The following is a 108,004-nucleotide window of genomic DNA, read 5'->3' as shown; positions in this document are numbered from 1 at the left end:
TGGTCTCCATTCAACGCTTGACTGGCGAATCGCGGAGAAATCGTTGCACAGATCGGCAAATTAAAGCGAATTGAGCTGAAAGGGATTGTATAACACGAAGGGGGGAGCTTATGATAGAAGTTCTGTCAAGAAAATTGAAAGTCTTCCGAAACGGGTATAGGCATAAAGGAAAATGAAAATTATAGTTTTAGTTTATAGTTTATAGTTTATGGAGAGGAATGGAATTGCAATGAAGTTGATTCCATTTCCGTGGGGTATACATATGTATCATCTATGGTGGTGGTTATGAATTAGTGGACTGTATACTTTTTGATGGGTTTTATTTAATATATTTGGTGATTATATAATATCAGCGGTTATATACATACATATATATATATGTATGATGAAGAGCGGGTGATAATTTGCGGCGGACAGCGATATGCGGGCGGTTGGTTGTGATTCTAATTTTCTACTAAACTAAGCGGATAATTTCTCAACAGCTGGTAATGAAATCCCAAAACACGCATTTTAACTGCAGTTTACAGCATTTCAACTGTTTTAATTCTTAGTTCTAGGCCATGAGTTTTTGGCTTGAATGAAAGTGAAAATAATCGGACCCCTTTCGCACAGCCTCAGCGAACAGTTTATTGATAATGCCTGCCCCCAAAGCGTTTGCTTGCGAATGGATCATCTGTGTGGAGAGTGTTCAATATTGCAACAGGTGATGCGTGGAAGATGATGGGTGATGGGTGATGGCTGATGGGGGGCACCGGGACCATCTTGAAGATGGTCTTAATGGGCTTAATTTGTTGCGCACCCAAAAAAAACCCGAAGGAGAAAGAGAGTGAGAGTTGGAGTGCGTGAAAAAGAGATGGGTAGCTCTGTGTGTGTTGTGTCTATTGGGTATTTCAAACAACAACAACAAAAAAACATTTGGGGTTTGGCCGGAACTCGAAATCAATTCAATATTCGTGTGTGTGTGTGTGTGTGTGCGACAGGGCTTCATAGTTTTGTGGTTGACCTTTGTTAAATGGTGGACCCCCGCACCGCTCGCTCCCTCTCTCTCTCTCTCTCTCTCTGTCTCTTTGCGAGCCAAAGACCTAAAGAGATTACATAATGAGCATTAAATGCTGTCATCGAAATGCCAACGGCTGCCAAGAGGCGGCGCGAAATGAATTTCAAATATTTTATCAAGCAATTTGCTTATGTCCATTGTGGCCGTTGCCTGTTGTTACTGTAACTGTTATTGGTGTCTCTGGGTCTTTCTTCCTCGTACCCCGTACCCCGTACCCCTTTTCCCTATCCTCGACCAGGCAGCTTTTATTTGATATTATCACCCTGTACTCGTAGGCCCTGGAGGGTATGCGGCGATCGGTCTGCTCCATTTGACACTACTCTACATTGAAAACAAGTAGAAGTCGTGAAGATTACGTGTAGATAACCTTGTAGATACCGTGTAGATATGCACATATTGGCCGACCGCTGGGTCCTCTCCTGCCCACCGACTGTGGGAGTTTTTGGACCAAGTGACAGGTATCGCAGAGTCGAATAAATCGACGCTACTTTCTTGAAATTTCATTTCGCTTGGCTTTGGTTTGGTTTTCTCCGGTTTGATTGGTTGGTCCTCATCAATCTCACATTTGGTTACAAACCTCGCGCCAGGGGAATGGATGACATGGATAGCATGGGTGGGATGGGATGGGATGTGATGCGATGGGATGGTAGGACGATTATGATGTCGATAATCATGAGGATGACTCACGCCGGCCTGTGGCTGCTAAGTGCATCCGCTGCATATTGCCCCCCCCAGACAGTTCTCCCACTCCACTTGGATATCTCCTGCTAATATGCATTCGGGGCACGTGTGGCACGCGGACAAGAGACCGGAACAGACTCCAAGGTGCCCCAGGAGGGAAGGGAGCACGGGCTTCAAAAGGGGTTTAACAAAAGTGAGGGGGGAGAGTGGTGCAAGCACCGTTAAGCATGTAACAGTGGGATACAACGACCGAAACAGGAACGTCACAGCTCCAACGACAACATTTAGGAATGTTTAGGGGGATACTAAGATAATTTGTACATTTCTAAAGAACTTTTGGGAAGCCTTTGCGAGAGTAAAAGTTACGCTCAAGACTACATTTCATTATGCACTTATCGAAAAAAAATATTGAAAACATAACATTTATATGTCCTGCCACGAGAGAGACGTTTTCTCGCTAATTTTATTAAAGTATGAATCGGCTTTTATATATGTTTCCTGGGAGCACGCTAGACGGCGATTCACTAATGATTTGCTTCTTTTTTTAGGGGTCGTTTCCTATGAAATTAGTTTCCTTTAAGGATTCCTTCTTTAACATTGGCTTCCTTTAAGGATCCATAACGATCTATCGGTCACTTTGGCACTTGTAAATCTTGTATGAGTCCTTTAACTAATAAAACTCACTTGGAACTCTTAGAATGTAAAACGAAATTAATTAAAAAAAGATTAAGGACTAATTGACTAATGGTTCTACGAGGCGATTCAGGTCCGTGTGCAGACACTTCCAAGCAAATTCCAAACGACCCTCGATCAACGGCAGGAAACACTTTTCCGGGACGTTCTTAAATAGGGAGTTGAAGGGGCCATAATTCTTGAGGCACGTGACGTCGCCCAGGATGATCAGCTTCTGCTTGGCGCGTGTGATGGCCACCGTGAGGCGGCGCTTATCCTCGAGAATCTCAGCGGCTCGGCAGCGCTTCTTCTCCGTGGGATCGCGTCCAGTCTTCGTACAGCTGTAGATGATGATGTTCTTGTCGCGGCCCTGGTACTGATCCACCGTGTTGAACTCAACTCTGGAGTCCAGCCGTCCACCCAGTCTGCGCAGCAGCTCCACTTGGGCGCGGTAGGGGGCAATGACACCCACGGTGGACAGGTTGTATTCGGCGAGCTGCAGCTGGAGGAGAAGGTTCATCACAACGCCCACCTCGCAGGTATTGGTGTACTGTGAAATGCGGCGACCTTCCGCTGGATGCTGCCCCACATCCGCCAGTTCAACTTCCGGATCCTTTTCTCCGTATTTCAGATCGATGTTGGAGTCGGCCTTCCCGAGCCACTGTAAGCCCCTGCCCACCGCCTGGCAGGGCACGGAGCAGTCGCCGGTGTCCACCACCACAACGGCATTGTCCAGATGGGTCTGCAGCACGCGCTGAGCCCACACGGGTGCGTGTCCCATGTAATTCAGCTGGAGATGGGCCTTGGCCACATTCTCATTGGCGCATTTCAGCCCATCATCGTAGGTAAGCCTGTTGGCCAGCCGGGTGATTGTGCTGTTCATGCGGTACTGCACGCTCAGCACGGCAGTGCAATTGGGCGAGTCAAGGCGTTCAAAGAGGGACTCGTCTGCTCCTCTCTTGCGGGCCTCGCGCGACTTAACGACCGGTGGCAGTTGATCTGGATCTCCGACCAGAACGAAGCGCTCGCTGTAGTATAAGGGACGCAGAATGGTGGGCAGCATCACCTGGGTGGCTTCGTCTACGATGCAGTAGTCAAACGTACGGTTTCGAAAGACGGGGTGACCCGTTCCCAGGCAAGTGACGCCCACAATCGCCGGCGTCTCCAGGACGCGTGTCAGGCTATCGACGGTGCGGCAGCGTCTGGTAACATTGCCCTCGCTGATCTCTTCCAGGCAGTCGTTAATGCGAGCGCTCTGGCCCAGACGGAGCATGGGCAGGCCATAGGCCATCAGACGATTCATTAGATTGTCCACCGCCGAGTGAGTGTGGGCCGTAATCAGGACGCTGAGATTAAGCAGATGCAGCATACGCACCAGGGCTACCAGCGTCTGGGTCTTGCCTGTACCGGGCAGACCCTTGATCAGAGAGTGGGTATTGTTGCTGAGGCAATGCATGACGGCCTCGTTTTGCTGCTTGTTCAGAAATTGCAGAATGTGAAGACCCTCTGTTAGAATGATATCGGGCAGGCTGTCAAATGGTAAGGGCGGGTCCAGGGCTACAATTATGGAGCGCAGTTGCTTGGCGCGCAGCGTGGGGGCAAGCAGCATGCCGAGGTTTGTGTAGTTGAATGTGCTGAAAGTCTGCGAGTCGTGCTTGTCCATGATGAAGGTCTCCTTTGCATACTGCGGCTTGAGGTCGCGATCCAGGGCGACTGTCAGGCGCCGGCACTCCAACGAAACGATGATCCCAGAAGCCACGGCCATGCGCGATTCGGTGCTGATGACCACATACTCGCCCACATCGAACTGCAGAAGAGAAGAAAAGTAGATTACACACTGACGATTTCAGTGAAGGGAAGAAGGACCCCAGATCCTAGAACATACCCCACTGAGATGTAATTGTATGTTGGGATCGACCTCGCGTGCCAACTCCAAGTTTTGCTCAAAGCGGCCGTCTGTTTCGAGCGCCAGTTGGCTGGGATAAAGCTTCAGCTGTGCAATGGCCCGTCCCTGCTGTTGGCGCGAGGCGGGATCGTCCGTCCAGATGGAGTGCTGCTTAAAGCTCGCGCGTGAGTGCTTATCCTCGAGGGCCAGTGTACCGCACCAGTGGTGGAAGAACTCCTGATCCTCGTCGGTTAGGTGCTCGAGAAGCGTCGGCATAAGGATCTTCATTGAATGCGAGTCCCCCAATTGCAGTATGTTATCCCGCTTGGCGAAGCTGGCGCACAGCGTCCTGTACTCGCATTGCGTGCATGCGTTGTGGTGGTGGATGGGCTCGGGCAGGTAGAGGTCCTCGATGTCCTCGATGTCCTCTTCATCGGCGACTGAGCTCTTCACCTCTTTGACTAGATATTTTGCCAGATCGTTGCGCATCATGATCAGATCGCGCATCTCGTTGCGCTTGCCGAAAACCTCGCGCATCATGTTTTCGCGCAGGTAGAGCAGTAGCCCGGAGCGCGTCTCAACGCCGAGGGCTGAGTGCATCATCTGGTATAGGATCAGCTGGCCAGTGTGCTCCATGGAGAAGGTGGAGCGACCCGTCTTCAGCTCCAAGGGAATGGGATCATTCGCTGTGGTCACGGACACAGAGACGTCCACTTTGCCCTTGAGGCCCAGCTGAGGTACCCACAGGTTTTCCTCAGTGTTCTCGATCCGCTCAATGCGTCCGCGAAAATTCACTGGGGACGGAATTACAGGCATCTCCCCAAGCACATACTGCTTGGCGAACCTAACGATGGGATCGACGAACCGCTGCAAATCATTAATTACCTCATCCTCGGTGAGGTCGCCGGCATAGAGGGATTGGGCCAGGGAGGGGCTCTGCAGCATATAATTCAGGATAGTTTTCACATGACGGCGCGTGTAGTGCTGCTCGGAGACCACACGTTGGAACAGTTCGTGCACCAGTGTGCCAATAATCATCTGCCGAAGAGTTTTAAATGAGTATCCCGCTCGGTTTGGTTAGGGATTGTCTGGGCTTTTCTGCTGGGTACTCACCACACGGTTGTTCCAGTGGAGGCCGCGAAAACGTTCCTGCAGCACCGTCTTGCGGCGGCAAAAGAGGGAGCCCATGACGGTGGTGCCGGATACTAGAAAATCGGGATTGGTCACACAGAAGCCGTCCTCCTTGTCAATCACATAGGCGTTCTTCGAGGGCTGCCACTTGGCCAGAAGCGAAACAATATCGCCTTTCTTCATGTCACACATATTCCACGGCGAATGCACGAGGCACTCGGCCGTCTCTGGATCCTCGGCTAGGCCGGGGCTCTTTTTTACTAACAGTCTGACGTTGTAGGATTTCATGTCCACTTCAAAGTCCTCGATCACGCAGCGCTGCCATATGGACAGGTCCAGTTTATGCGGGGACGCAGCCGCATCCATCGCCTCCTCTAAAGCACTCGCATCGAAATTCATATCGTCGTCCCAGCACTGGTTCTCCCAATCGTCGCACATGTCCTTGTCATTTTTGAACTTCTTGACCTGCGCTTGGCTGGTGCCTGGTGAGTCAGATCCGTTTTCCTTGCTGGGCGTCAGCACGCGCTTCGGAGTCGACATTATTTCCCGAAAATGTGTTGAAGAATTTGTTTTAAACCAACGCCGAGTTTACAAATTTTTGGCGCAAATATTTGTAGCTTGTGAAAAAATTGATGACAAAAAATAAATTCAGAGAGCACAGTCAGGGCACACACGATAACGGACTTCCGAGACGTCCGAAGTATTTCATAACTTTTTCTGTTAATGTTTCCTTAGAAAACGCTTTTTTGTGTGTTGTTTTTTCGTTGTTCGCGCCATTTACATCTCATCAGTGTGACCGCGGACTTATAGATAAAATATACCGTCCGACTGTCAGAAATATACCGAAACATACCGTCTCATTAAAAAAATATTCCGTAAATATACTGACGAATTCAAGATATATTTTACATATTCATCGTTTTTGATCTTCCGTGGAATATTCTCAGCTATATAGCACATTTGGCCATGGCTTAATTTAAATAATAGCTTTTATTGGATTTCTATATAACGTTGAAAATTAATTTAATAGACTGATGAAACTGGCAAAATATACCATTATATACCGATATACCGTCGGTTCAATTTTGACCTAAAAAAAATTCCTAAGAGTATTCAAAATACCGTAAACGGTCACCCTGCATCTCATACAGGACTTATCGATACGATATACGGTCTGACCCTCAGAAATACCGCAAAAATACCGATGAGAAAACAAACTTAGCGAGAGCAACAAATTTGAAAACATGTATTACATACATGTGTCCGCATTGTCAGATGAAAAGCTGTTCCGCCAGTTCCGCCCTCAACACTACAGAAAGTGACAATCTTCAACGTGTTGCTTCGAGTTTGGTATGATTTTGCTATCGTTTTTTATACCGAAATATACGGCCTTTTGATATATTCCGTAAAAATTTACTGGTCGACAATGGGTTAATCGTTCTCTATCCATGATCGGAGGTTAAATTTGTCGATTCTGATATTCGATTTGATATAAATAGCTAGGAAGGACCTTCCGGTGTAAACTCATTATTTTATCCAATCGATAAATCAATATTTTACCAGATTGGTTAATTTTAAGAACTCTTCTTTAAATGAAAATGGGCCTTTATTGAACACGTCAAAACACATTTGAATCACTAACCATACAGTATATAGATGTGCCAGTTCATACAACGAAAGTGTCACACACCGGCTTGCGCTATTAATACCCCAGACTGACTAGTGAAACTGTTTTGAATGTACAAAAAACCACCGTACAAAAGTTTCTATGCCGTATGTTTTTTAATAGAATTTAAAAAATTTAATTTAATCAATTGATTTAGCGCTCATGTGGCCGGTACAGTTGAAAATAAGGCCACTCGGTCTTTTATCTTAAATTAGTATTGGTGAAAATTCTGCGGTAATAAATTAAATTTAAAAATATATTTAATGGTTTCTCTACATATATTAAATTGCTTGCAAACTGAAATATTTTCACAGCTGACAAGAAACACAGCAATGCAGCAGTTCAGCAATAGATGGCAGTGCCGTCAACCTGCGTGCAGCTGGAGTACAGATCAAGTCCAACAGATGGCGCCAATACTGGGCGGTTAATTTGAAAGAATTTTCCAAGGCTGTTTTAATTTAAATAAATACCGCGAAATGCATTGCAATTGCATTTAATCTAGTCTTAATCTGATTACTCCATATTGTTCCGTTCACTTGCTTTTCAGGCAGAAAGTGCAGATGCTGATGCGTCTGGTGTGGCCTCCTGCTCCACCGCCCTCGTTTTCGTACTTATGCAGCAGACAAGGCTGAAAATCGGTTCCTGTGGGAGGGAGAAGAATTTCAATGAGAATACAACTGAAGGAAGGGTATTCCAGTCCAGCTCCCATACCTGTCTGCAGTGTGCTGCTCAGATGGTTGATGTAGCTGCTGGCCAGGCGGATGATCTCGATCTTCGAGAGCTTGCGATTTATTGGCTCCGTGGGTATCATACTGCGCAGGGCCTCATAGGCGGCATTGACACTGAGGGTGAAGGTGTGGGGAGAAGGGCTTAGAGCTGCTCTATGTTGTTTTATGGGTGTGTCCCTTGACTCACTTGAAGGTCCTGTAGCGCTCCCTGGCATTGATCTTCTGTCTGGGTGGCCGTCTCCTGCGGCCTCCTGTCTGCGAGTCCTCGGAGTCGCCAGCCCCTCCACTGCCACTCCCATCGCTTGGACTCTGGCTGTGGCTGTGGCTGTGGCTGTCGTGGGTGAGGGCCATGAGCAGATACGAGGCTGTTGCTGCTGATGAGATCGCCATCCGTTTGCCTCGACGATTGCTGACTGAATGTAGCACGCAGCTTCATCAGCCTCTAGCACCGCTTCATCAGAGGTCCAGCCTCTGGTCCGCTGTTCTGATGGTCTGCTGTTCCAATGGGCCTCTGCTAAATGAATTAAGTCATCGCCAAGTGACGACAAATTGTGCATGAAGAGAAACACACAACAATAACGAGAGCATTTCTTACATTGCCTCAGCGCGCACTTGTCAAAACAAAGCCGCACAACTAGCTCACTCTCACTCCCAGTCTCCACTCCCCGCCATCTCTTTCTCTCCGGACAAACGAAGCACTTGTACAATATTAATGGCCTGGAAGCGATCTGATCCGATCCGTCCCAAGGATAAGTACCCATCTTCATTTGTCCATCGATAATTTGTTTAGCCAATTTATTTGTTGGTTTTGTGTGCGGCCTGCAGCCTGGAAAACGGAAGTGACCCTTGCGGACCCTTGCCCCTGGAAGAACACACATGCCACACATGCGTTCAAGTGCGGCATGCGCCGCCGTTGCATCAATCTGTGAGTCAGTCAGTCAGTCAGTCAGTCAAGCAAAGCAGTTCCGTGGAATGTTCCCAGATGGATTATCCAGATATTTATACACTGGCACACAGCCAATAAAGAGGTGTTACTTTTAATATTAAGAATCATTTTATTTATATTTTATACACATTTTGTCGAAACACATTCACTTAGGTAGCTAGAAAAAAAGTCATAATGAGAAACAAACACAATTCGCTTAGGAGTAGAGGGAGAGGCCTAAGAACAAATCCAGTTGGGGGTGATGGGGGCAGTGGGGCTGGTCACAAAAATGGGGCGTGGCATGTCGATCGATTGTGTACATATATTTGATACGAGTATATCTGTTCATTGCGTGTTTGTGTGTGTGAGTGTGTGTGTTTTGTGACCGAAATTATAAGTTCAAAAAAAATAATAATAATATTAATAATAATAATATATGATCGAGTATATTTTTCTTCTTGGGTGGAAACTTGATGTGTGTTTTCCTCATCTGCAACCTCCTCTCCTTCTTCTTCTTCCTTTCTCATTTCGTTCTCTTCATATTTCGTTTTTCGTTTAAAATAATTAAAAATAATAGTAAATAAAACACCACAGTCATGATTTTTAATAGAACACAAAATATACACAAAAATTGTAGCGTGGAGTGGACGATGGGGGAGTACAAATTAAGGAAAAGCTCAAGGGGGGAGGATGTGAAAACTTGCAAATGGCAATATATTTACAAAAGCCGAAGAAAGACAGAAGACAGCACTAGGCGTGGCCTGAAGTATTCCGATTCAGATTCAGGCGTTTCTATAGATATATGTATATGTTATATAGAATATTCATATTCATATTCATATAGTTATGTGTTTCTTGTTTTTTGTTGATTTTTATGTTTGTTCATTTTTATTAAAATATAAATAAATTTATTCGTTTGATTTTCAGTATTTTCTTTTCTTTTTTTTCATGTCTCTTCCTTTTCTATATTTTGTTATGAAAATTTTGCTAAAAGATTAAAAAAAATTAATGTACATTGCCAGAAGGTTTTTGTTGTTGTTTTTTTTTTGTATCAAATGAGTGGCGCGTGAGTGTGTGTGTGTGTGTGTGGTTGTGGGTGGTCGAGAGAGTGAAACAGAGAGAGACAGACAGAGGGGACGTGGAAGGGGATGGGGGCAGTGTGTGATCTGCTGTATTTGACTCTGTACAGTTGAGTGTGACTTGACTAAATCGGGCGAGGGCGTGGCCAGTGCTGGGATGGAGCCAAGGCCAGGGCTCGGGCCTTAGATCAGCGCCGTTATCAGCTTGGCCTTGAAGTTGACGAACTTCTCGCTGGTGGCGGCCACGCGCTGCAAATAGAAGGAAAAGTATACGATACGATTACAAATCGAATACGATCGATAAGCGACAACTAAGTTATCGAAAAACACCCTTTGCCTACCAGAATCAAATCCTGCACCAGATTGGCCAGACCACGATTGGCCAGCACGACCAGGCGCGTCACGGGGCCGGGAATGCCCTCGGTATAGCCATCGGCATTACGGGTGCTGTCCCCGTCCGTGTCGTCGGAGCCGAGGCTGCCGCCGCCGAGGCCGCTGCTGCTGGCACCGCCGCCGCCCACGGAGTTGGCGGCCTCATCGCCCTGCTGGGTCTGGACGCTGCCCGAGAAGAGCTAATCAGATGGAAGAGTGGAGTGCGGAGTGAGATTAGTGAGATTAGTGGATCTCGACTAGAAAGAGGGGTTACCACTCACCCGCACCACATCGAGCAGGAAGTTGCCGGAGCCGCCGGCTCCCAGGCTATTGCCGCTGGGCGAGCCACCGGCACCGTTGCCGCTGGATCCACCGGCCAGACCCGCACCGCCGAAATTAAGGAACCTTTTGAACAGATTACTATTGGGTGGGTGTGTGCATTCATTCCATTGGTGTGGGTTTGTTGTTTGTTGTTTTTTGTTTATTTTTTGGTTTATTGTTTGTGAAAAGGGGATGAAAGTGTTAGATTAGTTGAGTGTCTTGGGTGGAATTTTCACTAAAAAGTTAATGCCATCGATAGACTCTAAGACTCTGTTCTATCGATAAGTGATGTGATGGCCAATTCACGGGTGTAGTCATGTGACTCCTGTACTCCTGTACGTATACGGAGGGCACTTACCTCTTGTTGCGGTCATCCAGCTCGGCCGTCTCCTCAGCCGAGTCGAGGGTCAGCTCATCGATGGCCGGCGACTTGGACTCCGACTGCTGCAGATCATTGGTGCTCAATGCCTTCACATCACTGAGGCTGGCAGTTGGTGAGGAGGAGGAGGATGTGCCACTGGATGTGCTGAGTGTGGGCAGCTCGTTGTTGAAGCTCAGCTGAATGGGTTCGTTGGACTTGAGGGGAATGGGGGCCTGGGCAACCGGCGAGGACTGGGAGGCAGCGGCGGCCGCCTCCGCCTCCTTGACCTGGCGGGCCACACGAATGGTCTCCTCAAGCTGTTTGTTAATTGCCGACAGATCGATTTGTGTATCGGTGGCGCCGTTCTGTGTTATCGGGAGATTTCAGGTTGTTGCGGGTACGGGTACGGGTACGGGTTCAGATTCGGGATTGTCATTGGTTTTTATGTTTTTTTTTATTTTAAAAATTTCGAATTTTGCGTTGGTTATGTGCGATTGTGTGTGTGTATGTGTGTGTGTACAGAGGGAGGGGGTTGGGCAACAAGGAACGTGGAGCAAAAGGGTTGAGGCATAAAGCATAGGATTCGGCGAAGTGTGGTGTGTTTTGTGTGTCGAGTGTCCAGTGTCGAGAGTGTGTGTGTGTGTGTGTATGCGTGTGGTGTGATTAATGTTGAGGTTGAGGTTAGGTTGAGGTAGAGAGGGAGGAATGTTATGGCATGTTGTTTAAGGCGATTTGCACAATCGATTTGTTTGATTGATCGATTCATTTCGTGTGATGAATGAATAAATGCACGTGCACAGATGTGTTCGATGTATTTTTGTATACATTTCGATATCGATATCGATTACGATTACAATTTCGTTTCGATTGTTGTTTGATTGTCGAATGATTTGCAGGTATCGGTTGTCAGTTATCGGTTATCAGTTTATCGTTTGATTGTTTTGTTTTTTGTGAGTTATTGATATTGCACAAATCGAATCGGGTTTTAATGGAACATGAAAATAAAGAGAAAAAGATACAAAAATAAGCAAAAGAGAAAAACAAAAGGAGTGGAGTGGAGAAGGCAGTATAGGCAAAACGGAGCACTAATCATTAACAAAACAAAAAACCGATCCATCAAGATCAGGCGACGAGATGGCCCAGGGCTCTCCGGATGGTATATCGAGTATTCGATAGTCTTAATCGGATTGCTTCAAAGTTACATATCTCTGGACTTGAGAGGAGAAATATCTATGTACAAGAACTATTGTATTGAAAGAATGGAAATTGTTGCTCATCTGTTTGTCAACTCTTTTGTTTTTGCTTCTTTGTTCTTGAGAGCGGCAGATTGCAATAGACGATCAGGAATGCAGGAATGAATAAATAAAGATATACGGATATAGATCGCTTTTGTGGATGCTTTGGATGGTGAGAAGTCGGAGATGTAAATGAGGGTACTCATGAGTATGAGGGAGGATTGCTCTCCCCAAAAAAAAGAGTGACTCGTTTCGATGACTTTTTTCCCAAAAATGACGAGTGGTTTTCGCAGACTGTCTGGGCACCAAAAGTGTGGAATGAAAAATTAAATATATATTGTAGAGAGAGAGAGAGAGATATGTATCTGGAGCGAGTATGTTTTCAATAGCAAAAGTCATACGAGAGAGGGGTAGTAAACATTAATTCGGTATATTTGGAAATGTATTAAAAAAATGTCTTACACAACTAATACAATATAAATGTCAAATATATTCTTGTAAAAAAACACCTACTAGCCTAGGGTCGAGTGAATGAGAGTGTGCATGGGAAGAGGTACAGATGTATAGAGACAGATGTAGATACATATAGATAAATGTAGGTAGAGGTTCTGAGTAGAGGAGAGGACAGAGGCAGATATAGTACAGTCACAGAGAGAGAGAGAGAGAGAGAGAGAGAGAGACAAGCAGCGAGCTTAAGACATAAAAAGGGAGAGACAGAGACAGATATTTCTTGTGCTTGTATGTGTGGGTGTGTGCTGAAAACCAGTGTGGGAAAAGTAATTTCAAAACAACTTTCGTGTTGGTTAACAATGCTAATATTTCATTTCATTTCCTTTAATATAATTTCAACATTTAAGCGAATCTGTTGGAGGGGAGGCTGTTGTGGTCACATGTGGCTGTGGCTGTGGTGGTGGTTGTTGTTGTTGTTGTGGTTGTTGTAGGGGATATTCTTTTAGTCGCTGCACAAAAAAATTTAATAGATAGAAAAACCAATTTAAAAGCCATTTCATCAGTTGGTAGCGGAGTTTTTTTTAGTTATCTCACAGTTGTTGTAGCAAATGGGACGCACATTTTGTTTGTGATTTTACAGCGTGTCAGTCGACTCAGTGGTGGTTGAGAGGGTGGTACTGCTGCTGCTGCTCTTATCCACCGCATCGATCTCGTTGTCATCGTCGGGCTCGAAGGTCGGCAGCTCGATGGTCACTCGCGTGCCACTAGAGTCGCTGGTAGTGGAGGAGCTACTGGAGGTGCTGTCACCCTTGCTGCTGGTACTGGTCTCGTCATCGTCGTCGTCGAAGTCCGCATCGAAGCTGGTCCTCGCCGCATTGGCGCTGTTGCCCTGGATGGCCGTCCGGAGCACCGTGGGCCCTAGGGTGCGCAGCAGCTTGGAGATGATGCGGTTCGCTTGCTCATCGATTTGCTACAACAACCAGGAATCATCGATGGCGGTTTCGGTTTCGGATTCGGATTCGGTGTGTGTGTGTGTATCGCAGGTGGCAGGTGGCAAGTGCATAGGGGGCGGTTGTTGGGAGATTAGTTTACTTGAGTCTTGTTACATACATGGGAGGGGGGGAGGTGTGGAGTGTAGTGGGTCAGGGGTCTTTGCTGAAAGGAACTTGGAAGTGGGCTGGGGTCTCTAGGGTATATCAACGATAAGAATGCGCAACAAATGTGATGTGGGTGACATCTACAAGGACATCCAATGGTTCGAGTGATGTCAAGGTGGCTTGTGACTGGAATGTGGTTCAATGTTGGTTCAGAAACGGTTCAACAAGTGGCTCTCTAGATACATTTCTACAGAGAACGCAGTCCCAGTAATTGTTTGAAACATGCTTGAATCGTGGTTAAATCAGAAGCTTCAAAAGCAGATTAGGTACGCACCATTCTCGAAACGGTTTCTACCAGATTTATACGATGTGGATTAAAGTTCTTTAGCTTTGAAATTCCTTCTTGAACCACCATTTCGAACCTTTCCACCGTTGAACCGTTTTGAAATTTCAATCGAGAACGATGAGTGGAAATGCTTTCTGCTAAATGATGTTTCGATGATGCCTTCTCCTTCTTCTTCTTCTGTGGATGTTCTTGTAGCTGTTTTTGTTGTTGTTGTTGTTGTTATTTCTGTTGGAGTGGTTGTTGTTGCTGTTCTAGTTGTTGTTGTTGTTGTTGTGGTGGTGGTTGTTGCTTTAAATCCTTAGCACTTTTTCAGATCAATCAAATACTGGCAATAATTTCGTTATGTTGCCCGTTGTTGTTGGTGCAAGGGAGGTTGTTGTTGTTGTTGTTGGAGATGTGGTTGTTGTTGTTGTTAGATTATCTCTGGTTGTAATAAAATAATTGGTAGAATTTAATAAACGATTGATATCGGCGATGATGGTTAGCAATTGTGGTTCGTCGATGCTATTGTTGTTGGGAAACTGGATGGCGGTTTTGGTGGGTACTGGAGGGGGATTTTCAGAAGAGGTTGTGGTGGTGGTAGTTGTGGTGGCTGTTGTTGTTGCTGGCGCTGTTGTAGTAGTCGCTGGCTCCAGGGAGCGCGGCAACAACTGGCTCGGAATCTCCACACTTTCGGTGGTGGTGGTGGTGGTTGAGGTGGTTGTGGTGGAGGTGGGACTGGGACTATATGAAGATGTTACTAAAGTGGGTAAGCTATCACCTTTAGTTGTCGTCGTCGTCGGCGTCGGAGTCGTTGTCTCTGGCTCAAATGTCGGCAAATCGATCTTCACCCGCGAGCTGTCGTCGCTGCCGTTCACCTTATTGGTGGCTGCTGCTGCTGCACCACTCGAGCTGCTGCTCGGTGCCACTTCGTCATCGTCATCGTCATCATCGAAATCGGCATCGAAATCAGCATCGAAATCGCTGCCTGGCGTCGTCATGCGTCCGCCTGCACCGCCTGCACCGCCGACACCACCGGCACCGCCGCGATTGCCGGCCAGTATGCTAGTGAGCAGGCCGGGACCGGCCACCCGGATCACCTGGGCTATAATGCGATTGACTATCGAGTCGATTTCCTATCGGGAGAGCACAAGAAAATATGCAACAAAAACTTTCAACACACTCGAAAACTGAGCTCCATGATTGCTTGGTGGATGATGATTCTTTGGTGGTTGGTGGTGGTGGTGGTGCTCCCCACATGAGATGCTGATGCTGATCTTTGTTGTCGATAGTGTCGGTTTATTGTTTATCGATTGTTTCTGTTGCTGATTGCTGACTGATTCATTGATGATGAGTTCTTTGGCCAATTTTTGAATGGTTTTGTCTCTTGGTTTTTCTTTAGTTTTTGTTTTTTGGTTTTGATCGTTTGCTGAAAACTCGAAGTGAGATTCGTATTGCTGGGCTATATGTGTGGGTTAGTTGGGTTTAATTGTTGTGTCTGTGTTGTGGCGTGTTGGTTCTTGGTGGTGCTGGCATGCGGAGAGGTGGCTGGTGGTGGTGGGGTGGGTTGAGTGCACTTTTGCCAAGCCCGAGGGACATGCAAATCGAGGAGAATCGAGGGAGTAGGCAAATCCAGCTACTAATCCACTAATACCCGATATCAGAATGTGCCAATGTGTGGTTCGGGGAATGCCTTAAGCTATATCTATGTATAGAAGTATATATTGGTTAGATTTTCTGGCTGGGGCCGGGCTCCTCGGTCTGGCCGGCAAACTCCCCATCGGGTTCAAAGCGGGTCAACTCCTCGGGTAGGCTCTCATAGTCCTTATCGCTGGACGGTCGCTCATCTTTGTCACCATTTTTGTTGTCGGAATCGGTATCGCTATTGGTAGTGGTATCGGTATCGGTATCGCTATCATCCTCATCCGACGGATGTCTCAGGATTGTCGGATCAAATTGTGGATTGAGAACCGTCCCGAGGACGATGGGCCCGACGCGTGCCAGCACTTTATTGACTAGACGATTGATTTGCATATTGATCTCCTACACGGAACACATATTTCATTTCGTTTGATTTAGTTGAGGTGTGACTGATTGATTGATTGATTGATTGATTGATTGATTGAGTGATTGCCTAGCCCTAGTCTAGTCTGGGTCTGGGTCTGGCTCTGGCTCTGGGTAAGAATAGAGTTAAGTGTCTGAGAGTGGGGGCTTGTGAAGACAGACAGAGGGAGACCAGAGAGAGAAAGGGGGGCGGGGTCTGATATATATAGTATATAGTTCGATTCATACCTTGGTTATATCCGGAAACAGTTCACGCAGCAATCCAATCGTTCTTTTATTGCGATCGGCTATCAATTGTTCTTGATCTTTGGCGCCCAATGTCAAGACATCGATTTCCTGTAAAAAAAACAAACAATGAAATAATCAGACTGTCGTTAGAGTTAGAGTTAGAGTTAGAGTTAGAGCGTCTCCCACTTGTACGTCTATTGCATAATCTGGCAGAGAGGCAGCTGAGGAAGATGAAGTCGAAGAAAGAAAACAACAACGAAAATTACCCGAAGTGGCCGCAAATTGACAAAAAAAGAAACTTTCACTTTAGACAATGAGTCTTTCAGCCTTTGGCTCAGTGACTCTGGCCCTGCCACTGCCCCTGCCACTGCCCGTGCCACTGCCACTGCCACTGCCCCTTGTGGCCCCTTTGTGCAATCAAGTTTCAAGTGTAAATTGTAATTTGTGATTTGTGATTTGTATGTGGTTTGTTTTCGCCTCTTCCCTGTGGTTTCTTCTATCGCTGCAAGCCTTTCCCTGCACCACATTGGGCTCCTGAGCCACTAAGTGGGTGGCTCTTGAGCCCGAGGCAGGGCACAGCTCCCGCTTCAGCTTCACCCTCTCCGACAGCGAAATGACTTTACAAAAACGTTGTTAACGTTAATGGGCTATTCCGAGCAGAAACAACAACAACTCTCGGCTAAGCTTTGAAAATATTGCACAATAAATTATGAAAATTGCATTAAAATTGCATTTTGTGGGGGAGTGGGTGGAATGAATGAATCACTGAATCACTGAATAGGTGAATGGGTGAGTGGCTGGGGCAGGCAGCAACTAACTTGGACAATCAACAGCACGAGTCACTAAACATGCAACAGCAACAGCAGCAGCACCAACCACTTCTTAGTCGCAGCAGCAATTGTCAAGGTGCCAGGTGCTGGGGACGGGGACGGGAACGTTGAATGGAGGAATGGGGCGCCCAAGCAGCACAATCTAATAATATACCATCAACACTTTAACAATTGGAAAAGTTTCTTTCGCCCCTCCAACTTTTCTCTGGGAAACAGAAGAGGGCAGGAGCAGGAGCAGGGGCAGGGGCAGAGGCAGAGGTGTCCATTTCAATATCGGACAATGCAAGAAGATAAAATCCACTCAAAGTTGTTTATGCGATACTCTAAGCGATAGAAGTCTTTGCGATCTGTAGAGGGTTTTCGATATTTCCTTTGAAGCTGGCTCTGAACATTGTTGGAATCCCCCCGATCTATTGAAGTACTATATATGTATAGTCTCTGCGAGTACTATCTGTACTGCATCTGGGATTAGTATCTCCGCTGCATACAATGTACCTATTGTTTGTTCCAGGATTGCGAGTTTCCTATTGTATTTAGTTTGAATAATGAATAGTCTTTTATTGGAGGTATTTGCCTTTGTTATATCTATACTTTTTCCAAGTAGAAATTATAGAAAATTATAGCAAAGCCCCGCTGCAAGCCCCATCTGTATGTCACATGCCCCATTCCCCCATTTCATTTCGGCAGAGTATCGCAATGCAATTGTCACGTTTTCCAAACTGGTAAAACTTTCGGAATGCTTCGCGCAGAGAGCTACTTAAAGGTAAAAGATTCGAAGCGGAATGGCCCCAGTCCCAGTCCCAGTCCCAGACCCCAGACCCAGTGCCGGTCCCCAATCATTCTCGGGGCTCATTCAGCTGAGAGTGTGGCTCCTCCTGCTGTTGCAACCCTCCCCTGATGTTGCTTCTCTGCTCTGCTGTTGCAGTGTTTAATTGACTCAAAAGTCGGTGCGGAAGTTGACTTTTACACGCGGGCGGAAGTCAGCAAGCAGCAGCGAAGATGATTACGATTATGATTATGATGATGATGATGATGATGATGGGGCGGAGACATGGCATAAAGTAAACTTTTGCTAGTTTCGCCAACAAACTGTTGCCACTTGCCACTTGCCATCTGGCAGTCCCTGTCTCTGCCACTCTGCCACACTGCCACTCTGCCACAGTGCCTCTCTGAAGTATTCATCATATTTTAAGCTGTCTGTCAGTGTCAGTTTAGTGCGACAATTGTTTGGATAGACAGACAGACGGACAGAAAGTACTTGGAAGCAAAAGTTGCCATTTTTATGGGACATCTTAATGAATTTCAAATGAGTTCAAGTCCAGGAGGCAGCACCGGCCAACGTCATTAAAGCGAATGCTGTGAATTTTAAGCAGCTGCCTCCCCGGTCCCGAGCCCCAAGCCCCAAGCCCCAAGTATGTTGGGAATTTCAAGACACACGCGGAAGAAGCGACTGCCACTGCCACTAAATTGGCAGGCGGGCAGCTCGTAGGCTTACAAATGTATGTACATATGTGATATGTACATAAATATGTATATATGTCGGATTTTCTGCAGAACTCGGATCTGCGATTGGTGGGCAATGGACAAACTCTCAGACGTCACTGCTCTCTTAGCTCAGTGAAACCATCTCTCAGGGAATTCTTGAGCAGCAAGCAGACCTAATACGCCGGGAATAATATCCCGTCGGATCCCAATCCGACGTATGTATAAAAGAATCGAATGGACTATTGACTGGGGCTGCTCACGCGGCCATCTCTAGCTCCATGCTGCTCCTAATCGATTCGATCGCTTCACTCAAGCCAGAGCCAGCCAGTGATAAAGAAAAGAGCAAAAACGAAAAACGTTTTTAAATAGGCTCCAACAGACAGCCATAGCCAGACAGCCATAGCCGTAGCCGTAGCTGTAGCCATATCAATTGCCTTGACCTTAACCAACTTAAGGCGGCTCTAAACTTAATAAAAAATGCCACAAATAACTGTCATACACATACGTACACACATAAATACACATATAGCTATCTATATGGCTACATGGCAGTCGTTTGCGTATTCGTTTATGAAAAAAAACCTCCAAAAGCAATCAAAGGCGAAGTCGAGTCGAAAACTAGATTCGATAAGCGACAAATTACGCATAAATTAGCTATGCAAAAAAACAATTTGATATTTAAAATGAAAAAAAATTTTTGGAACGATGGAAGATTGCTTCAGAAGAAAAAACCAAATGCAAAAAGAATCGACGAGTATCAGCGAGAAGGAAGCTCGAAACTCCACTTTGGACATTGACTAACACTGTCCTAGGGCTTGGCCAACAGTGTTGAACTGTTGCTGGCTAAGTGCCTCCAGCCGGGGCCACAAAAATCAATTTAATTGCAAATGCGACCCCCCGTCATAGTGCGTGGCGTGTCGCTACAGAGCGGGACACGCCCATCGCTAATCCATTGAGGGGCGGTGGTCGAAGTGCTGCTAAATGCTGCTTAAGGCTTAGGCCACTTGCCAGCCAGTTAAAGGCCTTGCTCAAGCAGCAGCAGCAGCAGCCACGAAGCTAATAAAAAATACACGACACAATTAAATTAAATTAAATTAAAAAAAAAAAACTGAGAAAAACTGGAATTCGAAAATGAATAAATCAAATCATTGGATCATTGAATCATTGGATTGGATAATGCCACGGTATTAATTATTCTCAAGAGTTTGCCAATAGCCAAACCAAACATTTACCTCTTGCCGTCAGAGAGGGTACATTCAGGATCAGCATCACCGTCCAGGAGTCACCCTGCCCAATCCTGCAGCCAGTAAATAGGGTCTTCCGCTCCTCCAATAAAAGATGGGGATGGGACAAGGGTGCACTTCTATTTGGAGCCGCCAAATCTAGTCTTTCATTTCGGTTTGCTACTTCATGACTGAAAAGGCAGCGCGCGTCTCGTTTGGCACTTAAAAAAAATGCAGCTACCAACAAATTGCCAGAGCTACGAGTAAGCCCAACCCCCCATCCCCCATCCCCCATCGACCATGCCCCGAGTGCAGTTGCCACAAATTGCGATTGACAATGCGGCGGCATATGCGTGATATGTGTGCAACAGACCGACCACCGGTGCAGGACTGGCAGGAGGGGCAGAAGGGGCAGGCAGGGAGTCTAATCTTACATAAGCGGATAGTCTGCCGAGGGGATGGGGTGGAGCTGGGGACTTGCACTTGGCAAGGAATCAAAAACGCTGTCGTTTGTGGGTGCAAAACCAAAGAGAAGATGACAGTGATACTGACAAAGAGAGTTCGAGAGGGAAAGAAGGTTATGGGGCACAAAAGGCAAAGCATATTAGTGGGGGGAAGGGGTGTGGTAATTGTCCCTTTTGTTGTACCCTCTCATCGAGTCCAAGTCCAAACTGTTTGCCAATGAAGGAGAGTGTAGGCGAGTATATGCGATTGGGATATCTGATCTGCATAGCCAACAGGATAAGGATAACGGATACCGGATAACGGATAAGGGATAAGGGTATGGCAGTGTTTGCGTTGTGTCCCCGGGGCAACCGGTTGTTGTTATGTCATTTGAGCCACGTGCTGGGGCGCCAAGGAAGCCAGCAAAACGAACAAAACGACAGAAAAAATAAAGAAAAGAGACCCGGTCACAGTCACAGTCACAGTTACAGTGCCAGGCAAATAGACAGACAGACAGACAGACCAAACAAAATAGCAACTGCTGCTGCTGGCACACACAATACGATTCGTACGAGAGCACAATGGAGATATCATTGCAGTTGACATCGCTGCTGCATCAGAAAAGGAAAACGGAAAATTGTCCATAGATGTGGTGCCTCCTCTTCCATAGAGCTACTTAGTGGTTAAGGGGAGTGGGGGGAGGGGGCCTGGTTCAATCATCATTGTCATCCTCTCGTTAAATGATTTATGGCGCAAGGCATGTCAACACGCCGAGATGAACATCATCTGAAGACAGCCCTCCTCCACGCCCTAGACAACACAGATATGGATAGCTATAGCTATAGCTATGGCGTGTGGGTCTATACTCTATACCTATACCTAAAAGTGAGTAAGTATATACTATATCGGCATCATTATCGTATCATCGTTTTGTTTGGGCTACATTTTGACCTAGTTTTTGCTTTCAGCCAAAGCCAAAGCCGCAGCCAAATTGGGCAATGACAAACGCTTACAACTTTGTTTAAAATTTTCGTTTGGGTTTTGGAATTTTTGTGGGCCCCTAAGTAGATGTAGATGATATTTCAAAACGCGTGGGCGATGCTCTTAATCGTAACGAGTGGAGCAATCAAAAGGTTGAACAACTATTGGACGATGGAACACGAGATTGATTTCAAGAAGGGAGTTTATCTATGCAGATGTCCTTTGAAAGTGTTTAAAGCCTTCACAAATACAAATACAAATCTTATACTCGGATCTAATGCAATGTTTGGCAAATAAATATTTATAAACAAAAAAGAAGGGAGGGGGACCAGTGCAGACCAGACATTTGTGCAAATTTGTTGCACAAAGTGAAAGCCACTGAAATTGACATAAAACAATGCTAAAGCGCAGACCGAACAAAAGAGTTTTTGGGTAACAAATTAGCACAGGGGCTGGCCAGGGAGTGTTAATTGGCCAGCACAATGGTCCATGCTGCATGCTCTATGATCCATGGAGGCTTTGACGATGATCGAGCACGAAACTGTGGCCGTAATGAAAATGAAACTGAAATTTAAATTGAATTGGGGACTGCGTACTGGTGACTGGGGACTGGGGACTGTGGACTGGGAATGGCAGTGGGAATTGTCGGGGAATTGTCTCGATGGCAATTAAGTAATAAAATAACAGAGAGCTGCTGCTGCAGCTTGCCCAACACTCGGGCCGAGTAACCCAAAAGTCCGGTTTGGAGCGGTAGATAGTCGACAGGCCAACAGGCCAACACCCAGCAGCAGCAGCAGCAGCAGCAGTTGCCAAGTAGCCAAGTAGCCAGCTGAGACTATAGCTGGCCTAAAGGAAACAGGTAACAAGTGTGCCAACTTCCTTGGAACTGGTTCGACTCGCAGCCATGACAGCGACGTCGACGCCGATGCTGACGCCGAGAGCTGGTCACGCAGGTCCGACCGGGGGCCCAGAGACCCCAAGACCCGCATTCGGGCTCCGTCCAAAAAAGTAAAAGGAAGTTTTTTGCGCCTCACCAAAACCCGTTGCTTGGGTGACGCTCTCCACTGATTTCCGCTCCGAGATTTCCAACGATCACTGGCCGGACTCCGGAGCAGCTTACTCATCCAACTGCAAATTTGTCTAGCAAATATGGTCGAAAGGGCAGCAGATTCAGCGGCTGCTGCAGCAGCACGCGCTACTCTGAGCGTGGTTGGGTACGAAAGTATATCGAATATCTTTCCATCTTTAGATTCTCATAACATAAGTAAACTTATGGACAGCATCTCTCTCTAATCTCAGATGTTTGGTGGTTAAGTCAAGTCCAGTCTGGGCTTTAGTCACCTTCCTTTGTTCTAGAACTTGTTTAGCTACCCTCGTGGTGGCCGGACTTACCTTGCCATTGGCCAGGGGTATCTGCAGTACGTCCAGTTCCTGGTTGCCGGCGGGCTGGGGCACGGGTACGGCGCTGATCAGGCAGACGGCGCTGCACAGGGCCAGCGCCAGAATTTGCTGTCTGCTTGGCTGCCTCATGGTCTAGGGTCTGGGGCGTCTGTCTGTGTATGTGTATCTCTATAAATGGCGCTGGAAAGAGAGGTGGCCAAAAGGTGCATATTAATTAATGAGATACACAAACACAAAGATACAAAGATACACGGCAGCAGTATCTGCTGCTGGACAATCGATAAAGGTCGTCGCATTGACCTTCAGATGATGCGGCAGTTTTTTTCCTCTGTTTCTTGTCCTACACCCAAAAACCGATGTCAATGATCAACGTTAAACAACGTTGAACGTTGAACGTTAAACGTTATACGGAGTTAAAGCCAAAAACTCGTGTTATTTGATTTTGATGTTGGTTCGGTGTTTGGCTTGTCGGCTATATTCTCGCGTCCCAAGGTCCCTGCCGATATGCGGATGCTAACGATAATTGTCAATAGCCAATAGCGACTATAGTGGCTGGTGTGTTGGCTGGTTTTTGGTCAAGTTTAAATATTGGACATTTCTTGGGCAACACGCCGTATGAGTAATGCCGCGTGCAGTATGTGGAAACGGCAGCCGCAGAGGCAGCGAGCAATTTACTCGTTTAAATCACAACAGAAAGCGCGGCAATAAGAATTATGTAATTTTTGTTGTTGTTTTTGTTTCACTTTTTGTATTTTTGTATTTGGCCAGCAGCAAACGCTGTAGCGGTAGCTGTGGCTATGGCTGTGTGCGTTTGTGCAAGTTTTTCAAAGAAATTGAATGGACGCAGAGAGAGAGAGAGAGAGAAAGAGAGTAAGAGAGGTGGTGCGAAAAGCACAGTAAAGTAGGATCCATAATTACACACAAAAATGTGGGAAAATATGAGCAGAAATGCATTAAAAAAGCCGTCGAGTCGCGACTCCAATTGAAGGGTTAGAGCGGAAGGGTGCCGGTGTCGGTGCCGGGTCGCAGCTAATTTTCGCTCGGTCAACAGACCCCGCACTTCCCTTCTGCCACACGGCAGGCAGGTGAATGATGAATCATGCTGATGAGGGGAGGGGAGGGGGGGACCTAATGACAATCTTTTATTGGAGGTGAAGCTAAGTATACAGTGGGGGAAACCGCTAATTAGAACTGCTTGGACTTTGATATGCGAGTACTCGCACTCCCGGCACTTGGCAGGCACAAAGGTTAAATGCTAAGAGCGATTCGGACTGACAAATGTGGAAAGATAGTGTTGGGAACCATCTAAAAATCCCACACTTAGATTCCACAGAGAACTAAGAAAAGAGGTGCCCAAAGGTCAAGGGTTTCGGAACTAATTGAAGAATTCCAAACTGAACTTCAAAATGAACTTGAAAGTCTATAGTTTGTTGTCTTTCTTTACACCAATCTCCCTGATGGCCTGGTCAATCAATCCAACAATTTGGCAATGGCAAGGGATAGAGGAATAGGGGGAGGTGTTGCAGAGGGTACCAAAGAAACACTTTTGCTCGCCAGTTGTGTTTTGCGCGATAAAACATGCAACATGTGGATGATGGCGAAGACAGAAAGAGGGAGGGAGAGGGAGACTTGGCTCAAAGGCTGCTAAGGTAGGGCGTAAGCGCCAAAAGCAGACAAGACAGAGAGAGAAAGATAGAAAGAAAGAGGTGGAGACGGAGATGGAGACGGAGATGGAGAGAGAGGAGAGACCCAAACCGGCAACAACAGAGCCACAATGTTATGTCATCTTCCAGCTTTTGCTTTTACTTTCGAGCTGCTCTCTCTCTCTCTGTCTTTCGTTTTGAGTTTTTAATTTATGTTTTTCCATGATCCGTTTGCTTCTAACAATTGTCGAAAAGTGATCACCGATCACCCCATCGATCGCTTCAACGTGACTGGACATATTCATTTGCCAGTATATGGGTCTTTGCATACGGACCTTTTTTATTGTTGTTTTTTTATGATTGCTCGTTGGCTGGTTATTGCACAAAATTTGCAACAACAAAAGAAAATCATTAAAAAACACACAACAAAGTGTGGCATTGAGTGCATGCATCGACATGGACATGTCGCAATTAAAAAACAACACCGAAAACAAAACCAGAAACAGAAAACTGTAATACTGTAATAAGGCGCCAAGGAGGAGAAGACATCGAGGAGGGGGCGGAGATTTGGCAACTATTTTGAGCTTGGAGCTGAAACTATGGCAGCCAATGACTCGGCAAATGGCAGACTGGACAGCCCTTCCTGGCACACAAGCAGACGGACATACGGACAGACCACCTCTGGGCATGGGAAAGCCCTGGGGATACATGGCGTATGAGTAATGGGTCGCATCTACATAAGAGACTGCTTGGTTGCATGATGTTGAGAGCGATCTTCGATCATTGATCTGTGAACATTGAGTGTTCTGTTCTCCTTTTGCCCACTACCCACTCCCATTTGGTAGCCTCTTCCCGTCACCGACTTCGCCCACTCGAAGCTCGACAACAACACGAAACACGAAATACGAAAAACGAAACACGAAACTTGGAAATTGGCAATCAAAACCGTTTTCTGTTTTCTGTTAACCAACTCGCGCATTAATTGGGTAATCGAGAGACCTGGTGGAATGAGTGCAGCGCAAATGCGAAATGAGACAAAACCGAAAATAGTCCATCACACGCGTCATAGTTGGGGGTTTTTGGGGGGTTTTTTTGCGCTTTTGTTTTGGCATTTTTCACAAACAGAAATTTCTTGTAAAAGTGTAAGTCACAGCAAAAAAAAAGCATGTACAAAAAATGAAAAAAACGGTAAGTGGAAGTGCAAATGAAATTTTTGGTTAAACTTTTTCATAGTTTCTTTTGGAATTTTCTGGCTTGTGCCAGCAGTTTTTTGAGGTTGATGTTTTTTGTTTGTTTTTGTGTTGGTTTTTGGCTTTAATTTGTATGTTTGTTTTTGTTTGTTATCGATGGTTTATTTTGAATTATTTTTGGGGTGTCCTCACTATAACCGATCGACGGATCGACACACGACGGAGAAACGGAGATACGGATAAACGGATATACGGAGATACATACGCGTTGATCAAATGCCTGCGGGGGGCTGGGCTTCGTCCAAAACAGCAAACAAACACGAAAACAGAAACAAAAAAGGGTGGCAACAGGTGGCAACAGTTGCGTGGATCCGCTGGATGCAACACAAATACAATCAACAGTGTCTTGTGGGTCTTGTGGCTTATCGACGAGTGCTGTGCCTGCTCTGCGATGCCTGTGGTGCGGTGCTGTGCCTGCTCTGCGCTGCTCTACGCTGCTCTATGTGGTCTGGGCTGTTGGGCCTGCAATTGATTACTAACGTGATTTTATCACACACAAGCGACTAAAGCTCGAGACAAAGCGCGCTGGCCGGAGCAGAGCAGAGCGGAGCAGAGCAGCGGCCGTGTCAGCCGCTTAACGCCTCGGCGACGGCGACGGCGCCGGCATCGGCGTCGGCGTCGAGCCGAGTCTCGGCCGCTTCTCGGCCGCGTCGCGTCCGCGTCTCAAGCTGGCTCAAAAGCCTGGCCAAAATGAAAACGAAAGTGAGCCAAAAGCCAAGCTTCAGCTCTGAGTCGCTCTGCCTCTGCCTTTTGCCTCTGCCGCTGTCTCTGCTCTGTCTCTCTGAGCTTGACCAGACTTTTGAGTCGTTTTCGGGCTTCGTTTTTTGATATTTTTTTCCCCCCTTTTCTCCGCTTTTTGTTTTTGGTTTTTGGCCAACACGATTACGCGAAAAGTTTCCGCCTCGTGACTGCCAGCTTCACTTTGTCAGGCAGTCTGTCCATCCCATCCGATCCCATCCCGGCTGTCCACCTGTCCGTCTATCCGTCCATCAGTTGGGGAGTTTGTAAGTTTGTAAGTTTGTCAGTTTGCCAGTGGGCCGTCTCCAGGATTAGAGCTCCCCGAGCAGCGACGTCTGGGACTTGTTTTGTCTTATAGGCTTACACAATCTCCTGCAGCTGCGCATCGCACATCGCACTTTGCATAGCGAAGATCGCCTTCCCGAAACCGAAGCCGAAACTGAAACCTTTTCCCCCTCGATAATAATCGTTTAATCGTTAGTGTGGCATGGAATTTATCGATTGCAATTTTCACAATTACTGTATCCTCAGCAATCGACCATCGACTGTCGACTGTCGACCGTCTATTGGGCAATTCCATTCAATTTCGATTTGATTGGAAGTTTTCTGCGAATTCGAAAATCGTTTCCCCAATTCCGCACTCCGAAATGGCCAAAAATATTGTAATTCAACTTGATTTACATTTCCAGATAATAGATCTTTGACTGAAAGAGCGCCGATCTATCCCTTTAGCGTGACTCGATTCGGGGCCAAGGACATACATTTAAGAAATCAGATCACTGCTGAAGAAATTAACAAGAGGTTTTTGGATCTATGACAACTGATCTGTGTGGTCAACCAATGTTCCATCCTCCTTGCAAGCATTCCATGAGCATTGGCTCGTGTGCCAACTTCCGGCTCACTCACTTCGTTCCGATATGCGTAAAATATCGGACGACGACGACACACACATTTTTTACATAATAAAGAGATATTTGCAGCGAGAATAGATTCAAGTATATGGAATGGATTGATCCAAATATATTTTTTACAACTTGGATGTATTCTAATCTCTGATGTCGCTGCAGGTCAAAATTTATAATCCCGGACCCCGGGGTTTCCAATCCCTGTAAAAACTGCAAATTTAACCCCATTCTATGTGTTGTGTGTGTGTGTGTGGCAACAAACAACCCTTTGTGGCTCTTTGGGGTTTATGTAACTGGTCTGAGAGCCAAACAAATTTCTGCAGCGTCATGTTGGCCATGCACTTTGCCCAACGACTCGATGATAATCGGCAGAAAACCTTCAGTTAGTCGAGCACACAACCCAGCAGCAAGGCAATACAGACCCAATACAGACACAACGATCACCGATCAAAGATCGACCACAAGACCACAATGTCGTCCGACGAGCCGACGAACCGACAAGCTGTGGCCAGCGACAGTTATAATTTGTTCTTGAACGATTCAGCGATCGATCACATCACCATGAGCACAATGATAATGAAGATGGTTAGCTATAGTCGACCTTCAGATCATCGTGAACGACATTTTTTTACGATGGGCTTCCAGTAAGTGAATGGAGATGAATGGAGAGTGGATTAAGACGTGGCTTACAGCGGGGTCTGACTAAGAGGGAGGCTTCCACACTGATCTTCTGCTGTTTATCAGTCTTAAGTCAGTCACAATTCTTTTCAACGAATCCCCACTGTATTGGAGTTCTTGTAGCCGGAAGCCTCCATTGAACGTAATTCGATTCGATTCGATTTGATTGCTGTCGGGAGTACCAGTGTCTGTATCTGTTGCTCTCTTTTGTGGCTCAGTTCCGATTGGATCCCTTCCGAAACCAGACCAGTCTCTGTCTTACCTTCGGCAACAAGTTGTCTGAAGGATAACCAGTTGTGGGCTTTGCTCAAGATCTGCAATGGGTGAACGACACAGTACGAGTACTCGAACCAGCCAGCAGTCGCAGCCAGCAGCCAGTAGTCGCTCCATTTAGAAGTGCAAGTGTTCGCGCAGACATGCATGGTGAACTACAAATTACGCATACGCCGCGTGTACATTGTACGTTGTACATTGTAAAAGCCAGCGGCAACCAGCCAACAGCCAAGAGCCAAGAGATAAAGTATCTCTCTGCTCTGCTATCCGCTCGCTGGATTGCAAAAGCGAACGCAGGCGAGCACAAAAACTAAATCCAAAATCAGTCAGTCAGCCAGTCAGTCAGTCAGTTAGTCAGGCAGTCAGTCTATTCAGGGGCTGGCTATTCAGTTAGTCAGAGACTTGAGCGAGAGACTCACTAAAAGTTGCATGCGTTCGAAATCAGTTTAAGGTGAATTAGATTTTGACACACACACAGGCATGGCATTTTGCATATATGTATGTGTGTGCTACATACAATGTGTTTGCAAAAATACATAAGAGTACAAATTATGAAATTTGTTTCAGACGGGTCTTGGTCTGGCCGGTCGCTTTTTTTGCAAAAGCTGCCAAATCGAAAATGACAACGAAATTAGTTTTAATGGCCGGACCTCTGCCTCTGCTCTGGCGCCATGTCTTTGCCTCTGCCTCTGCATCCATTTGTTGTCTTGCCTTTGCCACGCCTACTTGTCATGTTGGCAACAGGGTGTCAAAGATTTGGCATATGTACGTAGTCCTCGAACTCGGAGAGCACGGAGCACGGAGCAAGGTGACCTTTAAATTTGGGACAGCCATCGAGGGAAGGAGGATCGATGGGAGGCATTCCTCGATATCGGGGTGTGCAAAAGGTGTTATAAGCCATCCCTAATGTAGACTGTAACCCATCATAAAATGTCAACCTTTTTAGCGCCTATTACTGTATCGTTTTCAGCTCAATCTTCATGAGGAGATCCATTTCTGGACTTGAAAGATCAAAACAATACAACTATTCACCAATAATGTCTCTACAAATATCCCACACACACACATCGTATCCGATTTGCTGCTCTGCAGTCTCTGTCTGGCATCCTATATGCATCTATAAATTGTATCTAAGTTTATGGCCTGGGACGACAATTAATGCTCATTCCGGTACATCCGATGGCTGCACTCAAATTGTACCTAATTGCTGGAGAGACACAGAGACACACGCGTCCGGCCCTGCCATTGAACGGCGTTTCATGGCGCATCAATTAATTCGGGCTCTTGTACCTTCGACGTTGACAACATTTTAAATTGTCCAAGTCTCGGTTCAGTTCGGCTCAGTTCGGTTTGGATGAGTCTGAAGCTGGAGCTGGAGCTGGAGCTGAGGCTGACAGTTCACTTTGCCATGTGCCCAATGGTGCAATTAAATGAAAAGACATTGCCGGTGTCGCTGGAGCTCGAGCTGGAGCCGGTGTTGGATTCGGTGTGGATGTCAGAGTTGATGTCGATGCCATTGTTGTCCCTGTTCAATGTTTGTTGCTGTTGTTGTTGCTGTTTCTGTTGCTGTTGTTCAAGTTTTAATGACAGGCCATAGACAATAACAAGGTTGTGCGGAGCCCAAGCAGATGTCGATCTCTGAGGCAGAGGCTGTTGTTTTTTTGTGCTTCTTGTGTGACTCCTCCGTTTTAATTGCCACCGTTTTTGGCCCATGGCACATGGCACATGGCTGCATGGCGGGTACTCGTAAGTAGCATCGCTCAGTGTCTGCTCTATATCGTTTTTCATTGTCGCTGGCTGAGACCCTGCCCCAGACTGGACGGGGTTTTCGGGGGCAATGAATGATCTTTTATGGGGCTATCATGGGGCGGACTTTTAACTGATTTTGAGTCATGCCCGTACCAATCGAATCATCGCGAAGCTGTGACTCCAGTCACGTCCCAGCACTAGCCATGGGAGGTGGTCTGTCCAAATAATACGGGGCTATGAATACGAATACGAGGGGCTATGGGTACTTGTCATTGCATAAATTAGCCCATAACCAATTCTCACAGTCTGTCTCCGGCTCAGCCTCCGTCGGTGACTAATTGCAAACAATTACCGATAACAAGTGTACAATATTTTGTACGTGCATAAGACCTGGGCCTACTACAGACAAATCACTTCTAATGCCAGCGGACAACTTGATTTGATCCCCTCCCCGCAGCCGCCGCAGCCCCCCTGCCTATCGCCTGCCCCTCTCTGTGAAAAGGAAGCTGTCTACCAAAAAAGACACAGACCCATTCCAGTGGTGGCCAAAGGTGAATACAGGATGCTCTAACCAATGATACAATCTTCAACTGAATTAGCCTCTAGAAGCACACCAATTGCTGCACAGGGATACACATATGTATGTACTCGTATATAACGCATGCTGTTCCATAAAATGTGCCCATCTGTAGGGTCATTCAATGCTTTAGCGCTCATCTGCTGATGGGGCCAGCCAATGAGCTCGTAAACTTTCGCATTATCCACTCGAAACACTTTGGAAATTGTGGCAGCCGCGACAGGCAACAACAAAATCATAATGCATTTAAGCCAGGCTAACATGTTAACAACTTTGCGGCTGCTGCTGCTGCGGCTGCTGCTGCGGCTTTTGGTTTGGCCGTCATTTTCAGTGGATTGGCAAACCGAACCTGGTGGGCCAGCAAGCGCCAAAAAAACCCCAGAAAAAAATATTAAAAAGTTCCATCGGGTTTTGGGTGTGAAATACTCGTAGCAGTATTGCCAAAGGAAAGGGCACAGACAGAGCCCCAGATAAAGTCCGTAGTCGGAGTCGGAGACGGGAATCATGATTTATCAGTTTTACCTTGGCGACGACTATTTCTTGGATGTTTTTCGCTCCATGTTTTTTTTTGCATTGTCCAACATTACGTGATATCGATCAGGTCGTTTGATGCCCCGGTACTTGGCTTTCGATACCCAAAAACAGTGTAGGGGTATATTCGACTTGTTATGTGTAGACGCCCAGTAGGTAGCATTTCCGACCAGAGAAGAATAAAGACGCAAAATCATAAAGAATGATAATATCTAGCAGATTGTCCAATCTGGATCCGTTCGGCAGAAGATTCGCTATGGCCAGAAGGAACAAATTAAATTACATTGGCTATGCTACCTCCAGCCACACGCATACTCGGGTAACGGATATAAATGTAGAGTCGCGGCCCTAGCTGCGACACTTAACGCTCGTTTTGAATGTTTATTTTAGAGGTAATGCTTCTTTTTTGCACATAACTTAAGTATTTTACATCTGATTGTAATGAACTTTGCAGTTCTGAAAGCTGTTAGATCCAGCTGTAAATTGGAACTGAATGTTTTCTAGCTTCAGCTCACAGTCCGGGAAATATTGAGCTTTAAAATACAAAATTGACAATTTATTGCTGCTCGTTTCTTTTTTGTCATTTTTGTATGCGTTTAATAACACTTTTATGGCACCATTAAAGCAGCAGAATACACGTACTATTACTTAGTGAGATTTTATCTGCTCTCGAGTGTAGTAACAGTGACTGGGTGAATTTCTGGAACTGGATTGGATTCGATTGGATTGGATATCAATCAGGCAGGCATCTGGCAGCCGTTGCCTTCTGTCCAAATTCGACTGTCTGGCTTTGATTGCAGTGATTGGCCGAAAACCGTAGCAAAATAACCAGGCAAAAATCAGCTCTGAATAATTAAATCCATGACTCGGCGCTAAAATAATGCGGGGAGTGGATAGAGACACGGGGTCAGGGATCAGGTTTCAGGTTTTAGTGGGGGAGAAGCTGCTGACTTTTATAGATACATTTTGTATGTACATATGTACATTGATAGCTGTTTAGTGGCTTATTTTGTTGTTGTTAATGCCACCTAAGAACTAAAGACCATGGCATATGTTTTTAGGTTAAGCCACGAAATTAACCATCCTCTGAAAGGATATACAATTCCCGTTGTATCTCATGCTATTCCCATTGTTATCTTATTCCCGATCAATGGATTCTTTCGCTGTTCTTCCTTCCTCCAGAGGTGTTTGGGCTCTTATCGATCGATAATGCCATGACACTATTCGTCTTGCATTGGCATTGGCCGGGCCAGCCACCAATTAGCAGAAATTAGCTCGGAGACGGTGACGGAGACTGGCTGCGAAGGACTTCTTGTGGCTTAGAGGCTAAACCAATTGTGAAATCATCATCTTTCTGCTGAATGCCTGCCGAAATGAAATCGAATTGAATCGAATCGAATCAACGCCTGTGGCCAAACAGAAAAAACAGAAAAGCACTCTGAAAGTGCCGACATAAAAGAGTAAAAATTGCAGCAACTACTAGTTTGCTTTTAATATTTATGGAGCTATTTATTATGTTAATTTTTTGTGTGTCGGCTCTGGCTCTAGCTCTGGCTCTGGCTCCGTTCGGCTCGGATGGAGGCTACAAGGCAGTCAGCAATTTCTAATAGATGAAAGATTGGTTTTGTTTTCAAAAACACATACCCTGGCAAAGGCATTATAGCTATTTGGATCACATATGTGTTATCTCTTCCTGAGTGAGCATTTGGACATATCCATTCTTGGTGTTTAGGAATATGGCAGCCCCTGATCTTCATGGCCTCCATGGCAGGCCTTCCCGGCCTTCATTTCTTCTTTTCCGTTGGGGTTTTTTCCACATACCTTCCATGTATTGGCCATGTAGCCATGCCATGCTTCAATTCCGTTCAAAGTTCACCTGCTGCTGGAGATAAAAACATAAGTGCAGCAGCAACAAATTGCACATAAAACATAAAAGTGCAAAGTTTATAGCTAATTCTCGCTTTCTGCAGCTCTCGATTTTCAGCAGCGATTAAAAAACAGCAGCAGCAGCAGCAGCGGAATTGGAATTGGAATCTGAATCCGAAATCAAAAAGTTGTTCGCTGCAGTGCAACTTTTGTCTCTCTCTCTGGATGGATGGAGGATGGAGGGACGGACGGATGGACGGATGGACGGACGGGTGCATGGATGGATGTGTGTGTGTGTTGCCAAGCAGCGAAACGGAGTCAAACGATTTGGCAAGGTTATTATTTATTGCACAAAGATATGTGTTAATAATATACATACACAATCGGGCATACATATATGTATTTTGTATACAAACTTTGATATCGATGGGGGCGATCGATCGGGGAGCTGTTGGCTCTTGGCTTTTGACAAATTGTCAATAAAATAAACCCTAATTGGCAGCGCAAACGCTTGCTTGGATCGTAATTCTCGCTTCGGCCATTCTCTACTTCCACAGCCACAATGTCAAGTGCGTCCGGTGGTGGTGCTGGTGCTGGTGGTGGTGGTGGTGGCTCGTTAGCGCTCGAATGGCACTGGCATTTCCGCTTCCGCCTGCGGTCCGGCAACAAAAGGGTTTTCCTTTTTCCCTGACGGGCGACACTACTATAAAAGTTGACAATTACAAAGACAAGTTCGGTAATCGGCTTGATAGGAAATATATGTACATAAGAATATCCAAACATTCAGATTGTAATCTTAAATATTTTCAACATATTTTCGGGCCTGAAGGTCTGAAGGCTGATGGCTGATGGCTGACCAACTTTTTGACTTAATTTGAACGGGTTTTTAGAGTGCTTTTAATGTTTTGAAAATATCAACGAAAATCTGCCCATGAAAGCCGACACGAAGATCATAAAAGTGCCATTAGACGAGCGAATTAAGAGACTCCGATCTAGAGGGCACAATCATAGCACTTGCCAGCGAAGTTCGAGTAATTATATAATTTTCCTGAGTTCGGGGGTTCATTCGGGGCCGCCTTTAATTGCAAGCTGACTGCTCTCTGGGGGCGCTGCTTTTGGGGAGTATATTTATATTTGATCAATATAAGACGGCTATATCATACAGCTGCTACCCCAAAGATCGGCACAGTCGTAGACTTTGGCCGCCCCTCCCCCCGCCCACTGCTTGATGGCTTTATGGAGTTGCGTTTAGTCGCTTATGTCATGTCAATCCGAGTTGAACCTCCCTCTCCACCCGACAACCTACCAACCATTGCCCTCTCCCCACTCCTCATCTGGGCGATCTTTGTCGCACTTGAAAGGTTAAACGAGCGTGACGCCTCCGGCTGCGGCTGCGGCTGCGTCTTGGACTTTGTCTTTGCCTCGCCTCGCCTCGCTCCGGCTGCTCCAACCACATGGTCTCTGGATGATCAACGACATCGAGATCGAGATGGAGATGCTTTTGCCTATACGAGTACCTGAAGGTACAGCTGATGATAATTAAGAGTCACGCATAGCTGCGACACCTGTACTGGTGCCTCGCCAAAATGGGGTTCCTTCTCTTCACTCTTTTTATATAAGACTTTAATTTCAATTCACCTTTGGGGCCCAAAGGGAAATGGCCCCATTAGGAAATTGGGCTGGCAAATGGGCTTGATCTGTGCCTATTATCCGGCTAATGGAGGGACTCCACTAATGGTTCCGTGTTCTGTGTTCTTGATTTTCTGTTTGTGCTCGAGGAGTTCGCATTGAAGTGCTCTCACTGCACGCCAAACTCCAATAGCCATCACCCAAAGACAATCATTGTCTACGACGCAATTAACATGTCCCTCTTCCTCCTTCTAGCCCACACACATTGCCCGCCCAACACGCGCTCTCTTTTCTTATCCCTTTTGATCCTCTCTGAGATCTCACCAACACCTACAGCTATGGGACAGGCGGTGGACAATAACAAACGGAAAGCCGTAAAGAAGGCAACGGAAGAAAGCGCTGCGAACTCTTTTACAGTAAACAGACCAAAATACATTGCGAATGATTTTGGGATCCGATATATATGTACATATATGTATGTAGGTAACATTGCCTAGAATTGTTACCCATCGATTGCAGTCGATCATTTTTGTTGCATCTGCAAAGCAGAACTGATTGGATGGAGCCGCCCACAACTTGGGATCGAAGCAAATTAGCATATGACAAAAAACAGACCCATGGACATGGACGGCTGATCAGCTCCACAAACGATTGCGCAACAATCCCAGGAGGCGGAGGAGGTGGAGGAGGAAGAGGTGCACCATCTGCCACGCCCACAGCTAACTGAGCGGAAACAATGGTATCGATCAGTGGTGGCCCATTCGATGTTATAATAAAAAGTGCGTTCGTCTCCTGGTCGCAGTTTTCGTTGAGCCGCCGCGACCTATGGACAACCTTCGAGTGCTGCTCCTGCTCTTCCTGATCGTCCCGGCCCCTTCCAGCAGCCGGCCGAGCCGAGGGATGCAACTGCAGTCCCACTACCTGCGCGCCGTGGCCGCCTACCGTCGCCTGGAGCGGACTCTGCCGCGGGAGGAGCTGAGGGCCCTCACAGGCATTGGCCTGCTGAACGGAGCTCGCCAGGCTGAGCAGCTAATGGAGGAGCAGCTGGTGGTGGCCATCAAGGAGCTGCTGCTGCAGACGGACATGCAGCAGAGCGACCGGGTGCTGCCCAAGATCGATGCCATCGAGCAGCAGCTGACGAGGGACCAGCGGGCCCTGGACATCCTGAGCAGCGCCCTGGATGTGCTCTCCAACACCAAGGACGATCACGAGTTCCGCCTGGAGCTGCGCGAGCTGGCCGCCCAGCAAATGGAGGATGAGCTGCTGCAGCAGGAGCTCTCGGCGGACATCACCCAGCAGCCGGAGCTGGGGGAGCGGCTGGGCCAGCTGCGCAGGCAGATCCTCAAGCAGGTGCCCCAAATGAAGGTCGAGCTGGATGCGAAGATCGAGAAGGCGCTGAGGCATCTTCTAGAGCAGGCCTCCGATGACGGGGTGCTGGCCAAGGCCATCCACAAGCAGAAGGTCGTCCACAAGCGAGCTGCTGTCCACGATGACGATGAGGAGGAGCGACAATATCCCAGGGAAATGCGCATCATCAAGTCCATTCTGACAGAGGTAGGTCCACCCTCCCCCAAATTGCGGCTGGGGATTGTAGTCTACTTTCAACCCAAGGCCAATCATTTGCGCTTCCAGGATGACTTCCGGGAGAATCTGGTGGAACAGCAGCCAGAGAGACGCATCAGGCAGCAGGAAAAGGAACTGGGGGAGCAGGACCAGGACCAAGATCAGGACCAGGATCAGGAGACCACCGACTCGGAGCTGGACGATCTGCAAGACGACGCGGAGGAGCTTGATTTGAAAGTAAGTAGAGAGCCAGACGATCCGTGTGACTAACCCAGTGGCCCACAAGAACCTCACCTTCCCCCCACCCACTTAACCCATTGCCGACATGGTCTAGTCTTAACACAACTAACGGGCTCTTGAAGTCCCGAAATGTTACAGCCAAGGGGAGAACCAGGCCAAAAGCAAAATCCAAACCCAAACCCAAACCAAAACCAAAGCCCAATCCGAAGGCCAAACAGGAGGTGGACCCTGGCTCCACCGAGCTGATGAAAGAGGGAGGAGATGGTGATGGCGATGATGATGATGACCTTGGAGACATTGGAGAAGGTGGAGCAGGTGGTGGCGGCGCCGGCGGCGGCGGAGGTCTGGTCGGAATTATTGGGAGTCTAAGCGGCGTGAGTAGCAGTCAGCCTCCATCCTCCATCCTCCATTCTACATCAAGAGACTCACATCTAAATCGATTTCTCTAGGGAGAAGGCGGCTCGGACGTGGGCGCCTTGATTGGAGCTCTCACTGGCGTCGTTTCCACTTTATTTGGGGTGAGTCCACATCCTTGTTAGATGGCCCCTGCTGAATGCCTCTAAATTCTTACTGTTGTCTCCAGCCTGGTGGCCTGGACATTGAGACTCTGATCAGCACCTCCACCTCGCTGCTGTCGGGTCTGCTGTCCGGCAACAAGAATTTCGGCACTGTCCTGGGACAATATGTGGGCACCGCCTTCGACGGTCTCTCTGGCGGAGGTGGAGCGGTAAGATCAACAGGGCTCTACTTCAAGTTTATTCCATCTCATCATCGTTTCTCGCAACATAATTTGCAGGTCAACAATGGACAATTTCTGGGCAACTTCCTGGGCACTGTGGTGGCCTCACTAAGCGCAGTATTTATCTCACTCCTACACCCAGACCCACACCCACACCCACACCCACACCCATAACTGTTCTACTAACTGCCAAACTGTCGCATTGAATGGTTGAATGGTTGAATCGTTTCTGATACCCTTTGTCTTTGTCTTTCCACATAGGACCCAGAGGAAGAAGGACCACCGCAGCCTCTGACCTTCGCCAAGAGCCTGCTCTCCAGCTTCCTGGAGGCAAAGTTTCGTCCCGCCGAGGCTTCTGAAGAACGCCACGACAGCGCGGAGCTGCCAAGGCCCCGGAAAAAGAAGGAGGGTGCCGCGGGAGGCTTCGATTCAGGGGGCTTTGTCAAGCAGGTGGCCTCCCACCTGGTCAGCAGTGCCCTGGGCCTGCTGCTTAACGCCGCCCTGGGTGCCTCGGGTGGGGCCTCGACGGCTTCCAAGGGCATCTTCTCGAGCAGCAGCAGCAGCAGCCACAGCAGCAGCAGCGGTGGTGGAGCTGGCGGAGGAGGGGGCCACCACTGGAAGCCGTCGGCCAGCGAACGATCCTGGGCCTACGCCTACGACGAGCCATTCTAGCTAGGTTTTTGTAACCGTATTGTATACGTATTTTACCGAGTAATTGTTATAACCGTAATTTTTTTTTCTTAGTTTTAAAATAAAGAGATTTCGTTGGCCGAAAAAAGAAAGAAGCAGAAACAGTTGTGTTGGGACAGACCGTACGACTTGTCGGTCACTTGGGCAGCTAAGAAAGCGTAAAACAGGCATTAAATCAAATGCCGTAACCGCCTGCTGGCCCGCTGGCTTGCTGGGCAGCGTGTGATGCAACAGACTCACTCCAGTCCAGGCCAGTCCAATGGAAACCACCGCAAAGACCGCCCCCACCCCGTTTCATCTTCGGGGAAGGACCCTCGGAACGCACTCAGTGGAAAGCGATAGACAAAAGGCACTCGAAAAACCGGCGGAAGTACATGATCAGACAGTTGGGGAGATGGGCTTGGCACAGAGCACAGGGTTAACGTTTGCCATTTGCCATTTGCCTTGTCTCTGAACTTTGTACGCACTTGCCAAAGTTCATTTGGCAGCGTCAAAGTTCAGGGCAGGGCAGACCAACCCAAAAGCTGGCCATAGATCCAAGTAGACTGTCCGTATGATACGGTATAGATGGTTGGGAGTGTGATTGTAATCGAACGAATCAATGGAATGGGGATTACTCTTTATCTTTGTGGTATAGTTAGCACCTATATTTTATGATTTGTCAAAGAATAATGGTATCGCCAACACAGAGCTGTTTGTTGTCAGATTTCCGTTTTCCAATTGTGCTGCCTTCTTGGATTTAATTCCACTCGTATTTTTCTCTTTCTCTGGCTCTCTTCACTTCCTCTCTTTCGCTCTTATTGCTCAATGAAGCAACAACTACTTGGGGCGGAGAAGCGGCGGGCCTTGTGTCACTTTCTACTGATTGCACGTTTTATTAAATCGCTTTTTACTTGTCGTTTGCTTTCCTTTTCCTCTTTCTTCTGCTCGGGCTCTCTCCCAGTCTCTCTATCTCTCTCTCTCTTGGTCAGTGTCTGCCTGCCTACTTTGTTGGCCTGGCCAAGTGGTCTCCCAGTACTCGACTCCGAGGCGGCTTTCAGTTATGCGTGAATCTTTCACAAGACCAAGTGACATTTTGCGGGCCGTTTAGTTGTCGCGTTTTTTAATTTGAAAACATTTTTAAGTATTTGTTTATTGTTTTTTGGTCGGTTGTGTGCTGTGTTTTGAAATTGTTAATGAACTCAATTATATATATGTTTTTTGGGTGCCCAAATTGCAATTAAGTCTTCTGCCTGCCCACCAGCCATCCAGCCCACCAGCCAGTGCTTCTTCTTCTATTTTGTCTCTCTCTGGTAAGTGGTACATACGATTATATGTGGTATATATTTACTCTTGTGTGATGTGTGTATATGCCTGCTGGGCAGGAGTGCAGGCAGAGAGGAAAATCCCGGCTCGTAATGTGTGCCAAACAAAAGACTTAGGCAACGAACTTGCTAACTGAGCTAAGCCTCAGCCATCTCCATATCGTTGGCCATAGGTCAGGCCCGGGCCTGAAAGCGCTGTGCCAAGCCACAGCCAGAGGGGCAGAGGTGGGCGGGGGAGCCCCACTGATTAGCGGTCTCCTATTAATCGCTTTGGCTACTGAAATTTGGCAACCCCCCACCGTCCGAACCGCCAAACCTATTCGTACCGTGAATTTCCACATAAATCAAGGAAATATTTTATTTGGTTTTATGTGGCTCATGAATTTTATTTATAGCCATGATTGATGGGCTACAGGAGAGAACATCTTAAACAATATTTGTAGGTACTGCTCTATAAAACGTTGAAGAATTAATACATTTCGAGTTAAGTCACTTCGAATACTCGAAAGGAGTGTAAAGTTCGTTGAATCGGTAGCTTTTTGTGCTTAATTTATTCAAAGAATTTGTTGGGGGGGAACATGATTGAAGATGGCTAAAAGTTAGAGCTGATCGAGCAATATCCAAAACCAGAGACACACGGACGGACAGCGTCATGCAAGAGTGGAATCCACGCATTCAGCTATGGGCTGTATTGGCCTGGCCCAAAGAAACCGGTAACGGTCTCAAGGTCGTTGATAGACAGAGTCGATGGCGATGGCGATGGCGTTGTCGATGGCTGGGGCGAGATAAGCCCTGACTTAGCCCAACGGCAGTCGCAGTCGCAGCCGCAGCCGTCAACGCGCTTTGGGCCACAACAAAGCCGGGCTTTGTGCCCATCGATGGCGATGAGTGTTCGCTGGGGCCAAGAGCCGAAAGAGCCGAACGAGCAGCAGAAAACAGAGAAACGGAAAAAAAAAAGCGAAAGTAAATGCCATGAAAGTGGAGCACAGACACTGGCTGGACGCTTCGAAGGCAAACCAGCGAGGGGGCGTCTCTATATGAAACCATTTACCACATCATACACACACACACACACAGACACAGATACATATACATATACAGATACAGATACATATATCGCGAGTTATGTACAGGTGTCATATCTAAGTCGGTCAATAAGTTTATTGACCAGACACCAGAGCATTTCGTGCATCCATTTTCGAAACGAATGCTCTTATTTCTCGCGGGAGGGGAGAGGATTGTGCAAGAGGATTGCCCCCACAACAACAAAAACTTATCAAATTGGCAATAAACCAATGCCCATCACTGGGTCTCTCTCCATACTCCCATAAATGAAATATTTATCGCCCTGTTTATTATGTAAATTTTCGAAATCTCTGTACGATTCCGAACGCGCTTTTCTGTGCCTACATTTTGAATGGCCCGGTATCGTATCCGTATTGAACATCTTGTATTAGGAGCATTTTCACACATCATTTTTTTTATGGTGGACCATATGATGCGGTGGGGTGGGGGCTGTGTAGAGAGCTTCTTGGATCATGGATCAAAGGGCGCTTTGCACGGTTTGCTGCCCTTTTCATTCAATGGAAATCATTCGGATCGTGTTCCTTTAAGAACCCAAAAGACTGAAGACTGAATCTGTTTACCAAAGGGTAGCCGCTCAAATGCACAAATGCCTAAGTGATTTCCAACTTTGTGGCTCATTAAACAGCGCCGCGCCACACGGCAACGGCCATTAGCCATTGGCCATAAGCCATAAGCTATGAGCCATTGGCCATTGGCCAAGTTCTCTCTGCACGGACTTCGAATGGCCAATTAAACAAAATGATCAAATTTGTAATGCCTTTCAAAAAGCTGCCGAGTATTTAAGCATTTTAAGAAAAATGATATTATTACAGAGGCTGCTCTCCAGCTTCGACCTTCGACGGCTTATCGAGGAGTCCAAGATGGGGTGTCCAGCAGCAAGACTTACAAGTACGAGTATTAATGCCAACGAGCGTCTATAATTATTGTGATCACTGAGCAAACAAAACGCCACATGCTGCATGACTACATGACTACTAAACATGGCTAATAAACAGCACGACGAATTCCCCGCCAGAATCGACTCCACCTCGAGCCAGCATTAACCTTTGCGAACCGACTTTTGGCCGACTCTCGACTCGAGAGTCGATCCAAGAACAAAGATCGGTCTGGCGGTGTACCGCGTGCCGCGTGTTGCCTGCTGCCTGCTGCCTGTCTGGCGGTGAATGGTCAACGCCTTTTCCAATTAAATTCGCCTCAGAGATTGGGAGCAAAACATTGATCCACTTGATCTGAAGGATTTGCCAGAAAGGAAATTATTTTTTGCCATTCCATTTTGGTCGTTCAATATTAACGGCAATGGAATTATTATTCTTTTTTAATCAATGAGCCCTTCATTTCTAAAGCTATTCTTTGGATCTATCTATTCTCAGATATCTTGAGGTTTTCCACCCAAAATGGAATGCCAAAGAACTAGTTCCACCGCCACTACAAACGTTGATGGTAAATGGCTTGCGCAAAGCCGCCATCAACAGTTCATTAGAGACCCGCTTAAAAGCCAGCCCAGCGGCAATACGAGTAGTGGTTTATGTGGGACTCAAATCGAACATCTTCCTCATACTCGTCTTCCTTCTCCTCCGTTAACGAGCCTCGTTCGGGGGCTTCAAAAAAGTCCGTGCCTCAGCATGCTAATAGCCCCCCCCCATTGGATGGATGTGGCTATGGATATGGTTATGGATATGGTTATGGTTATGGATATATGGATGGTAGCTTGTAACTATTAAGTGACAGAGAGTTACGTTGGGCTTGGGCTTGGGCTTGGGCTGGACCTGTTTTTTCTGCGTGCACTTCGTACGGGTCGGGGGCTCAGTCATCGAGGCAAGAACCATGGAACATGTGACATTAATGCCTCAGCCCAGGCCAGGCCACACTCAGACAAAAAAAGGCATGCATAATGACAACAATTGTTGCACAATGTCACCAGGCAGCAGGCAGGCAGCAGGCAGGCAGGCACATTGGGCATTGGGCAATCACACCACATTATGCCAGCCAGCCCCGAACCAGTGCCAGCATTCAGCACTCAGCACTCAACATCTAAAATTCAGCTGGAGAACAAGTTAGTACATGTGCCACTGGTTAGTACAAATTTAATGCGTCTGCCCCACAACTTGTTTGCAACAGCAACAGCAACAGCAACAGCTCCCTTGCCCCTTCCTTAGCAAAATGTTGGCCATTTGGCATTTTACACCGAAACTGAAACTGAAACTCGAACCGAAAAATGCGATGAAGATCTGGGCTACAAAGCAAGTCGGTTCAACTGGGGTCGGCTCTGGGGGTCGCCGCTGGGGTCGGCGCCGGCGCCAGGTGGGCAAGGACGACTCCATCTACATCTACGAGTGGGGTACCTTATCGGCCAGTGCAATAATGTCAGCTTTATGAGCCACCAGTCCACCAGTCCACCAGTCCAGCAGTATGTAACGCTTTGCGTTTGGGGTCTTGGCCAAGTCAAAATGGTTTCACATAGCATAGCATGTACCACTCGTGCTTGCGGCTAGAGATTGGTTCGTATAAAACAACAACAGCAACAACAACAACAACAACAGTCTGTCATAAATTTTATGAGCCACGCTCTTTGGGTGACAGCAGACAGGAGACTGTCGGACTGACTGACTGACAGACAGATTGGCCAGCAATTATGGCGTTCTAATTGAGGCGCCACAGTGCCAGCATCAGCCACACAGAAATAACACAATATCCAAAGACAACAACAAGCTATAATTCAATTTCCATGGATAATTCGTTAATTGTACGGACAAATTAGGAAAAAAACAACAGCAACGGACGGCCACCGACTAATTGAATGGAACTAGTCCACGAGTCCCCACGAGTACACGGCCTGCAGCGGGGATTCTCTATAGAGGCCATGGTTCAGACATTGAATGGGGTTGCTAAATGATGCTAAATGGAGATAAGACTTCCCTTTGATATGCCATAGCCATAGGTTAGTTTTCTCTGAACTTAGTCGAGAGGTGGAAAAACATTGATCTCATTGATACCTCTCACGAATACCTAAGGGTTTGGGATCGGTATAGAGCCAAGTACAATTTATTTGGTCAGAAGAATCCTAACTACAGGTCCATTGTGGGACTTTAGGTATGGTGTTATCTTCAATGTGTTTGTTTGTTCATTTATTGAAGGCCATCCGTTGCAGAATGCCTTTAAAGGGATACCCGCAAATAGCTGAAGGCTATCCTGCAGAGATTCCCCCTCGGGTCTCGTATATGTATGTAGATGCATCTCATTTGTACTCTGTACCGATGAAACGAGATCGCCATCAGCAGCCACAAGATTGAAAGTTAAAGGTTTGCCAAAGGTTGAAGCAGGGCAAAAGTAAGAGGCACTTGGGCATGGGCATAGGGGGAGCCCGCAGCGCACTGGTTCTGCAAGATCTCCTCTCGGAAATACACATACACCTGCACCTGCCAGAGCACGGAGATGGAGATGGAGCGAAGACCTCCGAAAGTCCAGATCAGACCAGAAAGATCTTCTTCTGCCACTCGGTGGCCACTCGCTCTGTCAACTGGTTCGACCTTGTGACCTACAAAAAACGATGACAGTTGTGCGTGCTGCCTGCACTTTGCATTTTGGGTTTTGGTATTGGGTTTTGGGTCTTGGGTTTTGCTTTTTCGCTTTTTATTATTATTTTTTTTAGTTTTTTGCGGTTTTGTGGTGATTGTTTTTTTGTGAGCTTGCTGAAATTTGTACATTTTTTATTTTTGTCATTTTGAACGGATGCGCGCATTAATTTTGCTTTATCTTGTCTTCACTTTTGTTGTCATCGTCTGGGCATAAAATGTTGCATAAAACAGCAACAGCAACGGCAACCAGTCCCCGTGCCTCGACTGGGCCGGGCTGCGAGGGGGGGCAAGGTGCGGCAGCACCTCTTAATGTCAATTAAGGATTATGTTTCGCTCCCAGACCCAGACCCAGACCCGACCCGACCTTGAGCCCAGGCGTTGATTGAGCTCGCTGCTCGCACATTGATAAGCAAATTGTTGCCTCCACTCCATAAAGCTGTTCACCTGATTTCTGCAGACCCCAAGACCCATACCCATACCAATACCCATACCCATACCCATACCCATATGTATATTCATTCAGTGGGTATTCAGGGTAAAACGGGTTAAGTGCCGGCTGTCCCCGGGCTAATTAGAAAGGTTTTCGCCCTAGTGTCAGGGTGCGATGCGATCTGTGAGCGGGAACAGATCGTGACAGCTACATACATATGTATATGATATGATATCATACTAGTAATTAAGTGAGTGACTGATCCTCTCACAATCGCAAACAGCATATCCTTCTTGGCATTTATAGGGGATTGATTCTAAATCAAGGATTTCCATCGATTCTGCTGGCAGACATCAATAAGTAACATTCCAATTTTGTTGCATGAATACCTTCTCAGAATCACTTGAGATGATCTCATTTAATCCAATTTAAGTCTCAAAATTGACTTGATCAACAACAGATTGGATCGGAATTGGAATTGGAATTGGCTGCGATTTATTTAGTTAATTGTTCAGAATTGAGCTGGCGGCAGCATGCAGCATGCAGCATACAGCATACAGCATACGGGGGACCCACAATCGAATTGACTAATTATATGTACATGCATGCATAAGCGGGCCACATCGAAACGGATTGGATCGGATCGTATCAGATTGTATCGTATCGGATTGGACTCTATGCAATTCCAGTTATTAAGTTTCGAGTTTCGAGTCTGAATTCAATACGCGCGCACTTTGACTCCAATTTATCGGTCGGTCCTGGCGTCTCTGGCGGGGCTCTGGCGGGGCTCTGGCGGGGCTCTGGCGGGGCTCTGGCGTCTGAAGGCGAACGACTTGATTAACTTTTCTCTACTTTGTATTCGTATTATCTTTTTCGATCTTGGCTTAGTTTTTTGTTCTGTTTTTTACGAGAATTTCTAGCCTCCAGTTGGTCCATAAATATGTATTATTTATAATAAATCGTTAAAAAAAAGCCCATTAAAATGCCATTTTACATAGTTAGCACGTTGTCGAGGCTGTGCTTAGAGGTTGGATGCGCATAAATTTCGCTAATTTAGTCAATTCTACGGTCAAGGATCTTCAGTGGGGACCTCAACATCTACATTGAGCAATAAATTGGAGAAGTTGCAAGATTGTAAACAATACTTTTTTCGCTCATAAGAGTAGAACTACATATATGCACTATACCATTGAAAATGTACCTCGAAATGGGAACAGCACCTCAAATTTGCTATTCTTTTTTGTATTTGAGTGGAAAGAACTGAAAGACTCATACCATCTTATGCAGATTTTCTGTAAGCCTGATAACCCGACGTCATTTCTTTATAATGAACCGCACAGTGTGTGCTAGAAATGGGATATTTCTTGTTTTTAAGCGCCCTAAAGTATGGTAGAATTATTACCAACACAGCCCACTCATCAAATGGCTTATAGAAGATGATCATGGGATATATACTTTCCATTTAAATTTCCATTTAATTATCCAAAACCTGTCCAAATGGAAAAATACCAACACCCTTATGTAAGCGCCTTTGGCCATTCGGTGATGGTGATGACAATCCAATCCGGAGGTGCTTGAGAATGCATTAAACACAATTCCATTGCGCATACGCACCGTATAACAGCGAATAACCGTATAACCTGAGTGCCCCTCAGTGGCTGTTTGTGTGTGTCGCTGTGCTTTAATTGAAAGCCAAAAAGTACAAATTAAAAGCGCATTGCAGAAAAACCACCAACAAATACCCTCCAACCAAAGCCCAGCCGAGACAGAGAGTGACTTAACATCTCTGGCAGACATCTCTGCGTTTTGCACTTTATTGAGCGCTTTTCGTGTGTGCGTGTGTGTGTGTGTGTGTGTGTGTGTGAGTTTTCGCTCAAAAACGAGTTGGGCAGAGACGCTTGAGTCGGATGTCGGACGTCGGGCTTCGACGCTGGCGTTAGCGCCGCAATAAAATTCAATTTGGATGGATTTCGTCGTGGGTTTTGTTGCTGGTTTTTTCGGGTCTGCAGTGGACGCCGACACCGACGCCGGCAGTATCAGCAGCAGAAGCAACAGCAGCAGCAGAAGCAGCAATAGCAATCGCAGCGCCAGGCATCAGGCAGCTGCGGTAAAAAAGCTCCGACGCGTTCGGGGCTGCGCTTGCGCTGTGGTCTGTGTAACCGATTTTTTGGCCACTGCTAAATCATTGAAGTAACTTTCGTCTGCAGTCATTTGCTTAAAGTTAGTGAACGTGCTAGTATCGCGTATCTGGCGGCGCGGCTTCCAGCAATCGAATCAAAGAAAAAAAAACAAAGAGAAAAAGAAAAACCCAGTCCGTTCCAAACTTTGATCAATTTTCATCACGGTTTTTTATTGGCTTTTTGTTTATTCTCTTGCCTTCGAGAGCTTAAAGTTTGTGTGTTGTTTTTTGGTGTGTAGCCCGCAAAATGGGTGAAATATTTCAAGTTTCCCCAGAAATAAATACAAATAGCTCGAATCGAATTATGTGCCAGGCGACTTATAGTTTTTCCTTTGGTTAATTGCAGAATTCACAGCAGAACAGAAGTCCCGTTCCTTCGCCCACAAAGATGCAGTACACAAAGTGCAAAACGATGCTGATGCTGGCCGTACTATCGTTATCGCTAACGCTATCGCTATCGGCTCCATCGCCTCAGCAGCTCAACGCCGAAGTGGAGTCCACGCTGCAGGACAGCAGCGACAGCGACCCGGACCTTAATCCAATCAATGCAGAGGTAAAGCCCCCTATCCACCCATCCGACCCATCCGATCCATCCGCCCAACCTCCCAGTCAACCCATCTGTAAGCCCAACAAGGAAGTCGGGCCAGAAAGAGACAGCAGACAGACAACTGAGAGGGGTACAGTGTGAGGGGAAACTTGATTGCCTCGTCTCCTTGGGGGCAGCTGGGGCGTGAAAGCGAATTTTGCCTGCGGCTCTCTGCGGCTTGTTGCACATTTCGCTGTTGCTGTTTCTGCTGCTGCTGTTGCTGTTGCTATTGTTGTGTAAGCCGCTGCTAATTTTGCGGCCTGGTGCATTGAACCGACTTCTGGCATAGCCCCCCTCCCCCATCCCATGTCCATTGCGAATATGTTAATCGAATATCGCACAAGAAATCGATTCGAATTCGTATTCGAATATGAATACGAAATTCGCTGCCGAATATATACAAGACATGACGACCTTGAGCGCGACGAAACTTGTTAACGACCTACGTTAACATTTCAAAACCATTCCCAACAAAAAAAAACCGACCAAAAACCCAAAAACCCAAAAACCAAAAAACTAACCAAAGCCAACGCCTCAGAGTGAAGCAGAAGCAGAAGCAGAAACAGAAAGAGAAAGACCTCATCCATAGCTCATCACTTGTCTCCCTCCTCCGCTCTTTGCTGCCTCTCTCTCTCTCTCTCTCTCTTCTTCCTCTTTTCTCTTTCTCTGCTGATTCGAGCGTTGTGAAACATTTACTCGATTTAATAGTTTGTTAATATATTTATTCACTTTTTCGTGCTTATTGATTCAACAACATGTTGTGAAAATTTAATTGAAGACCCCAAAATTTGCCAAATGCATTAAGAGTAGAAGAAAACGTTCCAGGGTTGCCACCCACAGTATGAAACAGTCGAATCGGATCACCCGAAATGTTCTGAAATTCAATCAAATGAAATTCGGGCAGATTCTAGGCATGTACCTATAATTGTACCTTGAAAGATTCTAGTACGAGTCTGCATTCAGTTAGATCTCTGAATATGGCTTAGGTTTAACTTTCAGTTCATGGATCCTGTCCATTCTGTGGCCATTAATTATCCCTTCCCCTTCCCATCTACCCGTTGTACCTTTGTTCAAGTCCCTGTAGCGATTTCAACGACTGACCTGATTTGTGGTTGTATATAAATCATAGCTCACGTTTTTTGTTTTTTTTTTTTTTTTTTTTTCGTTGCGACCACACACAACAAAATGCTTTGAAAACTGTTTGTCACTTCAGAAACAACCCAAAACAAAAACTACAAAAACTAATAACCAAAAACAATGAAAAGGGGTAACAGGCAGCAGGCAGCAGGCAGCGTAATGTGTTTAGCGTTTAAACTAATAAATTGCCAGGCCTGGCAAATGTTATAGGCAGCCACAAAAAGCATGTGGGCCCTGGACCACATTGGGCAATCTCAAGTGGGAGAATGGCAGAACAATGGAGCAAAGATTTTGCTAAATTACAAAAATGAATTGCACAAATTGCACGGCCCTCAAGAAATTACAAAAGAAGTGGGATCAAAGGGCAACCTACCAAGCCATGGCTTGAAGAACTACTTCGTTAATATCATTATTAAAAGTACATACTCGTAGATCATTTGCAATTCTGTTGTTCCAAGCACTTCCGTAAACTCTGGGTTACAACTTCACTCCCATACGTTAAAGTCCCCGTTTCATCAAAGGTCTCTGAGTCAGCTGAGTGGCTTTCCCGAATCGCGAATTGAAATTCAAATCACTTGCCCAATAATTGCATAACTTCGTTAGAGGCGAGTGCGAGTGCGAGGGCGAGGCTGAGGGCGTGGCTGAGGGCGGGCGGGAGTAGGAGAAGGGCAAGTGACGTCACAAAACCAAACAAAATTAAGCGCAGAGGTCGTATAGCTGCAACTACGGAGAGTAAATGTATTCGCCGAGTCACATCCGATTGCACTTAAAGCATAGCTCGGATCGAGTCCGATCGGATCGGGTGGGATCGGAATAGTTTGGTTTGGTTTAGTTTCGTTTTGTTTTGGCGCCGAGCGGTGGGCCTGAGGCTGTGGATTATGCGTTTTGTTTAGAAATGAGTCGATTTCGGCTTGGGTTTCGATTTCGATTTCGAGGTGCATACATATCGCATGTTTTGGGCCAGCCAGATGACGGGCTGAATGCTAAGTGCCGATCGACCGAGAAGCGGGCCGAAAGTACAAGATATCAACGGCTTAGAATGACCGAAGTCCGTGCTCGAGTCGACTCCAAAGCCCCCCTCTCCCGCAGCAACAGTGCTTGTAATGAATGTATGAATGTTTGAGTGGATGAATGTGTGTGTTTTTCTTGGGCCAGCCTCGAATTGGGTCAAGTCGAACCGGCCTTAAGTGTCGGAGATTATCGAGTGTTTTTTCTGTTTCTTCGGCTGGTTTCTTGCATATTTGTTGTCTTCTTGGCCAGCAATTAAACTTGAAGTCAGTTTGCGGCAAAGAATCACAAAATATATGCATAGCAATTAGTCCAGCAAGAAAATCTAGATACAGATGGCTTGAGAGTTCATGGTCTAGATCTGAATCTGAATCTGACTGCGTGAAGCGAAGCCCCCTGCCAATCTCAGTTCTCCGATTCTTCGATTCCTTTTCCAGGAGGTGTTAGGCGATGGCCAAGAGCGCAACAAAAGAAAACTACCCGATGCGACATTCGAGGCCAAGAATGCGGTGCTCGGCTTCGTGTTTGGTGTAAGTACTATATAACCGAAGAAGCATACTCTGCTCCAGGGATGATGGATATGACAATGTGTTTTTCTGTGCTTTCTTTAGAAAATCGACAACTTCCTGGACACGAAGACCCGTGTGATCGAGCAGCTGGATCGCTCAAACATCGAGAAGAACAAGCAGTGGGACATCAAGTCGCCGGTGCCCATCAAGGACTTCCAGACCCTGATCACAGCCGTCGTCTCGCCGAAGATCCGTTCGTTGGGCAACATTGCCAATGACCTCACCACCGGTGTCCTGACGACCATCACCGCCTTCAGTGGCTCCTCGTCGGGCAATGGAAATGCGAACGCCGGCCTGGGCAACGTTGTCTCGAAGTTCTTGAGCTTCTCCGGTCCCATCCTGCAGGGCTCCTCGGGCGGCGTCAACGGCATAGGTGGGGTGACGACACCAGCCCCGGACTCGGACGAGGCGGGCTACTAAACAGGAGCCAAGACCTAGAAGCCAGGCAGAGCGCAATGAGAGCTAAACCTTGGTTGAACCTTGTAATTTATCGTTATCCTCGACCAATCCTTAGATTCCATCACTCTTGCGGTGCGGATGCGGAGCAAAATCTTGTTGAATTCCCCCCCCCCCCTGTTTTTGTTTCTTCACACCCTAGTTAAGATCCACTTTAAGCATTGTTTCATGTTTGTACATACATTCGGCATATATATTAATACTATATCAATCAACCCACTCTATGACTCTATGGCGATCGAAAATAAACGACAAAAAACACACACAAAAAACATAAAACAGAAAAACCGTACTCGAAATTTTGATTTCAGTTCTGCGGCTGGCGGCTGGCGGCTGGCGGCTGCCGTCTCCATGGCCATGGCCTTGTCTGGGGTCGTGGTGGGGGCTGGGGCTGGGGCTGGGCATGGGATTCGGTTCGTTTCGGTTCGGGTCTGTCTGTCTGTCTCTTTGACTCGCTGGCTGTTTGTCTCTGTTTCTGTTTCTGCCTCTTTCTCATCGCTCTTTCCATCTCTATCTTTCCCACTACCTCGCAGGGCAAGCCGAGGCAGGCACGAGCCGGGGGCAAAGACCTGAGCGATGCCACGGACATCAGCAGCGACAACGTGTCGTTCGAGCTACCCGACGAGCTCTTCAACAAGTCCTTCCAGACCATCACCAATGTCTCCAAGTCGCTGTCCCGCCTGATCATGGTAAGAACAAAAATACTCTCAAAACACTTTTTCTTCCTATTCCTACGCTCATCATTGTACTTTAACACTTAAGCACCTACACAAATGGTTGTAACTCTGTTACTATTGCCCATGTCCAAAACTTAACTGTAACGCTCTCACACGCATAGCCACGCATACAGCGATGCGTTCCGTTTTTGCATCGTGATCTTCCTCTCTCTTAGGTGGCGCTTGTTCTATGCAACGGATGAGAGCTTTTGTCGAGAGAGAGAGATAGAGCTTTAACAAGTAGAGCTTTAGCAGAACTTTTAGCGAAATGGATTAGCTTTTAGAAAAACGTTCCGGTAAATGCGCTTTTATCTGTCTTCTCTTTTTATTCCTTTAGGGCTCTGCACGTCGCTACTCCCGCTTTGTGCTCTTCTTCAAGCCCATCTTTGGGGATGCTTTGGTGGTCAAGGGTTACGAGGATCCCACCACCACAACCACAACAACAACCAGACGCACGACGACCGCAGAGGTGGATAAGCTCAACGAAGTCTAATCGAATTTCCTTTACTATATTTCTATATACTATATATATCTAGAACCTGTTTGGTTTTTCTGTTTGTGTTTGTGTCGTATCTTATCTGTATTTGTATTCTGTTGGGCTCTTTGTTAAATTGTGAAAATATACACTGGTATTTATTATAACGATGATCCCTACGACGTTCCGTTTCGGGGGCGGACCATCATGCGTACTATCTTCAGGGAGCCCTTGGGGCCATCGAGGAATCCGCGCCACAGAATACCCTTGTACTCGTCCTTGTCCCGATCGAGCAGTCGCTGATACAAGCCAAAGGGATTGCTAAGGAAGGAGAAAAAGGAAAATTTAAACCATTGAAGGAATAGCTAGGAATAGTCTGTTCAGGGACGGAATCCCCACCTTAGGTTGCAGGAGCTGCCGTACCAGAAGGCCGCCGACTGGGCGGCCGCACAATTGGCCTCACTTTCGTCGTTGTCCCTGTCCTGGGTGCTAAACTTCTTGCCCTCGTGCTGGCGCAGAGCGTCGGCGGCATCGCCCTTGTACTTCCCGAGGACGCTCAGGTGGTACTGTTCCGACTCGCTGCCGATCCCAAAGCGGTCATATAGGGCATAGCGCAGCTCCTGCTTGCGGTTCTGCAGCTGCACTAGAAGCTCGTAGTTGTCGCTGCTGAGGATCTGGTGGAGCTTGTCCAGCCCGATGAAGAACTCGGTGGTGATGGACCCGAACCCGATCTTGTAGTCGGCCCACTTGCGATTGAAGTCCTCGCTGCCGTCGTATCGGTTGACCACCATGGTCCAGCCACCGCCACTCACATTATTCTCGCAGAACACGAAGAAGGGCTCCACATTCGCACGGGTTTGTATCCGCACCACACCGCCCTGCTGCTTGAGGCAGTTGCTCGGCGTTTTGGGATCACCCCCCGCCCCGGGGCCGCCTTGGGCTGCCAGTAACTGGGACACATCCACATCCAGGCTAGAGAGGGAGGAGATAGGTCTATGAATGGGTCTACCAGTCAGTGTTACAGATGGGCTTCCTCCGCTCCGCACAGCTTACAGTCGCGATCCAATGGCATTCGGCAAGCCCAGGGACACTGGATAGCCAGCGGGACCGCCACTCCTTCGCAGGTCCACCAGCTGCTCCTGGAGGCCGCCGATCTGCTCCTTGACACTCGCAATGTCATTGGTCAGGGCCTGCAGGCGTGTGGTGAGGCCACTAAGCGCAGAGATGGGACAGCTAGTCTGCAGATACAGATAGGATAAAGATAGATCGATGTAGAATCCTCTATGACTCACCGAATTATCCAGAATGGGTGGCACCATCCCCAGTCCCCCGCCCAGATCCGTTTGCGTTGTGGTAAGGCACGCCATGGCCATGACCAACGCGTCTAGCTGTAGCATCTGCGACATGTCTCACTGACTGAGCTCTGACCACTGACTACACCACACACCGACCGAGCCGATCGACTGGCCACAAAGGTCATGCAATTAGAATTTCTCGTGCTGCAGCTGTGCATCCACATTTCAAACGAGTATTCTAAGTGCTAACCGGAGGCGATCAGTGCTGCGCAGTGCTCGCGAGCTGGAGCTTGACTTTATTACGATTATCATTTGTATCAAGCTACTGGTTCAAGAGGCACACAGTGATCAGTCGCCAGAGATCACTGCCTGTGATATATGGAGCATCTCCAACCAACCAGCAGCGACTGCCTGCTGCCTGCTGGGGCTACTGCAACTGCGTCGCTGTCGTTGGCTCATGCTGCGATCGAGCACAAGTTTGTTGTTGAATTGTGGAATCGCCATAGTATCAGCATGGCGCTGGAGGCGCTCGTCACCGCTTTGGCCTGCCTCAGCACCACCACGATGCCAGAGAAGACTGTGATAATGCGGAACTCGGTGGAGCCTTTCCTAATCGATGTGAATGTACGTATGGAGGGTACTCTTTACTGATCTTCCCTGACATTTCCTACAATATTTTGCTCCCTCTGGCTAGGACACTGCCTGTCCCGTCAGCACCTTGGGCGGCTTGGCAGCACGGTGAGTACTTCTCCCATGCAGTCATCGTTGGGTTTCCGCTTTGTTAAGATAGAGCCTGCCAATCTTTTCAGCATCCAGTTTATGACGGACGAGCTGCAGACACTCAAAACGGAGCTAAGCAATCTACAGCAGCTGATCGATGAATACAGGATCCAGGCGCCGGGGGAGGCCATTGGTACCCGGTCGTAAGTCATCCTCCGCACGATCGACTGAGCTGTAATTTCTGATCCCTAACGCCGCAGACTCCATCCAGTCCCAGCCATTGTCCAGGCCTTGCCAGCCATGCCCAGCGATGATACGCCCCGGAATTGCTTGGGCCAGAAGCACGGCCAGGTGCTCATCCGGGTGGCCAGAGATTCGGAGCCCTTCTTCGTGAGCTGTGACCAGAATGTACACAACGGGGGCTGGCTAGTGATCGCCAACAGGTTTGATGGCAGCGAGAAATTTGACCGCGACTGGCAGAACTACAAGGCCGGCTTTGGGTACCTCAACTCGGAGTTTTTCATCGGGCTGGACAAGCTGAACCGGCTGACCAACAGCGGGTCCTACGAGCTGCTCGTGATAATGCGCCACAAGACGCCTGAGGAGCGCTTCGCCATCTATGATCACTTCAGCATTGGCAACGAGGCCGAGAAGTATCTGTTCAACGTTCTGGGGCCCTACAAGGGCGATGCCGGCGACTCCCTGCGCTACCATGCGGGCAAGAAGTTCACCACCTACGACCAGGACAACGACGACAATGCACAGAACTGCGCTAGGATCCATGCGGGCGCATGGTGGTATGGTCGCGAGTGTATCGAGAGGTACTTTGACAAAAATCCCATTCAGAGTGCGATTTAATCCCAACGTTTTCCTAGCAACCTCTTTGGCACCTTCCAGCCAAAGTTTGGCCAGGAGATTGGCTACTTCAAGGGCATACTGTGGAAAACCTTTTTGCCGGGGCCTACAGGCTCCCTCAGCTACGTTCGCATGCTCATCCGGCCCAAAAAAAAGACATCGTAGACAGATGCTATATCCTATATCCTAGATCATAGATCCTATACAAATAAATAGTTGTTTCGAGAATAGTTTTGCCATTTTATGGTGCAACTATTGCACTGGACGCCTGCCGCTGGCCGCTGGCCGCTTCTGGGGAATGCATTTGAAAACTGGTTTTAATTATTCCAATTATTTATTATATATTTACTCGCATTGAAGCGTTCGCTCAATTAATTGGCAGACAATGCAGGTACACACACTCGTACGTATACACTGGGGAAAGCAGCAAATAATGCCGCTCATTAATGGTGTATTATCATGAGAAATTTCCACTATATTCTACTCATTTGCATTCAATGCCGAAGAGGATGGGGCTCTGGTGTGGCAGCTTTGCTAAGCAACGGAAATTGTTTTGTCTCTAAAAATACACAGCACAGCACACGAACAGCAGAGCCGTCGCATTATACCATCTGCATTGCAAATGCTTATCGAACGCGTCATCTACTGCGTATACTTAATGTTTCGAACAAAGCAAAGTACGAGTAGATGGGGCGTATGCGTAATGCGAAATGCGTAATGCGAGTGTCATTGGCACCTACATTTCCATAGCCAGACCCCAGGCAAAAGTATACATACATATATACTCGTAAGAAAACTTTGCCACGCTCCTCCCTCTCCCCACCGCAACACACGGAAAACAAATTTCATAAATTTTCTACACAGCAATTGAATGCGTGGTTGGGGGAAAGGGAATGCTGCTGGGGGGATGGTAGCTTCTGTGCAATTGTGTGCCAAATTCAATAAATAACCAGCGTAACCTGAGGAGCGCCTCTAGGGCCATAACGAGCACTGAATACTCTTTGCCAATAGGAAGGAAAACTACCGAAGGAACTCCTCCTCTACAATATGTATAAAGCATTCTAGGAATAGATTGTTTTTTGCTCCGGCAAGGCCAGAAGGATACTTGAGGTATGTGTTTCTCTGATTCCGAAAGCCACAGCAAAGGCATGCCATCATACAGTGGATATTCCCCAAGCGACACGGTTCATTGGAGGACATGATAGTAAATAAATTCTGCTCTCACTCGAACTCCGAGTTGGCCCCAACAACTTTTTGACAGAGTCGGAAAATATTAAACAATGCGCACGGAGCACGGACTGACAATGAAATGCTGGCCAGAGGCGGCGTGCGGGTCCTGGGTGTAGGTGCAGGGTGGCGGGGGGGAGTCCGTAAGGAAGCTACTTCTACTCGTACTCGTACTTTCCACTTGTTTTTCCTTTGTTTCGTTTGCTTATTGTATTTTTTTGTATTTTTTGGTTTTGTATTTTCTGTGTTTTCTTGTGTTTTTTGAATTTTCATAAAACTTTTCCTCGTTTGCCGCTAATAAATTATTTTTCGGAGAAAAAGTTGGCTCCCGGCTCCTGGCTACTGGCTACTGGCGATGGCGAGCCTCAAGCACTAAGCTGTCCGCAGAAGGGGCAGAGCCTCCCTGGGGTCTGGACTTCGATACCGATTCCACAAACTGCATATTGTTCCAAGGGTCCACAAGTGTACAGGCGACATCACAATCCTCCACGTTTTGTGTCTGTCTGTCTGTCTGTCAGCCCTGTGTAGTCCTCTCCGGGTTTATTATTCCTGGGTGTGCTTCTGCTTTGTTCATAAATAATTTGCGCCACAACTCAATTTCATGAGCGTAAATCACTGTGTGGTCACTTGGCACCAGTCCGTCCCCCCCCCTTCCGCTCCCCAGATGCTTATTGTTTCACTTCTTCTTTACGAAATAATTCCCCTCCTCCCGCACTCTTCCGACTTGTTCAGCTTTATTTCCACGATGTTTTCCCAGTCCCTTCAATGTCCTTCCTTGTCGGTTTGTTGGTTTGTCGGTTTGTTGGTTGGATGCCATTCGGTTGTTTGTTGGCCATTTACCATACAATTCCTTATTTATGTCCCCGCCAGAGAAAGTTTTTTTTTGTCCCCGTGGACTTTGGTGAGTCCGGCCTCAATAATAGAGCGACAGCCCAACCGCCTCACTTTCTGACTTTCTTTCCCTCTGAAGATGGTTGTTCGTCCTGTGTTCTATATCTGTTTGTGTGTGTGTGTGTGTCTGCGTGTGTGTATGGGATGTGGGTGTTAAATCAACACAAAGTTGCGCCAAACTTTTCAATTGGCTTGACAAATATAAAGAAATTTATAATATCGCAACCGAAGCACAAAAAAGTGACCCCCCCCACCCCCAACGCAGGACAATCAAAATTCGAATGGGAAGCAAACGGTTTTCTTGGTCAATAAAAGAAGTCATTTCTCAAAGTATCTGTATCTATAAAACGGTCGTGTAATACTAAGTTTAGCCGACTATTGATAGCCTTTACAGAATAGAATGGAAGATTAAAGCACTCAAAGAGTATATTCTTTCTACTATTAGACTCCTTTTACCTGGATTGTCGCTCGGGGGATACTGGGAAGGGATTCCTGTCTCATCCTGAAAGGCGATCCGATCCGATGTCATTCTATGTCGTCGGCTCTCGGGGCAAGCGGGGAGTGGGGAGTGGGGATAAGTGTATGCAGCGAGTAGAGACCTTAATGCCCTGCTACGCATTCTGCACATGAATTCCGCAATAAAAACAACATTACACTAAATTCTCATATTTCTTTTGCTTTCGTAGCTACAATTTTCCTCCACTCTCCACTCTCCCTCCCCCCTCTCTCCAGCCAGCTCCTCCCGTCGTTTTTCCGCTTCTTTATTTACAGCCCAAAAAGGAAAACGTCAGGGTGCTGCCTGCCGCCTGATTTGCCCCTTTAGACGAGAGTGCGGGTGCGAAGAGCAACAATAAATTGCAATTCCAAGTCACTTAAATTGCAACAAATAACAGGAGGCAACTTGACAGCCAGAGAGCGAGGGAGCGAGCGAGAGAAGAAGCGCAAACTGAGAAGCAGCCAACAGCGTACAGCCCCGTGAGATGTCAACGTGTTAACGGGGGCAAAGGACAAGCGGATACGGCAGGTAGATGCTCCCGTCCTGGATCCTTTACGAGTAATTACAGCCAGACAAAAAGTAGTGCAGAAAGATTCTTTGGTACAGATACATGCTATAAGTATTTACGATATATTGCTTATACTGAAGATACCCTACTATATGTACAACAAAATTCTTGGCTCAATGAGAGATATCAACGTGATATCAAAGTTTAGATTCAAAAAGTTTGCCCGTGTTTCCATGAGGCACATGAATCGCTGGAATAAATACCTCAAGTGAAGTGAAGAGAAGTACAGCTCTATCATCCAGCTCTGTTTCCTGCCCCAAGAACTCTGCTCCAAGCTCTCTGGCAACACTCTGTGGCAAGGGGCAAGGGGCTAGGGGCTAGGGGCAAGGGGCAAGGCGCACTGGCACTACAACACTACAACAAATAGTGTCAACGTTGATGCATGATTGCAGATTTGTTGCTGCAACTGAAGCGGGATTGCTGGATTGTCATTTCGCTTGACTCTTATTGCATTTGGCCAAAACAAGAAATTTTTATGAGAGTCTGACTCTGACTCTGATTTATTCATATTAAGAATTATGTTATCCTTCTCCCTTACTTGCTCCATGCTCCATGCTCCCTTCTCCCTTCTCCTTTGCACTCTGATACAATATAATATTTAAATAGAAATAACTATTAAATTTTATACCAATGTGCATTTGCTTTTAGCAACATTAAAAATGCACATTACCAGAGCACCACAAAAGGGTGCGACAGGTGGTGTGGTGCTCATCAGGTGAGAGCCACACCCGAAAAAAAAACGAAAGAAAAGTACTCGTAACGGATGGAAATAGTTGTAGAATATAATCGTTATATTTATTAGGGAATCCATGAATTTTACCTACCATTCTACCTACCTACCAGTTTTTTGGTTTTTTTGGTAAGGCCAAAGTGTGCCAGCAGTGCCGGAAGCCCAAAAGTGACGGGACTTCAATTAGTTCCGGAGATCAACGCCCGTTCAAACAATATGACAAAAGAATGGCGCAGACAACAGAGAAGCCCGCTCCGCTCCACTGTCCAATTTCCTCTCTCTTTTTCTCTGATTCCCCGCTGATTCTCCAGCTGCCTCACCTCTTAATTAAAACGAAATGTTCACAGCCGCTTTGGCTATTCAGTTAGCCGCCACTTCCCACCTGTACCTGGGCCTCCCCTAGTGCCATATATAACTCATAACCATTCGGCCAGAGAGCGAGAGAGGGAGCAGTCCAAACAAAAAGTTATCAAAAAAATTGGTCAGGCCAATGGCTAAGCAGACCAGGGGCAGCAGAGGAGAGAGGCCCCAAAAAAGCCACAAAAAAGAAATGCAACTTTATGCGTGCCACACGACAAAAAAAAAAAAAACAAAAAAAAAACGAGCTGAGGATTGGCGAGCGGGAGTTCCACTTTTTGTGGCCCGAAAGAGGGTAAAAAGCTAAACAATGACAGCTGCAGCTGACGCGGCAGCATAGCAAAAGGAGGAGCAGGAGGAGAGGCACGGGCCCGGGCACGGGCACGGGCTATGGCATTTACTTACGGTCGAACGCACTTCATCTGGAAACCATAAAATTGAAAAATGCTGCAACGAACAAGGCAGAGGCAGAGCGAGGCCATGGCAATGACGACGACGCCGACGACGGCGACGACGGCGATGATGGCTTGTTGGGGAGGTTCCAGGGTGGTTCCAGGGTGGCGCCTGCTGAGGTTAGGGTTCAGGCTTTGGGTTTGGTTTTTAAACCGCACAAAAGTCATTTGAGCGCCGTCGTTAACATGTCACACACACACACACACACACACACACACAAACACACACACACACTCGAATGTGAAAAGGCAAACAATGCATTTGTCCTAGAGACGAGAGCGTGAGAGCAGGACTCTCTTCGCCTACCCGTGCAAATAGGAAAATCATCGGGCTTTTCTTTGACATGTGGTGGACATGGCTTTTATTTTTATTGATTCTATATCGTTCTTTCATGTTCGGTCTATAGCTCTGCTCACGCGGTCATCGCTAGCATGTGTGCCATATATTTTACCGCTGGCCAACAATGCGGCCATCGCCATTGCCATCATCATCATCAGTGGCAGTGGCAGTGGCAGTTGGCTTTTCTTTTGGCTTAGACCGCGGTCTCCTCCTCCTCCTCCTCCTCCTTCTCCTTCTACTTCTCCTGCTGCAGCCGACTTGTGGGGCGACTGACTCCTGGGACAACCGCAGAGTGCGCGGAGACCAGACCACATGTCCATTTTGCTCCCTTTTTCATTTGTTCATTTGGCGATCGTATGCACATACACTCGTAAATATGTGTGCATGGGGAAACGGGAAAACGGGGGACGGGGGGACGGGGGACCGCGTACTTTGTTCATTTCGTTTGTTTTACAATAACCAGATGGCGGTCGGACAGGCACAAGGGGGAGGTGTAGAGAGTCCGCTCATAATTAAAATGTTTGGCAACAAAAAAAAGCACACACAGAAAAACAGACAAAAAGGAACGGAGGGAAAAAGAAAAAGGGTGCAGGAAGAGGCGGTCAAATAGGAAATGAAAGAAAGAGAAGAGATGAGCGTTTTCCAGCTAAATGAAATGTTAATAGCAGTCATTTTTTTTCCTCTCTAACGTTCCGCCATCTTCTACGCCATATTGCTCTCGCTGGTATTCCTGCTTCCGTTTCCTTTCACATTGTTGTTGTTCTTATTGTTTTAACCCGTAGACAATAGAATAACTTATTGCATTATCTACTGAAGTACCACCGACAGGCGGAATGACTTTTGGATGTCCATATATTTGGGGCCATGGGTTCGGGCTCTCGAGTTCTAGTTGAGGCTGGTTAAGGCAGGGAGGGTCATGTAGACGGCACATAGGGGTATCCACTGAAGTTTCTGCTGCTTGAGGGAAAGATTTACCCTATGATTCGTGGATCCCAGACAAACAAATCTCCCCTGGGGAGGCCTTGTTCTCTGGTACAATTCATCATTCGTGTCTCTTGTGGTATTTTTGTCTCTGCAGCAAAGTTAGAAAACGTCGAATGTCATACCCCCATCACTCCACATAACGTGTTTAGAGCAGGGAGTCCCACGGCGGACCATCCACCATCTACCATCCACCACAGGAGAATACAGACTTTTATTTTCTATTTTGCTGAGATTTTCTTTCCGCTTTCCATCCGGCTTTTTCATTCTTTGTACGCATTTTTACATTTGTCCACTATGCGAGCGCGTAATTAATTTCCCGCTGCTATTATTTGCTTTGCAATCACGGGGCAGGGCAGCAACAACAACAGTCATAACAACACCAGGGACCAGAGACCAGAGACCAGAAACCAGAAACTAGCCAAGACAATGCGAGCCGCTGGCATTTTTAATTACTTGCATGAGAATTAATTATAAAAATGGTGCGGGAACAGAGGACAGAGGACATAGCACAGAGCACAGAGTGCGGACACTGCGATAGAGAGGGAAAATGGTTGAGAGAGGCAGAGGAATGGAAAGCCGGAAAAGCTCAAGGTACGAGCAATCAAGGGGGAAGGAACCTCATTAATGCCAATGGCAGATCCGCATATATGGAAGGGAACCCGCTCCACCAACATTGATGATATTAGCATGAAACCCATCAGAAATCATCTCTGTTTTTGGATTCGATCGTTTATCGACGAACAGGCAGAGGCACATCCTCTCTCGAGCATCGAAGAAGTATTGCGGCTAAGATCTTCTTCTATGATTCTTCAGTCGGAACCATCGATCGCCCTGACCTTCTTAGTTGGATGCTTATGGTTGATCGCCACAGGATCAATAATGAGCCCTTATGTAGAGCAGGGCTGGGCTTGCAGAATCGTAGAGCAGATTTCCGAACGTGGTTCAGATCGGATCATTAGTATAGTCAGACAGCAGAAATATAATTTCAGAGGGTACCCCCAACCACGCGCTCACTTATTCCCTTTCTCTCTCTCTCTCTCACACACACTCTACCTCGTGCAGTGTACACCTTCTGGCGGAAGAGAGCCATACTGACTGAGTATGTAGAGCAGCGGCCCTAGCTGCGCCTCACAACTCGTCAAATCTCTAGTTAAATCGAAAACTAAAGATTCTCTTAACCACGCAAACCATTAAAGACAGCAGCAGCACAACGTCTAAACCAACAGAGTTGACACATAATGATATTTTTTGTATAGGGGGCAGCTCTGCGCTTTTAAGCCTAGTACTCAGATCTGAAAAAGGTGTATGCGAGCACAATCAGGGTTTTTATTCGTACTAAAACGACAAGAAATTTCTGCTAATGAAATACCAACTAATACTCGAAAAGCAGGCTATGGTATTTGATGGTATTTGTTGGTATCTTGCTAGCAGTTCAAATGAACGGCAGAAGGAAACAGCATAATGCCACCTTACGACGGAAGCCACTAAAGCCAAGGAGTTGCAACAATTGGGGCTTTGGCAGTCGGGGCCATCCGTCCGGCGTTTTACGACCGACTGCAACTAGCATTAAAGCCAGCGTCCAGCGTCCAGCGGCCAGTGGGCAGTGGGCAGGAGGGATCAGGAAGGGAGTCTGGAGTATAATAATAAATTTCATCAAGTCACCAAGTTTCGTAATATGCCACACGTATGTCATTAATCTTCAGTTTTGAGCTAAATTTGATGAATTAGTGGCCAATGGACATGGACGAACAAAACAAGCAGAGGCAAAGCAAAGGTGGGGGGGGGGGGGGGGGATGTATGCAGGATGCTGACAGGAGCTGCTCGACCAGCGTAGGACCGGGACAGGAAGGCATTAAGTTTGCCTGGCAGCTGACGACAGGCAGCGATGCTCGGGCAGGATATCAATAAAGCCAGGGCCGGTCTTCACACAGAAAGCCTATAAGACATCCCCGCAAACACACTCACACACACACGTCAGAGCACACATTGATACACACACACACACACTTGACATGTCCTGCCTTTGATTTGGGTTCAGCACTCTCCCCAGCACAGTCCCCTCTCAGCCAGGACTTCGGCTTCCGTCTTCTCGTGTGGGAAAGAGCAGAGAGGAGAGAGGAGAGGAGTCAAAAGAAGTTTAACTAAAATAATAAAAGTCAAACACTGTACAAACAGCTTTGGCCTTAACGACATTTGTGTGTGTGTGTGTGTGTGTGTGTGTATAGGTGTGTGCATATGCGTGTGCGTCTGGATAAAGTTTCCTCAAAGAAAAGTTCGTCCTAGTCTGGGTGCTGGGTGTTGGGTGTTGGTTTCATGTGCGTGTTGCCTTTAATTGATATGCTAATGAGTGAACCGAAAGCCCTCGATTTGTTTTCCTCTGCCTTGATTCTGTGGAAAACAATTAGCCGGAAAAACTACCAGCAGCAGCAGCAGGGAAGCACAAGCAGATTCTGTAGTAAAGAAGTGGCTGTGGAGGCTGTCGAATGTACAGATGATCTCTGTCTCTGCCAATAACACAGGCTCCTGTTCAATCCGTTCGATTAGCAGAATAATAAATTAATTTAGGTGAACTCTCTCTAGGATTATTTGATATATTACCAACCATTCGACTTAAGTTCAAGAGTTCGATGCAAACGGCTACACAAAATGGCGAATATTTACGGGTAATAGAAAATACTTTCGCTCTCTAGATAGATATGCATGTGCTGAATCATGCCCAAGCAATGTACTTGGATTTGGAATCTTACGACCTAGAAGGGTCTCGCTTTTCGATCTACGTTGTGCGTCTTAAAAAACGCCCCATAGAACAGCTCTTTGGTCCCTCATGCAACATCTTGGTATTGTGAGGTTCAAAAAGTTTCCCTGAATTCTTCTGTAAAGTATCGACAGCTTTTTCTGCTCTAACTTTAATTATTTCGGTAAATCAGGTATCTCGGTTTCTTCAGTTTAGTTTAGGTTCAGTTTCTTTGGGCCATATTTTTAGCAAGGCAGGTCAAAAAACGCACCAAATGGGCCAAAAGGAACTTGAGCAATGACCATCCATTTTCTTGCACTTGCCCCAGATCCTTGTGGAGGGGAGGCCCTCCACTCCACCCCTCTAAAGATGCATTGCAATTGTTTCTCTATTCTTGTTGCTCTTCTGTTTTCTTCTCTTTTCTTTTCTTCTGTTCTGTTCTGTTCGGTTCTGTTCTGGTTTCTTTTTCTCCTTTCTCTGGCAACGATTTCTCTTCTTCTGGTACGTTGGCTGCGCCATTACTTTTGCTTTAACTTGCACTTAGCCGCTGACAAAGCAGCTGCAACATTGAGGCAGCCGCCCCCTCTAATAGGGAGGATGGGTGGATGGCAGCGGGGGAACGTGCATCATTACTCTTGGCAGGCGCAGTGGAGCGCATGAGTTGACAACTCCAACTCCAGTGTATTGGCCACCATCATCCTGTCCTGTCCTGTCCTGTCCTGCCCTGTCCTGCCCTGAGAGGACAAATATTGCACATGTCATTCGACGTGACCCTATAACAGTGCTGCCAAAAATATATTTTTGCAATCCTATAAGAAAAGGTGTATATCTATGGATACATCTACATGGATGTATATTCGTGGAAGCTTCTTGGAACCAAGATATAACTTGGGCTCGTTCTCCAATTAGATCGTTCTTTCTTTCTCTCCCATGGATCATATATCAAGCCAGATTTGCCGATACTCTTGTTTTCCCACTGCCTCCGCCAGTGATTGCCTTTTGGGGCCAGGCGACATTGACATCTCCGAGAACTTTTGGCTATGACTTATTCATGTCAACCGCTGACAAACGGCGGCCAACTGCAGATGAAACCAAGCCTGCAACGGAATCGAAATCGAAATCGAAGATGGTGATGACGATGGAGTTCGAGTTGGAGTTGGAGTTGGAGTCCAGGAGATGGGGATGCAGATGGCTCAGTCTTCGACTTCGACTTCAATCAGCCTTAAAGCCGGGAGGAGGAGCAGAAGCCAAGCACATAAAGGGTGCCAGAAATCACTTTTCCTTACTAATGAACTGTCACACGCACAGGGAGGTGGGCTCTAGCTCTCACTCACTCACCTACCTATAGCTATACCTATACCTATACCTATACCTATACCTATACCTATACCTATACCTCTGGCTTTTTCTGTGTGCGTGTGTGTGCGATACTCTCTCTCGTCTGAAGTGCTCATATATCTTTCAGGCGCTTCAGTCGCTTCAGTCGGGGCGCTTAAATTACACTAAATCACAGCCAAACAAATTGAATTTTAAGTTGGCCATAGAAAAACCGCAATGCAGCCGCCTTCTGGATGGAAATCACTTGAAAAGGCCACAAGGGCGGTGTGTGCAGGGGGGCGGGCAGTCAGCAGAGGTCCTTGCCAAAATGACGAAGCATCCAGCAGCAGCAGCAGCAGCAGAAGCAGGAGCACTCTCTGGTCTGCGGCCCTCCTTCAGGTGTCTTTCATCTTCATCTTATTGTATTTTTGAGGCAGCCCACCCGCAACCACCCGCAACAGACATTAGGCTGACAAACAATGCGGCCATCCTACTCCTTTTTGGCCGTGTTTGGCCAGATTGATGTCAGGCGGCAGCCAACACTCGAAATTGCACTCGGTGGCCAGCATCGGAATCCAGAGGAGGAGGAGGAGGAGGAGAAGAAGCACTGGCAGTGGCAGTGGCAGTGGCAGTGGCAGTGGATGGAGCAGATGCAGGACAAGAAGCCAGAGCAGCACTTGGCTATGCTAAAAAGCGGAAAAGTAAGTATTCAGCAGCAGCAGCCACGAGCAGCTACGAACCGGAAGCGGAAACGGAAGAGGCACCAACACAGCCACAGCCCTAGCCACAGCCACAGCCTCGACTGTGGCGCTGACACTGTGACTAAGTGAAATTATTGAACAAATTATGCATTTCTCCGGATAGCAGCCATTATATTGAGGGGTTTTACCGAATAACGATTAAAGAAAATATTCGAAAATCACTTGAGAGTATCTTGGGGATAGGGATAGGATAGATCTCCCTGCGAAATTTCCCAAAAATGAATTACAATTCGAATTCGATACAGACCCAGGAGTCTGGTTTTTCTCTTTAGGGCATTCCATCATTCCCTCGGCGATCCTGCGGGACCTTACTGGCCCTGGCTCTTATCCCTCATCCCTCTTTTGGCCACTCGACTCCACTCCACTCCATTCCACTCCATTCCACCACTCCTCTCCTCTTCTTGTTTGGCGGCGGCGGCGGCGGCGGCGTTGACTAACGAACACTATCAGTTAAATCTTGAAATTGCACTTGGCAAGCGTTCAACATGCCGCACCTTCTTTGGTGGCGCCACTCCTGGCCGCATCTGCATTCTGCTCCTGGTCGCCGCATTGGCATGGTTGACATGCAAACATCCAGCCCAGGGAAAGGACCAGCAGCAGGACGACACCACTTAGCAAAGCTGTCCCCCAGGTGGAGGACTCCAGCTCCAGTGGATTCTGAGGTGTGGAGCTTGAGAGAGAGAGTGATTGAGGGGATACAGGGGATACAGGGGATCCAAGGTGGGGGGCATTCCAAATTGCTTCGCATTACACGCCGTTCAGGGCGCGAAGGATGTTCCGAGCCCTGCTCGACTGCAAATCTTTTGTGCCTCTCTTGGCGCCTCGTGTCTTGGCTTTTTGCGCAATTTTCATTTCATTTTTCGGTTCGTTTTTTTTAACTGCTCGCCGCAGATGCTATCAATATTTATCTTCCTCTTCCGTTGGCTCTTGTTCTCTTGGTGGCGAGGACCTGGTCGTGCCACCGCCACCGCACCGCCACTTCTTTCACTGTGTGTTGTTCCTCCCTTCTTTTTTGCAACAATATTTTTCCCTGAGATTTCATATCATTTATCAGGCTCGACGACAAATTTGTCATTCTGAATCTGTCAATTTCTGCTTTATTAATATTATACGAGGGCCAGGCCACCAGACCAGATCCGACCAGACCAGACCAGACCAGACCAGACCAGACCCTTCTTTTGATGCTGCTTGTGGCGCCTTCTCTCTCGCTGTCTCTATCTCTCTGTCTCTCTGTGCGTCTCTGGCTGGAATTTTCACTTACTGAGATTTGATGAGCCCACAAAACGCCTTCGACTTGGCCCGCCCTTCAGCCCAGGCATGCCACAACCATGCCCCAACCAACCGCACACACACATGCCACATGCTGACGTGGGCGTGGCTGTCAGGCAGTTGACTTGCTGCTGACAGTTGTCTCTGTGTGGAGTCCCCTTCTGTGTGTGTGGGTTTGTGTGTCACCTGTGTGGCAGAGGCAGCAACTTAGAAGAAGAATTGTGGCCCCATTTCAATGGGCGGACTGGAGAAGCGGAGGAGGGGCGTAGAGGATGGATAGATGGAGATGCTGCTCGATTTATTGCCTGCCCCTGCCCCTGCCCCTGCCACAGCCCCCATCACCCCACATGGAAATGCTCGCATAATTCAGCAGATGAGTTTTTAGTTGACAGCTGGAGGCGGTAATGAAGGGGGCGTGACCCACGGACACAACCCAAAAGCAGCCTGGCCTAATTGAGTTGGTACTCAGGCTGGTACAGTGGGCCATGGGTATAAGTGATAATAGATAAACATATATTTTCTTAAATACTTCCAGCATTGGTTTTCCTTCGAATGAGATCTCTTTAGACATCATTTGAGCTTTGTTTTACTCCCTCTAAGGTGGAGATGAAGTGCTGATGAGTGCTCCTTCTCTTCAACTATCAGACGAATATCAGCGAATATTCTCGGCTACATCTGTCTATTGGCTCGTCGTTTTGCAGCCAGTGATGACTGTACCCAACCCGACCACGCCAGAGCCATAATTCATGAAAATTGCCAAACGATTTCTAATCAAATCGAGCGTAGTGCTGTGAGAAATATAATGCCATAAACAGACTTTTTGGCACGACATATAATTTGGTTCACTCCCCCGTACTGAGGGGAAGGGGGAGGTGAGAATCCACCTGGTTGAGCGAGAAAAAAATTGCAAACGTTTACGCCAGTGAATTTTATTGATGGCATAAATAACAAAATAAAAAGGGACACCGGAACATCGCCCTTCGCAAACACACAGTTAATGGCAGGTGAAGGTTGGTGGTCGAGGGTAGAGGGTAGAGGGTAGGCAGGAGTACATATGTTTCGGGGCTACGATGGGATCCCATCAACCCTTGGCCTCCTCCTATCCGCCTTCTGCTTTTGGCCGCTCTTGATTATGGCCAGCTGCTGGACAGGACATTGCCTAATCCGGTTGTTGTTGGGCATTGTCCTTGTCCCATGTCCTTCGCACATCAATTCACTACCTCCCTCCCGCCCGTCTGAAATGTTGTTAAATTGACATTTCCTCGAGGTCTTTCCTCCTCAACTTTTTCTAATAACATAAACATGCCACATACTCAACGAAAAAGACGGCAATAGACAGTGCGAAAGAGAGGGCAGATATATAGAGGGAGCGGGAGCGAGAGCGAGAGCTCCCCGTTTGCCACCATAAACCAATCAAAGAATAATTCAATGAATTTTTATTGCCAAATTATGTTAAAAGTGATTTGAATGCGACAAATGCGAGGGCCATTTATGGAGATTATGATGATGGCAGCGGGTAAGCGAATAGGAAAGGGGGATGGGAGAGGGGAATGGGGATGGGGATGGCAAAGGAGTGAAAGTGGAAGCCAACGGCAGACAACTGTTTTTGATATTTGTTAGAAGCAGTTCCCATTGAAAATGGGCCTATGATTCCCAGCACAATCCAATGTCCTTAATATTCTTCAGCATTCTGCCAGCATAGTCATCCAGCCCCCGTTTATCCCTCATGAATTCCGTGTGTATTCCCTTCTTCCCAATTCAAAGTCGCTCTTTCTATGGCCTATGCTGTTCGAATATCATTTAATATCCCTTTTGCATTTTTTAAGCCACATATCCCCCTGACATTTCCATTTGGTTGACGAGACTGTGGATCTTCATTATTCAGTACTAAATGTTCTTTAGCCAATTAAATTTTGGTATCTTTCTGACAGCGCAAACACCTCCACTGGATGCCCTCCCCTCTCTGAAAGTGTATCATTAACAAAAACGACAACAACAAAGGATGATAGTTTGCCAGGGGGTTGGGGTGTGGCGGGGGGTCGGGGTTGGTAGGTTGAAATATTTTTGGTTTTTGGCACAAAGTTTTTCTGATTGTTGTTCTTGGTTGTTCTGGCAACAACTTTCCTGTTGACAGTCAGGCAGGCAGCAGGCAGCAGGCAGCTCCTTTCGCCTTGACAATACTCCCTTTCTCTCTCTATCTGTGGCTCTCTGTCTCTCTCCAGCGAACTCCATCTGTCTCGCTCCCTCCCTTGTTGTGTGTGCTTACATATTTCTCGTCAACTTGAGGGACAACAACTGGGAGAAGCCTGTGCAAATTAATTTAAGCGCCGCATGCAACGAACTTGCACGCAAAGCAAAAGTCTCCTCTTCGCACCTTGTCGCTGCAGGCCCCTCCTCCGGGGACACCACCAGACCCGCCTGGCTAAAGGTGACGTCTGAGATGTTGACGTGACACGAAAGCTTCAAGTCAAGATTCTCCGTTTATTTGATGTACGCAGAGATGTGTATATCCTTGGGGAAAATGGACCATTTACAGCCTTGATGCCTCACCAAAACTGTGAGAGCATCACGGTATCAACCCCATTCGTGATTACGTATACGCAGCGTTGCTCATTAGAATGCCTCAGCAGCCTGTCAATGATACAGCTCCCAATCCACATACCCATAACCACTCCCGCTCCCACGAAACAGCCGAAACTTTTCACATATTTGCTTAGAACACTGTCTGCAATAAATCATATGCAGCCCCTGTGCCTGTGCCTGTCCCTATCCCTGTCCCTGTCCTTTTTCCAGCCGCTTTTCCCGCCGCTAGTAGTAGTACTCTAGTTGTTGTTTCTTCATCTTCACTAAATGGGAAAAGTTGAACTTAATTAGCGCTTTTGGGCATAAAGTTTTTGCCACCCCCCTCCGTTCCCTCGTTTTTTTCGCTGGGAAATCGCCTACGAAAATACAAAAAAAAATGTCAACACAAACAGGCACATTTGGTCTGGCAAACAGCAAAGTGAAAATAACGTTAAAGGTATAGACGGATAATGGGATCAGAAGACACTACTTCTCGCAGCTTCCTGTTACTTTGCTCCGTCCTTGGATACACCTACTATTTATAGTTGGGTATCTATGCAGTAGTTCAGCGGGTAATATAGCAGGTATTCATGTTACCAGCTGCCGTACCGAGGAGTCATCACTGGCCTACGTATACGGACCGCCCGCCTCCCATCCTGTGTTAAAGTCAATAGCAATTGCAATCCAAATCCGAAAGTTCTACGACCAAAGACCAACTTGAAATGGGGAACTCTTGGGCTAATGTGGCACGCTGTCTGTCTCTCTGTCTCTCTGTCTCTGTGTCTGTCTGTCTGCTTACTCGGAATCGTTGTAGTTTTTGCTCCAGCAGCTGCCTGCGAGCTGTTTGTTGGGAGAGAGCATTATGCAGGCTCGCCCAAGCACAAGACACCAAAAACCAACAACCAACAAGCAACAACAAACAACCAACAACCAACAATGGCCAAGAACAAAATGCAACGAGGACTGAGCTGGCCGGGGAGTCTCCCGCTAAGAGGCCAAAGGGGCTAAGAGGCAAAAGAAGGAGAGAGAAAAATCAAATAAATAAACATTCATGTAGAGGAATGTTGCATGCAACTAGGCACCACACACACACACACACACACACATGCATGGTGAGGACTCCACTCATTGTCCTTCCATGGCTGCTTCTGCTGTGTCTGTGGCTGGGGCTGTGAGGCAACGAAACGATGGAGACTGGAGACCGGAGAAGGAAAGTTTTTGTGCCGCAAGGCTGCTTCAAATGTTTTATAGGTGATAGAAAAATATTTTGCGAACGTGATGAGAATTTATCGTTTTGCCATCGGGCGAGCAACATCAAATGGACTGGAGCACAAAAAGCGAATATCGACAGCATCCTGGACCCCAGGATGGAGCCCCAGCAAAATATGGCATCCACAGAGTCCTGGCAACGGCGACGGCGACGGCAACGGCAACGGCAACGCTTAAATAAACTGACTGTAAATGATATGAGGTTGCCGCCTGGATGCATGCGGCGGGACTCCTTAACTGTTGCCACACATTTCAGGCGGGAGATGCCACATCCTGTACTACTGGATACTCCCTGTATAGTCCCCACGAGGATCACGATTGGCGGAACTAATTAATTTCAATTGGGTTTTCCACTGAAATTTTGTCGGACATTAGACCAATCGAACGAAGGCTTGTCCGTCCACTGTCCAAATGCTTACACCTGCAGGCACAGCTGCAGCTGCAGGAGCTTCTGCAGCTGGAGCTGGAGCTTCTGGAAATGTCCATCTATATATAGCCTTTCCTTTCTTGGACTTGGATTGGAGCTGGCTACTTGTCCATTAATTCCAGTTTGGTTTTCTTTTCGAGTTCAGAGCTCTAATTAATATTCATTTGTCTCCTCAGAACCCACTCCACTCCGCTCTTCCCTGTTGGAGACAGCAGATTGGAGCATAGCCCAGAGCCAGGAGCCAGGAGCCAGGGAGCCAAGGAGCCAGGATATTTGCAGTTGAAGACAAAACGATTCTGGGCCAAAGACTGACACATTTGAAGAACTTAACAAACCGTAAGAAATGAACATTAAACGGGATGTGGACCCGTGTTTGTGTGTGCCAGGCTCTCTCTCTCCGTCTCTCTCTCTTTCTGTGTGTGTGTGTGTGACTCCTCAGGGCTCTTCTTAGCTCCTCTGGCTGTATCTTTGATTGTACTGCTGCTCGAATGGGTCGTAGGGGGAGTGCGTTTGGGATTGGTATCGGGGTATTGGGGTGTTGGGATTGGGAGAGCCTTCTGGTGGGGTTGTGTGAAGGTCGCTGGCAGGTCAACGTCTACGTCTCAGCCAGCAATTCAAATAAAGTCCTCGACAGCAATGAACCTTTACAAATTGAAACGATGATCCTTCTGGGGGAAAGACGACACATTTTTGACACTTGCGGTGGCGGGTGGCGGGTGGCGGGTGGCGGGTGCCGGGTGGCAGGAGTCTGCCGGTAGGGGAAAGGGTCTGGTCTGCGTGTGGACATTGTTGACTTTTTGTTATTTGTTCGCTTGTTAACTTTAAACGCTGTAAATGGCTTTGAAAACTGCCAGAACCCAGTGAGAGAGAAAAGAGAAAGAGGGTTAGAGATGAAAGCGTGTGCTCCTATTCTTTGTGGGAGAATTACCAGAAATGGAAGAGTTCATCACCAGGGCAGTGCCAGTGACAGTGGCAGTGGCAGAGGCAGAGGCTCACGGCGTGTTTGTTTCCACCAACAAATTGGACACAAATAAAAATACTATTGACACAGTTTGTCAAAATGCCAAACTGTCCTTTGTCGCTTGTCCCTTTTCCCTTGTCCTCCTGCCTGTCCCTCTCTCTGTCTTTCTCTGTAGGTATTGTGTTCAGTTCTGTTCTGTTTGCCCATCGAAATAAGCTTGATAGAGTTGTTATGGCTGCTGCCATTTGTGCTCATCGCTGTTGATTTGTTTTGGGCTCCTCAAGGGGATACCGGGACTGCGACTGGGACCGAGGTCCGGGTTAAAAGGGGCCAAGAGAAATGAACAGTCCTCGTTCCCGTTCTCGTTCTCCTCCTCGTCCAGTGGAGTGTATTAAATGTTTGTTCAAAAAGTTACCTCCCCTCTGGCATCTGGCATTTGGCTTCTGGCAGCCCCCCGGCCCCCCCGCCCCACGTGCCCCTTTGACAATGACGAAGTGTTGACAAATGTGTTAAGGGATTTGCGGTCGGTTGGGCTCGCTCATTCGCATTGATGCTCCCTCTCTCCCGCTCTCCGTCCGTGTCTCTGGGTTTTGATTCGATTCTCTCATCCACTGACAATTACGCTTGAAAACTATAAATCAATGATCCACTGGCCATCCACGAGCCATCCAGCGAGTCTCTGGCTAATAGAAAAAGGTCCCAACTTTGGCCGCTCTGGCAATGGCAGATGCAATTCATGTGCCACTTGGCCCGTAAATCCACCTTAGGCATACAGAAGGGCATAGCCATTGAACGAGTTTGCCAGTTATGCTAAATATTCCTTCTTTTGATGGATGGAAAATCGGAGAGGGAAAGGAAACCTTTCCTGTAATTTGTACATGTGGAAAGCTCATCTGACATTCCAGTTTCGCAGATTTACTCGGTATATAGGTACACATATGTATCTGTAGGTACTTTGTGGCTTATGGTTCCACCTTAATCTTTCCACATATGGCAGGGACAGGCTCATGCACACGGTTGTCCGTGGGCCAAAACTGTATTTAACACTCAACAAAGACCGCATTAAGTGTCCCGGACAAAGGCTGAAGGACCAGCACCCAGACCCAGAAGCAGAAGCAGAAGAACCAGGGGGAGCACCAGGGGGGGAGCCAGTAGCCAGGAGCCAGCAACCAGGGGCAGGACTTTGGCGGTGGCTGTGGCTGTGGGTGGTGTGGAGTGGAGTGGACAAAGTTTTGCCGGCATTGAATTGCATTTAATGCATGGCCAACATAATTTTAATGAGTTTTTGCTCTTAATCCGTTTGCAAGATGTTGTCAATGAGCCTGTGGCTCCTCCGGCTGCCCCTCTGCTGCTGTCCCCTCTCCCTCTCCCCCTCCCTCTCCCCCTCCGCCACCCCTCTCGCGGCACGGGCAGCGGTTTTTATTTCCCTTCTCGGTTGCTTTCCGGCTGTGCATTTTTCCGCTGTTTTTTCCCTGTTTTGTATACCCTTGCTGGCGGAGGGTATGCCCGATAAGTGTTCCTCGCATAGAAGCCATGAATATGCAAGGGTATCTTCGGCTTCGGCCAGCCTTTTGGGCACTTTCCTTCGTTTTTTTGTTGTTTGTTTGTAAAATTCTTTCATAATGCGCTGCCGACGGCCTGTCAGCATGTGAGTGTATTTGTCTGTATATATTACGCTGTGTGTGTGTGTGTATTTGTGTGTGTGCTCATGTTTTCTTTCTATCTGCGCTGCAACAATTTCCCTTATGGCCCCTGGCAGCCTTGCGGCCTCCTCTGCGCTCCTCCCCCCTCACACACTGCTCCATCCACTGCTCCACTGTTTGCTATAATTTTCCGCTTTTTTGCAGCATTTTAATTTGATTCGAGAGAACAGAAGAACAGAACAGGCTTGCTCCCCCTCTCCCCCCCCCCCCCCCCCCACCCCCTTCGTCCGTACACACGTATCATTTTTCAAGAGACTGTGTCCCATTCTCGATGGACTCGATCCGTTCTGTTCGGTTCCGTGCCGTTGGTCTCTGGGCTCTTTGGCGTGACACTTTTCCGCTTTTCGTTCGCTTTTGTTGCCACCAAAAGCACTCGCTTTTGGGCATTTGCAGTGTTTAATCTTGGCAACGAGAATGCCAGCTGCCAAATGAGATTTCTACTGCCAAAGCGAAAGCTAAAGCCAAAGCGAAAGCCAAAGCCAAAGCCAAAGCAAACCCCAAGACGATGCCCGAGCTGCTCAAGGCTCAAGGCTCAAGGCTCAGGGCTCAGAGCCGAAATACCGAAATCAGAATGATTGAAATGCCTTCCAATTAACCAATTAATGCCGTTGCTTTGTGCGGGTCTTCCCTGCTACGGGGATCAGGGGTCCTCTATGGCCAGTGCGGAATGCCCCCAGTTGGAGGCAAATACGCAATCAAAGCGCATTTCGGGGCAATGCTAAGAATTTTGACCTAAGAACAACGGGCCTCCTTCTGCTGCTGCTGCTGCTGCTGGTCCTGGTCGATGGCTGTTGCGGTTGCCCCCAAAATCAAAATCAAAATCAAAATCAAAGCGCGCCAAAGCACAAGCAACCAAACCCAAAGGAAGTGATCAAAAGGTGGTGGCAGGGGGCAAGGGAAGAGAACCGGAAAAAACTGTTGCATACTTTGGCGGGCAGCGGGAAAATGTAAAATATTTTCAATTAATTCGCCGCGGCACAATTTCATTTCAATTTCAATCCCGCATTTTTGGCAAAAGAATTAGAATATTTCCATTTGAATCTGCCTTTCATCTCGCCGGCCAGCGACTACTCGCCTCTACCCTGCCCTCCCCCAACCATCCGCCAACCCTTTTTTGTGGCTTTCATTTAATTTTGGCTGCCTCTTGTTTGTGCAACACTTGAGAGAACGCAGGAGCCACGACCCAGGAGTCAGGAGCCAGGCGCCAGGACCCCGGACCCAGGACCCAGGACCCTGGTTTCCCACTCCCACTCCCGCTCCGTCTCCGAATCTCTTCTTCGTTTTCTTGCGGGAAAACTAATAACTTTCCCCTTTGCTTTTCCGGTTCTTGTTTATTCATGAGTTTGATTTCTGTGGCCGACCCAAAGACTTCTGTAACTTTTTGAGCCGCTCAGGTGAAAGTTCAGCGTATTCTTAGGGGTTGTGCCAGGGCTGTGCCAGGGGTTGCCAAGAAAATCAAACGCATTGAGGCCGCATTGAGGCAAAACGCATAATTATTGTACTTGTACCCCCAGCGCAGACCGGCAGAGAATTATCAAGGAGTGTTATCGAAAGAACTGCTAAGATCAGAGCCATATATCCTATCGTATATCGTATATCGTACATCCCAACTGAAATGACAGCTGAGTAAATGCAGAACTGATAAAAGACAAGAATCACAGAAAAGACACAAAAATATACAAAATTTTGAGTGCAAGGCATTCGTTTAGTTATATATCAAAACCCCCAATGGAATCTCTCATTCAATACAAACGCTGAACGTGAACGGAACACTTCGTAGATTCCCAGTGATTATTTAATATACATATATATTTTACTAAAAATTTCCCTGAACAAACAAAAAGGTAAAAAAAAAGCAAAAAAGTTTTGAATATTTGTGTAAAAGTGTTTTCTAAAAATAACTCTTTAAGGGTCAACTAACGAAGAGATGACGTGCCCGATGAATGAGGCACCTGAGCCAAAGCCCAAGCCGGTGGACAACAAGCCCCTACCGCCCGCTGCCGGTAGCGTACTGATCGGAACCGTGGCCCAAAAGACAGAAGATCCGATCGTGATGCGCACTTGCATTGCCTACGAGCCCGGGAAGGTGGCGCCGCGCTACTTGGGCACCATCAAGGTGCCACGCCGCGTCATTGAATCGATAATGTTGGTCCTGTAAGAAGGCGGGGCGGGCCGGGGTGCCGCCAATGTTCGATAGTAGCTTGTCTACGTTCAGCTTCAAGCCTGCTATCCAAATAAAATGTTCAAAATCATCTGCACGCTTCAGTGCAATGTTACTTTGTTTTTCTGGTTTCCACTTAAGAATTCGTCTTTTATTTTTGGGGGGATTTTTGAGGGGCCTTGGCCGATAATGGAGCTTATCTCGGGGCGGTTACGGATACACGAACACGGATACGGCCGTAAGCAAATACACAATTTGGTGGTCCCCCATGCACATGCGTGGGGCAAAATTGTATTATGTGCGGCATAAATTCGCATCGTCTGCCATTTGCCACAACGACAACGACAACGACATCATTGACATTCATTGGATTTGGTGGCCATTCGCACCTGATGCCACTGCCACCGTGCCACACATCTACGACCATGGCCAGGGCCCCCCCCGGCATGGCATGGCATGGCACCCGCCTTTCGGTGGCCAAAAGTGTTTTATGGTTATTCAAATGCGGCCAGTCGACGCGACCCATAACCGTAAAATGATTTGCCAGCCAGGAGGTGGAGGAGGAGGAGACAGGACATGCAGGTACCCAGGGCACTGGAGGATGGGGCGAGGGCGACGGCGAGGGCGAGCCACTCATTATGCGCTGCCGCTTTATGGCACCCAAATCTGTGCTCGAAAATTGTATTAACATTTTATTATGACAGTGGGAGAGCAGATAACGCACAACATATGCAAAATGCTGTAAAACAATATAACGACGGCCAGTGACACAGAGAGAGGCGGAGAGAGAGAGAGAGATTTCGAGAGCGGGAGAGACAGTAGATGCCAAGGGAAGTCGTTTTCTGCCCCTCGTAAAAATGTTCATTGAATTGATTAAAATCAACATTAAATTCAATCCCAAATTCTAGCACACAAGATTAAATAAATTAAATACAAATTTATAAGACCCCAAACGATTTAAAGCCACCCTCTTTTGGGGTTTGACCAACCCCAAAACCCAACCCCGAACGCTCCGCCGGTGTCCGCCCCCGCCATGTAGACTGAGCTCGAAAAATGTTTTTAAAACACTTCCCATGGACACTCTATTAAAATGTAATTATTCATTGCTAGGCCGTTGCCACTTTGCACCTGACAGACCGCACCACAGCACAGGGCTCCACCCAGCACCCAACCACCCCCTCAACGCTGCTGTTTCAATTTGGCCTGCTCGAGGGTGCTCCTGCTCCTGCTCCAGCTAGAGCTCCAGCTCCAGCTCCTCCTCTGTTTAGCATAAAGAATCCCTTAAAATAATTACAGTTTTCAAAACTGTTTGGGGGTCCCCTCCCCCCCCCCCCCCCCTCGACCACCTGCTTAGTGCCCTGTCATCGTCCTTGTTCTGTACAAATTTTTAGTGCCTTGTTCGTCGCGTTGCTTTGGCATTTATTAGCCGGCCCGTTGGTCGGCCGGCAGAGGGTTCTCTCTCTCTGTTCTGGGTGTAAGGTGTAAGACGGCAGCCAACAACAAGTGAAATAAAATGTTAAACAAAAGCAAACAACAAGCTTGGCCATATTTTTTATGCCCCCATCCCCTGGCCCCTAGCCCCTACACCCTACCCCCGTCCCCATGGCTTCCGCCACCCCATCCCTGGTCGTGCATTAAATTAAATGATGTGAAAATAATGTTGGTGTTTGTTGGAGAGAGGGCGCCAAGGCAGTAAATGTGCAAATAATTCGAAATAAAGTGTAACCAAAGGCAGGAATGGCCAGACAGCAGTGCGGAGGAGGCTGACGGGGTGGGGGGTGCAGACAGCCAGGGCACATTAATTACATACACACACTCGAATAATTTCACGCACATTACTCAAATGCAAAATAAGCTGTTTGCAGTTCCCCCAATCTCCAACTCTCTCTCTTCTCCTACCCCAATGGCTTTTCCTGAGAGAGTTTGGTCTCCCACCTCCTCCTGGATGTGTGCGAGTGTTTTCTTACATCCGTAGGCGCATTAGCATTAAATTTATTCCGATTCATCTATGTCGCACGAGCAAACCACTTAAAAAGTGTTTCCTGCTTTTAGGCGGCGCCACAAAAATATGCGAGCTCCCGATTTCGGGAGAACACAACGATCTGATCCAAGTATCTGTTGAGAAAATATTGATCCAAGTGTTTAATTGCATTTCTTGGCCAGATCAGAGTTCTAGTCCCACTGTCTCGCACTGCTGGCCACCACAGACCACAGCATTAGCCAGGGGAAGAACAACAGAACAGAAATGGTAAGCAAATTATCATATCAACGCCGTTAAACAAAACAAGGAGATGTGAAAATGATGCGGCCAAAAGTTCACACGCACCCAAGCGGCATGGGGCGAGGGCGAAGGCCCCAGGACCCGGAACCCCGAGCCCCGAGCCCCGAACCCGGAACCCGGAGATGGAGAAAGCAGAAAATTTAAATAAATCTTAAATGAAATTCACGACAAATGGCATGCAAATTTGTCTGCGGAGCCGAAAGGAGCTACCACCAATCCCCAGCCGGAGATGGAGATGGAGAAGGCGAATGCCCCTGGCATTGTGGAATTTTTCAGGTGGATGCCTCGGGGACAACGGGGGGCTAAACAAGCCCCTGGGACAAAGGCCAGGAAGGAAATATGGGATGGGATGGGATAAGATGGGGCGAGCAGTCTAACAAATCACCTGGCATTATGGACCTGGGCCTACCTGTGGCCTGCGACCTTGATGAGGGGCCACGGACAGAACACCGGACGTTTGGGCCTAGTGTCATGAGCCACCGACGGACAGATGGCCGCGTCAGATGGTCCAACATATAGATAGATGTAGTTGGAAAGAGCGATAGAGATAGAGTTTCCATGCCAAGGCTGGGTCCAGCCATCAATTGGTTATCCTCGACTTCTCTTGGAATTATCCTGTTCGACTGGAGGGGCACCATCATTAATATCGGAGTGAAGCAGCAAGCGTACGACTATGGGACCTGTCCTTTCCTGTCCTGTCCTCTCCTGTCCCGTCCTGTCCGTTGTCAGGGCCATAACGAATGCTGCTCCGCAGTGGAAAATAAAATATGGCCAAAAGTGCAGCATGTCACAGGAGGAATGCCGGGAGTCAGAGGCGGTGCCGCATCTTAAAGATTCCAACAGCGAACAGCGAAGCAGCGCCCCCCTCCCCCCATTCCTTCCACGCCACTGTCTCACAGAGCAAACTGTCACCAGGAGGCCCCCTCTCGAAGGACAGGATGGAGCTTCCAGCATCCAGCATCCAGCTGGCATCCCAGCAAGACCACCTCGACATGTGCCCAACTGACCAGCCGGCCGACTGCCTTTCCTCCTCCTGTCCGTGTCCCGGTGTCCTGGCAGGTTGATTTTTCCATGGCGATGCAGTTTTTATTGGTTACATCGTTAGACAGGAGAAATATGTGTGTGGAAGTGTGTGTCCGAAAACATTGTGGATAAATATCTGTCTGGCGGCAAGAGCTGTACAAGCATCTGAATATTTGTCCAAATGACAGGCAGACCTCAAGGTAACAAACATCAAGATTCCGACTCGCTGGCTCAAGCTGAAATACATTCAAAAAATAAACAAAAATGGTTTATAGTTTCAAATGCGAGTACCTGTAGAATGCACCCCGTCTACGATCAATCACTCAGAGTCTGAGTCGCATCAGCAGGGGAGTACCCTCTTTGAAGTACTGTCAGAGAGCCTGGAAGTTCTTTCACGTTAGTCCACGCACCCAATTCGAGCTAAATTCAATTCAATTCAATTAGCTAAAGGTATTTTTTCTGCAAAGATATACTCAAAGGCATTGTACCCATTGCAAGGGTACTGACTGGTGCAACGCAAAGGCCAGGGAGAGAAACAGTTGAGTGGATCCAGTGACGACTTCAATGGCAGGAAGAATGCAATTTAATGGCAATCGGGATGGGGAAATCTTCAAATGGCTAATGAGGGATTTGTGTGTGTGTGTGTGTGTACTGGCTCCTCCTTTGGGCCTCCAGCATGGGCTAGCGTTTGAGAAGCACTAAAAGTCCAGGAGTCTGCAGGCAGAAGCAGCCAAGAATGCGGCAGAAACAGGAAGGGGGAGGGGGCAACAGAAAGGGGTGGCCAGAAGCCAGTTGCACGCTGCACGTTGCCTGGAATAATCGGCAATTGGCAACTTGCACCAATTTGCGTGCAACCACAAATGCACCTGTCTGTATCTGTATATGTATCTGTATCAGTGTAACTGTATCTGTGTCTGTCTTCCTCTCTCTGTGGCACTGTGGCTCTGTCTGTCTGTGTGACTGCTTGTGAGTGTATGTGGGTGGCAGCTGCAAATTGCCAAAGCAAACAACAAGAACAGAAGGCTTCACCGGCACCGCATTGAGCTTTGAGTCCCGAAAACTTAGACAGACATTGATCCCACCCCCACCCCCACACCCACCGCCACCCCCATCCCCTTCCGAGATCATGCCCCTTCTCGGCTATATGATTATCACTTTATAATTGGTATCTCGGCCCTTGGAAATCGATGGTAAAACAAAAAAAATGTTGCGATTCGAATGGAAATTTATGCAGTGCGCCATTTTTTGAAGTGTTTTGCTGTCTGCTGTCGGACGGAAAGGAAGGGGAAGGAAAGCCACTGCCTGGGAAAACTGCAGCCAGGAAGAGCTGTTAGGGCAACATTTCTGGTTTCACGCTGACTGAATTTGATTGGAAATTTTCAATGCCCCCCCAATACCCAACACCCACCACCCCACCCATCCATGTACATAGAGTCCGCTGGAGTTGCCCTCTAAGCAGCAAGCAAATGAAATCGAGATGGAGATGGAGATGTTTGTGTGGAGCTGCAGCAGGGGCAAACATCAGCTGGAGATGGAGATGAAGCAGTTCTACCCCGTCTCCCCGCAGATGGCAACAGGAAACAAGCCAAAGAAAAGCATACTTCCGCCTGCATACTCGTACTCGTACTCCTTCCATTGGGTGCCACAAATATGTCACGATAAACAACAGCAACAACAGCAGCAACAACAGCAACAACAGCAACAACAGCGGGAATGGCTGACTCGATATCCGGCTGAAAGTGAAGGCCCCGGCTCCAGAAGCTAGGGCCAGGGAACAAACCAATGGAAACTTTTAGCCATCCCTGCAACTCCGGACAAAGCGACAGCAGCAGCAGGAGCAGCGGCAGCAGCAGCGGCAAAAAGGAAGCAGTTCAGGCGTGCCAGGATATTTAGACTTTAGTTTTGGATAGTCAGAGCAGTCAGAGCAGAAGGAAATGGCAATGGAAATGGCAGATGGGAGATGGTAGATGGTAGATGGGAAAGCACTTGCCACAGTGGGGCACGAGTAGGCCACAGATACGGCATGTAAATGGAATGCCTGAATCACCTGAAGTACGGCCCACTGTCCAGGGGCAAGTGTACGAGGAGGACTGGGCGCAAATTGAAAACTTCTGGCCCTCAAAGGGGCCCGCAGGATTTCAGCGGGGGAGGCAGGATAAGGGAGAAAGTGCCGCCTAAAATACCAATTGGAAATTATTAATTTCAATCAAAACTTTCGACATTGCTGCTTATCTGTGCGTGGCCCCAAGCCCCGACCCCTGACCCTGCTACTAAGCCAAAACTTTTTCGTTCTTACCATAATTCAAAGTCCAAGACCAAGTCGTGACAGGCAGGACGAGCAGTGGGCAGTGAGAGAGAGATACGTGGCTAGTAGTCCTTTGTTTTGGCCGGGGACCAACATCATTTGTTAGGTCTGCTCCTAGATGGTCGTCTTTCAGTCGCTCACTCAATCATTCATTCAGTCGGTCAGTCAGTCACTCAGTCAGCCGCCGAGTCAATCGCTTTGCGAGCCAGTCAATCAGCTCAAACCAAGTCATCGATCAAAATCCCATGGGGCATGTGGCAGACAGGCCCAGGTCTAGGCACTGGCATGTGGGGTAGCCAGGCCTTGACATTCAGCGAAGCATCTCTCGGATCACGATGGAATGTATTGGACCATTCCCCAGTCCCCAGCCCAATATCCCCCCCGGCCCAATGATCAATTGACAATCTCCAATGATTCCTCAAGGGCTCCCATCTTTTTGCGAGGTATATTAAACAATATTTCTCAGTTATTTATACACATATATGTATATACTCGTACTCATACTCGTACTATTCCTAGTACTCGTACTCTAACTCGTATGAGATAAAGCCGCCTCCACCAATTTCCTCTATCCTGATGTGCGATGAGGCGTATGCGCAATGTGCACGTGCCCAGAACGTCTCTCAGTGGAGGAGGAGCAGCAGGAGCAGGAGCAGGCCTGACGTTTGGTCCTCTGGCCATCGGATATATACCCTAAGCCGAGAAAGGTCCTAAAGGCCTCATATACCTTTCGGTTGTATAGTATCTCCGCTTCAGGAGAGGCTTCGGGCTTCGTTCTCATTGTTGCGGCCGCCTGCCTCTCGTAGTTTTGTGCATCATTGACTCTGTGCCAGGCGCAACTTTTCCAACCCACTCGCTGGCTTTTCAGCCATGCAATGATCCCGAAACGTCACGAAAAAACGTACAAAAGAACTGTACAAAAGTCAAGAAAACGAAACAAACAAATATAAGTTAGGCGACATGCAAAATAAATATACACGGACCCCCCCCTACTCGTACCCGTACTGGAGTGCTTGTGCGGATATATACGAGTATGTACGTATATATATTTATCCGACTGCTGTCGCCATCCTCGTCTGCGTCTGTTTCACGTAATTTTATTTCCATTTTTTTTCGTTTTCTATTTCGTTTTTTGCCTTTTTCTTCTGCTGCATTCTTATTCTTTATGCAATTTTTATTTTGTCGTTGGATTTATGACAGAGTAACAGAAACAGCAACTGTGCAACTGTGCAACTCCAAGTCGATATTCCTGTCGACTTTTCTTGGCCTCGACCCCCCACTGTCCTCACTTTCCCCCTGGGAACTATACAAAGTTTGGAGTCTTTGCGGCTTTCGAAATATGGCAGAAAAATTATAGCAAAAAAAAGCATAAAAAGCCCAACAGTAAGAGACGATTAATTTCAATGCCACGAATGGCGGACATTTCAAATATGTTGCACATTTAATTAGAACACAAACAAACAAAAAACATATTGGAAAATGAAAAAAAAAACGAGGACAGAACATTAATTAATCGATTTATGACAAAGATACAAATGCTCGAGGGTTATAATTTAAATTTTATTTTTTATAGTCGGGCGGGAAACGTGGTATAAAACCACTGTAATACCCTGTACTCAGTTGGTATCTATGCAGTCTTATGATTTATGTAACCATATCCAATATATTCAACCCAACGAGAAATATTCTAGCGGCTTCCATCTCATTATACTATCTCCCTCACTCCGCCAGGTGGCGGCACTGGGTGGGAAAGAGAGCGAACAACTGGCAAGGACTGATTCTTCGGGCTGATCCTTCTGGCTGTAGCAATGAATAATGATCTGTGTCTGCACGAAGCTGATACACCCCTTTACTCTTTGTGTACTGGGTACAAATATGGTGCATTATTCTGTTCTTGGCATTCATATTTGATCCGTAGCTAATCTCTCAATGGCAAACAATAAACATTTTCTAAAATAATATTATACATTTTTAGCCATTTTTTTCATAACTCTGATTATTTTTGGCTGTGGAATTAATGGGAAACTTAATGGTTGCCTGGCTACAACAACAATCCGTAATCCGTAATCCGAAATCCCTTTGAGGCATGCGATCGCTGTGCCATTCAGTTCCACAGTTCCACAGTTCCAGAGCGTTTCATGTTTCGAATTTCGAATTGTTGAGGATATGCCTTTGAGGCCTTTGATGTGCATTTCCGTTTCAGTCGCCACCATTGATTACCGCCTTCTTTCATGAATACCGTTTTCCACTTTCGTTGCCATATATATACATATATGTAGGTATATGCTATTTATGATGATATGGCTTCTGCTGCTGCACGCAGCCATTTTGTAAATCATACTTAACATTTCGCCAGGACATACACGCACACACACGTAGGGGAGTGAGGGGGGGGGGGGGGGGGGAGGAGTTGCAGTTGCAGGTGTTTTTGTGAGTGTTTAATTGGTTTAAATTACACAGCAGTGCAGCAGTTTGCAACAATCAGAAAAAGAGACAGCCACAGATATCAGATAAAGATAGAGAGAGGACAGGGAGAGAAATCAAAGTGAAATCAACATTTATAATTGTTTACTTCTCACTGATTACACATTTAATAACACAAATAATTACAATTCAACAATACTATACCACTCCCCCATCCCCCATAATCCTCCACCTCCCACCGCGCCCTTTAAAGACCGTAAAATCATTTCTCATTGTCCCCTCATTCAGTGCACTATTTTTTTTCCATCAGTTTTTTTGTGAGTGTGTTTGTATTTGTATTTTTTGCTTTGTTACTTAATTATTATTTGTTTGACCTGCCCACCCACGCACTGAGGCATACATATGTATGTATATCTATGTATACACTTGATTAACGTGGTTTTAATTACAATTGCAAATATATAGTACATACTCGTATGCTGGGAATACGAGTATCTGGTGGATGGTGTATGGTGTATGGTGTATGGTGTATGTCCACTCACATTGTGGGGATTTGTCCCTTGTACAGATCATATTTTGATCAAAATTCCAATGAGTAAACCCTTGTTCCAGAACAGCTAGTTTCCGACGATTTTCAATTGTATAATGTTATGCCAGACCACTACTCTTTCCATTTATAATCCAGCAAAAAGTAGGGTATCCCTTATTCAGTCTGGCCTGAGCCTTGGTGGTGGCCTTTGTTCTACCTTTGGGGCGGTTCGGTTTCATATTTAAATGCAAAGAAATGCAGGGCACAAAGTGCTCCATACTTTTGGGCTGTAAAATAAATAATAAAATGCATATTCCGCCAGCAAATGAGTGAAAAGTGACGGACATTTTTGCCAGCAATTTATCCTCGATCAAGTATCAAAAAGAGAGTTCATTAAAACCATTTAAGAGCCTGTAGCCTCCCATTCAATGTATCGTTGGACAAGAGCATATGGCTATAAGCCTCAGCCTCGCACCACTCAAAACGGAGTGGAGTTGACATTCAGTCAGTTGACCCATTAGCCGGCAGAGCCCAACCCAGAAACCAACCCAGAAACCAACCCAACGAAAATCCCCAACGAAATCCCTCAATCGCAAGCCGCAGATAAGTCGCAGTCACGTCGCCGTCAAATGGTGAAGCGAAGGGCAGGCCAGGGGAAGTGCCGCGCCAGCAAATTAAAACTAAATATGGTCGGAGGGGGGGGGGAGAAACAAAGCCACTCCGGACAGCATACACAGAGCATTTGGGTCTTCATATGTACATACATATGTATGTATGTGTTTGACCTCTCCGGCTGACATAAATTGATAAAGTCGCTCGATTGGCGATTTCATGACAAACGCCGATGCCGATGCCGATGCCGTCTCTCTTTGGCCGTGTCAACATTTGAGAATCAAATGAAAATGAAAACGAAAACGAAGGCAAGCGTTGAACGATTCAAAGTGTTTATTTATTAAAATCAATTTTAACACAAATTAATAGAGCAAAGGCCACGCCAAACCAAACCAAACCACAGCTCCAGCTCCAGCTCCAGCTCCAGCTCCAGCTCTAGCACTGAAATCATGGAAAAAATCACACAGCAATCAACAATCAGCTTGGTTTGGGTTGGGTCGGATCGGATTGGGGTTTACTTTGTCAATTTGCGATTTATATGCATGATGATATTTTATTTTATTTCAGATTTATCCTCCACGCAAGAAAAACAAGACGAGAAAACACTGAATTGATGCCCCGCCACTGTCACTTTAATGGGGATATATGCACAGCCGAGACGAACAGCCGATATAATGCTCGCAGCGCCGGACGGGGCCGGGCCGGGCCGGGCCTGATTGTATAATTGCTCCGACCGATTCCCAGTAATGATGACATCACAAGAGAAGCAAAGGCTCAAAAAGGAAAAAGAAACAAAACAAAAAAAAAAACAACAGCACATTACAACAATGACAAACACTTCATCACACTGCGCTCGCCTCTACCGATCTGTCGCTCTGTCGCTCTCTCATCAGCGGCGGACGACGACAGGGGCCGAATACGAAAATAATCCAACAAAGAGCAGATCATATGCGCAAAAAAACCAAAACCGCGGCTTAGCGAGGTTCAATTGGAGAGTGCTCCCGATCATTGGATGAATGTAATGTGTATATTATCTGAGACGTTATCTTCTCAATCGCCCCCCGTTTGAAAGCTTTGCTCTTGCCTTCCCCCCACTCCTGATCCACAGTTCTCTTCCACTCTTTCTCACTCCACACTCGGTTTTCAAGCCGCGTTCATTCTCGTCGCCGCTCTCTGTCGCTGCGCAGTCGCTGCTGATATGACTGTGTGTCTCTCGCTATCTCTGTCTCTCTTCTAACACTAGAGATGGGCATAAGATCACGCCACTCACGAGACTCAGGCCCTGGAGTGCCTCATTTTGTGCGTGACTCTGGCAAGACAGACTGAATTCCAGACTATGTGGAATATTCTCCCATTTAATTGCTGGAGATAACATTGCGAAGAACTCCTCCTCTACTCTCACCAGCGTATACCATTATTTGAAAATCTTCCATCGTGGAGCCTCACTCACTCACTCATCTCTAGTTTGAAGCTTCGCTCTGTTTTCGTTTTCGTTTTCGTCTTCACCTTAGTTTTAGTTTTCATCTGGTCCGCTCGAGTATTCGTATTCTCGACGACGAGTTCACTTAAAGTTGGGATCACCTCGACTCTCGGACAGTTCCAGTTTTACGTTTAACGCGAGCACAAGTCGGTGAAGCCATTTGAATAATTCATATACTCACATATATATATTTTATAGCTACCTATACTTTTATTTGTTTTTGTGTGTCATAATGTACATACCATTGTGCTTCTTTCTGTGATTTCTGTGATATCCAAAATATCCTCCTTCCAGACTTGGGAGCGTTCTTTTTCCGTTGCACATTTTTTCTGTAGTTCAACTTGTGATTATTAAATATCTTTTTTTTTATTATTAATTTTCCCATAATTTTGATTATTGAAGTAGAGCTTTAATTTCTACGAAAAGTAATAAGGTCTAGTTCCATCCAGAAATTTCCATGTGTACTTTCTAACTGCTTATCTCTAATCTCTGGTTCCTCTCGTTCTTTTTTGGTTCTCCTTACAGCTGGACATGAAGCTCTACGCCCTGCTCTCCCTGCTCGTCGGCTCCCTGGCCATTGGCCAGATCAGCGCCGCTGCCGGCTCCCATCATCTGCTCTGCTACTACGACGGGTCCAGTTTTGTTCGCGAGGGTAAGTCCCGCCTCCGTCTCTCAACCCAGATCGAGGGGAACTTTGATAAGGAGGTTATCGGTGGGGGTCTCTGCCGCCTCTCCGACAGATTCCATTAGATGATTTTCACTTTTCATAGCCGCATGCTAAAAGCAGAAAAACCCTCTTTTTATCTCACACACCGATAATTGGTAACGGTGTGGCGGGGTCGGGTGGGGTTGAAGTCTTTGTAAGTAATTTAAGTAAATTGCATCGCCCCACTCGAGCCGCCAGACGCCAGCCGCCACTTTGCCAGCGATAAAACCCACACAAGCCTTGAGTTTTGGCTAATTGGAAATTGGAATCAAATGTCGCCGTTGTCGCCAATGAGTCACGGGAGGCTCTGACTCTGGGACCTCGAGATGCGTTAATTGATTATGTAAACGGGGTTTATTTTTGTGTTTGGGTTGGGCCTCACTCATCCCTCTCTTCTGTTCTCCTGCTCTCCTGCTCTGGCTGTAGGTCTCTCGAAGCTCACCCTCAACGATCTGGATCCTGCCTTGCAGTACTGCACCCATTTGATATACGGATATGCGGGAATCAATCCTTCCAGCAACAAGTTGGTGAGCACCAACGAGAAGCTTGACCTGGACTTGGGCAGCAGCCTGTTCCGGCAGGTGACGAGCCTGAAGAGGAAGTACCCGGCCCTCAAAGTACTGCTGAGTGTGGGCGGCGACAAGGACATTGTGGACCCGGAAAACAACAAGTATTTGACGTTGTTGGAGAGCAGCAATGCCCGCATTCCATTCATCAACAGCGCCCACTCGCTGGTGAAGACCTACGGCTTTGATGGCCTCGACCTGGCCTGGCAGTTCCCCAAGAACAAGCCCAAGAAGGTGCACGGAAGCATTGGCAAGTTCTGGAAGGGATTCAAGAAGATCTTCAGCGGTGACCACATCGTCGACGAGAAGTCCGAGGAGCACAAGGAGGAGTTCACCGCCCTGGTGCGTGAGCTGAAGAACGCCTTCCGTCCCGATGGCTATCTCCTGGGCCTCAGTGTCCTCCCAAATGTCAACTCCTCCCGTAAGTGGTTATTGAAATCGATATTGATAGTAGATCGATCATAAATACATTTCTTCTCACACTCACACTTTTCGCTCTGCAGTTTTCTTCGATGTCCCGGCCGTGATCAACAATTTGGACTACGTGAACCTCCACGCCTACGACTTCCAGACCCCCGAGCGGAACAAGGAGGTGGCCGACTTCCCCGCCCCCATCTACGAGGCGAACGAGCGCAACCCCGAGCTGAATGTCAACTACCAGGTCAAGTACTGGGTGAACAACCGCGCCCCGGCCTCCAAGATCAACGTGGCGATCGCCGCCTACGGCCGCGCCTGGAAGCTGACCAAGGACTCCGGCCTCACCGGCTTGCCCCCCGTGGCCGAGACCGATGGCGTTGCACCCGCCGGACTACAGACCCAGGTCGATGGACTCCTTAGCTGGCCAGAGGTTTGCGCCAAGCTGCCAAACCCAGCCAACCAGCACCTGAAGGGCGCCGACGGCCCTCTGCGCAAGGTGGGCGATCCCACCAAGCGTTTCGGCAGCTACGCCTACCGCTCGGCCGATGATGCCGGCGAGAATGGCGTCTGGGTGGGCTACGAGGATCCGGACACGGCCGGCATCAAGGCCGAGTACGTGAAACGCGAGGGACTCGGCGGCGTGGCTTTGGTCGACCTGAGCTACGACGACTTCCGCGGCGGCTGCACCGGCCACGACAAGTTCCCCATCCTACGCACCATCAAGAGCAAGTTGTAGGCACCGCAAAGCACCGTCTAAATCTGATGCATTAAAACTATATTCTGTTTTTTTTTTGTTTTTGTAACCATCTTGAGTAAAAAACTGTGTAGTCGTTGAAAAATACCAAATACTTGCTGACTCCTTATGCGTTTTAGATGCACTCTCGTTGGGGAATGAATGCGAGAGTCCGAAACGCACATTAACTGTAATTGAGTGCAACAACTTCCAATTACTTTCCCCCAAAGGCAAATAAACTGATTAGATTGCTCCACCCTCCACCCTCCACTCCCCCATCCCCATTTTCCATTCACAAATGGAAGGCATTCATGTATGAATTGTGTCCTATGCTTCTGCCCAGTTCCAGTTGCAGTTGCCATCTACTGCCTGGTCCCATTCTCTGGTTCTGGCTGTGGGTTCCTGCGTCCTGCGTCCTGCGTCCCGCTGCATCTGCCACTGCCTCTGTCTGTGACTTCATTTTGCAGCTTCTTCCGGCGTTTCGTGTCAGCCTGTGGTCGCCGCCTGATTGTTTTATGTGCGGTGTTTGTGCCCCAGCACCAGCACCAGCATCAGCATCCCAACGGAAACATGCCTTGGCCTTCTACACGCTGCATGCCCCCCCAACGAGCCCCAACTTCAACTGCAGTCATCGTCGTGTAGCAACAGTTTCCATCCAACATCCAGCAGCCAGCAGCCAGCATCCAACATCCAGCATCCAGCATTGTGGCCAATGGCTCATTCATCTTTGGGAGGTGGTCATGCTGTGACCACTTGAACCATTGCCGCTGACACCCACTGCAGAAGGGACGGTGAAATGGGGGAAGGGGGGATGTAGACTTCGCTTGGATCACTTTATCATTTGCAAAATTGCAAAATGCAACCGCAAAAGCCATAACCCAGGCACATGCAAAGTATATTTTAGAGCCTGGGTGCCTGGGTGCCTGGTTGGCCGGGCATCACGCATACGCACTGTCTGCACACCGGGCATGGCAGGAAGTGACACCCAAAACCCCATTCCATTCCGAAATATGAGCTAGCAGAACGTTCAACATCGTATGGGACGAGAAAGGGGATGGGATGTTCATGGGGTAGGGGTAGGGAAAAGAGGGGTGCATGCCGTTGATTTAGTTCTCGGTTTTTGAAAAGCGCATTGCATTTTTGGGGGACCCCACTAAGCACTGAGAGAAATTGTGCAGGATTTGGGAATAGATAAAGGAACAGATACGTGTCTGCAGAATCGATTCGTTCCCGAAAACCCTAGGAAAAAGGATCAATTATTGTGCATGGATAGTCGCAATATATCGTGGTTTTTGCACGAGTGTATCTCGGATTATGACTCGGACATCATGGGCCCCTCATGGGCCCCTCATGGGCGCTACGGATCTACCAGTGGTAGGGCCAGTGCAAGTACCAGTTCCAGTGCGACTCCTCCTGTTTGGGCATATCACTGGCAGCATAAATCTCGTGTCGGGACTGTGGAGCAAGTGGCTCCTGTTTGGATTTGGAGCTGGAGCTGGAGTTGGAGTTGGAGTTGGGCTGTTGCCGCTGCCGTTGCCTGATCCTGATGCTCATGTTGCCATGTTCCCCCCTGCACCGCCTTGCTCCGCCTTGCAGCCATCCTGATTCTGATTTCGGTTTGAATTCCTTTGGTGCGTGGCTCGGCTCTGCCACACATGCAATTAGTCAACCACAAAATAACAAGTTGCCGTGTAAAGTGCCACGCCCAGGCCCAGTCCCAGGCTCAGTCCCAGGCCCAGGACACATACACAGAGTGATGCAACAGCCCAACTGGAGCCCATTGTTGCATGGGCGGACCCTGGAGACCCCGCCCCACCCAGAGAGAGAGAGAGAGAGAGTGAAGGGAGAGAAGAGCTTAGGTGCCGCGCATGAGATGTTAACAATTATCAAAGCAATTTGCTGAAAGGCCACCGACACTGCCACTGCCGTCGCCACTGTCCCTCCTTTCAGCAGTCGAGGCACGCACACACATTCGACTGATTCGGAATGAAGTTCATAACAATTACTTGGAGCCTCAATAGGGGCACAAAAGATACATTCGCATCCGTAAGATACATTCTGCAATTGCTGCAAATGACTCTCGTCTGCTTCTGCTGAATCAGCTGCCATCAGAGCCCAGACCCCAGATGCCAGATACCAGATCTCAGACCCCTTACCCCTTACCCCAAAAGGTGCTCTTACGAATATCTGGCTATCGTTTGGGTTTGGGTTTCAGTTTCGGAGTAGAGTAGAGCTTCAATTTTATGTCCAAGACACGTGCAAATGCAGGACCATCGAAAAGGATTTCGGATTTTGGATTTTAAGCAGGGGCTTGCTGCCTTGACACTAATCTGCGAATGCCCGAATGACCGGGTGAATGGGTGAATGCCACTGTGTGTGTGTGGTGTGTGTGTGTGTGTGTGTGTGTGCTGTGTCTGAACATATGCAAATTGTTGTGACAACCCATGGAAGCAATCATTCTGAATGGTAATTTCCCAGTACACAAGTACTAGCCAACGAGTATCTAGGTTTTCTTGGGGTCTGAGGAATGCCTTATGGTAGCATTAACGGTGGTCCCATCCCTTGTCAGTCCTTAGAGGGTATGGGTATGGTTATGGGTATTCCTAGACCTCCAATGAATGCACTCATATGGGTATGAATGTAGCTGTAATGTTTCCGATTCGCTTTCAGAAGTACAACAGCAGGAATCATCTACTAGAACTAGAACAACGAGTGGCTTTATCAGGCAGTGTCCTCGGAGACCGTTTTATCCTGCGGCCTGGAGCCCAACAAGTGTTATATTTCGCACATGCCACAGCCAGAGTGCGGGGCGATGCGGTGCGGTGGCAAACAAACAAAAAAAATTATGCTGCGTGAAAAAAAGTTTTCTTTTTGGCTTGGACTCAAAAATGGGCGACACCTCACGTACAGGCAGTGTCCATGTGTGCGTTTGTGTGTGTGTGTGGACACGTTTGGAGTCCCGGCCATGTTTACGACTCCTTGGGGCCCACTTGATCAGAAGGAGTTGCCTGGGAGTTGTACCAGCATTTGCTCCATGAGGCCAAGTGATTCGTATCTAAGGAGTGTGCCTCTGCTCTGCTCATTTTTTTTGCTGAGCCAGCAACTGCTTGCCCCTGCCACAGTCCCCACTCCACTCTATTCACGTCCACCTCCACGTCTAACCACTTAATTAATTAAAAAACCAACTTCATCTTGAATCAATAGCTGGGTGAAGCTCTGGCACTCTGGAGCTCTGGCTAAAGGTGCGCTTATCGCAGCGCACAAATCATTTGATTCATAATGAAAATGTCCCAGGAATAACATATAATATAGTATATTATATAGTATCCCTGTGTGTGTGTATTCATTATACAGCAAAAGCTCATGTTAATTAGCAAAATGTGTATAGAGAATATCTCTTCCTTTCGCTTTATGCCCTATGCCTTGTGCCCTGTGCCCTGTGCCATGTAGAAATTTCTTTTTATCAAATTCATTAATCAGCGAGCCACAAAATGAAATTCAAGTTCGAGAGCAGAACAGACAAAAGCCGTTGGAAAAACACACCGACAAAGGGGGTGTGCGTTGGGGCTGGAGGAGCTGTCCAATTGACCAAAGAGTTCTCTGGGCCAAAGCCCAAGGAGCCAGCAACTAAAGTTCGAGAACGAGAACGAGATATTATTTTTTCTGACGGTCTCTGCCGAAGATGGGGATACCCCGTTGCTTATGCCATGAACGGGGAACAGAGGAGCACAGGAACACATTCACAGGAAGGGATATACATGTAGCAAAGGATCCATCCAACGCATACACCCTACCATTCCTACCCAAAAGGGGATATCCAGAACAAGAAGGAATATTCATTCCTTCTGCGTAAATCATAAAAAGCAAGAATGAGAAACGAGAAAAGTATTCATGCCAAAGGAGTCTCAGCCCCAGCCCCAGCTCCGGCTCCAGCTCCAGTTCCAGCCCCAGAGTTCGAAGTTCAAGTGGTAGGCGTACGTTTTGGTGGCTCTGGCTGGGCGTGGCCCAGTAGGGCTGCGCCCGAGTGCTTCACGGCAATAGGCTTAGGGCCTGACTGACGTCTGATCAAAGCTTCCGGAATTATGAAAGAAACAAAAAACAAGAACAAGAACGAGCGCAGAACGACCGCAGAGCAGCGATGGGAAGGCTTGGGAAGGCTTGGGAGGGGAAGGAAATGTCTGAACAACATGGAAATTATTTATCGTCGAACCACAACCCCTCTCGCAATTGTCGAGCCATGTGGTTTATGATTTTGGCCCTGGTCCACGCCCCCTATACGCCCCCACACTGCGTGCAGTGAAAAGATGCTTAGAGCTGGAGCCGGGCACCCCCTGTAGGGGGGCGGGCGTATCGGTATCCACCCAACTCATCAACGGCAAGCGGCTCGCAAGCACCTCTTCCCGCGGCTTTTGTATCTAAATGCTGGAGGAAAATAAATCAAAACTCGGCAGGCCATGCCCAAAGGGGTGGAAAATTGTGTGGAGGATATGAGGGGAGGGGGGGGCATAACATTATGTTGTAGTACTAGTTGAGAGTCGAGTTGGGGCGAGCCCCAAGAAGCTGCCTAGTCTTTAATGTGGCACAGCGATAGTTAAAAGGAAAAGGAGTCTGTATGGGAATCTATCAAAAATAATTATTATGCAATTATTTATTATCAAATTAAAGTGCATTTGCAAATGGCAGTCATTGATTGAATGTCTTGAATAATTGTTTGTGCGTGTTGACCCCTGACCTCTCTACACTTTATACTTTATACCCATCCACATTTCATCCCCCTCCCAGCCGCCTTCCTGTTGCCACAAAACTGTCGCCTGGCTCGCGCTTTGGACTTTGCTGGTCAGAAAATTCGCTTAAGCAGCATTTAAGTCCAAAGCAAAGGCAATTTTCTCCCACTCTGCCACTCCCTCAGTCTGTTTCCACCCCTCTCTTTGCGCTCTCTCCTTCCCCCCCGCTCTCTTCGCACATCTCTGTTAGTTAGTTAATTTTGCTTTAAGCTCATGTACGGTCAATGTTTGGCCAACACCTTGTAATATCCGTTTAAGCTGCCCCGCTGCCTGACTGACAGTTGGACAGGCGACACGGCCGGGGGGATGGAAGATGGGCGGGGGATGGCCACGGGGACAGGGCCAATTTAGCTACAGTTCATTTGAGTTGCCAGAGAGGGGCTGTGGGGGACTGTGGGAGTGGTGCTGTGGCAGGAGGGTGGCGGGGGCTACTGGTGGCAGCAGCAGTCAGTGCTCTAAACATGACTTATGACCAGTACGTGATGCAACATAAAAATGCCATTACATTGTGCGTGTTTCGTTGCTGTCTCGCTCTGTCTCCTCCACTGTCCTCCCCTCTCTGTCTCTCTCTCTCCCTCTCTCTCTGTGTCTGTGTCTCTCCCTCCCACTCTGCTTCCATCCTGCTGCTGTGTGTCTCTCATTCACTCACACTCGCATCTCGTCCAACATGACGTATGAGTGTTGCACGTTTGCCTCAGCATTCAGGCGACTGCCACTGGCAGGAGATGCTCCTCGCTCTCTCCCTCTTTTTCCTTGAGCAATTTCTCATCTGCTGTGTTGTCTACCCCGCCGAAAGCCGACTGCCGAATGCCACGCATTGTTTGCTTTATTAGTGAAATTTAATGTGAAGTCTATTGGCCAGAAAGCAGCCCAAGAAAAGAAAACAAACAGACAGACAGATAGACAATCGAAACGGAACGATTCTCCTCTGGCATCCTACGCCCCACCCCCACCCATTCACCCATATCATTCAGCATTTCATTAAAAAAAGTTCACTCGTTTCCCAACGCTTTTCCGATCCGATCCCAAGAACTTCCGGGCATCGATAGGTGCAAATTACACAACGAAAAGTGGAGTGAAACACGGTCTGTGCTGGCCGAGCCAAAGGGAGAGGAAAGCGAAAAGGAAAGGGATACCTATGGCTAGAAGAGCACAAAGTTTGCTTAGTTAGTGGTGCCCCCCCCCCCCCATCGATGCGATGGGGACGGCACAAAAAAAATTGGCAAGAACCAACTTGTTTTCCCAGCAAAACGTTGCTTTTCGTTGTCTGGGCCCCCCGCTCCCGAACGAGAGATGGACGATGACTTCACTGATGTAAGCTGATGGAAAAATTGCTGTCCAGAGCAGCCAGAGAGTGGCTGAATATTGTTAAATGACCAGGCGCAAGAGCTGTGGAATACAATCGATGGACGGTCCACATACTAGTCTGTCCATACATTTTTTGGAACTTTTGTAGTGCCACTCGCTGTGGCGGTTACCTGGTGAAAACTTTGACGTTGCGGCAGAGTCAACGCTTAATGAGTTGCAATTGCTTGTTTAGAGTGCCCCACCGGTCCGCGCTCCAGCAACAGCCCACCAGCCGCAGCCCCCAACCCCAGCCCCCCCAAAAGCTGGGTAAACTTTGCCTACGCAAAAGTTTGTTAAGTGCTTAAAGACACACACAAACACACACAAAAACACAGACACAGAGACAGAGAGAAAGGGGGATAGGGAGAGGGAGTAGGAGGGTCACGCAGCATTTAGAATTTGGTTTATGCAGCTAATTTGTTGCTGGGCCCCGTCCCCGGCCCCGGTCCCGGTCCCCAACTAAATAGCCAATAAATCATGCAGCCAATCAATCAATCACAGTCCCAGTCATTTCTGCCATTCAAATGCAGATTCCACACAGACTGAGACTCAGCCTCAGCCACACATACAGATGCAAATAGAGAGAGTGAGAGAGGAAGAGAGTCCTTTTTTAAATGCCTGTCAATGGCGTTTGACGATATAATGGGGCAAACAGCAGTAGCGCAGCATCAACCAACGTGGGGCAGAGTGGCACATGCATTGTTGGCTTCTGCACGGGGCAGAGACGGGGAATGAATGGCAGCTAATTGCTCGCTTGTCGACGCACGAAAGGAGAGCGACACAGCGACAAACAAACGAGGGATCGGAGGCCTAGAAGTATGCAACAGTTTTGACCATGATTGGATAAGCCCCACCCTCCTGCATCCCTCCCTCCACAGACGAGCATAGAGTGGAGCGAGAAGCAAGACTGAAAATGCGAATGAAAACAACTGAAAAATTACCAAGAAAAACGATACCACTCCGATTGTCATTGCATTGTCTTTAAGATACAAATATCAATAGAGCACTCAAATCATTTGAACACTTCTCTCATTGGTCTCTATGAGATACCTTGTCTCAGATTTCATAGCTGCTCAAAGCTGAATGAGGAAGAGACTTTGGCCATTTTCAAGCGGATACCTTTCAAAATCGAAGGATTAGCCAGACGAAATCAGGACACAAGGAAGCCCCAATAAAGCCCAAATTTCAAACCCAATTTCGAATGGAAGCCAATGCTGCTGCTGCTGCTGCATTCTGCTGCTCTTTTGGGTTCAATCTGCAAAATCGAAATTGGATACACACAGAGCGAGAGGGACGCACAGAGAGAGTGGGGGGAGTGGGGGGAGTACTGTGCGTGTGGCAGCATGTGGGGCTTGTTAAGTTTTTAGCCTGCGGTTCTCTTGGCCTCTGCGTTGCGAGCCATAAAATTACAGCCAATTAAAATAATTCCAGCAACTAGGCAATGCAAATTGTATCAAATTACCAATTAATGTGTGTTGGCCATCCCTCTGGCAATCCTCTGCTGCCTGACGTGCCACAGCCTTTCAGAGGCGCCAAAAACTGACAAATTAAATGCCAAAAACATCAAAAGGCAAACAGAATGTTTCTTGCATGTGTGTGTATATATTTACGTCTATGTGTGATTTATAAGCCTTAATATTAAGGACAACATAGAGACAAAGAGAGAGAGAGAGAGAGGCAGAGAGAGAGGGAGACAATTGTGTCTGTCGAATGGGGTCTAAGCTTTTGTCTGCCGCTTGTGTGTGTCTGGAAGGCTCATTTAAGTGATTTCAAGTGACATTACATATTGATAGAACACACACACCCACACACAACATACACATTCATATATGTACATGCATAAACTATAAACATTCATGCTGCCATCTGCCTTGGACGAACATTCATTTTGGGCCTTAAATGCAAACTGATACCCAAAAAAAGCCAATATTAAAACATAATCACTGCGAATTTGAGATACATTTCTATGTATCTTAAAGCCTATCGCAGAGGTCACTTTTCCTCTTAAGGCCTGCTAAAAACAGGGCTAATATGGTTAGTGCTCGTATGCCATTACCTATGAAAGTAAATTACTTCTGATGATCCGCTTTGGCCACTAAGGACATCATAGACCATAGATCCATCCACAAAGATTCCAAAGGCAAAAGGTGCGCTTCGATTCTGGCACTAAGCAAGTTGTCTTTTGTAAGTTTTCCTCGAAAAGAAATCTCCATTTGACCCATTTTCCTCTACCTAAGACACCACATACACTACAAATGTTTTTTTTTTTCATTTTGCTTTGTTTTCTCTGTGGTTTTTCCTCTCTGTTTGCTTGTGTGTGTGAGTGTTTTTGTTGATTTTTCAAATCCCAAAAATTTGCCTAAAGGTGAGCGGACAGAGAGCGGTATTAAAACTTACACACATGCTAAATATTTTGCCAAGCGCTGTCCAACCCTTCCCCATCCTCCCCATCCCCCCCGCCCACAGTGCTTGCTCTGTGGGTTAGTGTGCGTGTTTGCTTGGTTGTTTGCTTGGTTGTTTGCTTCGTTGTTTGGTTGTTGGCTGTTTTGTGTGTGTGTGTGTGTGTGTCGCGTGTGAAATGCTCGGCAAACAACTACTAAACTAACAATAAAGACCTGCAGTAATTTCTGGCGACGCCTTTTTGTCGTACCCTGTACTTCTTGGCCCCGTGGCGTTGATAATTGTATGGTACTTACTACCGTGACAAATGGTTTTTTATTCACCAAGCACAAAGTACGAAGAGAACTTTTGTCTAACTGGAAAGTGGAACTGCTATCCAAATAAATTGTATACAGATTAACATATATGAGTTTTTATGGGATATGCAACTTTTTCGTATTACCTCTGCTCTTTCGTCCAGGGTATCCACCGGGTCTGCATTTTCTGTCTGCCTACATATGGGATATATTCCACCATTCGCTGGCACTCGACTGCAAATTGCTTTGTTGCTCTGATGCTGTCCTCAGGCTGACTCCTGCTGCACATACAGCTGTATAGAAGGTGTGTATGTGTGTGTGTGTTAGTGCGTTGGGAAAATCCTTGCGTTAGCAGTAATCAGCACGTAGCGTTTAGTTCATTGTATGTGCGTGCTCATTCGCGTGCCGCTAGTGTGAATGATTATATGTATGGGTGTATGGGTGTATGTGTGGCTGTGTGGCTGTGTGTTACTCAATGTAAGAATGGCATGCTGGTATGTGTGTGTTTGTTTAAACAAAACCCCAAAGCAGAAGTTGCCTTCTTCTTTTTTCGCCCCCCGTTTCGGGTCTATCCAACCCGTGCTCTTGGTCTGTACTCTATCTGTGGGGTATGATGGTTTTATCCAACTGCAGCTAAATGCCAGAATCTTTGGCAATAAGCATATAATACATATATTAATTATGGTAACTTTTCTGTGACAAAACTATTATATTTTGTAGCTATGTATATAAGATATATTTTTTAAATTAATTAATAAAACCTATGCCATATTTAGATAACATGAAAAATAAATTATCAAAATAAAGTAATAATAAAATATAACATAATAAAAATTAATAATATTTATCATTAATATTGCGATTTTTCAATTTTTTATCAATGAATTTATTTTACTATTTTATTTCAGATTTACTAATTAATTATAAGAATTTTAAAATTTGCACTTAAATATATTTTTGTTGAATTTTTGTCATTAATTCATAATTTAATTTATATGTTTTATCAAACAAATCTGTTTAAATAAAACATATTTTTTTCAATGACTTTTAATCTTATTTTAGATTATAAAATAATAATGTATTATTTAAATATATCTTCTTTAATTTTTGTCATTATTTGGTACTTTAATTAAATGCTTCAAAATATGTATATGTACATATGTATATATATTCTGATATATGTGTATATGGCCGCGAGTCGTCTTGTTTTAATCTTAATTTGTATCATAAATCGCCAATTTCAAAGTGTTTTTAATTCAAATTCTGTTTAAAAATGATTCTATTAAATCAAATTGAATCCAACGTACTTTCTAGACCCTCTATAAGGGTACCTAGATATGCGATAAAAATCCATTTCCCGATTTCCCATTTCCCAATTTGCCATTTACCGAGCTTTCTTGTTCTGCGGCTGCTGCTGCTGCTGGTGGTGTGTGGGGCCTGGGGCCTGGGGCAACGTCGAGCTACTTTTACATAAACACCAACTAGCGTCCAAATAACTTTTAAATGACGTTTGTTTGGGGGCGTGCCGCATGCCTTTGCGTGTGAACTTTGCGGTTCCCTCCCCCATGACCCCCTCGCAGTTCTTCTTCATTCGCACTTTATTTTAAACTTTATTTATGCGATAGAAAGCTGCAAATTTTTGTTTGCGTTTTTAGCGCGTTCTGCGACCCGCGAGTGAATTTACAATCCCCCAATCCCCCCTATTCACTTTTTGCTTATGTAAGCGGCAGAAACTGGGGAGGGCGAGGGTAGGAGGTAGGCGTGGCATGTTCTCCCTGTGTGTGTGTGTGTGTGTGGCATTGTTAACTTTATACCATTGTAATCTATTTTTAAGCATGTTATGCGAGTGTTTGTGTATTTTTGTGCAAATTATTCGAGCTTAGCGCGTGAGCTGCTTACATGCCCTTCCCTGCCCCGTGGCCCTGCCCCCCCCACAAACCCACACCCACCATGCAGCCGCCGTTTGTCCGCCATGCTTGCCGTTGTTGTTGTTGTTGTTAATGTTTATTTGTATCTACATTTGAGTGTGTGTGTGTTGCCCGACAAGCGGATTTGTCGCTAAGCTGCCCCAGACTCCACCACAAAATATAGTACTCTTTATGATGTAAGCAATCATAATGTTCCCGCCCAGGTTTTTCCGTTTTTCCTTCTTTCCTTTTTTTTTTTTTTGTTTGGGTACAATATTTCGGGGTATATATTTTTCAATGGCTCGTGGCAGTTCTTCACTTTAAGAGAGCTGCAGCGGAAACGAAAAAACATAAAGCGGAAACGGAAGCTGAGACAAACTTCAATCAAGCACATAACAGGACTTGGCTGCTGCCACGTGAAACGTGCGCATAAAAACGAATGCCCGCCGAAAAGTATGCAACACTTTCTTGCGTCAGCGTAAAAAAACAACAACGACCAACGACAAATAACGTAGAAGGGTCGGATGGTGGAAATGGTGGGGGTTGGGGCGGGGGGGGGATAAAGATAAAGGACATACATACAAAAAAGCAAGAACAAAAACTGATTTAACGTAATTTGTTGTTTTAGTTTTGGTCCCTGCGTGTGTGCGTGAAGCTGGGACGTGAACGAGCAGAGAACTAGAGAAGAGTCAAGTATCCAGGAGGCATCGGGCGTAGAATCTGCCATTCCTCCGCACCAACAACAAGAACAAGCAGAGCAGTAGAGCAGTAGAGCAGGGGCATGCAACAGGCGACAAAACTGGTCGAAAGCGAAGCAGCTGAAACAACAAATTCACGCACAGAGAACAAAATCTCAGAGAATCGAATAGTTACGATTCGATTTAGAAGTCTTTATTCCAAGGATTTTCCCCGAGAATGGAAATATGTAATGAAAATATTATATTAAAAAACCCAATATTTAATTGAAAAAAATATTTAAGACCCCCTCGATATGGTAGCATTTGTCGCCTGTGCCCAGGGATAGACACTTCTGTATTGTGATTACCGCCCCGCTATGTTGTCTTCTACGTCTCTCTGTCTGTGTGTGACAGTAACGTGAATGCTCACGGTGAAGAGAGAGAGAGAGAGGGAGAGAGGGAGAGGGGAGAGAACATAGTGTGACTGCTGACTGGTGACTGCTGAATTGGTGACCCCGACGATACTTGTCCTCCAAAACCACTCCACTACAGCGCATGGAAGGAGCAATTCAACAAACGCCAGCGACATGGCAACAACGGTAGTTTCAACAACAACAACAACAACGAGGAGGAGAGTTAGGGAATGGAATGGAGCAACATGCTCACGTCGCTGACGACGTGTCTCAAGTGTGTCCCCCATGCGAATATAACTGAATGGTGTGTGTCGGTCGCTCTTTCTCTTTTTTGCCAGGAGCACTGCCTCTTGTTCCCTCCTTCTTTGTTGCCGTCGCTGCCTTTGTCTCTCACTCTCCCTCTCTCTCTCTCTCTAGCTGCTTTTCTGGCAAGTGTTTGTCTGGTGTAATTCACGAAATTGCCAGCAATCGATATAAACATCAACTCTCAATGCGTTTGTCTCCCTGTTCTGCCTTCTGCCTTCTGGCTTCTGCCTTCTGCCATTGTGCCACCCCGCACTCCACTCCGCTCCACCCTCTTGGAAGCATTGCTGTGTTGCTGTGTGTGTGACAGTGCTGCCAATGCTGCCAATGATCCTGTTGACGTTTCGTTACTTTTCCCAGGAACACAACAGAGCGAAGAAGAAAGTGAAGTGTAAGGGAACAAAAATTGTTTGCTTGGTTTAGTTTTATTTTTATTTTGTATTTTAGTGCCAGCGAAACTGACATTGATGATGATTATTGGGAGTAAATAGAATTGAAAATGCCACCCCTTTTCTGGCTATAGAATGTATCCGTGTATCCTTTTGCCAAGGCCCACGACACGTGTGTGTGTATGTGTCGGTATCCTCAGCCTTACTCTTCCCCCCGCCCTTCCCCCTGCCATGTGCCGTTCGCATAATGCGCGCAAATAAATTGCAAAATCAATTGAGCGGTAAAATAGTTTCCTTTCGAAACAACAGCAGCAGTAGCAGCAGCAGTAGCAGCCACAAATCGAAAGTCAATGCTGCAGCCACGCCCTTTATACGCCTTTCTGAAGCTGGCAATCGAAAGGAATCGCGTGACATGTGAACCCTGAACTCCACTCAACGCGGGGGCGTACTGCCGTACTGGCGTCTGGCTGGAGCGAATGAGAGGGTGAGTGGATGAGGGGGCATCTCACTATGCAAAAGATCATACTCGTAGAGAGCTTAAAAATGAAAAGTATCTGCAGGGCGGTGAAGATTCTCTGGAATGAATCTCTGGCATACAATTATGAATTAATTATGAATCTTAAGCGAATCGGCGGTGGTGTTCTTTTCACTCACTCGCTTATCCCCATTTATTATTCATGAATGATCAAAAGTTTTCCCCCGACAGATGGGGGTTGGTGGGTTGGGGGGCTCCAACTTTTCCTTTCCTCTCCTTTCCTTCCCTTTTCATTTCATTTCATTTCACTTCCTTTACTTTACTTTCTTTTCATTTCCTCGCCTCTGTTTGGCCTGCTCGTTTTCATTCCCTTGGTTTTCTGGGTGCTCCTTGCCTTGTCAGTCCCTTCAGAGTCTTGAGACACGGCCTCCTTGCCTTTTGTTCTGGCCATTTTCTTCATGTGTCTCTCTATCATTAAGGCGAAAGTACAGCTTAATTGTTGCCACAGACAATGCGATGCTGGCTGTGGAGGTGGGGGGAGTGGTCCCTGTCCCTCCGTCCCGTCTCTTGCATTGGGGTATACCCCTTGGCTACACTCGTCGTTTGCCTATTAAGCAGCATCATAATAATAATGTGTAACAGCAACAACAACAACAACAACAACAGCTGCTGGCAATAACTTTTGCATATGTGTATGTGCCTATGTGCGGTTATCCTTGTGTCAGAGAGTGTCTCTGCATCTGTGTTTGTGTATCGTTTGGGGACGCATTCAAAGCAATTTCCACAATTTTCGTATTGTTTACTTAATTAATTCTGCACAAAGATTTCCACTTGCCAGTGTGTATGTCTGTGAGTATTCTATGCGTGTGAGTGTGTGTACACATGTATATGTTCTGTGGGGGTTTTGTCTGCGGCCTCGCAGATGTTCTGCGGTTATTACAGCAAAACCCACAAAATCCACTCCACCCAGTCCATCCTCTCCACCGATACACCGATACACCCATCCATTCGCGTAGACAAAAAGGCCTTAATGAGTTTATAACATTTAATGAATCCGCAGCCGCACCCGCACCCGCACCCGCACCATGCGGCGTATGCGTAATGCACACTCGATTGTTGCCACACAAATGGCTTAAAGAGGGCCGCCGCCTTTAAGTATGCAACAAGTTTAGCGGGCAATCCGATTTGGTCCGGGATCGGTGTATCATCAATAGAAGTTCTAACTGGCTTAACCCGAAAACTGTCCAACATAAGGCACTTACTCTGGGCAAAATCATTCTTGGAGCAGGCTACACGCTTTGCTCGTCTGAATGGTAAAGAAAGATAACCCTTTCAGCCGTATAACAAAGTTCGCATAAGTGACAAGTAGAGTCGCTAGGGATTCCAAAATGCTAACGATAAAATCCGAAATATTAATAGATTTTGCGATTGTTTGGCGCAACGATTACAGAGATTTTTTTTGGCACAAGCTAATGACTAGACGATCTATCATCTTGCCTTCAGAACACTTCTATTCTATACGGGATTGATGGCTTTTTGGGATTATTAGTCGCCTGAATAGAGCTAATCGATAGTCACGCTCAGAAAGCACCGATTAATCTTTCTGTCTTTTGTAATGCAATTTCCAAGCAGAGCTCAACATTTATTCGCATATATTCCCCAAGCGGGGATTGTGTCTTTGCAGCACTCTGCTCCCCCTGTCCCTATCTACCTCTCTTTCTTTGTCTCCGTCTCGCTCTGCGGCTTGATTGATATCGAAATTCTTGCCGAACATAAAGTTGACATTGAGGCCAGACCAAAACACAAGAAAGATAGACAGAAATAGACAGATAGAGACACCGATAGAAGATACAGGTGCACACACAGAGATACAGATACAGCGATACAGAGATACAGATAGATATGCAAATTCATGGACTGCCAAAAGACGAAGACAACAGAACAGAAGATCGGAGTGGTGGAACAGGGGGGACTGGTGCTTGGGGGAAGCTGGTGGAAATATGAAACGAAATTCATTTGGCACTTTACTTAGCCATCATTAGCGTAAGCCACACTCTTCCTACTCCTATTGCCACATTTCTCTGCTCTTTTTCTTCTCTTTTTGTCTGCATTTCAACACATTTTGGTGTAGAAAGCTTTGCTCTAGAGAAACAGCGATACCGAGAGAGAGGCAGAGAGGGGGAGAGGGTGATAAAAAAAATAGATGATTTTATGGTTAATCTGCTGTAAGCTGAACATTTTTATGGGCGCCACATAAAAAAGCATTTTTAGGTCAAAGTTTGTAAGTTTCTGTGATTTTCGGTCATATACTGCGAGAAACTGTTTGGGTTTGAGGATTTTGAATGTTTATTGGTATATCTTAGATATGGATATATATATTCTAATATTGAGAGAATAACAAACTTTAGATTCCACGTTGTATAGAGGGATTTCTCGCAGTGCATTATGAAAGCGACAGACGGCCAGCCCTGCATAGTTTATGGTTCCACTAATAAGAATATACTATACTACATTTACGATCGATCGCGCCGGGAATGCGTAGTGCTGCCTTGTACTGCGGCGAACATATTACTATGTTGGTTTTATTATCGATGCGATCTCTGGTTGGAGTTTGCCCAGCTGTAAACTAGAAACTAGAAACAGCCCATGACACTTCAAAATTGAGCTTGTGAGCTACCGTTTTGCTTCTATGTCAAGATCAATGGAGTGGTGGAGTGGTGGAGTGGCGGGAGAGAGACCCCAAAGAAATCGAAATCGAAGTCGGAGTAGAAGAGTTGTTACAAGCTTTGTGATGTGATGCCCTTGCAGAGAGTACCATCGGTTGCACGATCTGTTAGAGTATCTATGGCTTCGATCCACAGCGGCATACCATCTTTCTTGTTGTACTTTCACTTGTGCAAACACACACAAAAGGGAGCCAAGAACGAAGCTGCCGCCACAGAGGGTCATCAGCATCAGCGTCAGCATCATCTGCTACATCGTCATCATCATCATACGGAACGGGATGGGATGATCGTCGTCATCATCATCATCTTGATGATCGGGGCTCTGCTGGCTGGTGGCTGCTGGCTGGAGGCTGGTGGCTGCTCGGGTTCTTCAGTAGCCAGCCAAGTGGCAAACCAAGCGGTCTCTCTCCTCTCTCTCTCTGTCTCTCTGAAATTGGAAATTCATCTGTGTTTTCGTATTTGGATCTGTATAAATATATAAAGATTGCATGCCTGGCACGTGTCACGTGTTCCGCCGGCAGACCTTGCCGCCTCCTCTGGTGCTGCTCCTCGCCGGCCTGCTGCTCCTCGGCGATGGCATTGCTGTGCAGGGCCTCCACCGCCACAGCATCATGATGAAAACCTTCCGCTATCTGCAGGAGACCATGCTGCGGAACAGCCTGGAGCGGGCCCATCTCAATCATGGCATTGTCTTTGAATGCCGCACCATGTAAGTCGTAAAAGGGGCCGGGACAGGGGCAAGGGCCGTGATTGATGACTGATTTTCGCACCCTTTGCACACTTTCCCCCCTCCCCGCCAGTTCGGACAGGGACTTTGGCAACGAGGTGCACTTCCTTCTGCAGTTGGGGGATCTTCGGGGCTTCCGACAGCTGGATGCCTCCAAGAAGCTGGCCCTCTTCCTGCATGGCTGGAACGACAAAGGCAGCAAGGACTGGGTGCAGGAGCTGTTGCTGAGTAAGCAATTCGAGAGCGTTCCCCCCACCCTTGATTGTGACTCCCTCACTCTCCGTTCTCCTTCCCCTTCTCCCCACCACCAGCATGGACCCTATTTGATGCCAGCTACAACGTGTGCGTCGTGGACTGGGGCAATCTGTCGCAGAACGACTACAAGACCGCTTCTATGTCCATCTTCGATGTGGGCCTCACGGTGGCCGGGATCATCATGGCCCTGGAGGAGCTGCGTCCCAGCCAGTTCCATCGCAGCAACGTTACCCTGGCCGGCTACAGTCTGGGGGCCCACGCAGCCGGCTATGCCGGAGCGGTGCTCGAGGGCCAGGTGGAGCAGATCATCGGCCTGGATCCGGCCGGACCGCTCTTCTCGCTGCCCGCCGAGGTCTCGCCCAAGTACCGGCTGGACCCCAGCGACGCCAAGTTCGTGCAGGTGCTGCACACCTCCGGCGGCTCCTTGGGGACGAGCCTCAAGTGCGGGCATGCCGACTTCTATCCGAACGGTGGCCGGGCACCGCAGACGAACTGCAAGATGTTCATGAATCTCCGCGACATGCAGAACACAAGTGGGTGGCAGATCCTTTGATTCTTCCAACAAGAAACATTGACTGTTTTTTCTTTCAGATCCCATTGCCTGCAGCCATTCAGCGGCTGCCATCTTTTTCCGACAGTCGATGGACCCGCAGTACCCCTTCGTGGGCTACGAGTGCGGCAGCTACCGGGAGTTCGCCGCCGGATATTGCGACCAGAACCGACGGGCCCGTTTCGGCATCCACTCGCAGAGGAGGGCGCAGGGGAGCTTCTACTTCACGACCGCCTCCCAGCAGCCCTACGTACAGCGGCGGCTGGGTGGTTGGCTGAGCGGCGTGGGGCGGCAGGTGGACTCCACCTCCGCCTCTGGCCAGAAGAAGAATGGTCCAGGTCAGCTCATGCTGCGCCTCTGGACGAGCGGTTGGCGGAGGGGCGCCAGTCGCACTCGGGACCGGAGACGAGACCGGAGCCGACAAAGAGATCTGTGTCGGTGGCAGTAGTTCCTAATGTTTATTTTTTTTTATTATTATTATTTATGTTATTTTTTTTACAGTAAAATATATTTCCAGCCGAAAAGTATGTAAAAGTGAGAGACAGAGACGAGGGCGAACGAGCCAGTGCACCTACATACATATGTACATACATATGTAGATATTGAAAAGAGAGTAACCGAAGCAACACCAACGAAAGAGAGTTGTCGAACCGTAATCAACGAAGAGAGTAGCCGAAACAGCGCAAAGCATTCACTCTCTTTAGCCATCGGTAGGCCTCGGCTGAGCCAGCATGCCGCTCTCTCCAGCCAGAAGAGAAGCCTCGGCTGTGCAAGCATGACGCGATCATCGGACGGTGGCTCTTGCAGCGATTTTTGCGCTGCCGCGACTGTCTGCCAGGGAAGGATAGACGCTCTCTTCGTGCGATTATCCAATAAGAGATCTCCGCGCCACTTCCCTGGGTGGCCAGGCACATACTCTGCCATCGTTTCCTACTGCCTCCCCCACGCCGATGCCCCGTAAATATTTCCGTTCAATTTGGCAGGCTCCAAATGTTCCTTTTACTCGGAATTGCATGTTGGCCAAAACGAACAAGCCCACACACATGGCCAAGTCGTTGACTTGCAACAGCAAAGGGATGGGGTGGGGTGGACACACACGAGCGATACACGCAGAAGTCGTGGCTGGGGCTGGGGCTGGGGCTGGGCTGCATTTAACAGTTAATCGTAAAACAAAAATGAGAAAAAGCGAAGCGAAGCGAAGGAGCAACAACAGCAGCAGCAGCAGCAGCAGCAGCGAGAAACGAAAAACAATAAACTGAAATTCAATTTTCGCATTGTAAAACATAATTTTCTACAAAACTTGACGTCAGCTTGGCCCGCTTTTTGCGCTAAAAGGTAGTTAATATTTTTGCAGTCCATTGCTGGCCAGATTCTCCCCCCGTCACCCCATCACCCCCTCCCAAGGTATGTGCAATAATGAAGGTAGGGTCTCCCATATTAATATTGTTCTTAATTTTCGTGAGTGCCTTACCCCCTGGTTTCATGTACCGTTGGTGCACCCTGTTCCATGGCTTCAGTCTCCGCCATTTTCTGCTGTACATTCCACTCGAGTTGTTCTTGTTCTTGTTGCTCCTCCAGTTCCTGTTCTGTTCCGTTCCGTTCCTCTGGCTGCTGCTGCTGCTCTTGTTCCTGTTCCTCCTCCTGCTCCCACTTGTTCCTGCCGTTCTTCCCGTTTCTGCCGTTCCTCCCGTTCCTCTGGCTCTTGTTGTTGCTCTGCCGGCTGCTTCCTGTTTTGTAGCTGTTTTTGAAATTTATGGCACCGTCGTCGCTGCTGCCCCGTCGACTTCTCGCATGAGTTATGCGCTTTTTATTTCAGCTCCTGGCCACGTTAAGTGTTAAATTGTTTTATGCATGCATGTGCGGGACGCGGGACGCGCTGTGTGCCCGTGCCCGTGCCCGTGCTGGTGCCCGTGCTGGTGCTGGTGTCGGGGCCAAGAGGTGGCAAGTGGTGCACACACACAGGGCCACTTCTAATAGGTGGCTCGGACTTGCCATTTAATTATGAAAGTTGATTCTCACAAAACATTTCAAGAGGCAGACAAAGAGAGAGAGAGAAAGAGAGAGAGAGAGAGGAGGGAGCGAGTCCTGGAATGTGTAGCTCTCGAAAGGAATTAAGGAAAAGAGATGTTCATATATATGTATCCATATGAGCATATGTACATATGTGTGTGAATTAATTTGGATTCATTTTATTGGAACTTTCACAGAATTGAGAACCTAAATCGAAAAACAAAAAAAAAGAGTTACAATAATAATGAATTTTACTACAAATTTCATGGTTATTTCAAACATTTTTCAATACAATTTAGAAACCTATTTTAAAGTAAATTTTTCTATATATGTATGTTGGGGGTAAATTCCATCGAT

At 47.2% G+C, this 108,004-nt stretch overlaps 9 protein-coding genes and 1 long non-coding RNA gene across 22 annotated transcripts; 5 read left to right on the top strand and 5 right to left on the bottom strand.

Moving 5' to 3' along the window:
* Window positions 1–2,160: 2,160 nt before the first annotated feature.
* Dna2 (DNA replication helicase/nuclease 2) lies at window positions 2,161–6,232 on the bottom strand. Its single transcript, XM_001354379.3, has 3 exons — window positions 5,409–6,232; window positions 4,296–5,333; window positions 2,161–4,217 (listed from the first exon to the last, which is right to left on the bottom strand). The coding sequence occupies exons 1-3, from the start codon at window positions 5,964–5,966 to the stop codon at window positions 2,472–2,474; spliced, it is 3,342 nt and encodes a 1,113-aa protein (XP_001354415.2). The 5' UTR covers window positions 5,967–6,232; the 3' UTR covers window positions 2,161–2,471.
* A 1,119-nt stretch (window positions 6,233–7,351) lies between these two features.
* LOC6901072 (basic helix-loop-helix transcription factor scleraxis) lies at window positions 7,352–8,357 on the bottom strand. The gene is made up of 3 exons (XM_002134515.3): window positions 8,008–8,357; window positions 7,804–7,934; window positions 7,352–7,734 (listed from the first exon to the last, which is right to left on the bottom strand). Exons 1-3 carry the CDS (start codon window positions 8,208–8,210, stop codon window positions 7,625–7,627), a joined length of 444 nt encoding a protein of 147 aa, XP_002134551.1. The 5' UTR covers window positions 8,211–8,357; the 3' UTR covers window positions 7,352–7,624.
* Window positions 8,358–9,322: 965 nt separating this feature from the next.
* Window positions 9,323–26,053, bottom strand: LOC4814318 (keratin, type I cytoskeletal 10). 7 transcript variants are annotated; one of them, XM_001354378.4, is made up of 7 exons: window positions 25,740–26,053; window positions 22,633–22,821; window positions 16,278–16,385; window positions 10,876–11,243; window positions 10,478–10,616; window positions 10,166–10,396; window positions 9,323–10,073 (listed from the first exon to the last, which is right to left on the bottom strand). In XM_001354378.4, the coding sequence occupies exons 2-7, from the start codon at window positions 22,768–22,770 to the stop codon at window positions 10,008–10,010; spliced, it is 1,050 nt and encodes a 349-aa protein (XP_001354414.3). In that variant the 5' UTR covers window positions 22,771–22,821; window positions 25,740–26,053; the 3' UTR covers window positions 9,323–10,007. The 7 variants fall into 7 exon arrangements, with proteins under 7 accessions (XP_001354414.3, XP_015042250.1, XP_033239011.1 ...); XM_015186764.2 differs by having other exon boundaries at window positions 10,478–10,601; XM_033383120.1 differs by lacking the exons at window positions 9,323–10,073; window positions 10,166–10,396; window positions 10,478–10,616; window positions 10,876–11,243 and adding exons at window positions 12,519–13,072; window positions 13,158–13,533 and having other exon boundaries at window positions 25,740–26,046.
* A 9,227-nt stretch (window positions 26,054–35,280) lies between these two features.
* LOC4814227 (keratin, type II cytoskeletal 1) lies at window positions 35,281–37,734 on the top strand. Its single transcript, XM_033383744.1, has 6 exons — window positions 35,281–36,034; window positions 36,092–36,280; window positions 36,406–36,657; window positions 36,733–36,801; window positions 36,867–37,010; window positions 37,284–37,734. The coding sequence occupies exons 1-6, from the start codon at window positions 35,306–35,308 to the stop codon at window positions 37,692–37,694; spliced, it is 1,794 nt and encodes a 597-aa protein (XP_033239635.1). The 5' UTR covers window positions 35,281–35,305; the 3' UTR covers window positions 37,695–37,734.
* An 8,362-nt stretch (window positions 37,735–46,096) lies between these two features.
* Window positions 46,097–51,330, top strand: LOC4814232 (uncharacterized). Of its 4 annotated transcripts, none has more exons than XM_033383453.1 (5): window positions 46,097–46,327; window positions 46,633–46,839; window positions 49,455–49,547; window positions 49,629–50,420; window positions 50,576–50,667. In XM_033383453.1, the coding sequence occupies exons 2-4, from the start codon at window positions 46,675–46,677 to the stop codon at window positions 50,004–50,006; spliced, it is 636 nt and encodes a 211-aa protein (XP_033239344.1). In that variant the 5' UTR covers window positions 46,097–46,327; window positions 46,633–46,674; the 3' UTR covers window positions 50,007–50,420; window positions 50,576–50,667. The 4 variants fall into 4 exon arrangements, with proteins under 4 accessions (XP_033239344.1, XP_001354412.2, XP_015042248.2 ...); XM_001354376.4 differs by having other exon boundaries at window positions 46,101–46,517; XM_015186762.2 differs by lacking the exons at window positions 49,455–49,547; window positions 49,629–50,420 and adding an exon at window positions 51,096–51,330 and having other exon boundaries at window positions 46,285–46,517; window positions 50,576–50,731.
* Window positions 51,314–52,691, bottom strand: LOC4814291 (microfibril-associated glycoprotein 4). Of its 3 annotated transcripts, XM_015186759.2 has the most exons (4): window positions 52,526–52,686; window positions 52,287–52,471; window positions 51,633–52,226; window positions 51,314–51,554 (listed from the first exon to the last, which is right to left on the bottom strand). In XM_015186759.2, exons 1-4 carry the CDS (start codon window positions 52,637–52,639, stop codon window positions 51,410–51,412), a joined length of 1,038 nt encoding a protein of 345 aa, XP_015042245.1. In that variant the 5' UTR covers window positions 52,640–52,686; the 3' UTR covers window positions 51,314–51,409. The 3 variants fall into 3 exon arrangements, with proteins under 3 accessions (XP_015042245.1, XP_033239342.1, XP_033239343.1); XM_033383451.1 differs by having other exon boundaries at window positions 52,287–52,691; XM_033383452.1 differs by having other exon boundaries at window positions 51,633–52,205; window positions 52,287–52,689.
* Window positions 52,692–52,978: 287 nt separating this feature from the next.
* On the top strand, window positions 52,979–54,333 carry LOC4814388 (fibrinogen-like protein A). Of its 2 annotated transcripts, none has more exons than XM_015186758.2 (5): window positions 52,979–53,152; window positions 53,223–53,266; window positions 53,338–53,448; window positions 53,509–54,069; window positions 54,124–54,333. In XM_015186758.2, exons 1-5 carry the CDS (start codon window positions 53,042–53,044, stop codon window positions 54,266–54,268), a joined length of 972 nt encoding a protein of 323 aa, XP_015042244.2. In that variant the 5' UTR covers window positions 52,979–53,041; the 3' UTR covers window positions 54,269–54,333. The 2 variants fall into 2 exon arrangements, with proteins under 2 accessions (XP_015042244.2, XP_001354409.3); XM_001354373.4 differs by having other exon boundaries at window positions 52,982–53,152; window positions 53,338–53,451.
* Window positions 54,334–85,019: 30,686 nt separating this feature from the next.
* Window positions 85,020–86,492, bottom strand: LOC26533918 (uncharacterized). The gene is made up of 2 exons (XR_004470010.1): window positions 86,209–86,492; window positions 85,020–85,259 (listed from the first exon to the last, which is right to left on the bottom strand). It is a non-coding gene; the product is annotated as an uncharacterized lncRNA (long non-coding RNA).
* On the top strand, window positions 85,966–88,501 carry Idgf4 (Imaginal disc growth factor 4). The gene is made up of 4 exons (XM_001354372.4): window positions 85,966–86,112; window positions 86,492–86,618; window positions 87,099–87,659; window positions 87,742–88,501. Exons 2-4 carry the CDS (start codon window positions 86,498–86,500, stop codon window positions 88,389–88,391), a joined length of 1,332 nt encoding a protein of 443 aa, XP_001354408.3. The 5' UTR covers window positions 85,966–86,112; window positions 86,492–86,497; the 3' UTR covers window positions 88,392–88,501.
* A 15,893-nt stretch (window positions 88,502–104,394) lies between these two features.
* Window positions 104,395–106,087, top strand: LOC4814312 (pancreatic lipase-related protein 2). Its single transcript, XM_001354371.3, has 4 exons — window positions 104,395–104,814; window positions 104,906–105,060; window positions 105,144–105,620; window positions 105,679–106,087. Exons 1-4 carry the CDS (start codon window positions 104,594–104,596, stop codon window positions 106,083–106,085), a joined length of 1,260 nt encoding a protein of 419 aa, XP_001354407.3. The 5' UTR covers window positions 104,395–104,593; the 3' UTR covers window positions 106,086–106,087.
* Window positions 106,088–108,004: the final 1,917 nt, after the last annotated feature.

This window comes from Drosophila pseudoobscura, chromosome X, assembly GCF_009870125.1.
Source record: "Drosophila pseudoobscura strain MV-25-SWS-2005 chromosome X, UCI_Dpse_MV25, whole genome shotgun sequence".
NCBI lineage: Eukaryota > Metazoa > Arthropoda > Insecta > Diptera > Drosophilidae > Drosophila > Drosophila pseudoobscura.
The sequence above is the reverse complement of the archived record's forward strand: the minus strand, read 5'-3'. Positions and strand labels throughout refer to the sequence as shown.

Excerpts from the sequence above, each read along its gene's own strand:
- LOC4814227 (XM_033383744.1), top strand. The coding sequence starts at position 35,306 with ATGGACAACCTTCGAGTGCTGCTCCTGCTCTTCCTGATCGTCCCGGCC. Across the intron at positions 36,802-36,866 it reads TCGTTTCCACTTTATTTGGG|CCTGGTGGCCTGGACATTGA; the intron begins GTGAGTCCACAT and ends TGTTGTCTCCAG. Across the intron at positions 37,011-37,283 it reads TCTCTGGCGGAGGTGGAGCG|GACCCAGAGGAAGAAGGACC; the intron begins GTAAGATCAACA and ends CTTTCCACATAG.
- LOC4814232 (XM_033383453.1), top strand. The coding sequence starts at position 46,675 with ATGCAGTACACAAAGTGCAAAACGATGCTGATGCTGGCCGTACTATCG. Across the intron at positions 46,840-49,454 it reads TTAATCCAATCAATGCAGAG|GAGGTGTTAGGCGATGGCCA; the intron begins GTAAAGCCCCCT and ends TTCCTTTTCCAG. Across the intron at positions 49,548-49,628 it reads TGCTCGGCTTCGTGTTTGGT|AAAATCGACAACTTCCTGGA; the intron begins GTAAGTACTATA and ends TGCTTTCTTTAG.
- LOC4814388 (XM_001354373.4), top strand. The coding sequence starts at position 53,042 with ATGGCGCTGGAGGCGCTCGTCACCGCTTTGGCCTGCCTCAGCACCACC. Across the intron at positions 53,452-53,508 it reads GAGGCCATTGGTACCCGGTC|ACTCCATCCAGTCCCAGCCA; the intron begins GTAAGTCATCCT and ends CTAACGCCGCAG. Across the intron at positions 54,070-54,123 it reads GGTCGCGAGTGTATCGAGAG|CAACCTCTTTGGCACCTTCC; the intron begins GTACTTTGACAA and ends ACGTTTTCCTAG.
- Dna2 (XM_001354379.3), bottom strand. The coding sequence starts at position 5,966 with ATGTCGACTCCGAAGCGCGTGCTGACGCCCAGCAAGGAAAACGGATCT. Across the intron at positions 5,334-5,408 it reads TCCACTGGAACAACCGTGTG|ATGATTATTGGCACACTGGT; the intron begins GTGAGTACCCAG and ends ACTCTTCGGCAG. Across the intron at positions 4,218-4,295 it reads TACAATTACATCTCAGTGGG|TTCGATGTGGGCGAGTATGT; the intron begins GTATGTTCTAGG and ends TCTCTTCTGCAG.
- LOC6901072 (XM_002134515.3), bottom strand. The coding sequence starts at position 8,210 with ATGGCGATCTCATCAGCAGCAACAGCCTCGTATCTGCTCATGGCCCTC. Across the intron at positions 7,935-8,007 it reads GAGCGCTACAGGACCTTCAA|TGTCAATGCCGCCTATGAGG; the intron begins GTGAGTCAAGGG and ends CTTCACCCTCAG. Across the intron at positions 7,735-7,803 it reads GAGCAGCACACTGCAGACAG|GAACCGATTTTCAGCCTTGT; the intron begins GTATGGGAGCTG and ends TCCCTCCCACAG.
- LOC4814291 (XM_033383451.1), bottom strand. The coding sequence starts at position 52,639 with ATGTCGCAGATGCTACAGCTAGACGCGTTGGTCATGGCCATGGCGTGC. Across the intron at positions 52,227-52,286 it reads AATGCCATTGGATCGCGACT|ACCTATCTCCTCCCTCTCTA; the intron begins GTAAGCTGTGCG and ends ACCCATTCATAG. Across the intron at positions 51,555-51,632 it reads GGCAGCTCCTGCAACCTAAG|CAATCCCTTTGGCTTGTATC; the intron begins GTGGGGATTCCG and ends CTCCTTCCTTAG.
- LOC4814318 (XM_001354378.4), bottom strand. The coding sequence starts at position 22,770 with ATGAGGCAGCCAAGCAGACAGCAAATTCTGGCGCTGGCCCTGTGCAGC. Across the intron at positions 10,397-10,477 it reads TCCTGCTCGATGTGGTGCGG|CTCTTCTCGGGCAGCGTCCA; the intron begins GTGAGTGGTAAC and ends CCATCTGATTAG. Across the intron at positions 10,074-10,165 it reads TGGTGCAGGATTTGATTCTG|CGCGTGGCCGCCACCAGCGA; the intron begins GTAGGCAAAGGG and ends TTCTATTTGCAG.
- LOC4814312 (XM_001354371.3), top strand. The coding sequence starts at position 104,594 with ATGCCTGGCACGTGTCACGTGTTCCGCCGGCAGACCTTGCCGCCTCCT. Across the intron at positions 105,061-105,143 it reads GGTGCAGGAGCTGTTGCTGA|CATGGACCCTATTTGATGCC; the intron begins GTAAGCAATTCG and ends CCCCACCACCAG. Across the intron at positions 105,621-105,678 it reads CCGCGACATGCAGAACACAA|ATCCCATTGCCTGCAGCCAT; the intron begins GTGGGTGGCAGA and ends TTTTTCTTTCAG.
- Idgf4 (XM_001354372.4), top strand. The coding sequence starts at position 86,498 with ATGAAGCTCTACGCCCTGCTCTCCCTGCTCGTCGGCTCCCTGGCCATT. Across the intron at positions 86,619-87,098 it reads GTCCAGTTTTGTTCGCGAGG|GTCTCTCGAAGCTCACCCTC; the intron begins GTAAGTCCCGCC and ends CTCTGGCTGTAG. Across the intron at positions 87,660-87,741 it reads CCCAAATGTCAACTCCTCCC|TTTTCTTCGATGTCCCGGCC; the intron begins GTAAGTGGTTAT and ends TTCGCTCTGCAG.